The 121,896-nt window shown below is 43.0% G+C and overlaps 1 long non-coding RNA gene across 1 annotated transcript; it reads left to right on the top strand.

Annotated features, from left to right (window-relative positions):
- Nucleotides 1-17,447: 17,447 nt before the first annotated feature.
- LOC113255214 (uncharacterized) lies at nt 17,448-102,199 on the top strand. Its single transcript, XR_003316209.4, has 3 exons — nt 17,448-17,924; nt 53,186-53,294; nt 94,864-102,199. It is a non-coding gene; the product is annotated as an uncharacterized LOC113255214 (long non-coding RNA).
- The last annotated feature ends 19,697 nt before the right edge of the window (nt 102,200-121,896 follow it).

The following is a 121,896-nucleotide window of genomic DNA, read 5'->3' as shown; positions in this document are numbered from 1 at the left end:
ACAGTCTTTCCTTGGCATTTGAAAATTTCAAGCTAAGGATGTCTGTCCTTGCTCCTGTGACACACTCTTCAACTTGGGTAGTTCAGCAAAATCCAAAAGATAAGATTTGAACACGTCTATCTCTTCATGTCATCACACAGGGAAGCTAAATTGCTGGGCAATGATAGAAGGACAGCCCGTTTCTCACTAAACTGCAAATTGGTTTGGCAAATCTTTAGCTGGTAATCGCCGAGTCTCACTCCTTTAGAACACTACGTCTTGAAAACTGATTGCGTGTTTCTTCAATTTACAATGCAGATCTGTTTAAAAAAAATTCTAAGAGTTTCAAAGTACCAAGTCCCTTTTTAAACCTCTGCGTCTTTTGAGAAACTGACTCATAGTATAAATATGAATGTAAGACATTAACCTGGATCATTATAACCGAGGGCTACGGGTAAATTAGAAAATTGCTCATTAGGTAATAAACAGAGAGAAAGAGAGAGAAAGTCTGATAGTTTTTGTTTTAGTCATTCAAGTAAAGGGGGAAATTCTACTAAAAAAACCCGAGTAATTTTAGTTTTCTTTAAATTATCTTGAAATTTCAAGTGAAAGTTTATAAATAGAGGGAAAGCATTACTGGGCAGGTAATTTCAGTAGCTCTTTTTTTTTTTTTTAAGTTTTTATTTATTTATTTGAGAGACACAGAAAGAGTAGGAGGTGGGGGAGGGCCGGAGGGAGAGGGACAAGCAGACTCCCTACTGAGCAGGCGGCCCAACGCCTGGCTTGATCCCAGGACCCAGAGATCCGGACCCAAGCCAAAGTCAGATGCTTAACTGACTGACCCACCCAGGCGCCCTCAGTAACTACTTTTAAATAAAAGCAAAAAGCATAGCTAAATGTATTGCCTAAAAATTGGGCAGTAAGATATGTAAAGAACCTGTGTGGTTAAAGCCTTTTCTTAGGGAAATAAGTGGTTTAGGGTCCATGTGTTTCTCCAAGAGTTCAGTTTACTTCATCAAATCCCTTAAACTTTAGATAAGTTTTGTAGGTAAATACTTCCCACCTGAATACTTGGTCAAAAGGAGCATTTTATGGTATTTATGGATTGTCAACCTACTTAAAAATAATGTATGTTCCTAAAAATATTATACGAACAATATTAAAGAAAAATTTGAAAGGAGAGTTAACTCGGGAGTATCACTCTCCTAGCATATTTTTTCACTTTGTATTACCTTTCAATTGTTATCCACGTACATGCGTATCCTTACGTACCTAAAATCATTTTATGTATTGTTTTGTCGTCCACATTTTCATTTAGGATATCTGTAATGGCTGTTATCTTTATTATTTGAGAATATTCAGATAACACAAGGAAAACAAATGGGACGTTTGAGACTCACGATGTGCTAAGCATGCCTAACTACGTAAGGAGCAGATGGAGAGCTACAGACAAAACTCACTGGATGTATCGGGCATGCAGAGAATGAGGAAGCAAGCAGCTCTGTAGAAGTAGAATTCATAAGATATGTTAGATATAGGTAGAAAGTAAATCAGTAACCTGTAAGACATGTTGAAAATAGAACGGAATATATAATGGAACAAACGAGAGTTACTTTTAGACAAAGAAGGAATAGAAAGATCAAGTCCTGTTGTTTGATCGCTTCTGCGTTGACAGCTGTGTCGCCCCTAAATTGGCATCCGTTGGTGATATCCTTTATAGGCCCACTATGGACCCACCTCTGCTCAGCCCAAGAAAGGCAAATAAAACCCAAAGTAGTTCAGCAGCCTATTTGGCAAGTTTCAGCTATTGGCCAGCTGTACTTGCCCCTGAATCTCTGAGAGGGCAAGAGTACATCTCTGGCCTTACCTTAGTTTGGGTCCTTGTAACCACAGTAGTAGCTAAGGCAGCTCATACACGAGAGAGGGAAAGAGAGAGAAAGAGAGGACGTAAGATCAGTGTGTAACTAGGATTCAGGTAGTATGGTCCTCCCACCCTACTGATTTCTTATCCCAAGTGTGTTAACCCAACTCACGTTGTTGCCCTTAGTATCTTGCCATGTGTTGAAGTCAATTTAATATATTGGGCAATAGGAGCATGTTGATGTGGTTTGTGAGTCTTTCTGTTCCGTGACCCTGAGGGAGCCTGCTTGGTGGTATACTTAGAGTCTACCGTATAACAAGATCACTGAGATTTTAAAAGTACTTAGTCTCCAAAAGGAAAGGATTAGGACTCTGCTTTTCTCTCTGGCAAATGATGAACGGACTTGTGGACCGGAAGAAAAGCTGATTGTGCAGCAATAAGGGTCTTGAGCCAGCATGGTATCCATAGGTTTTAAAGTCAGTATCTGTTGAATGCATGAACGAATGTGTGCCAGGAGTTGGGGCTGGCACAGGAGCCAGGCAGCCTGAAGGCAGGGGAAACAGGAGGAGCCATTCGGGTTTGAAACTGTGTTTAAAGGGGGGGGAGTTCATTGAGTTACATGGGACTGTATCTGACACGTATTTGTACGCCATTTGTGCCAGACATCCCTGGCTCTATGAGCCAAAAGAGCCGACCAAATATTCTTCTGGTGAAGAGAATACGGAGACGAGAAAGTGGGAAGAGCTGTGCATGCCAGAAGCTGTATCTTCAAAAAACAAAATGCCTCCATTCAAGTTGTCATTTACTTTAAATACTTCAGGACAGACAGTGTGAACTGTGTGTGATTTGCTGATTTAAATGAGATCCTGGGGTAGATTGAACATCTGAAGTGTCTTCCAATCAGGGATTCATACTCCAGGGGTAGTAATTTAGCATTTGAAAGTCCTAATTGGAAATTCATATCCTGAGGCTGTTACTTCAAGCCCATTTCAACTAGATCAGCCATCGAGGGTTCATTAATTGTTATACAGAAATGTTAGAAATAATTTATTGGAGAGATAACGGTCATTTGATTTATGTGCACTGGGTAGAAATATATATATTTGCATGAATAGAATATAAGAAAATCTGGTAGGTCCAGAAGACTAATACCTCTTAGTGTGGCATTCTTGGTTTAGAGCTCCAATTTAGTCCTACGTCCTGTCATTTGATGTGGGATTCTGTCACGTAATCCAAACAGAGTATTAGCTGAATCGTGCCACTAGACTATCACCACATCTGCACCAGGTCAGCCGGGTAGTTTGTGTGCCTAAGGGATGGGAAGATGAGACCTCAGCTCATTAAAAGAACAGATTATGGGACTCTTTTGGACCTGCTTCCTGATAAATGTTTGCACGTGTACCATAATGTGGCCCGGTACTTGCTGTCATTATAACGTACTGTCCAGAACTGCAAAGGGCCTGAGACTTTACCCTAACTCACAAGCTACCCAGTTAACCTGCCTCAGTTTCATGGATGCTGGAAGAAGATGTGAGACTCTTACTTCGGAGATGAACAGTTTATCACTCACAGCATAAGCAGCAGCCAGAGTGTCAGCTTTTTTGAACTGGTTCCTGGAGCCCCAATCCTTACACGGTCATAAGAGGGCTAGCTGTTGGCTACACAGGGAGTCGTTGTGTTACAGTAAATGACACCTGAGTTTAGGGAAACTGAATCTTTTATAAAGGGAAGTAAGTTCTGGAGAGAGACGCTACCTCTTTTTCCCCAAACTATTCCCAGGTTCACAAGACTATTGTACAAACATGTCTGGAAATGTAGTCCAGGGCCAAGGGCAGTCAATGGCTTGCTCCTAAGACACGTAAAATGTGAGAAATCCATGACGAATTGGCGCCCGACGCATAAACCCTAGAGCCAAGGAGTGGAGGAGGAGTCCTTTTGTCTTCACCATCTCAAATTATTGGAGGCCTTCAATAATCAACAGAGAGGCCATGAAAACTATGAACAGCTAAAGGGTCCCAGGCCCTCAGTGGTCCCTGTGCAAAGCCAGCTGAAGTCTCCCATTTGAAGTGGTGGGAATACTTGGCTGGGGACTTTCTGTCTTGCCCCCCTGCCCACTTGCACACATCTCCTAACAGTGTAGCAGATACGGTTATGAGATTCAGAGTCCGTTTTCCTTTTTCGAAGAAAGCTGCAGGTCCAAGGGTAGGCTGTCCGTCAAGCTGCCCGTGTTCTAGGAGATCCATCAGTGAGTAAGAAGGCCAGCCCCTAAGGACTAGACTTCTACCCTGTGTGTACCAAATTTTCTGGATTCTGTTTGGTAAACACAGATAAAAACATCTGATTATGTCACTGGCATTAAAAAGTTGTTACTGAAGGGGATAAAAAGTATGAAAGGGGGCTTAGGAACTGTAGTGCACGGAGAGTGAACAGAAGAGTAAGAGCTGGGTGGGGTGGATGGGGAAAGGGTGTTGCAGAGGAACTAACAAGCAAAACAAAAGCCTTTCTTGTCGTCTTGTGAATCCTCATGCCCCGAAGCAGAGGTGCCTTTGAAGCTATGGGTGCTGTAAGAGACAGCAACCATACTGCAGGGGTGCTGTTGCATGGTCTCATTTTTTAAAGCTTACTTTAGAGATTCACCTCTCTAAGGACTGGATCCTTGGAAGCCACAAGCCAGGCATCCGGGGAAGCTATGGGTTTCTAGATACTCAGTACCTGGCCTTGTTAGAAGCCTGAGGGAGAGGAACATTCCACCAAAGCATGACTGAGATGAAGACTTTGAGACCCGATAGAGTAGCAGATCAGTGTTAACACACCCAGTCAAGAGGAAACAAATGGCTTCTCCACCTGCCCCATTAACCACAAGTCCCCAGGCCAACCCAGGGGTAAACGAGAAGAGAGAGAGGGGCTCCCTTGAACACTAGAAGCAGCTGCAAATTGAACCATTAATCTTTGTGCGAGTCGTAGAGGAAAACCAGGTCTCTGGCTGATGGGCTTCGCACTAGGAAAGTTGTTCTGGTTAGCAGGGTGGCTGTCTCCTGGGGGAGCTCTGGGGATGGGTTTGGGGCATGGCAAGTGCCCTGGCAGCGCCCAAGCATTTTATTAGACTCATAAAGGAGAGGGGAATGTGCCTTCTTCACCACACTTCCCCGGAATTTGCAAATAGTTTCAGCGTCAGTGATTTGATTGTTTTTCTCAGAGGCACCCTATGAGAAGGGACCTACTTCTGCCATGAGAACATTCTTCGTGTTGAACCCTAGGGAAGGGATTGGGAGTTCTGTCACAGAAAAGGTGACATGTCACACCGTCTGCGGGCTGCTGCTCCCGGACCATGGTCTGCCTGGGTTGGAAAGCACATTGCTTCCCCTCTCTCAGGGCTAAGGTCACAGCGCACACTGTATGAGCGGCTGCTGAATAGGGGGTCGTAGTTGGGGGCCTCAAGGCATCCCACAGATGGCTCTGCCTCTTTGGAGTTGAAAGAACTTTCTGGGGTCTGAGGTTTATCTCAGAAGGTACTTGGTACATAATAATCTCTAACAATTACCACCTGCTCTAGGTCACAGGTACTGTTCCACATGCTTTATCCGTATTCAATCACGTTAAGTCTTCAAAACCTCTCAGCTTGTTGTTGAACAGTGACTGAGGCAGATTGGAAGTTAGCTGCCCAAGGTCACTCAGCTAGTTAAGAGTAGAACTAGCCTTTGAACTGGGCAGTGAGCTCTTCATCTGCTGACATACTACTTCTCATGGTGCACACTCCGTTGATACACTGTATGTGACCCGGGCAGTCACAGAGCCCTGCTCTTGGGAAGGGCCCCATACTTGGTTTATGCTCTGCTGTGGTGGTCTTGAAATTCTTGATGTTTTTTGGAAGGGGGGCCTACATTTCATTTTGTGCTGAGCTCTGCAAATTACGTATGTAGTCTGGATGGCCAGACTTAACCCGATTCATCTGTCTGGCTAGGGAGTAGGCTCTCTCTTCCTCCCCTCCCTCACTATCCTTGTGTCACCTTGGTGCCCCTCCCTCTGTGGGTGTGGGAGTTTCATTTCTCGTGGCCTCTCTGGCTTACCATGGAGGGTTGGCTGACATGGAAAGAGCTGAGGGCTGTGACCGCACAATCCAGATCTGGCCAGGCAGCAGAATGTCCAGATACACACGGAACTTCTTGAGGAGACCTATGTGCCCTTTAGAGTGACTCAAAGTGACAGTGTTGCCACAGCCATGAGGATTTGTGTGGCCATTTAGGAAGGTGTCAGTACTGTTCTGGGGGTGGCTGGGTAGGGACATTATTTTGGAAATAAAGAGAGATATGAATGGATGTTGAGGTTTTGAGACCCCAAATCTGCAGGGAGTAAAGGTCCGTCTAACGAAGTGGCAGGTGCAGAAAGGGGACAGAAAAGGACAAAAATTTTCTCCTTATTTGTCCCTAGAGCCATACTCTTTATTTATTTAGTGAAGCTCTTTCTGGTCTTCTTGGATGTTGAAACATAAATTGCTCTATTTCTCAGGATGTAACTGTCTGGGGTGCCTTCTTTAGGCAGGATTTTTGAGTGAAATGTCGAGGCCGGTTTAGATTTCACAGTGCCCGATATCAAATTCCTGGTCAGTGTGTGAGGATCGTGGCCCCTTGGTGAGTCCCACAGCTCACACACAGGTGCGAGTGAGAGCAGAAGCGGAACTTGGTGGAACAGAAATCGGGAGCAGACAGGACTGAGTACACCCGCACAGCCTGGGGTGCTCGTCGGAGGGGTGAGGGGCTGGAATCTGGGGGGTGCTGTGTTTGCCCCAAGGTGTTGTCTTTTCCTAAATTCACAAAAAGGAAAGGAATGGGTTGTCTCAGTTGTGAGACCATCCTTCACCTTGGATTCTACCATAGGATTTCTTTAATTTAAAGAAATAGACGTCTATTTTTTTCTGATTTTAAAGGTAAAAGTCTGTGTAAAAACTTGGAAAGTATGAAAAAGAGTCAAGAAAAATTATTTATAATCCTATAACTTAGTGATGATCATGGTTTCTCTCTCTTTTTTAGGGATGGTTTCTTTGTAAAGGAGTCAAGTCTTCTGCGGCCCTTAAAGAATGACTCTATATGGATTTCGTGTGCTCACTAGTCCCCTGTGTGTGTGAACAGTCCTTAAAGGGTGGACGGCTTTGTGAGGGGCTCCCTGTAAAAACTATGTGTGTCTCTTCCAACTAGATTGTTACGGTTGCTTATGGAATATCTTTTCCTTCTCTTTATTGTGGTGGAAGAAGATGTTTATGCATTAAATTCCGTCTGATTGAAATTGAGAACTGACTTGGCTAAAAATCCACCTTTTAGGAGGGGACTTATATTATTAAAGTGCTCGGATGATTTAACTGCCTAAGCAGAACCTCTTGTGCCAGGAACCTTTCTGTGTTTGTCGAAGTTAAATTGGTGTGGATTGTTGAGAGTTTCCTGTGCTGTTCTTATGAAAGGGTCCTGTTTGGATAAAGATCTCACAGAACTATCTTGGAGTGGCCAGAGTGTCAGTGTTACTGGGAGAAGTAATTTTCATATGGCATGTTTTTTCTCTCTTTAGTTAAAAAAAATCATTAAAGCCCTTTGTGTTTGTAGGATTTGAAAGACTAGTGGACTCACAGTTAACTTGAGAGTTAAATTATAACTTAGTACTTTCTGTGTAAAGACTCAGTTTAGGGGCGCCTGGGTGGCTTAGTCAGTTAAGTGTCCAACTCTTGGTTTCAGCTCACATTATGATCTCAAGACCATGAAATCGAGCCCTGGTGTCAGGCTCCATGCTGGGTGTGGAGCCCACTTAAGATTCTCTCTTTCCTCCCTCTGCCCCTACCCCCACCTCTCCCTCTCCCTCCCTCCCTCTCTCAAAAAGATTTAGTTTCAAAAGAAAAAGAAAGGGAAAAGATCAATGTCCAAACTGGGTGGGGGAGATTCTTTCTCACACATCTACATCTGCTCTTCCTACTTTCGTCTAATATCCCTTTAAAGAGAATCATTTGTTGTGTGAACCTAAATGAAACGATTATTTGCTTTTCTGTTTAGAGTCTTAAAAGTTCCATTCGGGCGCCTGGGTGGCTCAGTCGTTAAGCGTCTGCCTTCGGCCTAGCGTCCTGGGATCAAGGCCCGCATCGGGCTCCCAGCTGAGGGGGAAGCCTGCTTCTCCCTCTCCCTTTCCCCTGCTTGTGTTCCCTCTCTCGCTGTGTCTCTGTCTGTCAAATAAATAAAATCTTAAAAAAAAAAAAAGTTCTGCCTAGTTCATCCAATTTAATTCAGCCAGCATTACAGGCACCTACCTGATGGGGCTGAGGAGAGGAAAATCAAAAGTGTGCCCTCCATCCCCCAGGAGTGTAACTCCTGGTACCTGGCTGGGCAAATGGAATCTTACTCCTACTCATAAATGATACGCTGATTGCTCTAATCACAAAACTGTTACATTTCCATGACAGGGACAATAATATTAAGGCGTCTGATTTCCCTCACACGATTCTGCAAGGGCTGGAGCCGCCCCGGACGCCCCGTTGTTCCTCACCGCGGGTGTATGGTTGCATCATCTCAGGATCACTGGGGAGGCACCTTGAGGTCTTCTTTGTTATTTGGGGTTTTTGGAAGTCATCCCAAGGGCCTTGATCAGGATGGGCCTCAGGAACGTCTAGGTCGGAGTCCTCCCTCGCTCTCACTTCCCCTGGAATTTCCCCAGAATCGTGAGAGGACTTGGAGGCCAGTGGTTGTTGATCACCCCTCTGGGATGATGCGTATCTGGGTCTGTCTGTGCAGACAGAGAGAGAGAGTGTGCAGCGGACTGCCTGGGGCCAAATCTCCTGCTGGGCCACTGGAGACTTCCACAAAGAGAAGGCCAGGTGGCCCTGGCTGTGGTTCTAGGTTTTGGGTGTTTTTTGACCCTTTCAGTTTCTCTGTCTGATGTTGGCCACTAAATTGTTACAGGACAGAAGCTAGACCTCTTTGGACGGGCTTCGTGTTGCTTACTATCCCTTTGTGTGAAAGCTGCTAATTCTAGGCAGAAAAGAAACACGAACCTGGTAACTTGCCCCCGTTTAGATAATGTGGAACGTTCACGTGGATTTGGTACCTAGGCCTTTCCAGTTGGAGACGTATGCCCTGGAGATTCTTCCAGTAGCTCTCATCACTCCTAGGTCTTCTGTAACATAATCAGTGTGTATCAGAAATGTTGCACAGGAGAACTTATTTTTGTCCGAAGCAATTTAATTTTTATAGGAAACAGAAATGTTGTTTCCTTTAAAAAAAAAAAAAAAGCTCAAGTCGCGCATTGTTTTCTGACAAAAGCCACGAGTCTCCATTTTACCTTCTAGATTAAATCTTTCAGAGAACTTCTGTATTCACTAAAAATTAGGTTAACAATTATCCATAAAAATGAAGCTGTATCTACTAATTATGTGTCTTTGTAAAACCAAACCCGAAGAGGTCTTTTAAATGCCACATTTGCATCTTGAAAAGAGGCTATTATTTATGTGCTTTTTTTTCCCTTTGGCCCTCTGCTCTTTGACAGACCATTTTGCTGTGATTGGTAGCATTTTCCTCTCAGGTTCATTTTCAAATGTTAATCATTAGTCATTCCTCATGACCTCTCCATGCAGCCTCCCAGAATATAGGGTTCTTAAGGGCTGCCTACTCCAACAATAGTGGGGAGGGGCTCTGAGGGTTACAAGTGACTTGGGGTCACGTCCTGAGTCCAAAAAAGTGGAAAGGTTAGTCTAGTGGTCACCGGCCCCAGGCCCTGGGAAAGGTAGGCCTCTCCAGGCCTTGGAAATTGAGAAGGAAGCATGTCCATGTGCAGCCCTGGCTGTGCTTAGTGAGACAGGCCTCGCAGGTTCCCAGAAACCCCTTTGATTTGCTGCCCATTCCACATGATGTTTAGTAATAAACAGAGTTCAATGACCAGTCTAGACAAACAAATCATGGCCCTGGCAAATCCTTGTGTTCTGATGACATGTTATGTCTCTGCGATGCAGAGAGGAAGCAGCCAGCTTTGAAACGAAGGCAGTGCCTTTGTGAGCTAACAGCAGAGAGAGAGAGAGGCTGAGAGGGATTCAGACAACAGACCGCGCTCTGGCCAAATTAGAAGGTATTCCCTGCTTTGTGGTTTGTGAGTTTTCTGCTCTGTCTTCCTCCAGGCATTAGGAAGCTGCCCTGAACTTGAGTGAAATGCGAGAGGTTTAAATATTAATATTTCTGGAGCCCTCAGGGTAGACTCAACCACCTGCTTCCCCCGTAGCAGCTGTCCTACACAGTTTTCATTGGAGAGACACCATCTTTCCCTTTAACAGAGTATTTCATCAAAGTTGGATTTTAATTGAGTCAGGAAGCCTTCCAAGACACTTCATTTTCATGTTCCCTGGCTAGCTTTATCCGTCATTTGGAGGTGAAGAGAAATCTCAGAACTTCCTCATTTAACGTGTTCTTTCTTCTTCCACCTTGTCAATGAAAGTATGGTACCAAACCTTGGCAAGTTCGTGCGTTATCAGCATATAGCAAACAGTGAAATCTCATTTCTGTTGGGACTAAGATAGGAAAGATGCTAGGAAAGGACTAAGCTCGCTGAATTCTCTGTAAAATAATCCTGGGTGAAAATAGCAGTTTTTTTTTTTTTTAAATTTGAACATGTGCTTCTCATAAATACAGTCCAGGATGATAAACTGTGTATATATACAACAAAGAATGCTTAGAAAATGCGGTTGGTAGTATTCTTCTATGAATGTATTTGGGCTGCTTTCATTTAGAAATAATTCATTTTCAGTATTTATCAGGGGAGGTTCTTTTACAATTATTTAAATACATTTTTCTTTGCCTGCATTGAATTGTTTACGCAGTGTTAATGGTTCTTCACAAATATTTACTAAATCACTCTGTAAACTGTTCTCTAGATTAGACCAGAAGGTTCAAGACTCTGCCTAACTCCCTTCTTTTAGTCTCCAGCCTTTTAAGGTAATCTCTCTGCTGGTATCTGTGCAATTAACTGAGAGCATTTTAATAACAGAGAATAATAATTGCTGTTTGCCTATCATTGAGAGGAATTTCCCCCCATACATTCATTTTTAGGGAGACTAGATCGTCATGTAGCACACAGCGATGCTGATAAACACTTTAATTACTTACTGCCTGAGAGATTTTGGTGGATGAGGAACAAGAATTTGCACTTTTGCTCATATTTTGTGGAGAATTAAGTAAGAGTCTTAAATCCCTACAATTGCTGAGAATGTGGGAATTTCTGGAGAGAAGGTGTTTTATAGATAGTCGTAAATCTATAAAAAATATTCACGTGTGCATCAAACTATGCTGAGATGAACAAATGATCAGGGAATAAAAACAAAAGCCGACCTTTTTGCTACTCTTTTCGGGGAAAGGGTTTTGTCGTGGACATAAATTCCTCTACAGAGCAATCTGGGAAAAAGAAAGTGTGTTCATTCCCACTACCTGAGTTTAGTAGAATGTTATTTCTATATGTGTTTTTTCTTACATGACCAGTTCTATAAATTTTAATTTTAATTGCAATATGAAAGAATTATACCTCAACGTACCCTAACATTTACCCTGGTCTAAATTCGAACTTACAAATTTTTAATAAAGTAATGCCTGTGTTAATTAGATTTCAGGATTCAAGAACTGTATTAAATAAACTCAATTAATATGTATGTATAAATGCACTTGGGATACTAGGTCTGCGATTCACAGAATGGAAACATATGAGCCATTTCTCAGTTACTGCCAAGATTCACCAGTTCAAACTATTTGAAATTCAAGGAGTTCTTTGCCATCCTTCATCTGGGAAAGTAAATGTGACTTAGGGTAGCTTAAGAATTCAGTGAGACAGAAATTCACCTGTCTCATCGCATTAGTTAATTCACTTTTGCACTCATTCACCAAATGAGGGCCTACTAGGTGCCACCCTTCCCTACTAGGTGTTAGGATTACAGGTTTTCCCTTGCCTCAGGAAAGTAGAGCGTTCCTATGGAACTTTTCATGAGCCAAGGGTGGTTTAAAGTAAGAAGCCATTATCATTAATTTATATGGGAAACTTTCTGAGTGTGACCCCCAAAAATAACCATGCTTAGGCTTTTCTGATACCTTAGGACCCATCTTGCTACCAGATGCACAAAATAAATTGGGATAAAGCACAGGTGTTGACAGACATAGCTCAAAGGTATGGCAGCTCGAGGCCCAGACACTCAGTGTGGTTCCCCAGCAAGGAGCACGGGGGCGCCACTCTTGCTTCTTGGGGCGCACGCTGCCTCTATGCAGACTCGCTGCATGACAAATGCTAAAATGCTATTTTCGATTTTCACCTTTTTTCATAAAAGCAAAAATCCTCCTCTGATTTCTTTCTTTCTTTTTTTTTTTTTTGTGAAAACATGTCCTCTTTCGTAAAAGCAAAGTGATGTAACATGAACTTCCGAAAGTGGAGATCCCTGTAGAGTGGCGAGCAAAGGCAGGCCAGCTCCTGCTCTCATGTGGTGGATGTTGGGGAGAATTGACGTGATCAGATAGGCATTTCGAAATGCTCAGCCTCATTTACTTTGAAATTTTAAAGATAATTATAATATTCAAGTAAACTACTGGAACAGAACCTTAGAATACCTGGAAAATTTAAAAGGTGACATGCATTCACTGATAGGACTATGGCTTAAATTGCCAAGAAGCTTTCTAATACTGTTATATTTATATTATTTTGTGCCAGAGAAGTTTGAAAAGAATACCACAGTGATTAGGTGGCAATATCTGTGCTCCCTGCCCTCTTCCCCCCTTTCTGGATTTATTTTGCTCTGCTGAAGGCTAAACTTTCTGCTGGCTTAATTTTTTAAATTTAAATTCAGTTAATTAACATAGAGTGTATTATTTGTTTTGGAGGTAGAGGTCAGTGATTCATCAGTCTTATATAACACCCAGGGCTCATTACATCACGTGCCCTCCTTCATGCCCATCACCCACTTACCCCATCCCCCGACCCCCTCGCCTCCAGCAACCCTCACTTTTTTTCCTATGATTAAGTCTCTTATGGTTTGTCTCCCTCTCTGACTTCATCTTGTTTTATTTTTTCCTCTCTTCCCCTATGATCCTGTGTTTTGTTTCTTAAATTCCACCATGAGTGAGATCATATAATTGTATTTTTCTGATTGACTTATGTCGCTTTTCTGCTGGCTTAATAGTTGGGTAATCGGTAAAAAATTCACCCCCAAAATGGGTAAAAATAATGGGTAAAAATTCACGGTCAAACTTAATCTCTATTGCTACATCCTATTCTCCTTGGGCCCTGAAAATCTAGTCTTGCCAACTCAAGGGAAATAGTCCAGTTAGCAATGGCCCAGTCATTTCCTGCCTAGATCCAGTCATGAGCAGACTTCTGCCCCCTCCCTGGTTCTGGGGTCTGCATCTAAGTTCAGGGGAGGTGCTGGTGGTGCTTGCAGAATGTGTTAGGGAAATCCTCTGGCTCTGGCTGGCACTCTATGAGATGTTCTTGGCCTTACGGGTTTTTTCTTTTGGTTGTTTTTTTTTTTTTTTTGGTGTGTATTTTTTTAAGATTTTATTTGTGTGTGTGAGAGAGAGCAAGCGAGCGAGTGCGAGCCGGGAGGGGCTGCCCTGAGCGCAGAGCCCCACCCACATGGGCTCAGTCCCACCACCGAGACATCATGACCTGAGCTGAAATGAAGAGTCAGACGCTTAACCCACTAAGCCACGTAGGCGCCCTGGCCCTATGGTCTTTAAGGTCTATTGGACTTCAATCCCTCCTAGATTCTGCAGTTATGTCCACAGGGCTTCTCCCTGCTAGCCCTCGACTCCTAACACCATTCCATACTCTGTATCCACCGTGCTCCAACCAGGAGATGCCTTCTGATGTGTTGGCCCTTCCTCTGCTTTGCCTTGCCTTGGCTTGGGGCTGGGACTCCTCACAGACACATCACTGGCTCTTTCAGCTTTACCCCCTGAGGCATTGATAGATGAGCTTCCTTTAGAGAAAACTTGCCCTACTGGGGTTTCAAGCACAGGCTCTCTACTCTGGAATACCCTGAAGGGTATTTAGGCACATGGGCAGGGCTTGGGACAGAGCTTGGAGCAGGTGTGAGGCAGGGCGTGTGGGTGGGGTGTGGGGGTGGGGCCTGGGGCAGGTGTGGGGCAGGGCACGTGGGCAGGGCATGTGGGCAGCGTGGGTGGAAGGGGCTTGGGACAGGTGTGGGGCAGGGCATGTGAGTGGTGCTTGGGGCAGGTATGGGGCAGGGTGTGGGGGCAGGGTGTGGGGGCAGGGCACGTGGGCAGAGGGTGGGGCAGGTGTGGGGTGGGGCAGAATAGACCAGCAGTGAACAGCACTCTACTCCCACCCAGAAAGATTTTTAATCTCCACCCTTTCCAGTGGAGAGAAAAATCCCCCCCAACTATAATTTATGGATAAGCTTTATATACAGGTTACTTAGGACTCTAGTACTTGATTTTTTAAAAAAGATTTTATTTATTTATTTAAAGATTTTATTTATTTATTTATTTATTTATTTATTTATTTATTTATTTATTTAGAGAGCAAGTACTGGGGAGGACAGGGAGAGAGAGAAGAGAATGTTAAGGAGACTGTGCTGAGTGCGGGGCTTGACCTCACCTACATAACTATATATATTAAAAAGAGAGACAGAGAGGGAGAGGCTGGAGGAAACGCAGAGGGAGAAGGGAGAGAACTGAGTCGGAGGCTTAACCAGCTGAGCCACCCAGATGCCCCTCTAGCACTTGATATTTAAAACCAAGTTTTTGAACCTCAGAAAATCTTTTATCTGTTCAAAAGCCTGGTTTCTGCAAGTCAGAAGGGTCTTTGTTTTCAAGACTAGTCTTTATTAGAAGTTTAAAAAATTGATACTAAAAAAAAATTAAATTTAGAAATGTGGTTGGTTCATTCTCACTGTATTTTGATCTGTCATGAGGTGGTAGATACCAGTCTCAAATTCAGTTTTTTTTTTTAAGTTTATTTATTTATTTATTTTAGTAATCTCTATACCCAGTGTGGGGCTTGAACTCATGACCTTGAGATCAAGAGTCACAGACTCGTCCAACTGAGCCAGCCAGGTACCCTTCAAATTTAGCTTTAATGGAGGAAAAATGGGGGAGGCAGGTGGGGAAGGTTGTAAGGGCAGGAAAATGAAAGGCGTATTGACTGGAAGAATTTACTGAGAACAAAATCCCTTCAGAAAGTGTTTCAAAAAATGTCATCTCTGTGTTAACTTAAGAATTGGAGCTACCTTGTGGAACGTCAGGTTTTCTTTACTCAGGGCAGAGCACACTCTTCAAAAACCTCAGTGGTGTGCCATTTTTCTTCTGCTTACAACTTCCTTAGCAAGGTCTTTATTAAGGCCAGTTCTGTATCTGCCCCAAATTTATGACCTAATTTGCGCTGAAAACTATTTTTGTTTCTGCTTTCTATGCCTCCATGGTAGTGTTTAAATTTGCTAAGTGTGAAATCTCACCCCAAAGCCTTTTCTTGAAAGTGATTCCAAACATCGAGGAGTGGATGATTTAAGCTGCTCTTCAAAAATCATTACGCAAAATGCAGTATGAAATGAGACGTGAACTGGCAGTCACAAAGGTGGGAGCATAATGCTGGGATGCGTTTGTAAAAATGTGATGGCTTATTCAAATGATACGACCATTACCAGATCACCACTGGGAGTCAAACAGAACAAGCTGTCTAGTAGCTTCATTGTAAGGAAAAGCTAGATAGTAATATAGGTCTGCAACATGCCCAGTACACAGAAGGTGTTCAAAAGTCTAGGTTGAAGGGCACCTGGGTGGCTCATTCGGTTCAGCATCTGCCTTCAGCTTGGGTCATGATCCCAGGATCCTGGGATGGAGCCCCACATTGGTCTCCCTGCTCCATGGGGAGTCTGCTTCTCCATCTTTCTCCCTCTGCCTTTCCCCCTGCTTGTGCTCACGTGCTCTCTCTCTGAAGTAAATACATAAAATCTTAAAAATAGAAAGTGTGGATTGACTGTCCAGCTTCTCAGAGGCCAATCAGCAAAGCCTACGAGATGAGCTGAGCTGCCAGACCACCCACCCACTTCATTTTCCTGGGAAGAAACTGGAGGCACGCTGACTCTTCAGCATAAGGAAGGAGATGGGGTGTTAATTCTTGTGCCGTGAGACTGGGTGTCAGTAGAGCTCTGGTGCCTAGAGAATTTGTTGTTGATTATTAGAAAGTCTTGCTCACCCCATCATGTGGGGCCAAGTTTTAATGAAATCTCAAAGGATCCTACCCTTTCCCACTTATATCAATCAGGGAGGGAGAATGACAAAGTACAAAATCAGGGAAGGTCTGGGCCCTCCACACTTGCTGCCTCTTTCAGTGAGAAACAATGTAGTAGAACAAACACTGGCCCTGAATTCAAATCCTACCTCTGTTGTGTCCTACCTGACCCTGAAGAAGTAACTTCACCTCCTTGAACTTTAGTAGACATATCTGATGAAAGGTAGGCTTGTGAAGATAAGAAGGATTAATATGTCAAGTACCCATGAATCAAAGTTATAGTTTGTGTTTTAAATGTTTTTAAAACATTTTTAAGATTTTATTTATTTGACAGAGCGCTCGAGGTCAGGCATGGGGGGCGGGGAGTGGGGGTGGCTGCAGGGGGAGGGGCAGAGGGAGAGGGAGAAGCAGGCTCCCCAGTGAGCGGGGAGTTTGATGTCTGTCTCGGGGCTTGACCCCAGGACCCTTGGATCATAACCTGAGCCGAAGGCAGATGTTTAACTGACTGAGCCACCCAGGCACCCCTAGTTTGTGTTTTAAATAGCATTTTTTTTTTACATTTTCCAAATATATATAATAATATAATCATATTGAATATGTTCTTTCAAACTATAAGCCCCCTCCCATATTTGTGAGTTGCTATCTTCCATTGATAGTCACTGAATTGGACTTTTTAAATTGACCCTTGTGCTCATCTGGAACATACACTGCAGAACATTATAACATAATCAATCTGAATGTCATTACCATTCATTATCCCTAAAAGCATTTATGAGACAGCTACGTGCTTGGGGCACTGTCTAGATGGATCAACAGCCCTTGATTTCTGGCACCTTGCAAGCCAAGACGGTTCTGCAATAATCAGGCTTGGAGGCTCGAAAATGGAAAGACTGGCAAGACTGGGTCACAATGATGGCATTTTCAAAGCACACAAGCAGAGGGAAGGACTACCTGGGGTCATATGGCCTGTAGTGAGTAACGCAGAGGAATCTGAATGGGGTGTAAAGACTGGAAGAGGTTAGTTAGTCTGGAAAAGCTCAAAAGTGGAGACTGGGTTTTGGGAGCTGCTTCAGAGAAGGAAAGGATGCAGAGGGGATTGGTCCAGCCAGTTAGGGATAAATCCAGATTGGGGTACAATGGCCAGATAAATCATGTGACTTCAAAGATTAGGGGAGCTCTGGGGTCTCCTGATCCTACCAATGAATGAAATACTCCGTACCCATTGTGTCCTGGCTTAGAGCTACAAGAGCAATTTCTGCTTTCCAGGAGCTACTCCTCTAGGATCTGGTGTTTCAGGGTAAATGCAGGACAGTGTGTTGCGAGTATTTGGGAGGAAGTGACTAGTTCAATGGGGGGAGGGGCACTTGCTTGGCGGAAGGGTTCACAGAGATCATGACATTCTACAGATGAGGAAATTGAGGGCCAGAGAGAAAAAAAACAAATTGTTCAAGAACACACAACAGAGAAGTAACAGAGTTGAGATGACAACCCAAGCCCTCTGCCCTGTGCTATGACTCATTCCTGGCCATTTTCCTAATAGCTGTTTCTCTGCCTGAGGAAAGTGAGGAATCACATGAGGCTGAAGGAGTCATGGAACAGAAAGGGAGATGGTCTTGCGTTTCCTGATAAAAAAACTTTGAGACTGGGGCTCAGTTTACCGTGCAAGAGACCTGTATGGGGGGGGGGGGATTCCTAAGAGGAAGCTAAGAATGAAGACCGCACAGTGGGGAGTTGAGATTTCAAATGCTAATGACATCATTTGACCTCTAAAGTTCTACCCATGGATTTTTGCTTCATCCAGTTTGAGTTATGAGGTGTGACCCAAGGATCTTCCCCGCTGCAGGTAAGCCAGTGCTCTGAGCGTGGCTCTTCCAGGTCTGTGTTGTGGGCTTACGGAAAGGACACTGTAGTACGTTAGCAGGACGCCCATGAAGACTGTAGGTGTAGAGGTGGGGAAGAATGCTTGGCAAGCTGCTGAGGAGTGTGAGAAGTGGGAGAATTTGATGGATAAGTGGGTGGATAGATGAAAGGATGACTCTCCTCTCACCGTAAGGCTCTCAGTCGTACAGTTGCTGCTGAAGTGCAGGGTGATGAGGGTGTCCGAGAGCCGGATTTTGGGGAGACTAGAGAAGCTCTCTAATGTCCTGTCTAATCTTTCTCTTCCCAAGTCATGTTTAACTTGAGTGGCTCTATCTGGACCCACTGAGTGATGAAAAACTTGGAAAGCTCTAAGCAGTGGGGACAAAAGCAGTCATTTGAATGTGGTTTTTGAGGACTTGCAGGCTACCAGGGGTAGCTTTAAAAACCTTTCCCTTTAGGAAAACTTGAAAAGACTATTTCACCAGAGCAGGAAAACACCCACCCTGTGGTTTTAGGGTTTGATGTTCAAATTGTATGGCAGCTAAAGATTCAGAGAGTGAATTAGCTGGAGTTAGGCTGCTCATAAATGCTAGTCAAGTCATTAGATGATGAGATGAAGATTCTAAAACCCTCCAACTCAATTTCCTTCATTTATGATATTCTCATTGAGTAAGTGTGACTCTAAGAAAGCAGCTTGAGACAATGTTGAAAACATGGGGGTGGGGGGAACAGAAGAAAGAAACAAGATCTGAGAGTGATTGTAGTTAACCTAATACATGTAATTTGGGATTCTAGTCAAAGAGATTCACAGCCCGTTGGGTCCCCTCATATTTCCCTGATACGCTAAAATAATCTGATTTCCTAGTTTCAGAATGGGAAATTGAGTGAAATATAAGAAACGCATATGGTTAGAGGAACAGGGATGTGGCTGAGTGTAAGCCGACTGCCCCGCTGACAGCTGGAAAGAGAAACCAAGTGACTCTTGAGGCACAGGTTGGGTATGAAATAGTTGGAAGAGCCAGACTGAAGAACATGGTTTTAGAAGGTGGCTTCATTAGACGTCACGGTAGGAAAAAATTTGCTCTGATTTTTTTCTGAAAGACACAAGATGCTTTATTTGTTTAGTATAACAGATGCTTTTAATTAATTTCAGTAGTTTTATTATCTCATTTCCTGGGTGACCTAGCAGCAGAGCGTGAGTAAGAGAACAGGATGGCATTTCTAAGAAAAGCATTATGCATGTCCTGGTGAGGTGAGCTCTAGGGAAAGGAATGCCTGGAACCACTTTCTTGAGACCATAACCATGATCAGTCGGAGAGAGAAGTCAACGAGTCTGTAAGTCAAGGGACCTCTCTTGTTTAGTCTAAGGGAAACTTAATTTCCAGTTTCGCCAGTGTGCTAATGACACGGGGAGGGAAGAGTCAGTAATTCCAGCACCAGTGAGCTGCTTCTTTGGACCTGAGTAGGAAATTCCATTATATTGACGAGCTTTGGAGCAAGCGACTCCTGAATAATTAACTTGGCATTCTCCTCCTTTTCTATTATTGTGAACTACGTGAAAGTGAAGATAGGAAAGGAAAAGCAAATGGTCAAAACTAAAAAGATAGCAACCTCAGGAATGACCACAGCAAGGCAAAATAAAACAGCAGTGAGGTACCATTCCACAGCCACCGGATGGGCAAACATCAAAAGGCCTGCTAAAACCATCTATGCTCGAGGATTTAAGAAAACAGAACTCATACTCATTGTTGGTGGAGGGCAGGTTTTGTGCTATTACTTTGTAGAAAGAATTGGTAATTCCCAGTACAGTTGGGAGATAACTCTCCTCTATGAATCAGTTATTTCACTTCTAAGTATTTACTCTAAGACTTTCTCATAAATGCTCAAGGAGCACTGTCTGTAATGGCAAAAACGTAGAAATGATCCAAACCTCTATTGATGAGAGTGGGGGTTTGACTGGTTGCAGCCTCCTGGGTTAAATCCAGCTACCTGTCTGTTTCTGCTTAGTTGGCAAATAGTTTTTACATTTTTAGAAGCTTAAAAATATCTGTGACACATAATGTTTTATATCATGTAAAAATTTTATGAAATGTGAATGTTAGTGCCCATAGTAAAGTTATACAGTAACACAGCCATGTTCATTCATGGAAGCATTATACTGTGGGGCCTCTACATGATTCCAACGTATGCTGAAGTTTGAGGATAACGGAATAGTGTACAGTAGTTAAGATCAGTGAATTAGAACTACATATTAACATGGCAAAAACTTAAAGGGAAAAAAACCCACAAAAGGATATGTATAGTATGATACTGCTTGGCACATTAAAATGTAGTAAATGTGGTTTATACATACATATATAAGTAGCAAAAGTTCTACAACATGCATAATTACGGAATGATGATTACCTCTAAAAAAGGGGGGAGAATGAAGGAGGGATTAGATTTTAGCTATATAATATTTTATTCCTTAAAAATAGAGAGACCTGAATTAAATATGGCAAATCTTAATTCCATTAAATACAAGCAGTGAGTATGCGATGTGATAGTTTTTATATGCTTGAAAATTTAAAGCCACACTTTCTCTTTAAAAAAATTAGGAATATAAAGAATAATATTGAATAACTAGATATTTAAAGTGATCACCCACCACCTGAAGATAATTAATTAATAACATTTTGGTATTTTTCTTTTTACTACTCTTTTTTGTCTACGCATGATAGAAAGACTTTTTGTTTTATGACAGTTACAGTTTTATATTCTTTTACTTCATATTTAATATTGGCTCTTAGGAATTTTCCATGTAGTTATTCTAATTTGTATAATAACCACATTTACTCCATATATGTGTAACACTTTTTCTGATTTAAAAACAAATATTTTATTTAGTTTAGAGAGAGAGAGAGCACAGCGTGAAGGGGGAGGGGCAGAAAGGGAAGTGGGGAGAGAGAGGGAATCTTTCAAGAAGACTCCATGCCCAGTGTGGAGCCCAATGTGGGGCTCAATCTCATGACCCTGAGATGATGACCTGAGCTGAAATCAAGAGCTGGACGCTTAACCAACTGAGCCACCCAGGTGCCCTAACACTTTTTCTGATTTTTAACATACATTTGCTATAAAAATTTGGAAAATTAAGTATAAAGAAAAGGAAATCTGTTATCACAGCATTTTGATGCAGTAATATTTTGTGTAATTTCTCCAGTCTTGATTGTTGTTTTGCAACTTTAATTTTTTACTTAACTGTGTACTGTGAGAATTTGGTGTGATATTAGTATTCTACAACGTGATTTTAAATGGCTCCATGTTATTCTATTACATATGGATTAAGGAATGCAAATGTTCATTTAACCTGTCTCCCTTTCTTACTCTCTGTCCACATTCGCTTGTATGAGATAGAAAACGGAATTATCTGTTGCTGATCTTTATGGGACCAGGGAGGGAGGAGCAGGTGCTGGGGAATGTTGAAGGAAAGTCTCCTGAGCTCGGAGGAGGGGGCAGGAAGAGCAGTTACTCTGGATTCTCACCTCAAATGGGCTCTACCTGAGTTGAAAGAGTCTGCTTATAATCTTTCACCTCTACCTCTGGATTGCTGGTGTGTGAGTGGCTGACTGGCAGAGCAAACTTTTTGGGGATAATGTACTATATGGTTCTCACCTTCTATATTAAGGAGATGAGTAATAACTGTTAGGCGCAAATAGAAAATAATCAAACCACAAAGCCTTATATTAAAAAAAAATGCTTTCAAGGGCATTTTTTTACTCTAACTTGTTTGTTTTATATAACTGAGCAGCCCAAGAGCATGTCTTACTTTTCTTCACCTTATGTGGCAAACTCTCTTTTAATGATTCTGAAATGTACGTTTGTTCATATTTTAACATCCCTGGAACTGGGATGGGTCACACAATTCCTGGTATCTTGATATCACTTTCAACTATGGTTCCCATTTTAACATCACGGAAATCAGGATGTGACTTACAATCTATGACTTCCTAGATTCAATAGGATATTATATTTTAAAGATGTGGTTTTCAATCTTGTCTACACATTAGAATCATCTGGAGCACTTTAAAACTATATAAAAGATGCCTGGTCCTCACCCCAGATGGTCTATGAAATTTGCTGGAGTGGGGGCCTACACATCTGTATTAAAAAAGCTCCCCAGAGTTGGAACCATTGTCATAGACTTTAATGGAGTTAAGAATAATATATCATCATCACAACTGAAGACCAAGTAAGGGTGATTCTTAATTAAATTTCTAGAAGAGTTGGTTTCCAACTTTTAGAGAAGTTCAGTTACATATTCAAGTGCTAGAAGAATTGGAAAGAAGAATTCAAAGAATTGGCTTGGAATCGAACGAGGGATCCTGGTTCTAGCATTCTTAGTTTTATGGCCTTGAGCAGACGAGTTAGCCTCTCCCACCCTTGGTTTCTTTGTAAAATAACAACATACCTACTTCACTGAGTGGTTGTGAGGATTATACAGTGTAATGTACTAAAATGCCTACCACATTGTAGGACTCATTGTAAGTACCTGTAAATGGAGGTTTTCTTGCAAATACTGTTAATTTAAATTGAAAGTAGATTTCTTAAGATTGGATGAATAAAGAAATGGAGCTTTGTGTGATTTATTTAAATCTTTTGAATGAATTCCTAAAGTTAGGGTCGCCAACTCATTTAACATAGTAAAAATAGAAAGCAACAAAAGTTTAAAAGTCAATGTCAGCTTACTTTCTCATTTTTTGTAAAACAATTAAAGGAATTGAGTTGAAAGAACTTATACCAACAAACAAATTTATATATCCAACACAATTCTAAAATCACCTAGCTACACTTGTAGAAAAGGGACCCCTTTTCAGGAGAGCCAATAATCACAAATGGTAATATGAAATGTGATAAATTCACTTGATAGTAGCAACATGGCCTTTCTTTCCTGTGTGGCGCTTGGTAAATCATGTGCTTTACCTTGCATTAAAGTCAATTTCTATATGTATCATAACAATTTCCTGTGTTTGTTGAAGAGATACATAACAGTGGAGGCTTTTTCCACTATGAGAAAAAATATTTTCCAGCTGCATTGCATTTCTGGAAATGGAATCAACCGTAACCACTGGCACCAAATATTTAGCAGTCTGGACGCTGGTGGAGAGAAGAAGGGAGGAGTTTGCACTGCTCTCAAATCACTTTTGCCACAGGGTGGATATTATAATGTGATATATCTGTGCTCTGAATAGTCGAGCTTGTGGGGAAGGCTAACATTGTCAGCGCTCAGTGTCAAACCACAGCCTGGAATTATCGTGCCCACCAGGGCCTTTATCTTGGATGCATGGGGGAAGCTCTTTTCCATGGATAGCCAACGCTTGATGATCTGCTTGTGTGGATAACCCACTTTATGGATTATTCACAGAAATTCTGAGGCCAAGCCTGGATCCTTTTCTCCGAACTGTCTTACGACCCACGAGGATTCTCCAAACCGCCTTCTCCATTCAGTTGGTGTGTGCTGAGGAAATCGGTTATAATGCCTCCATGCGAGCATTTATTGAATGCCTATCATGTGCCAAACTTTTCATTAGATCCAATCTTTACACAACTTTGTGACATAAGTGGTATCATCTTATTTTCCAGAGGAGGGAACAAAGATTTAGAGTTCAAGATACTTGTCTAAGGTGACATGCACATTTCAAAGCTGAGTATGAGTTCTAGGTTAACCACTGCCTTTGAAAACGTGAGCCATGGAAGATTCTCTGTGAGTGTGAGGAATCTGAAATGACTTCCACTAAGTTAGCCTGCCAAATTTACACCAATCCCCCCCCAATTTAAAAAAAAAATAAACTCTACCCCCAACATGGGGCTCAAACTCACAGTCCAGAGATCAAGAGTTGTATGCTCTTCTGACTGAACCAGCCAGGCACCCCTAAACCAATCTCCTTTTATTTATTTTTAATTTTTAAAAAAGATTTTATTTATTTATTTGAGAGAGAAAGAATGAGAGAGTGAGCATGAGAGGGGGGAGGGTCAGAGGGAGAAAGCAGACTCAGCAGGGAGCCCAATGCAGTTGGATCCTGGGACTCCAGGATCATGACCTGAGCCAAAGGCAGACGCTTAACCAACTGAGCCACCCAGGTGCCCCCAGGATCCTTTCATATATATATATATATATATATGTATAGATATAAAACCCTAAAGCTCTCAACACTTGGGAGGGCAAGAAAGTGAATAAAATTCAAGCTGTAACATAATATCATGTTATCCAGGTTTAAAAAATAAAATCAGTTGAGGGGCGCCTGGGTGGCACAGCGGTTAAGCGTCTGCCTTCGGCTCAGGGCGTGATCCCGGCGTTATGGGATCGAGCCCCACATCTGGCTCTTCCACTAGGAGCCTGCTTCTTCCTCTCCCACTCCCCCTGCTTGTGTTCTCTCTCTCGCTGACTGTCTCTATCTGTGTTAAATAAATAAATAAATAAAATCTTAAAAAAAATAAATAAAAAAAAATAAAATCAGTTGAACAAAGACGGTTAAAGTGCTTACTGCTAGATAATTATTCTTTTAGGGCAGATTATAAATGTAGGTATTTTTTTCAATATATTTTTTGCCTGATGGAGAGCAATTTCCACATTCTTTCCAGATGATTCCTTTGTTAATATTTCTGCTGAAAGCCTTGTTACCTTTGCTCTGTCCTACTGTACATCATCGTTTCCATAGCAACTAGATAGACTGAGGAGGGGGTAGCAACTGGCTCTTGAGAGAATGAAAATGTAATGGAAAGTTCCACCTGAAATAACAGCATGCAAATCACTTCAGCATATGATAAACAACAAAGAAAGTGATGCTTTTTTGGGGAGACAGCTTATTTGGTTTTTGGAATGTGCTCATTTTTCTGACAGCTTCTCTTTCTTGTGCTATCTTTCTTGCCTTATTTTTTCTGTTTTTGAGACCAAAATAAAATCATTAAAAAACAAAAATTCAACCTGACATTGCATGTGACTCAATGGCAGATGTAGCGATTTGTGTTCCAGAGAGAGTTCTGGAGCAGAACATTTATAAAGGCTTTTAATTCTGAAATGAATTTGATTCTTGATGAAGCTACCTTTAGTTGCCAGGATATAGCTGAAGTGTGAGATACTTCTTTGAAGTGAGATTTCCCCCAACCATTTTGCTACCAAGGACTTCTGCTATTATTTTTGCTTACATCTTTCGAGAAGATTTTTAACATACTCAAAAAATTGAAAATATTTGATTTTGAACTATATGTTCTTAGAGAGATAAAAGATTTCCTTTTTGGAATATTGAAAATAGTTTTCAAAATTGAGATCCCCTAAAACAAAATCATTGCTGAAATACTGTGTTGAGATGGCCAGAATAGAGTGGACAATACAGATATTTATTTTATATGCAGAAATTGTGGGGCTGTTTTAAGCATCCCTTCCTTGTACAACACGAAGCATACTATAAACACTTTTTATATTTGCAGGAGTAAATAAAAATACAGAAACGATGTTCTTATAAGATTGGGGGAGATGTCTGTATCATTTCACTTGGAGGCCAGATAAAGTCATTCTTCACAGCTGTCTCTTGCCATTATTAGTGGGTATTGCTTTTCGACATCTTTCCCTAGATTTTCAATCAATCAAGGACCATAGAGTACATTTTTAAAACCCTGGAGAGGTAGTGATTAAGCACTATAATGCCTCCTTTTATGCAGGTATGTAGTGTGCCTGTCCTATGTCAGCTGAATGAATTCTCTCAAGCTTCACCCTTCTCTTCGAGGATCTTCACACACACCTTCCCCTGGGATCACGCTTGCATGGGGAGCCCCATTCATAAAGCCCAGTGCCTTCATTTCAAAGTTGCTCATTTATATTTTGCTCTGTTTCATTAAATAATGAAATCAGTAGCTGGAAGATCCCCAGGTGAGGTCCTCTGGCCACCTGCTTCAGAATAACTTGTATCTGCTAAAAAAAAAAAAAAAAAAAAAAAAAGCAGCCCCAAATCCAGACCTACTGATCCATTTCAGGGGGTGAGATGTATAATCTGAATTTTGAATAGGCTCCCTGTTATTTGTTTATTTTTTTGACACTCAATAAAGCCCTCCACTGAGGAAGATTCAGGGTAGGGGACTGTCCCCTTAAAAAGCTATCAAGACCTCATAGGCAGGAGCAGCCCTAATACCTACTCTTCTCTTGGTCCCTGTACCAACCCCTCCCTAGCCCCTGAACATGACCCCATCATCTGCCTTCTCACCAGGCCCTAAACCCTTCAGTTTACTCCTTGTAATATTTTCCTTAATTCTTTTGCAAAATATAGATTAGGAATGATGTCATTTGCAAAATACGGATTAGGAATGTGTGGGTAAGTACAGCTGAAGTGAGGGAGCTGGAAAGTTGTGTATTTTTGTTCCAAGAGCTCTGCCCTCATAGGAGGACCTTGATTGCACTGGCTCTTCCCGGGGAGTGGGGGTGCAGGATGAAGGGGTTGGAGTACAGTAGCCACGGATATTCCGCACAGGGCCTTATCTGAAAACATCTGCATTTAGTGAGATGGATACTTATCTTGATATGATTTGGGGGCAGCATGGTTATCTAATAATTTGGTTTAAGACCAAATGAATCCTAGCTTGCACTTCCTGAGAGGAAAACAAATTGTGGCTGCAGGAAAGTGACCCAGAAACACTGATAGAAATGTGGAGAACTCTATTTGGGTTTTAAAAAGTATATATTCATTAATAATCCAGCAGTGGACGGTTTTGAGCTAGCTTAAGAGAGTCTTTGATTCCAATTTAACCAACTGACATATCTGAGGTAATATGAGAGGAGTAGAGGGAGTAACGTCCCATTTAGCCCTGGAATGAAGTTCTAAACTGAAGCCTGTGTCTTGGAATCACAGGTGAGCTGTATCATCTACAGAGTTCCTTATGGTCTGGGGATGTAGAAAAGTCACATGAGTTTGGGATACGGATGGACAGTAGCTATCTTTATTTCCTTCAGGCTGGCCCTGGATTTCCCGGGCTTGGTGCCCAGCAGAATACTGACCGAGGCACCATGCCCTCCTTTAGGTTTGAAAATTGGTAAAAGTTCTTTCTTCACCCCTCTGAGATCCTAATCATCTTGTGTCACTATTGAAATTGCTCTGGAAAATTCAGGGTCTCTAATAAGTGTTGGGTGGGGCAGCACTTTTCCCGCCTAAGCACAGGGAGTAGTAGGTTCTCTGCTAGACTATTTGGCATCTAGCTGAGATCAGACCTTGCGGGAAGGGGAAACAACAGGGAAATCGTTACTGGGATAGAGGGGTTGGTAAAGCCTGGGGATGTAGCCTGGTCTGGGGAGAAGCAGAGGTAATAGGAGGGCCGTAGGCTTCTGTAAATGGGGGAGGGCATGTGGAAAATTTAAGGAAAAATGAGGGCACAAAATGATAGCAGTCATCCTGTCATTTGCAAATAATTTATAGCTTTCATAGCCACGAGTTCTTTTGATCCTCCAAGAGCACTCAGGATTGAAGGGTGGTTGCTATCCGCATTTTACAGACAAAGGTAATGAACCACAGAAAAGTCGTGACGTGCTCAAGCCCATCTGGGCCTAGGACAGAGGTCTTTTGTCCCTTCTTCCACTCTTCTATTTCTTTCATTAGTCTATACCACTGACTAATAGACTAAGAGTCACCCCATCTAATTCTGCCTACGTCATGATTTTGTCTAGGGTCAGCCTGAGCAGGGAATAAGTGATCAATGATGGAGGCATGGCGAGGAGACTGGACTCTTCCCCGAGGTTGACTTGTACTAAATGGATGCCCGTGACCAATGGTGTTTCTTTAGGCTAAACTGCATAATGCGTCTCTAATGTGGTAAAAGAAGATCACCCAACTCACTTTTAACTGATGAAGCTGAAACCAGATCTCTAGAGGTGAAAGCCTGTGCATTAGCCCTGTGATAATAGATTTCCAGATGGCTGGAATTGGACCTCTGTCTCTGCCCTTGGCCGGCGATATTGACCAATAAACTGCTTTATGTCAATCGATCATGAGATACGGTACAAGTGAATGTTACATGCGGATAATAGCCTTTATCCCGGGTCTTTTATAAAACCATTTAATGTACAACCTTTGCTTAAGACTCTCAGAGGGGAAATGTTCTGAGAAACCTCTTTAGAATGAAAGTTATCACATGATACATTGTTATTGAAGGGTAACGTACACTAAAGTTAGGCAAGGTATACTCCTAAGAAGGAAAAAGCTGAAGGCACTTGTAAATGATTTGAACAGTGCTTGTAACAAATAGCATTGCCTTTCCAAGTGTCCTTTCCACAGATGTAATTTCAAAAGCAGTGTTGGGGCTGACACACAAAAAGGTAGAAGACAATCTTTTTTTCTCAAGGAAACACAATTATTTTCCACTCTACTCTATGTAAATGTAAATGCAAATGCGTGTCTCTGAGAAGGTTACTTTCTCCTGTGAATTAATGTGGTCCATCCGAAAAGGGGAGATGAGTGGGTTACATGTAAATTATGACTTCCCCGGATGTTTCTTTGACATTCAATTTACGGAGATTGATCTGGTTGAGGCTGGTAATTGTGCTTCCTTCCATGTGGGCTGTATGCATATTTGCATGGAAGGGAAATGAATGCAAAGGCCTATCTGAGAGTGCCCTCAGTCCTTGGGAACTTGCAGGTGACCTCTTTTAGTGATTGTTTTTTTAAAGAGTTGCTATGAGTGGTCTGGAGAGTAAATGATTTAAAAATCACTGGTGGAGATTAGACTCTGAATTTCATTTCTTACTCATGGTCAGAATACAGCATACTACTGTGAAAAATAAAAGCCCACAGAGAACAGGGTGGAGAGTGGAGGTGGTGCTCTTGAGGAAGAAGCCAGCGGGCTGAAGGGTGAGGCAATGGCCATGGAGGCCTGGGAATGCAGAGGGTGTCCCAGACCTTTGTGTGTCTGTCACCTGGGTGCTAGTGAGGCTGCAGAGATAGAAGGCACTCTGTCCTGGCCGGCTCCATCTGCAGCAAGAATCCGAATTAAGGGGAAATGTGAGAAATCAAACACAGGTCTTAGGTTTCTCAGAAAGATGTGGGAGGGAGGGGGACAAATCTGCCTGTCTCATCTCAGCATTTGCTCCCCTGCTCTGAAGAATTACATAATTGATCTAAAAATTAGGGCAAAATGAAAGGCTTCAGTATATGTGGTTCTTGACTTCATGTTTTTTCCTCTCACACAGTTTGCAGCCAGAACCACATGTGATAGAGTTTTCTGGTTATAAAAAGTGATGGTGCTAAAATATTACAGTAACTCTGCCTACTCTTTTTAATTGTGTTCTCAATATAAGTTAGACATAAGTTTATGCAGTAATGTTCTCTTAAGTTCTCCTGTTTTATATATCTATTTAGAAAGTGAACAAAAAACATGGTTCATTTCATGACCTCAACAAATAATTCATTGAATTGCTTCCTGTGAGCCATGCTCTTTTCTGAGTGCTTTACAAGGCTTATCTCCTTGAATCCTCACAAGCCTACGAGATTGTGCCTTAGGTCAATTCTCCAGGTATCAGACTTTGAGATGAAGGGGTATGTGCAGGAAGTTTATGGGGGAATGCCTTTGGGATCCACATCTGCGGGAAGTGAAGGCCATGGGACTAGGACGGAGGGAGGGGGAGGGGTTGCAAAGCCAGGTAGCTGCAGCAAAGGTCTCTATAGATTCCTGAGGGAGCTCTGGAGCTGGGAAGGCACTTCCCAGTTGTCCCCTCTGAGGCAACTGGACAAGGTTTTTACATCTCCTATGACCCTCAATGGTCAGTGGATGTCAGATGCCCCCAGGAGGAGGTGTGACTCTGGGCAAGGCCAGCTCTCAGCACCTGAAGAGACATCAGCTGTCAGTGTTCCTTAGAGCTGGGGACAGATGCAGAAAACAAACTCCAAGAGCTAAACAACTTGCCCAGGGTCACACAGGATAGACCCCATGCAGTCTGATCCACAGCCCACACTCTGAACCATCATTTTGCCTCCATCCTGCAAACCAGCTAAGTAAGCCATTAAATGAATAAGATAATTTTGAAAGGAAGTAAATGTTCTGAAGAAAATGAAAGGGGGGCATACTAATGTGAAGTTCATATACTGATGGCACTTCTGCTTTCTGGTGACATCAGGTATTACACTGTGTGTGTGGCGGAGACCACTAGCTATCCTGCTCTGCCTGAGCACACAGCCAGACGGCATTCTCCTGTTTCCCTTGGGGTGGCATGGGCTACGCCCCAGCCTGGCCAATAGAACCCTGATAGACCATGCTGCTGCTCCAGACCTGTGGGCCTCAGTGGCCACTCAAGAGTAGCCTTGAACCTGGTGCTTAAGACAACAGAGCTGCCATGGGACTGGTTTCTCAGTGACATCATTCTGCAGAAAGCAGCTGGCCTGGAGAGCCCTCATGCTGGGCTTTTTGTTACGAGAGAGCAATAGACTTCTTCTTCTAAGCCCTGGAATTTTAGGGGGTATATATTATGGGAGCTTAATCTCATCTCAGGAGTGCAGTGTAGAAATATATTTAAAATACTTTAGTATAGGAGAGCCTGGGTGGCTCAGTCGCTAAGTGTCTGACTCTTGATTTTGGCTCAAGTCATGATCTTGGAGTCTTGGAACTGAGCTCCAAATTGGGCTCTCCACGCTCAGCGGGGAGTTTGCTTGAGATTCTCTCTCTCTCCCTCTGCCCCTCCCCCCCTCGTGCATAATCTCTCTCTCTCAATAAATAAAATCTTTATAAAAAATACCATAGTATAAATAGTATAATGTATGGGTCGTTATTATCGGGGTGGTATGATGGTTAATTTTGTCAACTTGGCTGGGACACAGTGCCCAGGTATTTGGTCAAGCATTATTCTGGATGTTTCTGTGAAAGTATTTTTTGAATGAGATTATCATTTAAATAGGTGGAATTTGAGTAAAGCCGAATACCTTTCATGATGTGGGTGGGCCTTATCCAATTAGTTGAATGCCTTCATAGAACAGAGATCGACCTCTCTTAAGCAGTAAGGAGTTCTGCCTGCAGTCTGCCTTAACAGCTTCTAATTCAAAATCTGTTCTTCCTGGTTGCCCAGCAGACTGCCTTTGGACTCAAACTTGACTCTTTCCTGAGTCTTCCAGCCTGCCAGCCTCCCCCATCAGACCTTGGACTCCTCAAGCCTCCACAATCATTCCTTAGAATAAATCTCTATACAGACATATCCTGTTGGATCTGTTTGGACAAGCCTGACTGGTACGAGTAGTTATCAGCATTTGAAGCACCAAATGAGGAATCTCCACTTCAGAGATGGCACTGGCATTTTTACGTATCATTACAGAAATCTACTCTAGAAAGTTTATTAATTGAGAGGAAGAATGATAGAAATGTATATTTATATAATTGGTGGTGTGGATTTTATTCAAGATGTATGGCTGGCTAAAATGATTTTTCTGTCCCTATTACCCTTGCCAGAATGAGATGTAAGAATCTGTCAAGGCCCATAGCCCTAGGCCTAGAACACTACTGGGCCTGGTCATGTGTTCCACAGAGACCTCCACAGCCTGGTCCAACTAGGGATCTAGCTGAGTCTGCTGCTAGAGTCTCCTGTGTCTTCTCCCAAGTGAACCTCTCATGCGAAGTGTTTGCTCATTAGCTGATGAGCCCGAGAACAGAGAAAGGGATTCACCCAGCTTCCCGTGACAGGTTGTAAGACTGGTGTTTTTTTGTTTGTTTGGTCAATAATATACAGGTGGCACAATTGGATAGGTGACATCTCACCTTTAATCTCCAAAGGCTGTCACTGTTTACCAAAAGAGCTGACCCTTGTTGAGTGACCAGTTTGATTTAGATCAGTTCGCCAAGAGAGGAAAGAAGCAGTGGAGAGTAGTATGTGGGTGAATGTGGATGGTGTCTTCAGAGGGCCTGAAGAGAGGCAGAGAGAGCAAGCAAGGGAGTGGGGAGGGGTGGAGGGGCACAGAGAGAGAATCTTAAGCAGGCTCCATGCCCAGTGCAAAGCCTGACCCGGGGCTCGATCTCACGACCCTGAGATCATGACCTGAGCTGAAATCAAGGTCAGATACTGAACCGCCTGAGCCACCCAGGCATCGTGAAGACCTGGCTTTAAATTCCTTATCCACCACTTGCTAGTTGTGTGGCCTTGGTCAACACACTCCTCTTTTACAGTCTTTTATGAAGTATGTACCAGTCACTTGGGGCTGTTGGGAAGATCACATGACTAATGCCTGTGCCGTGCTTAGTTCAGTGCCTCAGTAAGTGTCCAGAATAAGTACTAACAAGTATCACCATCGATAAGGAGCAATGCTGTGTCATGGAATGTTGCAGACGGGTGAAGGTTAATCTTTTAGGCATTGCTGCAAATGCACCCAATTTTGACAGATACGGTTCTTACTTACCTTCCTAACAAAGATAATGAGCACTAAGAAAACAATAGAGGTATCCCCTGATTTGTGAAAGTTTGTGTTATGCCACTTTGCTTTTACAAAAGGCCTACGTGAGGACTTGCCCTGTTGTTGTTTGCAAAGAAATCCAAGGAGAATTTTCACTTTTATGAAAAAAGGTGAAAAGCTTGAGCATTTGCTTTGCAGGCAGCCATTACAGAGGCCGCGCGCACCGCCAGCAGCAAGAGTGGCGCCCCTGAGCGCCTTCCCGGGGAACTACACTCAGCACCTGAGCATTGGGCCACCACAGCTTTGAATGATGTCTGTGAGCACCTGTGCTTTAACTCGATTTATTTTGTGCATCATTAGCAAAATGTGGCCTAAGGTATTAGAAAAGCCTCAGAGATGTTATTTTTTGGGTCTGGGATGCTCAAAACATTTTCCTTGTAAATTAATGGTAACTGCTCCCTTGCTTTATGCCGTTTCTGCTTACCAAAGTTTTCAGAGGAACGCTGTACCTTTGGAGAGTCTGGGAATCCTGTACTATATCCTGTGCTGCCCAGCCGTGAAGGCTCAAGTGCTTCCTACCAAGGTGTGTGGAGATAGCCGTAATTTAATTCTTTGAGTTACACTGGACCATGTTTTCTGAACCATTTTGAGAGATGCTGCTATGAGCCCTGGGACTTGTGTGTCTGTGTTCAAGTAAGTGAGGGAAGTACTGGTGTGTTTGTCTGTTGGGGCTGCCTTACAGAACACCACAGGCAGGATGACTTCAACAATGAAACCCATTTCCTCACGGTTCTGGAAGCTGAAGATCTAAATGCCGGCAAGGTCGGTTTTGAGTGAGGCCTCTCTTCCTGGCTTGCAGATGGTTTCCCTCATGCTGTGTCCTCACCATGACCTTTCCTCTGGGTGTGGGCACTCCTGGTATCTCGTCCTCTTCTTACAGGGAGGCCAGTCCTCATGGATGAGGGCCTCACCCTCATAACCTCATTTAGCCTTCATTATCTCCTTAATTCCCTATCTCCAGACACCCCCAAGGTTTCATTGGAGGTTAGGGCTTTAACATAGGAATTTCGGGGGAACACAATTCAATCCACAACAAGGGAGTCTGAAATGTTAACTACGTTTCTTTGTTCTAGGACTTCATTATGCTCAGGAGACACTCCATAAGGACATATAATGACACAGTGTTTCCCCAACTGATTATTCCAGGAGATCCCATTTTGATGTTTAAGACATCACTTATTAAGGATTTGGGAACAACCATTCAGAATAAACTATGGTGCTAGGGGGCGCCTGGGTGGCGCAGTCGTTAAGCGTCTGCCTTCGGCTCAGGGTGTGATCCCAGTGTTCTGAGATCGAGTCCCACATCAGGCTCCTCCGCTAGGAGCCTGCTTCTTCCTCTCTCACTCCCCCTGCTTGTGTTCCCTCTCTCGCTGGCTGTCTCTCTCTGTCAAATAAATAAATAAAATCTTAAAAAAAAAAAAGAATAAACTATGGTGCTAATCTGTGTGTGCCTCGGTGTGGATTGAGGGAAAGCTGAGATGGGGGGGACTGTTGAATTTTATATCAAATATTCTAGTTTGTTCTCACATTTTGTTCATTGGTTTTGGTGCCGGTTTTCAGAACCATCCCAGCCAGGCCAGTGAGAGGGCTCCTTTCTCTGCAGCAGTGAGCTCATTGAGCCCAGCACACCTTCTGCCTTAGACTCTCTTATGTTGCTACTCATGCTCTTTCACAGTTTCCCTGGAAAGCGGAGGGTGTACGACATCTAAATATTAATAAGTGGGATGTCATTGTATTTAGAAAGCAGTTCCCTCTCTCCCGAAAAAAATGGAAATACTAAAATATTATGCTCTTGGATTGACATTGCTGCAATGCAATGTGCTCATTTGTATTCATGCAGAGCCTCAAAACAAGTATCCTCATCTGCAGATTTTTCTAATTAAATAGCTGGAAAAACCATCCACCATTATCTCATTTGAACTCTCTGTAATAGCTTATTTCCTCTTCTTCTTTTTAATGTATAAATAAAGCCTTCAGATTTTAATTTCCCTGAGACTTTCCTTTACTCATAAATACTCATAAATACTACCTTTCTGGACATTCTTTTCCATCAGTTTCTTTAACATAAAAATGTATTACCTTATCTTTCTGATGCAATCTTAAAAGGCACATTGCTTTAATTCCTCATTATTAAGGAATTATTGTTAATAAATATTGTGATTCATTGCTACAAAACATTAAAGCATATAATTTTCTTCTCTGTGTTAAGCCTCATTATTTAGCAAATGTGAAGCTTCATTATTCCTTGGTGATCGTGGTTAGGAACAACATTCTCTCAGAGGCAGGACAGTGTTGCAGGAAGGTGGCCTCCAGTGTCATAGAAGCCATTTATTAGCTGTCAGAGCCTGGGAAAGGGGTCGGGGTGGTCTCATTTTTAAAATTTGTAAAATGAGGCTATCTTTTTTTTTTTTTTTTTAATTTGTGTGATTGCAAGGATAATAAACCCATTCAAGGGAGCTAGAAAAAACAGGGAGTTTTCTCTTAAAGACATATTATCAATTGATCATTAATTGACTTACTGATTGATTAAAAAATCTTTAGCACCCAGTATAACCCACACAGGCAAGCATGCACTGACACATTTAAAGCTTACTGCTCTGAATTTTAGTTAACCATTCCTCTATTTTGGGTATTTAAATTGTTTTCAATTTTTACAATTACAAATAATGTTACAATGAACTTTTTTTTTGTACTTAAATTCTCCCGAGTCTGTGATTGTTTTGTTAGAGAAGATTCCTGGAAGTAAAATTAACTGGGTCAAAGTGTATATACTTAAAATGTTTATGCATATATTTTAAAATTGCGTTCCCGAAAAGTGACCCAATTTACATTCCTAACTAGGAGCTTATGAGACCAGCCACCTCTCTGCACTCCTACCAGTACTTAAAAGTAGTAGCTCCTTATCTTAATTTGCATACGTGTGGTTATTAATAATTCGTAATTAGTAAGACTAATCATTTTCTACTGTTTTCATTAACCAGTTCCATTTTCCTGAGAAATGTCTAATTGCACAAGCCTATCTTTATAGTAGACGTTACTGTTTTTCTTAAGAATTTATGACAATTCTTTACATATTAAAAATATCAAACCTTCATTATATTATTTGCAAATACGTTTTCCTACTTATCATTTGATATTAATTTTGTTTATGCCATTTTTGGGTGGACAGTTATTTAAATTGAAATTGTTTTATGTAGACAAATACAAAGATCTATTAAATATGGGTGGTGGAAATATGGGCACTTATATATTTTTTTCTAGTCGAAAATGATTCATAGATAAAACAAATATAAAGTCATACTTGCACATTAAAGATTTGTTCCATTTTATTTATACTGAGGAAGCTCTTCTATTTTTTCCTGGCATTATTTCCTAAAGAATTCAGTTCTTCCCCCTTAGTTTGCCTCATAGAGCGCTGTCATTAGTAACTTTCTATTTTCCTGCTTGACTGTGACCTAGAACCTTGTATTTCTGAGTCCACCCAGTCTGTTAGGAAAGAACAATGTCTGGGGGAGAAAGGACCACGAGAAGACCATGTGAGGTGTGGGAATAATAGGTCTTCAAAACAGAAAGCTCTCGGCAGACACAATTAAACATACTTTATGGGATAGACTCACTGAATCAATCAGAATATTTGAGACCCCGTTGTGAATACTCGCCAACCTCCTCCCCAGACAACATCCCTTCCCCAGGGTTTAAATAGCATTCGTGCCTTTGTCAAAGAATCTGCACAGGGATATGGCGCACTGGACACTCCTCCCGCCACCACACGCCCACAGCACTGAAGAGCAGGAGCTAGAATGTGTGATGAAACCACTACCTTGTATCAATGAAGGCTTGGTGGTTAGTCTTGACTTAAAAAGAAGGCAAACTTAAGTGACCTGGCTGTGTTCTTGCACCTTATTTCCTACAGTGCCTAGAAAATCGCTCAATGGGTAGCACATATTCAGGGAATACCCTAGCGATGATCATTTTCTTTTCTTTTGCAGATTGCTATTCTTAGCAATTTTGTATACAACAGGAGGATTTTTATTTATTTATTCATTTAGTCTTCTAGGATTTTTGTTTTCAACCAAATGCTTTTCTACATGTGGGCTGAGAATAAGTATTCTAAATACAATGTGAAATCTCATCTGAATACACAGGCTATTTTTCAAAGCCTGATTTTGGAATCTTGTTTCGGCTCATGATTACCTTGCTATTTTGTGTCATATTAAGATAGGAGTTGTCCAGAAGCTGCTTCTCTCATCTCAATGCAGCCCTGGCTCTCCCTTAAATCTGTAAAGGGACTTGCTGGAAAAGTAGGCATCTTGCTGTCTTTTTCTGCTCCGGACAGGAGGCAGAGAGTAGAGCATCTAGGACAGGCTAGAACAAACTAGGCAACACAGCATGAATAGAGCGATTTGGTGAAGAGTAGTAAAATCACAGGGAAGTTCCAGCGGCGGGGGGGGTTAGGGGGGGTTCTGCAGTGTGGAGGCATCAGCAGGAGGTCTGAGGAGCACAGGTCAGGTGTTGCGTGCAGCACAATGTAATTGTTTGCAAAGCAGCTTTGACTAGGAAGTCACCAACCCACTATGTTGGCTACGGACATGAAAAAAGGCAAAGTGGAAAGTCACATGCTAGAACATGAGGCCCCAGGGGTGCCTGGGTGGCTCAGTCCTCAAGTGTCTGCCTTCGGCTCAGGACGTGATCCCAGGGTCCTGGGATCAAGCCCCACATCGGGCTCCCTGCTCAGCGGGAAGCCTGCTTCTCCCTGTCCCACTCCCCGTGCTTGTGTTCCCTCTTTCGCTCTCTCTCTGCCAAATAAATAAATAAAATCTTTTTAAAAAGGAAAGAAAAAAAAGAACATGAGGCCCCAGAGGAGACCTCTGCATCATTACGACTTTCTCACATCCCGCGCAGCCATTTGCTTATTCTAACCACTGGTTTTGGCTTCTCTACTTTCGGCTTCAGGGATAACTTTTTAAGAATTTCCTGGAACTTTTTTTCCCCTAATTGCTAAAAATCGTGGTAAGATACACATCACATAAAATTTACTGTCTTGACCATTTGAGGGCGTACAATTTAGTGGTACAGACACACATTCATGGTTTTGCCCTATTTTTGACACCAAAGTGTTTCTCTTCTAGATTTCCTGCCTCAGGCCCATGAGGCAGCTGGAAGGCAAACAGATGGACACTCAGCATTGAATGAAAATAAAACCTGGCTTTGTTATCAAATAGGACATTAAAGGGAACTTCATTGGTGTGATAATTCAGATGGAGAAGTCTTTGGGACCTCAAGAATCAGTTATTTGTTGCCGCACACCAGAGCTGGTTTTCCAGACTGAGGTTCATTCTGGTGCTGGGTTCAAATGGCAGCTCTTCTGAAGTATCTCCTAAAAGCAGTGAGCGAAAGAAGACACATTGTTGCTGTATGCCCTCCACGGTGCCCCTGGAGACTGGCTGCGGAATTTTAGGAGAGTCCCCTTTCTGTTCTGTGCTGTGGTTCATCCTGCAGATAATGGCAGAATTTTGTACATTACCTAAGAGCTGAAAGGAGTAAGGAGATTTATAGGAGCAGTGTGATACAGTCACACCGTCTTCAGGGGCACTGTCACATGGGCTATCCCTGCTTTGTTCTTAAAAGCATCTTGTGTTGTCCATACTTTCTGGATGGTGCGTGTGCGTGCGTGTGTGTGTGTGGGGGGGAGGTCATTGTGAATGTATGCTGTTGCTTCCACTAGTTTTTCAGCTCCTAACTGAACAGAGGTAGTACAGCAAACGATGCTCACATTCTTCATTGTTCACTTGGCAGGAAGTCGGCTTCGCCCTGTGTGATTATTTGTTAACTGAGAAATAAAAAGAAGAGCCAGCTAAAGGCCTGGACGGAGTTGTATATTGTTTCAACAAAATATCTTGGGAGGTGTAGGTTTCTAGTTCCTTATTCCCATTCTTATTAATTTTCTTCTTCCTCTCTTCCTTCTTCCTTTCTTTCTCAGGCATAGAGTATACCACTTACTTATTCATTATTGTCTTTCTAGGTAAATATTCATCTGCTTTTTGATCACACCAGACATACATGGAACTTTTTCTTTGCAGGTGCGTTTATTGATAAGACCTGGAGAGGGCTACTGTACAGTTGTTCTGTTTATTGTATTTGGTGCGCTGTAGCTAGGAGATAGAATTCTGTTTTTCCCATCTTTTTTTAATATTGCAGTTTGTACTTCATAATATCCTGCACTTAAAGAACATGATTACTGCTAATTATCATTTAGAAAATTGTTTTTTGCTTGATTAGAGATTTTAGCTATGTGTACTCAAATCTAGTGGGTCTTCATTATGTGCATTACTTTCTATTCTATACTGGCTTAAATATTAATATATGGAAATTTAGCTTCATCTGCCATACCTTTTGATGTCAGAAGCATAATCAGTATAATTGGCTTAGATTGTTTTTTCTCCTGTTTGTATTTCATATTATCTAATGTCATTAGTGAGTTGACTGCTGAGTGGGTAATCTGCATTTCAGAACTACTTCTTGAGCACATTATTACCATTGATTTTGATTATTTTAATTTCCATTCACCCTAGGCAGGCCCTCAAGCTGTGTCGTATTATTCAAAGAACTGCTTTCTTCCATTTACTGAGCAAATCTTTCTGTTTCTGAAAACCCATCAGCATTTTGATAAATCCTGACGTTTTTACTTCATCGGGGGGCAACTTGATTTGGGTAGCATATGGGTGGGGGTAGGTAGCTCAAGACTTGTGTGTCCTCCTTCTGAATGGTGGTGAGCCTAGTAGCCTCTGGTGCCCAGAGGGCAGCCGGGTGCCCGGTCTGGTCTTTCAGAGACTCAGCTGGGTAATCGTCGGGCTTCTTGGAGCCTGGACCTGGGGCTCCCTATCTACAGGACTCGTGTACAGTTACTGCTGGAACACAGCAGCCATACCTCTCCTTGCTCTCCCTAAGGCTTGCAGGTTTATCTTTTGCCCTTGGAGAATGATTGCTGGCCTCGCTGAGGGATTGGAATCCAACTTCCTTTCGGTTTTTGAGTGTATTCCAAAACTAACTGTAAAAAGAACCCCACATTAAGGTCTAAGTTTGGCTACGGTCAGCCACAGATGCTGCTTAGCCCCTGGCTCGGATGCACGCGCTCTGTTCGGCTGCTGGTGGTTATTAAGTCATTTGTAGTTGCACGGAACCTTGCATGTTAAGGCTGCAAAAGAAATGACTGGTACCAGTATTCTGCTTCTGGCTTTTTATAGATGAGAAAGCAGAGGCCTGGAGAGGTAAATGACTGGCTGGAGGTCACACAGCTACTGAGCGTCTGAGTGGGAGAGTCCCCTTTTTATAGGCAGCGCGTGCTCTTCGCTTCTCAGCGGCACCTTGTTATTGGATGAGTGAGCGGGGCAGCATATTGTGCACACCTGCTGACCACAGGTAGGGCGGCTGATTGGCAGCTCTGTATGTGCATGTGTAGTTCAGTGTGGTTTTGGGGGGCAGAGGCTTTTATAAGGGAAATGGGAATACACAAGGAACGTGATTAGAAGCATGTGTGTAATGTGTCTACACACATGTACATGTTAGAGGTCTAGCAGGGTGATTCTGCCTGGATGTGACCTAAGTCAGCTTGGATTAAAGAGGCTCTCCCTCCTTTCTCCCATCTGGGCAGGCTCCTTGCTCCTGTAGCATGGGGGAAATAGAAGAGTGTGGGGCTAAAAGTTCTGTCCGCCTTGGAAGACACTGCCTGAGTGGGACTCCAACCCCCTTAGCGCTTTTCTTCGCTGCCTGGTTTGACCTGAGGAGGTAGAAGCAGAAGTAGCTTGGAGACTGGACGTGGGGGATGGGGTAGGACTTCTCTGTTTGAAATTCTACAATAATTAGTTTAGGATTTACCAAACTATAATCCTAAACACATTTAATTATTGTAAGAATTCGTAATTATTGAAAGGGTTTTTAAATGTTTTCACCAATAAGCCCCGAGGGTGAATATTTTAGAATATGTGACATTAGTGCCCATGACTGGCGGCTCTTATAACAGTTGGCTAACATTAATTTGGCCTCATCAAAGGAGGCCAATAAAATTGATCCAGGCAATATTTTACCGCACATGTCTAGAAATGAGAATCTTAATCCTAAATAATCATTGCCTGCTGTTTCCTCCTTGGGCCAGGCCTCTCCTTAATTTGTTGCTTTCTGATGTAGGGATGTCAGCTAATGTCCTCCCTTCTCAATCCTGTGTGAGAACCTGGTCTTCTGAGGTATCTAGAATGTGCCTGCATCAGGCCACCTTTCTTTTCCATTCATTTACAAACATTAGGCAAGTGGGCTACTTGGCTCTGAGGGAAGATTGCACTAGCCAGAACATTTGGAGACTGGCTGAATTTTTGTCTGAGTTGCCAGGGAACTTTCAAATTAAATGGACCTGGATACTTAGATGAATTTACTTAATGAAAGGGATAAACAGATGGACGAGGCTAGTGACTTCTAGACTCTTGGCTTTCACGGACCATTAAAATTTCTAAAATGATTTTATTATTATTATTTATTTGACAGAGAGACAGCCAGTGAGAAAGGGAACACAACCAGGGGAAGTGGGAGCGGAAGAAGCAGGCTTCCTGTGGAGGAGCCTGATGTGGGGCTCGATCCCAGAACACTGGGATCACGCCCTGAACCAAAGGCAGACGCTTAACCACTGAGCCACCCAGGCACCCCGTCTAAAATGATTTTAAAGACTAACATAGAATTATCATTTCTTTTTGCTACATAAGGCTATTAAAAAAGTATCAAGGTATTACCCACTATGACACTGTGTGTTGTGTGTGTGTGTGTGTGTGTGTGAGAGAGAGAGAGAGACAGAGAGACAGAAAGAGAGAGAGATTAACAGTGAAGGACAGTCCTTGCATTCTATTAAAAAAACTCTATGAAAAACTCAATGTGGTATTTATTTTTTTCTTTTTACCAACGACTTGTAAAAACTGGCATTTCACAGCTACTGAGCCAAGTAACCTTTTAGAGTCCCTTTCAGATATCACATTGACTTATACTTAACTTACACCACCATGACCCAAAGATCTTTTCATCCTTATTCATTTCTTCCCTTCTCAGTAACTCTTTCCTTGCTTGTGATTAGCTTTCTTCCCCCCTTCCCCGCTCACTCCCACTTGCTCCTCCTCCTCTCCCATTCTCCAATGTTTGCCAGGTGATCTCTCAAGGGCAGAAAGGCTCACTGTCACCACTCTGGGGTACCTCTTCCAAGGGGTGGGTTTCTTTTTTGAATGGAGTGGTGTTCTCAAACCTGAGGAGAGTGCCATCATACAAAACACTCATGCCATAGATTAAAATGTAAAACATCGTTGTTTGGCTGACATCCATCTATTCATAGCTACTTCATGGCCATAATAATCACCCAACTAGCTGTGTATCTACCAAGTAGTTTTGGGTTCGGAATATTTTTCTAGTTAGTTAGTCCCTGTGGTACAAGGCAAAATGAAAAAAAAAAAAAAGGACCTTTTGTAAATCAAGATATATTATGTTGTTTGCTTCTCTTCAATCTACTGGGCCTATTACTCTGTCATAGAAATAGATTAATGGGCTGAAAATTTCACCAGAGCTTGTTTTCTCATGAGTTTTGCTGATCTTACTGCTTTTGTTTGGGCCAGAATTTACAGTAACTGCAGGTCTGGTTGTTTTTCAATATTTGGATCTTAGTTTCAGTAAAATATTCCCCAAGTATGCAAGAGTGGAGGGCAATTAAAACTTTTTAATAAATTTTCCAAATAAGCCTGTTTTTGATACCCATAAAATCAGCTGGTTTGACTTTTTGATAATAACGAGGTTAGTGTTCCTCATTCAAAGGACTTCTGGGGAACTGTTTTATCAGTTCATTTGAGACAAAACACTTTAATGGATTATAATCTTGTATTCTAATTATCATGAAATAAAGTATAGCAGCTAGATAGTGGCATCTCAATTTATTGAGGGTTTGAATTCAAGGACTAGATATCTTTTGATTAATGAAAGACAATATTGCACACATTCCTTAAAACTTCAGAGAGTTATTTCTTTTGTTCTGTCTGTAAAAAATGCAATAAAGTCTCAGTTTTAATCAGGTACCATGATTCATTAAAGCATCGTGGTAGATTTTTTGTCAGAGATGGTTTTGCTGCCTACGGAGTATTTTGGATCTCCTATGGTGGAAAGTAGAGTTACAACATTCAGGAGCTTCTAAGTTCTTCACATAAAAACATTATGGTCCATATAGTCCAAGAGTTAAAATACCACCCAATTCCTGGTGATGCTGAGATGCTGGCTTAGCAGTGTAAAATCTGAGCGCAGAGTCCCCGGAGAGCATGGGGTCTTTTAAACTTATATAAGCTCTGTGTTTAAAGCATTGGATCTGCCTGAAGGTCACCTATCAGCTTTGGAGTCTTTGCATGGCTCCACCCTATCTTTGCACGGGTGGTATTGTGGACAGAGCACTGAATTTGGACAGAGAAACCCTGGACTTTGGTCCTGACAAGCCCCTTTCTAGCCTCTGGCCGAGTCACCGTCTTCTCATCTGAGAATGGCTATGCTTCACTCAGAGGGCTGTTGTGGAGATGACAAGACATCATGTGGAGAAAAGTATTTTATAAAGTGTAGAGCTCTTTCAAGTGTTTGCCATGGTGTTCACTCTACCAGAAGCCAGTGTGCTTAAGGACTGAGAGGGGTTGACCACAGACATTCCTATCCTCTCGCTTTCACCTGATGTCTACTCGGTATGTTGATTCGATAGCAGTCTTATCATGTAATTATATTCCGTCTCATAATGTCACCAAAGGGACTCCACAACAGTGTATGTACAAACCCAGAGTTCTAGAGGCTTGATGGTCATCATTTCAACCTCCAAGTGTGGGCTGATATACCCTTAAAGAACTAGAGGTAAGAAACCAAGTATTAAAAGTGAGACTTCTGCCTCAACATGTCATCTGGTTGGAGGTGGAGGGGAGAAAATTCTGCCCCGATGGCATCTGAGCCCTGACAGAATGGGAGGCATGTGGAGACCCATGCTTTGTTCTTGGCATAAAGAGCCAGCCTACAGGGCTCCTTGGCAGGAATGAACTGTAGCATCTGCTGGGAGTAGAGAGTATATTTAAATGGAGTTAGTTTCAATATTTCAGTTTCTTGTCACTAGGGATGAGCAAACCCAGCAGTGCTCTATGTTTTCAGAAAGTCTGACTTATTTTTCAAGCATTTTGGGTTTGGCTAAATTCTACATGTGTTTTGCCAGTTTTCCTTCTTTAATTATTAGTATTAAACCCATGTGTATGAATTTGAATGAGAATTTCATAGTCATTTTAATATTTATTTACACTTCAATTCATCCAGAAGCTGTGTTGAGTAAGAGCTGTTATATCTTGTAGAGTCTTTGAAGATAGTTTATAAACATTTCTCTTTGTAAGATGTAACACCGATTTCAATCTTCCATTTCTCACAAAGAAATTTGGACTTGGGGATGGTTAGGATGGGATCCCAATTCCAAATCTGTGATGCTTATGGCATGGTTTGAACAACACAAAGTAAGTTCTCACTGTCTTCCTTGCATTTGACTTGGAGGCAATCGTTTTGGTAAAAATCCCCAAAAGGATTTTCCAGAAAGCACATGTTTTTTTAGAAAACGTTATTCTCCATCCCTAAGTCTTGCATACAGTTGCCAGAGCCATGAAAAAACAACTTCCGTGGCCCATAATTTTTTTTTTCTTTTTGCCAAGTACGACACACAGATTGGTTCCAGGCAGTAGATGAGTACAAAGAGAAATGGTAATTTCCCAATACTTCTTACCTTCTCATTGCCTGGTAACCCATCTATGTCTGTCTCAGGCTGTGCACAGTCCCACCTGGGACTCCACACTTAGCAGAGTCTGCTTCTCTCCCTCCCCCTCTGCCCCTGCCCGTGCTCTCTCTCTCTCTGTCTCAAATAAATAAATAAATCTTTTTTTTAAAGGTACATTCCTTTTTTATTAGTAAGTAATATTCCATACTGTGGATACAACACAATTTGTATATCTGGGTGTCTAAATTTTGGTTTATCCTGGTATTTTCTGTTTCTTTAATGAGCCTTTCTCTTTTTTTGTTGAGAATTATTTTTCATTTGTTTCAAGCATGTTTGTAATTGTTTATTAAAGCATTTCATGATGGTTGATTTAAAATCTTTGTCAGTTCAAACATCTCTATCATCTCAGTGTTGGTATCTGTTGATGGTCTTTTTTTTTTTTTTTTTTAAGATTTTATTTTTTTCAGTAATCTCTACACCCAACATGGGGCTTGAACTCACCACCAGGAGATCAAGAGCTGCATGCTCTTCTGACTGAGCTGGCCAGGCGCCCCCTGTTGATGGTCTTTTTTCATTCAGTTTGAAACCTTCCTGATTCTTGGTATGATGAATGATTTTTGATTGAAACCTGGACATCTTGGATATTGTGTCATCAGATTCTGAATCTTATTTAAACCTTCTGTTTTAGTTGGTTTCCTCTGTCACCATTCCAGCAGGGGGAGAGGAGGAAGCAACTCATTATTAGCTCATAGAAGTCCTTGTTCTCCACTATGCCTCTTTTGACACTCCAGGGCTCTCCATATAACTACTGGTCAGGCACGGGAGCTCTGACATCCTGCCTTCATGGATAACCTCCCTGGCTGGTAAGGATAGTAGGGATGCCTTGTTACTGCTCCCCACATGGTCTCCACATGAGAAACAGCATGAGAGGAGAAATTGTCTTCTTACTGCTAATGACAGTGGTAATGATGAAATTCCTGGCTCTCAACTAGGTCCCCCTGCCACCACTCTAGCAGGGGAGGGAGGAATGCCTCATTACTGCTGGTTGGGGCTTTCGGAAGTTCAGGCTCTCCATGTGGTCTCTCTGGGAGTGAGGAGGGACTTGTTATCATTCAGCAGGGATGAAAGTCCTGGCTTCCTGCTTGGCACCTCATTACACCCTCCAGAAGGTGAAAGTCTAGGCTTGCTTCAGCCTTTGTTGGTGTGGGTAGGGGAGGGCCATAAATTTTTCTCTGGTGTTTGGCTGGATTACTGCCTCAAAGTTTTCTGTCTTCCTAGGCTACTCCTTTCCTGGTCCTTTGGCTAAAGAGAGCAGGCTTTGATGTTGTTGTTTTTGGCCTGCACTAGTTGGTGTTTCTAAGAGGCTAGCTTCTTTAGCTCCCAGGCTGAGATATAGAAGGCAAAAGACAACCCAGGAATCTTACTGCCATTTTGTTCCTTGGGTCTCCAGCTCCCTAATGGTTTTCCTTTCTCCTTACCTTTCAAAGTCTTACATGTTTATTTTATATACAATGTCTAGGCTTTTTTTTTTTTTTTCTTTCTTGTTAGAATTAATGGGAAGAATAGGGAAAAGTAAGTCTAGGCCACCTTCCCATGCTTTTGTTTTAAACAGAGGGGAAGAGATGAAATTGAGGTCAGAGAATAAAAGCTGTGGTTTTTTTTTTTTTTTTTTCAGGGTGTGTGTGTGTGTGTGGTTTTTTGTTTTGTGTGGTTTTTTTTTTTTTTTTTTACTGACTCCTGTTGATTGGGAAAAGCAACTTTTGTTTTGTTTTTAGCTGTCATGCTTACCTTGAGTCAAACATTTGGTATAGCTGTTATTGCTTTCCAAACCCCCTCCATAGCTACAAAGCTCATCATGTTTCCCTTTTCATTAAAGCCAGTCATTTGCAGCTTGGCACATTGCAGCCAGCCCTTCCAGGGGGAAATGCTGGGTGGTGAGGTCACTTTGGGAAGGGTCCTATGTTCTGACACTTTCAGTCTCTTCTGCTGTCCATGTCTTCACTCCTCATAGACATTGTGGTTAGTCAGCAGTTTTATTTTATCACTCAACTTAGGAAAGGCTTTTGTGTGGCAACACACTATTATGAATAACATTTTGGGCCCATTAAAAATGATTATTGTCACCAAAGCTCTATTTGAAAGAGCAGTTTTTTAACTCTGCTAAAAAACCAACCTAAAAATTGGCTGTTAGCATTCATATTTTATTGAACCAATAAATTATGAGTTTAGCATTTTAGTCAAATTGAATGCCAAGTGTTTCATTTCAGGCCCTAGTGTCCATATTGACAGGACTTTAAATCTACTACTTGTGCATCTGGAGCTTGTTAGATGTTTATAGTTTGAAGGGAGCCAAATGTCAATGGCACCTTTGGTCTCTGCAGAGATCAGCGGAGCAAGCAGTTACAGTGCCTCCGTGAAGCAGAAACAGGCACCCGAGGGCCAGGTCCCCACTGATCCGCATTGTGTACGAAAGGTCTGGGCCAGTGGGGAGATTGGTTGGGCTTATAGTTACAAGTTTTCTCATAATTCATCTCCCAGAAACAAGGACTATGTTCACAGAGACGTGCATAAGTGCTGTGATGGGAGGACCAGTACAGTCTCTCTGGAGTAACACTGTCCAGTGGAACTTTCTGCGATGATGGAATGCTTTGTATCTGTGCCATTGAATGTGTAGCAACTCATCACATGGGGCTACTGAGCGTTCCAAATGTGGCTGGTGCAATGGAGCAACTGAGTTTTTATTTGATTTAATATTAATTAAACATTTTTATTTTAATAGGTATTATAGCTAATGATCACTGTTTTGAACAGCCCAGCTCTAAAGCCAAGCCAGATGTGAAGAAATACTGGGAATTGGTTCCTTTTTTGCAGCCATGATTACCCGGTGATGGTTTTTTATTTCATCCATCTATCCGCTCCCCTACCCGCTGACCTCCAAAGTGTATGTTAAGCGTTTCTATGGCAAGGCACTGTGATTACTATGGAAGATGCATGGCACATGCTATTCCCAGCCCCTCTCTTGGTTCACGATGTCTGTTCAAATGCATTTCTCTACAGACCCAGCACAAAACAGCATGAGGAGATAGGGGCCGTGGATTCAAACAGACCTGGTCTCAGTTCCACCTCAACTCTTCCATCTCCTTAGGCATGTTACTTAATCCCTCTGAGCCTCGATTGCTTCATCTATAAACTAGGATTAAAATCTGCCTATGATGGTTAATTTTGTGTTCCACCTTGGCTGGACCATGAAACTCAGATATTTGGTCAAACACTATTCTGGTTGTTTCTGTGACAGTGTTTTTGGGTGAGATTCATATTTAAATTGGTAGACTTAGAGTAAAACAGATTTCTTTCCATAATGGGGGTGTACTCCATTCAACCAGTTGAAGGTCTAAACAGAGCAAAAGGCTGATCACCCCTGAGCAAGGGGAATTCTCCATCAGGCTGCCTTTGGATTTTATCTGTGACATGGGCTTTTCCTGGTTTTCTAGCCAACTGCCTGTGGACCGGAACTGCACCTTCTTCCTGAGTCTCCAGGCTGTGGGCCTCCTCCATCACCTTTTAGGCTCACTGAGCCTCCACAGTTGTGTGAGGCAAATCCTAAAATAAATCTCCTCATATCTATCTATCTATCTATCTATCTATCTATCTATCTATCTGTCATTTATCCACACACACACACACATACACATACTTATGGATAGAAAGCTTGTGTATCGGGGCGCCTGGGTGGCACAGCGGTTAAGCGTCTGCCTTTGGCTCAGGGCATGATCCCAGTGTTATGGGATCGAGCCCCACATCAGGCTCCTCTGCTGGGAGCCTGCTTCTTCCTCTCCCACTCCCCCTGCTTGTGTTCCCTCTCTTGCTGGCTGTCTCTCTCTCTGTCAAGTAAATAAAATCTTAAAAAAAAAAAAAAAAAGAAAGTTTGTGTATCCCCCAAATTCATATGTTGAAGCCCTAATCTCTTGTGGGGGTATTTGGAGATCAGGCCTTTGGAAGGTAATTAGGGTTAGATTAGGTAATGAGGGTAGGGCCTTCGTGGTGGGATTATTGACACTATTAAAAGAAGAAAAGATAGAGGGAGAAAGATGTTGACCTCCCTCCCTCCCTCTCTCTGCCATGTGAGGACAGTTAGGAGGCAGTCTAGGAAGAGACCTCTCACCAGAATTCAACCATGCTGGCACCCTAATTTCAGGCATTTAGTCTTCAGAATTGAGAGAAATAAACTTGTGTTGTTTGAGCCTCCTGGTCAACGGCATCTTGTTAGGTCAGCCTGAGCTGACTAACAAATGTCCTATTGGTTCTGTTCTTTGGAGAGCCCTGACCAACACACCACCTCACAAGGTCGTTGAGGAACTTGAATAAGGCAAAGTACCTGGCATGAAGTGAGTTCTTGCTGGCTATCAGTACCTTTGTCCTTCCCACAGCATAAACACTGCCCTCTGCTCCAGGCCCGACCCCTCCATGCTGTTTGATCTCCTTCAGTGACTTGCCCTCTCTTCCCCGCAATCCCAGTTCTAGCCATCCTTTCAAGCCAGCTTGCATCCTGCCTCCACAGAGCAGCTTTTTCAGAAGACCTCAATGGACAACGGGGCCTTTCTTTTCTAAACTCTAGCATACTTCAAAATCTAGGCCTTCGATATTTAATACTTTTGAATATGCTTCCTTGTTTTCAACTTTAAAACATAGCCACTTTTGAGTGATTACTTACTGACTACTTACTATGGACCAGGTACTGTAACAAGTGCTTGCCACATAGTATCTGGTTTAATTCTCAAAATAAGCTTATGTTGTAGGCATTAGCATAGTCAGTGTTCAGTTTACAGATGAAGGAATGAAAGTCTGGAGAGGTTAAATATATGTGTGATTATGTTCAAACAGAAAAGATATTTGGAATACTTCCTGATGCATTCCCCCCTCAGTATTCAGATATCCCCCCCCCCCCCGCCCCTGCAGCTCTTCGGTTATTAAAGCTGAGCAAAGAGTTTTGTTGGCCTCAGAAGGAGAGGGAAGGGACAGCCTGGAATACAAGGTGACAGTGTGTCTGTTCAGTTTCTCTCTGGCAGCCCCACTTTCCGTGACAATGGCGGATAATGCTGGGAACTCACTTTGTCTGCCTCCTTTGTTGCTAGTCATGGGCAGGCGAGTCAGTTCAGACCAAAGCAACTGAGGAAGCATTGCCACGAACTGCTGGGAAATAGTTTCTCTCTGATTAAAAGAGGGTCTCTCTGCTCATGAGAGCGGCAAGTCCTGTCTTCTTCCTATCCTTCTGTTGATGCCGACAAGCGAGGCCTTGCCACAGCAGCCATCTTACAATCAAAAGGGAGGATTGCCAGCCCTCTAGGAATGGCTGAATAGAAACATGGTTCTTGACACCATGCCACTGGATCCTTGATGCCATCGTTGAGCTACTGAGCCAACTCTCAAACTTACCTACGTTTTTAACTTCTCATTATGAGAGAGAATAAAAATTTTTAAGCCAGTTGCATATTCTGTTACTGAGAGATAAAAGTATTCTAACATATACAGGTGCATGATAAATCTCAAATTACACTTTTTAAAACTTTTGAGTCTCTATTGAGACAATAATAACTTTTGAAGTTAGAATTCTGTCATTTGAAGAGTCAGTCCACCCTGATGTGGAGAAGCAAGTGGAGGGAAGTTGTTTATATGGCCTGGGGGTCCCTATGAAAATGGGCCTCTCTCCTCTAGTAAGGGAAGGGAATACATCTCCACGAGTAGACCATGGAGATGTCATAGGCATGGAAATATGCAGAAACAAAAGAGCTGCAGAGGTCAAGATGGAGAAAACCAAGACGAGAGCCTTATACCAGCATATGTTTGGGTTGGACATAATGCTGGCATAGAACAGGAAGGCCATCGTCTCCTATCTCTGCCCAGGTACAGTCCTGCTGGGCTGTATGCAGTGGGGAGGAATTGGTCATAAGGAAACTGGGGTGCTGTTAGAAGGTGGAAATGGATTTGAAGAAGACCATCAACCAACGTCCTCCACACAAGTGCTACTCAAAGTGCAGTCTGCAGACTGAGATAGGTCTTCAAAGCTTTGTAGTCTGTGAGGAAGTAAGTTCAGAATTTGAGAATCAGTGTTTAGAAATGACACTGACAAAAGAAATTTTATGTTTGTTCACTTTAATAGTAAATAATTTGGACTTGTATTATGTAGGTCTTTTTTTAAATTGTTTTTCCTAGAAATTAATTTTTATTGTATTTTATAATACTATCAGTCTGTGAAGGATTCCCCCCCCCCCCATTTTAAGAATTTAAGTATAATCTACGTAGAGTAAGTCGCCTTTTTTAGTGTGTGTTTGGGCAAATATATACAGTGTAGCAGCCAACACCACAGTGAACTTACAGTAAGGTTCTCTCACCTACCAAACTCCCTCTTGTTCCTTTGTAGTCAACCCTTCCCAAAACTCTCAGCTCCTGGCAACCACTGGTCTGTTCTCTGTCCCTAGAGTTTGCCTTTGTAAAAATACCATCTAGGTGGCATCATCCATCATGCAGTCTTTTACAAAAATTGATTTTATTTTATTTAAAAATTTTATTTTTTGAATGGAGATATAGTGGACATGGAACATTATTTTCAGGTGTACAGTGTAGTGATAGGATACTTGCATACATTATGTGGTCTTTTGAGTCTGGCCTATCTTACTTGGCATAAACATGTGAGATTCATCCATGTTATTGTGCATATTATTCTTTGTTTGTTTGATTGCTGAGTAGTATTCCATGGATACCTGTAGTCTGTTTATCAATTCTCCAGTTGAGATTCAAGTTTTTTCTAGTTTTTGGCAATTTTGAATAAAGCTGCTATAAACATTTGTATGTGGTTCTTGGTGTAAACTTAAGTTTTTGTTTCATTGAGTAAATATGTAAGAGGGGATTGCTGGCTCTTATGGCAAGTCTGTGTTTAAATCTATAAGAAACTGCAAAACTATTTTTCAAGGCACCTGTGCCACCTCACCCTCCCATTAGCAATGTACCCGAGTTCCAGTCGCTCTATATCCTTACGAGCATGGAGTACTGTCAGTTTTTAAAATTTCAGCCTTTGTAATAGGATCTCATTATGGTTTTAATTTGTTTGACTAATGATGTTGAGCATCTTTTTATGTGATTTTGGCTATCTGTGTATCTCCTTTAGTGACGTGTCTGTTGAAATCTTTTGCCAATTTTAAAAAAGCCCCCCCCCCCCATTAATGAGTTGTGAGAGTTCTTTATATGTTCTGGGTACAAGTTCTTTATCACCTAAGTGCTTTGCAAGCATTTTCTCCTAGACCGTCTTGTCTTTTCATTCTCTTAACTGTGCCTTTTGAAGAGAAGTTCTTATTTGATGAATTCCAATTTACCTATTTTTCTCTTTATGCATCATGCTTTCAGTATCCTAGTCAATTTTCTGAAAGATTTTTAGTTTTAGATTTGAATTTAGATTGAGGATTCATTTTGAAATAATCTCTGTAAAGGGTGGGAAGTATGGTTTTTTTTTTTTTTTTTAAAGATTTTATTTATCTATGTGACAGAGAGACAGCCAGCGAGAGAGGGAACACAGCAGGGGAGAAGGAGAGGAAGAAGCAGGCTCCCAGCAGAGGAGCCTGATGTGGGACTCGATCCCAGAACGCCGGGATCACGCCCCGAGCCGAAGGCAGACGCCCAACGACTGCGCTACCCAGGCGCCCCTGGATTTTTTTTTTTTTGGCATATGTTTATCCAATTGAGCACTATTTGTTGAAAACATTCTGTGAAAAATTTTAAATTAGCAAACAGAGTTGTCCTTCAACAAGAATAGTTTGAGGAGCGCCGATTTTACTCAACAGTTTCATGTGCTGCTGCCCTGAGATCCACTCTCAGATTATTGTCAAGATGTCCAAATGTCCTTCGTGCGAGCCATAGCTACTCACCTTACATTACAATTATTCACAGGCTGGATTAGGAAGGAAGAATGAGCTCATACCTGATTAATCAAAGAATAGCTTTTTAGCTTTCTCTGTTTGGTAAATAAAAGGCATTCTCAGAAATTTAATACAAAGCGTTCTTTCTTCTTCTTTTTAATCTTTGAACAATTGAGCTTGCAATTTTTCTTCTCAATATGTTCCAAATCTCTCTGGCTGCTGGAGAAATTGGATAAAGATTCCCCTCTATCCTCATTTTATCACATATTGCTCTGTTCCAAATAGTTGGAAACAGCTGGATTTTTCATTAATCTGTGGGAAATTGGAAATTGCCAAAAGCTGGCAAAAAAACTCAAGTCTATGTGTGAAATCCTACATCGAATTCTGGAAGAGAAAGCAGGACGGCTCAGATGGCATTGGTTAGCAGTCTCCTGTGGAGGGATGTTTGGCAGTAAGAGGTATCTTGTTTATCAGGGTGGTCATGCCCTCACTTCTGGAAGAGAAACTGAGGACTGTGCTCTCACGTTGGCACTTGAATAATTAGGTCAACTTCCGTGTTGGCATGAGAATAAGTAAGCCATGCTGACATCGTAACCCAGTATTGGTGGGAAGGACTCAGTATTGCTGGAAAGTACATTTCATCACAGGGAAAATAATCAGATATTCTTGGCACTACGAAGTTAGTTCTGAAATGGAGGCTAACTCAAAAGGGAGATAAGCATATTTCTCCACCTCCTCCCTCATCTGCAGTGTTTTAGGCTCTATGAATTTATCAGTTCATGACATGGTGCAGTAACAGTTACTAGATATGTTGATTTGAGAGTCTATGTGACCCTGTTGAGTTGTCTGGATAATCAGGAATTCTGTTATCTAATCCAAGAATATTTCCTAAAATGACAAGATGCTACAAAATCTATTTTAAATGTCGGGGACCTTTTTCCAGATCTACAAAGAGAGGATAAAGTATAATGCTGAGAAGCCAGAAAAATCACTGATTAATGGAGCGTTCTCTGATCTTGCAAGCGCTGTTCAAAAAACTAAAACCACGTCCCAATACTTTCCTGTTCCTATCTTATGATTTTTTTTCTTTTTTCTTCTCTAGAACCAAACTTGCTCAACTCACCTAATCAAAGAAGGGAATTTGTCAGAAGGATACGGAGTGTGTCATGGAACCTGAGGGCAGGGATTTTAGCCAGACACCGGAGAGACTGGTACGGCTGGATGACTGCTCTGTCCTACTGAGGCCACATTTTTGCTCCTCTCTGCCTCTCTCTGCATGCTTGTTTCCTTTCTCCATCACCAGCATACTCCCCTTCATCTTCCTGTGAGCTAACACAGTTGCCCCAGCTTCACCTTCACATCACTTCTTAGTTCAAGCACCCAAGAGAGATGAACCAGAGCCGCAGGACCCATTGCATATTTCCAAGTCCTGTTTGCCGGCGTAGGCCTGCCTTGGCTTGGGTCCTACCTTCTGGGTCCAGAGTCTGGGGCCTGCTGTCCAACCACACAGGCAGAGGAATCACACTTTCTAAGAAGAGACATGACCAGTGGGCCACCTGCCTACACTTCTCTCTAAATGCCACCATTATGAATATAAAGTGGAGGAAGTGCTAAATGATACAAATATTGAACACTGTTCAGAAAGAAACATCCATTCCAGTATAGCTTTGCTTTCTACCCCTGGAGCCAAACAGGCAGAGGATCCAGAAGGATCTGCAGGACTGTATCAGGTGACCCTAGGAAGAATGGATCCCATAACTGTCTCCGTCCATGATGACACTGCAATGACTCACCAAGCTGAATTAATCAAATCTAAGCCACCATCTTCTGGAGATTAGGGCCCATACTGTTCAGGGAAAATTATTATCCAAGATCAGGTGACTAACTGGCAGCCACGGTGCTGCCTTCAACATAGTGCGGACCTTCTACAAACTGACCAGGAGAGGTTCCTTGTAGAGAAAGAGGACAGAGACAGACTGAGAAAGTCATTTTATAACTTAGAGTTTGTCCATGTAGATTTGCCTCTCTCAATAAATAAGAGTTGGAATAGTCTTAGCATACTTTCTCATTCCGTAACATGAGCCCCTCCATTTTTATCTTTTCTTGCCCATTTGTACCTTCTCCCTGTTTGGAAGCTTTATCATGCATCCGACACAGCAGGGGTCCTCTGCCTTTCCTTAACGGGTATCCTGTTTGTCTGATATCTGCTCCTGTAAGCAGATGTGCCGCTCGGATCTACATTTTAGTCTCCTACCTCTTCTTGGAGACTGAATGGGGTAAAGGCTCAGCCTGTCCCTAGAGGCTGGGTCTATCAAATGAGCCACAGACGTTTGCTGGTGGTAGGAAAGGATATTACAGGCAGGAGGAGAAGTCAAAATGCAGAGGTGGCAATATGTATGTAGGAAGCAGCAAGGGGTGGGTTTGGGGGAGAATAACCAGAAATGGGGAGTGGGTGTGACTCAGAGGAGATTGGGGAGGGACCAACTGGGCAGGACCCATGTTTGCTGATGATGGAAGGGGTAGCAGTGAGCTGGCATTTCTAGGAAATTGGACAGTCTGTGCATGGATCTCTCGACCCAGAATCCATCATTTTCTCCTAACTTGCTTTTCGCTTATGTGTTACTAGTTCATTAAGGAGGTGTTCCCAGAATAAATTGGCGTGGGAGTGGTAGAAGCGTGATAGGGGAGAAGAGTATATTTCCAGAATGTCCCTCAGATGGCACCTTTAGCCTGATCCCAAAGGGAACTACTATGCTGTCCTCAGAAGGTGTCTCAATTCCAGACAAAGAATTTGGGCTTTCACACTCCTAAGCCCCTCAAGTCATTGGCTAAGCGCTTCCCCCATAGGTTCCTAACTGCTTTTTAATTTAGTCCTCGGATCAGAGAGATCTTTCAGCCTGTCTATGAAAAGATCTCCTTGTACAAGTAAGCGCTTAGGTCTTAAAAAAATATTGACATACATTACATGGTTATTTCCTATGATAGATCAATTCATTCATTCACCAGACTTTTGTCAAATGCCTCCTATGCATGAGAATTGTGCCAGGCACTGGGAATGCAGAAACAACCCAACATAGTCCTGTTTGCCAAGGAGTTGAGGAAACAAAGAAGTCATCAATTCTTGTAATAATAGAGCTGTAAGAGGATGCTGCCCACCTACTGATGGAAGGTACAGCTTTGGGGCCCACAGATTAAATTTCCACATATCATCACTAGGGAGCTGAAAGGTCTCTTTCCTAGATTCTTTTCATGACCTGTTGTCACGTCTCCTTAGTTATTGCTGAATACACTAATATACTATTACACTAAATTTTTAAGAAGTCTTAAGTAATATTCTCTTTTGATTTTTAAGGCTGGCATCTTTCTGCTGGGTACTTCTTAATTGGTCTGGTGTCTCCCTGTAGCACTTGCTGTACGTCAGGTACTCTGTGGATATAGGGAATGTATCTCACCCTGCAGAATGCTGCACTAGAGAGTTCTCATTAAGATTAGATTTGGAAAATGTTTGTAAAAACTTCTCAGGCTGATTAAAAGAAATGAAGGGTGTGTGTGTGTGTGTGTGCGTGCGCGCATGTGCATGTGAAAAAACTATCAGTGAAACTGCTTCTGGGCAGTGCTTTGCCTGCAGAGGGCTGCTGGACAGCCAGAGAGCTGGGCCAGCAGGGGTCTGCGTCTGACCAGCACGGAGGCACAGGGAATACCAGCTTTCCTCCAGCAGGACTCCAATCTTCACTCAGCAGAGGGGACTCCGAGAATCCAACTAACTGATGAGGGCAGTCTACTCCTCCTTGCTTCTGGGCTCCAAAGCAACATTTGGGGTCACATTGGATGAAGCACTAGGGCGGTAAAGGGAGTGATTGGTGAAAATCCTGACAGCGTCATAAAAAACAGAGAAAGCAGAAACTCTGCTTTGGCTAAGAGACAGAAATTAGGTCACCAAAAGCTAATCTCCCTCCTGCCACTGTATTTTGGGGTGCAAGAGAGATTGTGAAAAACTGTTGCTAGTGATTTTAATTTTTATATGTGTAACCAGCCCTTCAATTTTTACAAAAAGTTTAATAGTCACAGCCATGCCAAGAACAGTCATGAAGAAAATGTTGACCAGCAGGCCCAGTGTCTTTAGTCCCTTTCAAACCAAGCTTGAGGGAACTGGATAGGGTTGAATGGCGGGGGTGGGGTGGGGGGCACCTGAAACTATTATCCTGGACTTGGTGCCCTCAGATCAAATAAAGATGAGTACAGCAAGGGAATAAACAATTAGATTAGTCATGCGGCCTAAATAAGGTCTTTGGCTCCGTCTATGAGACACGGGAACCTCCATGTATTGTGGATGAAATCAATCAGAGTCTGGTGGCATTGTCAGCTGGAGTCAGCTCTGTGTCCGAACTTAGACTGTATGTCTAGAATCTGTGTCTTAATGTAAATTGGCTTATGGCTATGTCTTCCCCGGGGCATAAGCTTCCACCGTCCAGATGGCAGAGGGACTCTGGTGGAAATAAACATATGGTAGGTTCTATCTGTTGTGCACAGACGAAGAATAGGCACACTAAGAGCCAGTGTGATCGATGCCACAAACGGTGGACATCTCAGACAACAGACTGCTGGGAAGATGCAACTTTTGGGTAAGAGCTGTTGAGAAATAAGGCAGAGGGACTATCCTCAGCATCCTGAACATTGGCAGAAGATGGAGAAAGGGGAGGTCGGGAAAAAATAAAGGCCTGGGTACATATTTTGCTTTGAAGTTCTTCCACAGGAGAGTTGACAACAACAGGGACAGCAGGACAGCTGTTTGTCCCGTGGCTTTTGGTCAACTTCCATATTCTTTAGAGAGTGATTGCTTTAGTTTGGATTTCCTCAGGAGAAGATGCTAAGGCGAGGATTAAAGTGCATGTGTTACCGTGGGCAACACCAGTAGGGGACTGGGGACGTGCGACAGGAACGTAAGAAGACAACCAGTTCAGGGTGTTTATCAAGACAGCCACCACTGTGGTTGACTGGAATTCAGTTCCTCTGGGGCAGCAAGTGTGGAAAAATACTCCCTTGAAGTCATTCTACCCAAGGGGCAAGGAAGCTGGGGGTTTTATGCACCAAAGTTTTCACTACTCCTGGGGACATTAGTTCTAGAATATTTTGCCTGTCTGCAGAGTAGCATAGCGGGTTCGGGCAATGTGAGAGGCCTCTTAGGCAAAGGAAGGCTAGGGCTGCAGTTGGAAGCTGGGCAGGTGTAGTGAGTGGTAAGGCTGAGGGGAGGCAGGACATGCACAGATAACACTGCAACTGTGATTCCACACCTGAAAGAAATTTACAGTGGAGATGGGATAGCAGAGGACACGTACGTACACACACACACGCACACACACAGATTTGCACTTACATAAATACATAAATGTAAATTTTTATTTGTTGAGGAAATAATGCCTATCGACGGTTGGAGATTGGCACAGAGTACAGGGAAAGATCACAGTTCTATTATAGAAAAGTAAATAGCACTTGAGATTAAATAAAAGCTTGCTTTTTTTCCTGTTATCTCTGGTGTTTTCACCCCTATGGAAATGGGGCATAACAAATGGGAGATCTCGTTCTTATGACTAAACATTATTTGAAGATAAAAATACTAAAAATGATGATATGGCAATGTGGAAGTTGCTCTAAACCTGCCTGAAACTCGTGATATGTTTTTGTGATAACACCGTAAGCTACAAAAAGAGTCAAATCATTCTCATGAAATCGAACTCACTTTGTTAATGCCTATTCTAGTTTTATTAGGGAACTTGCTGCTCCGAATTATAAAGAAAAGTATTTATTTGCTGGAGTTTTTGTGAGCCATTTGCTATAAAGGGGCATCTAGTAGAGAATGCACCTTGGTGTTGATAGAGCTCCTGTCCCTAGACAATAAATGAACATAAAACAACATGTTTTCACATTTCACAGGAGGGAGAAAGTGAGGCAGAGAGGACTCTTAAGGGGCAGAATATCTTCAGCTTTTTCCATAGGGGCTATAGAAATATCCATTCCATTAACAGACACATTTGATTCAATGCTTCATTGCCCTCCTGTGAGGGAGGGAAATAGGACAGTGAGGAATCATCATGTAGGGGCCTCGGTCAGTGGCTAATGGGGATTCCCCTGCCATATGGACGATCGGCTATACCATGATACATCCAGATAGATCTACTCCATGTTAAAATCCCCCCACACACATAGGAGAAAGGGAAATCCATAGCAGATAAAAACCTAACAAATTGGGGCCACATAAGCTGTGGTTAAGATAATTAAGAACCAAAGGTCTACTTGAGTGACCAAGATTTATGTGAAGGTCAAAGTTGGTAGACCAACACTGCCCACAAAGATGAATGCCCAGCTATGGAATGAGCTTCTCTTGGGTTCGTGCCATGCGTTAGGCAAGAAAGAACAGGACATAACTTTGTGAATCTACAATACACAAAAAACACAGTTGGATTGAGAACTGAGTATTTTGAATGGGACAGATCTTAAATTTTCTGCAGGTGGGATCTTGAAGAGGCATCATAGTAAAGTGGCTAAGAGCAGGAACTCTCGAGACTTACTGCTTGGGCTCAACTCTTAGTTGCACTACTCATTAGCTGTGTGACTTTGGGCAGGACACATAACCTCTCTGTCCTTCAGTTCCCTTCTCTGTAAAAGGGGATGTTCATGAGTATCTATCTCATAGAGCTCTTTGCAAAATATTTATAGTAATGTCTGGCACATAATAAGCCCTGTGTTTTTAAAATAAATACATAAACCTTATCGGAAGCACTTCCATTGTGTTCCTTCTGTATCTCAGAGAGTTTTCTGAACATTTTAGTTAAGAAAATATTTATTGAGCACTCACCGGACTGGGCATGTTCGGGTATGGGTAAAAATGAATTTCCAAAGTTTCTGCCCTTTCAGGTGCTCATGAGATAATGCCTTTTCTTTTTTTAAAAGAAAATTTTAAAAAATAATTTGAAACAATGATAGGCTTACAAAATAGTTGGAAATGTAATATAAATAATTTGTCCCCCGACCTATGTGGGAATAAGTTGTCATTTAATGCCCATCACCCCTGATACTTTAGGGTGTTTTTCCTATAAAAATAAAGACACTCTTCTCCATAAGCACAATCCAACCACCCAAATTAGGAAATAACAGTGACATATTGCTACCATCTGATCCTCAGACCCCATTCAAGTTCTGTCATTTGCTCTAGTAATGTTTTCCAGGTTGAATTTCCATGTTGAATTTGGTCACACCTTTTCTCCCCCCTCACCTTTCATGACCTTTCGAAGATGACTTTTGAAGGTTACTGGCCAGTTATTTTATAGAATGTCCTTCAATTTGGATTTGTCTGACAATCATTCATGATTAGATTTAGGCTGTGCCTTTTTGGAAACAACATGGAAAAGATTCTGTGTTCTTTTCATTGTGCCTTATCGAGTAGCACAAGATTTCAAGTTGTTCCATCCTATGATGTCCATGGTGATCTCTTGATTAAGACGGTGTCTGCCAGGCTTTCCCACTATAAGGTGATCCTTTGCTTCTCTGTAATTCATAAGTACTTTGAGGGGAGATACTTTGAAATGATATAAAAATTCTCTTCCTCATCAAGCTTTCAATTTGCTTATTTCAGAATGGACTCATTGTTTCCTGTTTCATTCAATGGATTATAATCTCTTGTCATTATAATCTTTCAGTGTTTAGTTGTCCCTGATTTGCCCAGCGGAAAACTGGCGTCTGTGTGCTCTTGACATCTTTACCCCACTCATTGAGCTCTGGTTTTCTGGCATGACAGGATAATTCCACTTATCTTGTATTTTCCCTGTTCTAGCTTTGGAATCAGGTGTTTCTCCAAGGAGCCCAGGTTTCTTTTTGTGGAGGATGGTAATTAGAGGTGAATATCTAGGCACACTAGGTGTGCTCATTGTCACTGTGGGGTCATTGTTCCCAGGCCCACCGAGTGGACAGAGCTATATTTATTTCTATATTTATGTGTATTGAAAACCATTTATCCATATCACTACATCCCATTCCAATCCACGAATACACAGGCCCATCCTAGTTTTCTCCCTTTCTGCTATCCTTCAAATGTTTACTTCTCTGGTCAGTCCCCCTATGTGTAACCAATCTCCCATTTCCACTGCTCTAGAGGCTCTCCCCTTAGATGCTCAGGCTCTGCCCCCCACTGCGCACTATGATTCCACCTGCTGGGGCTCCGACTCCCCAGGCCTGGCTCACCCTGCATGCCTCCATGTGGATATCCTCCTTCACAGGCCTGGGCCCCAGCACCCCACACCAGGCTGCCCCTCCTATGTAGAGGCCTTCCTCATCCTGCTCAGTCAGGCTTCCTGTCAGACATTTACAGTGAGACTTACAGCATATTTTTAAAGGCTCCTCTTGGGTATATTGAACTGAATTTAAAAAACCAAGCTCATAAAGACAAACAAAAACACCTCCTTGTAATCACATGTATTACATTTAAAAATATATAGCTAAGAGTACTAAGATGAAACTTGATTCTCCTCCTCGCCTCCATTTTTCTTTTTCTTTTTTTTTTTTTAAAGAGAAGGAGTGCGGGGTGGGGAAGGGGAGAAGGAGAGAGAGAATCTTAGGCAGGCTCCACATCCAGCTTAGAGCCAGATGTGGGGTTGGATCCCATGACCCTAAGATCATGACCTGAGTCGAAATCAAGAATCAGACGCTTAACTGACTGAGCCACGCAGGCGCCCCCTCTCTTCCATTTCTAAACTCTAAATTAAAATGACTGACAGGACTCAGCTGTGAGGCCTCAGTAGCTGACTGGTGGAGAAGGAAATGAAGGCCAGTCTAGCTAGGTTCACACCTGACTCAAGTGAATGCAAACCCAGGGGATGAGGTGGTGACCGGACCAGGATAAAAGGGGGCAGACTATTTTCTGCCTTTATTTTCTGAGTTTTGATCTTGACTCCAGAGCCAGATGTCCTGATTAGGGGATAAATGAAGATTGGGAAATAGCCAAGGGTTCAGAAAGGGGCAACTGACAGAAGAGGTTTCTGGTAGACCAGGAGACTTCAGGGGAAAAAAAAATTAATCCAATTTTATGTAAGTGAATTTCCTCTCAACCCAGAACAGCAGGAAATGTAATCTCCCAGGAAAGATGGTGTTGAAGATCTCATTTTCTAGTTATCACTTCTCCCATGCTAGAGAAACAGTTTTACTTCAAAGGCATAGACTAAGGGATGTTCCCTGTTTATGTGACTGGATTTGAACAACCGGCCGGTGTTCTGCTCCTTTCAGGTAGAACCCCCTTGGGGGGTAAGGGCAGCCCTTCTAGGGAGCAAAGCTTCCCTGCGCCCCTGCCTGCTGGGCTGAAAGGCCTTGTGATGGGGGAAGGGAGGGGCGTTCTCCACTATAGGAAGCAAATTGTTCTGGTTTTATCTTTCCCCTAAATGGATATATGCCTGGGCAGGAAGGCAAAGGAAGCAGACACTCCCTCATCCCTACCCCTCTCTTCCTCAATCTGAATCTCTGAGAGATTTCCAAGTCATGTCCTAGGTATTTGTTGGAATTCCAACTAAGGGAGAGTGATTCTCCATTTTACTCCAGCCCTCGTCAGTACAGCAAACCCTAACGTTCCAAAAGGAATCAGGGAAATGCTACTTTGAGGAGAAGTGCTAATTTTTATTGGGCATGACTTAACTCAAACTGCATCTCTGGTTTTTTTTTTTTTTTTCTTTTTAAGAAGAATCACTTCAAAATGATTAATGATGCCTGAAGCCACCAGTCTTGCTTCCTGCGGTGAAATGCAGAACTTTTGTGCATGTCTGGGTTTGTAGGAGGGTGTGCTCCAAGCTCCAGCAATAGATAGTTTCCCATACTGCACAGACAGTTGGGTCTTTGTTCAGAAAAGCTGACTCTCTGGAGGAAATGTGCTACAGAATGGGACCATATCCCCTGCAGGGAGGGAAGGCTTTGCTCCAGTTACGGAAGGGAAGTGAAATCCTTTACTTCTTAAGGTGCCAGAACAAGATTATTGCTGGGTTAGCTGGACCCTAATCCCCCCCCCCTTTTTTTTCTTTCTTTCTTTGGTGGGAGCGAAGAACAATGAGGAGGGTGTCTTTGAAAACAGGAGGGATTACTGAAGGATTACAATAGAGGAATAGGTAAAACCAAAAGTCACCACCCCGCTGGGATGCAGGACCTCTAGGCTGAGCTGGGGGGACGAATTCCCAGGGGAGCATCCTGTGTGTGCCTCCAGCCCATTTCCTTCTCTTCACTGAGGACCCAGAAGGGGAGAAACAGGGCAGGTGTGCAGCAGCCACATTCGACATTTTTGTGAATCCTGTCTGGAAAAGAGTATGGATGATCCTTGTTTCTGAAAACTAAAGTTAAGTAGAGAATACTGTTGAGAGGTTCTTTTCCAGAATTTTGGAAGTCTAATATTTTGTCACACAAATCCTCCCCACTCCTATGCTAGCCTTTATAGCACTGTTCTGGAAAATGCAATTTGGTGAAGTGAAAAAAAAAAAAAAAAACCCTTTCTGGAGCTCAGAGCAACCTCTACCATGGTCCCTTCCTTCAATAAAGTGATTTATAGAGGAGCTGAACTTTCCATTCAGAAGGGCAGCCTGTGTGGGCTGAAGGATGAGCTTAGGAGCTACGAGGTAAGAAGTGGGAAGGGATCCCAGTGGAGCTCTGCATGTGAAGGGAGGGGTCAGCGGGAGCGTGTGTGTGCACGTGTGAACGCGCACATGCATGTGCAAGCCTTCTCTCCTCTGAGCACACTAATGCCAGCAGGTCTGTTTCCTGGGGCCCCACAATATTTCCCCACGGACAGGGGGAATCGCAAGAACAACAGAGCAGGGAAATATGAAAGCAGGAAGTTCTTTCCTGTTAGAAAAGTCAGATGTAAGAAAACGCAACAAGGCCAAAAAACAAAACAAAACAAAAAAACCCACCTCCCCTAAACTAAAAGCTCATACTGGCTCCTCTAGAGCCGAGCTGTTCTTAGGTTACATTGTGTAAACCAGGCTCTCATTTTGCAGAACTATCTTAGCATCAGCTGTGTTAGAAATTGTAAGTAATTTTGGGCAGTGTGCCCGGAGGGTCGGAGCCAGGAAGACTGATCTTTATGTTAACAGGCAGAGCACCTGCTTAGGAAATCTGGGACCGCAGGTTTTCTTCCCACGACGCCTTCTCCATGTGAATTAATCTATTAGCTGGTACGTGTGTCGATTTATTTAGGAGCATGTGTGCTGACAATTGGCTTCTGACTGTAAAATATGGTCTTTGGGGAGAAAATGATTAATTGTCTGCTTTAACACGTGTGTGTGTGTGTGTGTGCATGCTTGATGACAATCACTATTAGTATGTGTGTCTACAAAACTAAAGGCAAACTAAAGGCAAATAATCCTTAGGAAACTAGAAGGTGTGAATAAATAAAAAGACTCATGGTGTCGTTTGGTCATTTGTGCCCTCTTGATGGACACAAGAGTCAAGGAAATCTCATTTCTTAATGCATTATTTCCAAATATACAACAGGGGGCAATTCACAGCGGAAAAAAAATTCCAACCTTTGAGTTTTCAATATTATAATGAAACATACCTTCTTGAAAAGAAACTGAGGGTTGTGGACCTCTCAAGTAGGTATTGACGCTAATAAACATCTTTATGTCTCTGCCTGTGTTTGTCTTTTAAAATGCTGTTAAGTGATCATAAACTCTCCAACATGGTAAGAATGCAGAGGCCACTTGTAGAAATCCAGAAAAACAGACTAGATCATCTAATTTCCAAAACAGAAAATTTAGGCCAATTACACTTTATGAACTCTTTATTTTCCCAAATAAGGGTAGTGAAATAAAGGAAAAGGACCACTGTTTCTTTGTAGAAAGGGCATTTTAAGATAGAAGGCAGGGTTGTAGGATTTCCTAAATTGAAGAAATGTAATGTGGTCGAAAGCTCCCTGCACTGCCTTCATCTTTCTCATTTTGCCTTGCTGGACATTTGGCAAACCTTTATTTTTTCTTAGGTTTTATTTTTACTTATTTTAAAAGCTTCTTTTTTTATAATGTGGGAGCAACACATTGGAGGCTTCTAACACTGCATTAGAAATATCACGGGAGGGGCGCCTGGGTGGCACAGCGGTTGAGCGTCTGCCTTCGGCTCAGGGCATGATCCCGGCGTTACGGGATCGAGCCCCACATCAGGCTCCTCCGCTGGGAGCCTGCTTCTTCCTCTCCCACTCCCCCTGCTTGTGTTCCCTCTCTCACTGGCTGTCTCTCTCTGTCAAATAAATAAATGAAATCTTAAAAAAAAAAAAAAAAAAAGAAAGAAATATCATGGGAGTCGTGCTGCTCAGAGGGAATGAAAGGGAAGAGGAGTGGGAGTGGGGTGGCCAGTTTGGAGGCCAGCTTGTCCAGGAAGGAGGAGGACAAGCTCACTGAGTATTTAAGGCCCTCTGCTAAGTGCATAGGCAATTACCTCCTGTAATTACTAGCTTCCAGAGGCTGGGGAGGAGGCCGCTTGTTTCAATTCACATATGTTCCCAGGCTGTCTACACCGGGGTTCCAGAGAGTGGCTGGGGCTGGAACCTTTATGAAGTTGGCAGTGGGAGACTTGCAGAGGAGAACGATGCTCAAAGAGGGTGTATGGGAAGCTGGAAAGACGGGGAGGAAACTGAAGACTTAAAAATAAACTTGGTGGAGGCTGGGGGGGGGGATGCGGTGGTGACACAAAAGGCAGGAAAGTAAAGGCATCAGCCCCCTGCCGAGGGGCGGGTAACCGGAATGTGGAGCAGCCCGTATTGACTGTGTGTATTGACTAGGTGATGGGGAACTCACCCAGCGTCAGTAAAACCATCAAGATGGCACCAGAAATCTGCTTGCAGAGGGGGAAGAGGGTGGAGACTGGGTGATGAGAGCTCTAGGGAGCAGGGAAGCCGAGATGCAGGGGGTAGATAGCAGTTCCAGAAGGTAGCAGAGGGATAGCTGTGCTCTCTTTTTTTAATGGAAAGACTTGAGCATTCTTTCAATTGCTCAACAAACATTTACTGGGTGTCTACCAAGTACCAAGGATTGTGGTAAGTGCTGAAGACTTAAGAGATAAAAGGAGCAGTCTCTGCTCTTAAAAAACTCTCAGTCTGGGAACTTTATGAGGGCGACAGAAAGGTAGACAGATAATGCTAATGTTGTGTGCTAAGAGCTCTGGGAGGGGAAAGGTCGAGGCCCTGGGCAAGGCACAGGGCAAGAAGTGTTCATCTTTACTGGAGAGGGGCAGTGGTTGGCAAGAGCGTCACAGGAGTTGAGGCTGAGCTGGGCTTTGAAGGATGATTAGGAGTTCTCTAGGCAAGGAATGGAGGAATGCGTTGCAGGCAGAGAAACAGCGGATGCAAAGGAACGGAGCGATCTTAGTGAGTTGTATGTCTGGGGTGGAGAGCACAAGGAGCGTAATGTTGAGGCAGGAGACACCTTATGAGTTTCCTACTACGCTGAAGACTTTGGATTTTAATGTGTCTGTAGATCAAGGGAAAACAGCCCATTGAAGAAAGATGGGGGGATGGTCACTGAGGGGGAAGGAGGAGAAGCTGAGTGAAGGTAAGAGTGATTTTGAAGTGGTGAGGTGGAATGTCAAGGTTGTGGGTGGGGGCTGGCCTTGATTTCCTCCACACAGTAGTTGCTTTGGCCATCTGGCTGAGGGGAAGACTGGGAGGGGGAGGGTCTGGCAGAGCTGCTCTGGGGAATTCTAGAGAGAAACAAAAGGATTGCCATATTGTCATTATTTGAGATTCACAAGACTTTCATCAGATATGTAACTGACTCTCACTGACACCATCGCCCCTACATCTGTTGTTCTGCTTTTAAATGAAGTGTGATCTTCCTTTCCAATATCCATTTTCTGCAAAGATATCAAGTGCCAGACGCATGGCCATTCTGAACAGGAGCCAAGGTATATTGATTACATATTCTCTGTCTTCTTGTTGAAACTTGTTTATATTTCACAGAGTCAAACGTCAACCAACAGGAAGGACTCTTTATGGAACAACAATTATTACTATTGGTGGGAAGTTTTCAAAGAAGAGGAAAATCGGGACAAGCATGTAAACTCACGGTCTATTTAAAAGTGAATTCCCACCAAATTTTTTATCTCAAAGGGGAAAAGGGCATAGAAAAGACAGTGAGGCTAGCACAAAGAGCGCTGCGTCTGGAGTCCAGACTGAGGTTTTTGTCCAGGTTATACCATTAATAACTGTGTGACTGTGGGCAAAGTTTATTCTTGGTTCCAGTTTGCATTATAGTTTTTCTCTTCCTACCCCTGCCAGCACAATTACAGAAATGTATTAATAAATTAGAAACTTAAGACTTCTAATTTATGATTTATAGATGTAAATCAACTGCAGGAAATCATTCTAAATTCTACTCTTGTTCCTAATTTAGAAAACAAAATTGATGAACGTGCGTTTTATCAGTTCATGAAAGTGAAGTCTGCTCCGGGGATTCACTAGTTTCTACCTTAAGGGAGAAGGCGAGAGGAGAGCTGAAAATGACAAAACCAGCATGTGGAGAATCAGAGTGACTCACTGTAGGAGCAGGTTGGAGAAACTTTATGTGGTAAAAGCAGCATAGGCTTTGCAGATGTCTGATGCTTGCTGATGTTATCCACAATGACTTTAGCACATCATTTACATAATTTGTGGCAAGTTTTCAAATAGAAGGAAATCTGTGAGTTCTTTTGCCGCATTAAAAAAAATGGTCAAGAAAAAAGGAGGATAGTCTTTTCACAAGGATAACGCTGATAGGACCTGCTCATGCAAAGGACTTTTTGTTTTTTAGGAATTAGCTTGATGGTAGGCAGAATAAGGTCCCCTGCCCTCCAAAAGAGATCAGGTCCTAATCCCTGGAACCTGTGAATGTGTGGGCCAAGGGACTTTCGCAGAGGTGATTGAGTTAAGGATCTGAGATTAGAGATTCTCCTGGATTGCCCAGGTGTGCTCAGTGTCATCACAGTTCCCTAGCAGAGAAAGGTGGGAGCGTCAGAGTCAGAGAGGAGAAGATGTGCGGACAGAAGCGCAGGGCAGAGTGATGCCATTGTTGGAAGCAGGCCCGAACCGCTGAGCCAGAGAAGCAGATGGCCTCCAGACTGAGAAAGGCAAGGAATGGATTCTCTGCTAGAGCCTCCAGAAAGATGAAAGCCCTGCCAACACCTGGATTTTAGCCCTTCAGGGCCCTTTTTGGACTTTTGATCTTTGGTGTGCTAAGACAATAAAGTTGCGTTGTTTTAAGCTGCTAAGTTTGTGGTAACTTGTTACAGCAGCGATAGGAAACGAATACGAAGCTGGCAAGTGGTCCTGGTCCTTTGGGCTCTATCCTCCTGGGTTATAAACTCCTTCTGCATGCCCTTTATTCACCCTGAATTCTTTTTCCTCATAGCCCTGGTCACTCTCTTGTAATTGCCCTTTTAATTTTTTGTCTCCTCATTAGAGGTGAGATTTCTGAGGGCAGGGAATGTCTTACTCCCTTGTGTCTCAGCTCTTGGGTACAGTGCCTACCGTGGAGTAAGAACATAGCCACTAGTTGAGTGAACTGGCACAATCAGTGTCAGGTAGGGAATTTTCAAATGGATCCAAAGGGTGGGATGGATCAAAGGAAGTAGATCTGCCATTTCTGGCTTGGTAAGATCTGGGTGTCAGATCTTATCACCTTTGGTGATACCAACTGAAGGTGAGAATGTTGTGAGGGAATGTGAGGAAGTGTCTTTTTATCCCCAGACTCCTTGGTTCTGGCCATTTTCTTGCCTCACACTGTGGTCTACTCAAGTCTGGCATGAACAGTTGACTTGTGTGGGTGACTGAACCTGAGTGGGCTGTGAGCCCTTCTGAGGTGACCCATCCAAGAAAGATCTTTGTCAGGTCTTAACTCACATGGCCCTATGTGTATGTGTTCCTCTTTGATGCTCTGTGCTGAGTTTCTTGGAGTTAGACCTTCTGAAGACTGCCCTTAACTTCTGCCCTTTGGCCTGGGCCTTAGCACAGCCTTCGGACCTTCTTTGACCTCTAGAGCAAGGACAGTCTTTTCTGTTTGGACCCCAGTTGCACCTTCTTTGAGCTTTTGGCTGAGCTCTTGTGAGAGTTGTCTTCTGCATTGCTGGGGTCTCACTGGGGATTTTGCTTCCTATCTTCTTCCTCTGCACTGGACAACACTTGAAAGGCTGCATGTGAATGCCATACTTTTGGTGATTCTAAGTCTGCCATTCTTGGATTCCTGCCCTATAGATGCTGCAGAGGGCCTGTTCCTCATTCCTGCCCTAATCCTGTTTCTCTTCCATTTGGGAGCCACCGGCTTTGCTGCCCTCTTTTTGCCTTCTCTTTCCTGGATGACTTTATCAAAGAAACTACATTCAGCTTTTTCTAGCATTTTCCCTTTCAGCACCAACCACCCAGGTGGCCCACCTAAGACCTATTGGTCTACCCAGCCTGTCTTCCTTTCTCCTGCTACCATGTGACTGTTTGGGAGGACACACCACACACTTTCACAATGAAGCTTCAATCTTCCCCAAAGAAGTCCCTAGGGGGTTAAAAATTCGTCACATTTACAAGTACTAAAGAAAGAACATGGGGGTCTTTTGGCTGCAACTCCTGTCACTGTGCTGATTGCCAGGGTAGAGTTAGCTAATGGTGAGGAGGGGCTGCCCACCTCCTCTCTCACCAGGCTAATGGCAGCTCTTTCAAAGACACATGCTAGATTGAAAGAATGGCCTTCTCTGATAGAGGAAGACATTTTTGGTAAATATAATTAAAATCAAATGGAGGCCAGGTAACCCTAAGAATGGAAAATAAGGACTTGAACAGATATTTGTACACCCATGTTCACAGCAATATTCTTCACAACTGCCAAACGTGAAAACAACCAAAATCTCTATCAATGGATGAACAGATAAACACATGGGGTATATATACACAATGTGATATTCTTCTTCTTTAAAAAATGAATTCTGATACATACTATAATGTGCTTCATCCTTGGAGACATGATGCTAAGTGAAATAAGCCAGACACCAGAGGATAATTATTGTTGGATTCCATTTCTATGAGATACCTAGAAGAGTCAAGTTCATGGAAAGTAGAATGGTGGTTACCAGGGGTTTGGGGGTGGTGAGGGGAATGAGGAGCTGTCGTTTCAAGGGTACAGAGTTTGTTTGGCAAGATGACAGAGACAGAAGGTGATGATGATTGCACAACAATATGGATGTACTTCATGCCACTCAACTATACATGTAAAAATGGTTAAAATGGTAAAATTAAGGTATATTTGACTACAATGAAAAATATCTTAAAAATAATATGGAAATCATGGTTTGGTGGTTTTTCCACAATTCACATTCAGTTTTTTGGTTAAGGGTACACATAAAAATGTCAGTGCACCGAAATTGTTGAAAGAGATCACCTATCCATGTGGTTCCCATTCTGTGTACTTTCCTCCCCCCAAGTACTGGTGAGAAAAGCTTCCTTAACCAGTACTCAAGTATGCCCTCCTACTAAGTAATTTTTTCCTGTGACTTTAGCACACTAATCTAGGAAAGAAAACATGTTGAATGAGTCGAATGTGTATTTGCAAAAGTTACCAAATAAATTTGGTGACCGTGGCAACTCCTTGGAGCTGTGCTGGGTAACCCAGATTTTGCAATTCATGCACTCGCATTATAGAACACTTCTGTCCTGGGCTCCCTTACCTCACATTGGAAGTACGTGACCTCCAGGTAGCCGGTGCTCTGAAAGACAGCTTTGACTGAAACAAAGCAAGCAGTCTGATTCTTCTTGGCTTAGGTAATTTTGTGGCCGATTGTTATGTGGAACTTTTGAAAGAGAAATACCATTTGCTTACCCCAGGAGTGGGAGCTTGTTGTTTGGGGGGCATAAACACAGATTTGATGGCCAGATGCCGTGAGGACCCTGTGGGTTTGTTGGGTGATGCCAGCAAGTCTGTGCCAGCATGGGGCGGTTGCGATGTGCAGGGGTTGCCATCATAGCTGCCCAGCCTTCCCGGGGCAACCCGGCTTGTATTCCTTTTCATAATTTGGGTACAGGCATGGTGAGAATGGAAGCACCTCTTAAATGCAATTTAAAATAAAAATACCATAAAATTGATTTCAAGAACCCCCCAAAATTCTGCATTTTGCCCTAGTGATTAATTCAGAACTATTTTGAAATATCCAGTAGTAACTCTTTCATACTATTCTTCCTTCCTTTCTCCCTCCTTCGTTGCCTCCCTCCTCCTTCCACCCTTCTTCCCTTCCTTTTTTCCTCCTTTCTTTACTCTTTGCTTTGTTTTGTAATGCATGCACCCAGAGTACTGTTTTGTCTGCCTTTCGTGTCATCCAACGCTGCCAAAATACAACTATCTGTCCTACTTTGTTGTCGTGTCTTTAGGTGAGAATTAGAGGTGGCTACAATAATATGGAATGGAAGATGTAGAGGGTGCTGGAAGAAGTTGGCCTAATGGTTGGTAAGACCTATTTGAAAATAGAGCAGATGGGGGGGGGGGGTGGGTGGAGGCATCCTCCCTGACCAGTGTTTTCTTTCCTGTCAATGCTTTTCCTCAACTCCTGCACACCAAAGCCTTTCCTAGCAGGAAATGAATGGGACAAAAGGAGAATGGGCAGTAATGTAGTGCTTTCTCTTTCTCCTTGAAATGGCTGGGTGGCCTAGGTGGGGACAGGGCATCGTGCTTCTACCTGGTGGATACCTTGCCTATGAAGAGCCAGTGGATCCAATGAGACCAGAAGGTTAGGATAAAGGGAGCTCCCTCTCCAGGACTTTTGTTACCACTTCCAGGAGAGACAGGAAGAGGGCTGTCTGGTTTCTTTCTAGGTTGTCCATATGACTTAGACTGGCAGAACAGTAAAAGGGGTAGACATGCCATCCCTCAGTGAAGATGACGTATTTGACTGGCTCTTTCTTAATGACCCAAGTGGAGGTTTTGGTTTGGGTGATGAAAAACTCTTCTAGCAGTGTTTGAAATGTTGCTTAATATCAGTAGGAGTAATCATCCTTACAGCTAATAGGCCAGCTAAGTGCTCTTTCTGCATCATCTCATTTCAGCTGTAGGACGCATTCCTGTTGTCTTTTCAAACATGTAAGATAGGTACTATCATTATCCAAATTATACACGGTATCTCCATTTTACATATTGAAACTAAAATAAGTTATTTGCCTAAGGACAGGGTGACTAAGAGGCAGACTTTTCATTATAAGTCTATTTATTGCCTCCTCCTTTTACTTAACACTGTTGATTCTTATATTTTGCTAAGAAATAACGAGATCCACCACGTACATCAAGAAACAAAGTGAAGTCTTGGTTGAAAGCTACCTCTGGGAATTTGCTGCAGGTGGGTGAGGAGAGCTAGCTTGTCTGAGTCAAACTTATTGCCAGTTAAAGCAGGAAGTACTTCCCATAATCTGGCATAAAACAGATTTGATTTAATTTTATTGGGATGTGGGGTGACCGTGAAAAAGAAACAATTTAAGATGTGGTTTTCTGGAGGTGGTAAGGAGATCATAAAGTTTCTTTCTGAATGATGTTTTAGCTTGGGCAATAACAGAAGTTGTACAGTTTTGAATTCTGAATAAAAGGAAAAGCCAATATTACAGTGTTAACTAAGGACACAGACCTACCAGTGAGGCAGACAATGGCAGATGGTAGCCATCAGCTGGAGAGCAACCAGCTTAGAGCCCCAGGGGGAAGTGAACCCCACTGTAAGCACTCTCTGGCTGTGCTGGTGATCCTCTGCTGCCTTCCCTCATTTTCTGCTCTGTGCCCTGGGAACCTGGTCTTGAAGACCAACCCTTCTGGGCTCTCTTGCACTCTGTCTTCCACTTGGGTTTGGTCAAGAGCAGGAGAGGCTGGGGTATTTCTTCTTTGCTCTCTCCCTGCTTTGGTGAGGTCTCCAGAAGTTATTACTTTCTCTTGGAAGTCAACTCCACCAGGCAGCTTCTCCTCAATGGTTCTAGCCCAAAATGTGCCCAGGTATCACGACTTTGTCTTCATGTTCCCTCAGCCACTGGGGTTGTAATAGTAACAGCTGTTGCTGGTCCAAAGATTCCTCTTCATCCCTGCGAGTTCTCTGTGTGGCCACACCTACCTAGGAGGCCGCTTCATCGCACCTCTCCTTTTGCTCCACCCATGGTGGTTGATGTCTATTTATCACGAATGATAGTGCTTCTAAAATGGAATGTTCGTATGTGTCACCTGGGATCTGGTTCAGATGATTCTGACTCAGTAGATCTGGGGTGGGGCCCAAGAGGTGGCATATCTAACAAGTTCCCAGATGATGCTGAAGCTGCTGGTCTGGCGAGCGTGTTTTCAGAAGGAGGAAACAATAGCACTTCCCTCATTAACCCTACTGTCGTAGCTGTTGGCAAGCATGGCCCAAGAGAGGAAAATACTGACTCTCACTACAAAACCCAGTAAACAAAAATGTAGGCTTCCACTTATCCTGAGAGTCAGGCATGGGTTGATGTAAAAGCGAAACAAAAGACATTTTGCTCTTTAGGTTTGGCTCCCCACCACCCTCCTCCACGCGTGTGTGTGTGTGTGTGTGAGAGAGAGAGAGAGAGAGAGAGAGAGAGAGATAGGCAATTGAAGGATTTCTAGAGTCCCCTGATTAATGAATATTTGTGGGTCATTCTATAAAATCTGAGTTTAGATGCTGGGACAGGGAGGGTGGCATGGAGATACAGAATAACAGCTTGTTTTCTCAGACCTCAGATTGGCAAACTATGGCCCAAACGCCAAATCTAGCACACCACCGAGATTTGTAGATGAAGCTTTATTGTAACACAGCCACATTCATTAGCTTCTGTATTGGCTGTGGCTGCTTTTACCCAACAATGGCACTGTTGAGTTGTTACTACAGAGACCCTATGGCCGCATAGCCGAAAATGTTGACTGGCTGTTCACAGAAAAATGTGCTGATTCCTGCTTTAGACAATCATGCAGAGTTTCTCAAGAATTTAGTTCCCTGAACAAAATGAATCTTAAAAATCATCTTGTCTCATTTTACAGATGGGGAAATGAATACCCACATTCTTATCCATATTCTAAATGGATACCCAGTTAGCTTAAATCTGTGGTTTTAAAAAGACACATGGGAAAAACTGGAAGGAATTTGGAGAAGAAAAAACTATTAGATGTCCTTGAGGAAAGCTGAACTCTAATGTTAGAAGTTGAAATTTAAAAGGTATGACAATTATCTCTAGGTTACCAGAAAGTAAGCTGAATGGTTACTCTCTATTTCCACATAGGAAAGGCCTTCCCACCTGTAAACGGGGCAGAGGTTGGAATTACATTTCCAAGGCAGGTCGGGGAGGTTGGGATAGCTGCTTCAAATGATGAAGGCTGAGATTGATGAGCTTTCTGAGGCAACGCCTGAACTTGTCATTCATTTATTCACTACCAAAGAGAAGGAAGGCAGGGACCCAAGGCAGGGGTACGGCAATTTGGTAGCCTTTCACGCACCCACACATGTGCGCACACCATATTCTGTTCTATCTCTGGCCATGCTGAAACTCATCTTGAGGCTAGTCACCTGCCAAACATTGCTATAAGCCTTTGTCATCTGTGTTGAAGGATCCCTTCGGGCTTACAGACTCTGAGAGCGGAGCAATGGAGCTATCATCTTAGTGCCTTTAAAAATGTCTTCAGTGATAACTTGGAGGGCTTATAGATTACAATAGCACTCACATCCTTTTCATTTGAGAACAGAAACAAAATGTGCAAAATTTGGATTTGTCACAGTACATGACATGGCCTAATGTAGTCATTGCTAATGGGAAAGTCCGCTACAAAATTATTGGGTAGTTTTTTTTTTTGTGGAGGATCTTTCTTGGGGATGCTCTAAGCGCCTGGCAGACTCACCTCTCTCTAGGCTACATAGAGAATGCACAGGTCTCCTATTGTAAGTCTGAGCTCTGAATGGGGAAGAGGTAAGAGCTATGTATTATTTCATTTCTATATTTCCAGTGCCTCAGGCAGTCTTGCACATTATAGGTGCAGGATAAATGTTTACTTCTTGCTGGGGGTGGGGAGAGTAGCAGGTATGCATTAAATTGTAGCATTCAACCTTTGTGGCGAGCCGCCCAGTATGGACAATTAAGCGGTATGATAACAAGGACTGGCTCTGAGATAATGTGCTTCCCAGTCGAGGCACTCCTGCCCTTCCCTTTGCATAGCAAGGTCATCGTTGTTTAGATCTGCTGACAGGTGGGAATTGCATAAGCAGCACATACTGTCCGTTCACACTGATGTCTTGACAATAAGGCTGGAATTTATATCAAGCCTTTCATCTTTGAAGTCCAATGTTCTAACTCTAATCTTTATAACTTCCTTGTGCAGTTGGAGAGTTTGTTTTAATTTCATTTTTTCTGGTAGTGGGGGAATGTGACCGAGACATAGGTTGAAGGACCTGCTCAGGAACTCTGAATAGGTCAAGGCCAAGGTGGGAATGGAGCTGGATTTTTTTTTTTTTTTTTTTAAGATTTTATTTATCTACTTGTCAGAGAGAGAGCACAAGCAGGGGGAGCAGCAGGCAGAAGGAGAAGCAAGCTCCCCGCTGAGCAAGGAACCCAATGCCGAACTTGATCCCAGGACTCTGGAATCGTGACCTGAGCCTGAAAGCAGATGCTTATCTGACTGAGCCACCCAGGCGTTCTGGAGCTGGACATTCTGTAGCTCATTTTGTAGCGGGACATTTTGTAGTCTTTATTTGCTTTTTCCCAGTGAAAAATTGGGTAAATGCAGCATGCCTTTTTAAAAAATTATAATTTTTTAGTTTTAATTCCAGTATACTTAACATAATGTTGTATTAGGACAGACAGGCTTGCGATGCTTTTTTTCTCCTGTGTTCCAAATATGTTTAGAGTCACAGAGACGGAAATCAAAGAAATTGCAAAGTCTATATTTTTAAAAGTCTCTTCTAAAATGCTTGTAAGGTCTTTGGTCCAACGGCTGGATTTAATTTGGAGCTTAGAGTATAGTCCTCATCCTTACTTTCCCTTCAGCCTGGCTTTTCTTCCCAGCTTCCCATCTGATCTTCCTTTCTTAAAGTAACTATTAAAATGTCTCTGTTACAACTCATAGGCTTATGATGCCTTGGTGATTACTAGCCAAACTCAAGGCATTAGGCAGATTACCGTCTCTCTGATCATAACACAGACCCTGAGGTTTGACTCAGCAGCTACTGTTGAAAACTCAAGACTTTATAATTAAAACATGATGATTATTTGGAGGACATTATAGAATTGCAATACAATTTAAAAATCAGTCTCTGTAAATAATGAAACCTAAGGTGGTCTTGTTACAGAGCAGATATAATAATACATGTAAGGCGAACAGAGACTACCAGCTTCTCAAAACAACTCGACACTCAATCCGCAGAACATCTTTTGCAGATAAGGGAATATTTGGACTTTGCAGAAGGGACACCCAGGAAGCTACAGGACTTGACCGGAAGCCATGGTTGAACTGGACATTCCGTGAAAGGCTGTTCTTCAGACACATAAGCCTCATTGCATGGTTGCTCAAACTTTGCCCTCTTTCACAGTTACAAAATCAAACATAAGCAAGAAGAAAACTGATTTTAACTTTAACAAGTTTATATCTGATGCAAAATAAAAATGCAGTTAATTTACATCAGAGTGAATCCTTGCCTTTTGCCAGCCTTTTTTTGTGATGACAGGGCAGAATGCTGCACACATTGGGTGATGCCCGAGGCATAGCAGCTTCTCTGAAGCTCCTGCCCCTCACGGTCCTTACCATTCCTCTAACAGTTCAAGGCAGTGGTTTGAGGTAAGACTTTGCTACCAAAATGCATCTTGTTAAATTGCCTAGAGTAACAATATGACCTGAAAATGTAGGACATGACTCATCAAAGCCAGACAATCTTGTCTAACAGACATGATTTCCTTCTCTTGTGGCCTCTGTGCTATGTTGTAGCTGTGAAATGTAAGCATTTTAAGATGAAGTCAATTGTTTTCACCCTTTGCTAACTCATTAAATGGCATTCCTTCCCTTCAAAAAACTTCCCATTCAACAGCCTTTAAATTAGTAGAGAGAAAGATTGAAACAGATTCTGTAGAAACTAAGGCACATATTGAATCAAGATATACTAAGTATGGGGCGCCTGGCTGACTCAGTCGGTTAAGCATCTGACTCTTGGTTTCGGCTCAGGCCATGATCTCAGGGTGGTGGGATCGAGCCCCAGGCTCCATGCTTGAGGGGGAGTCTGCTTAAGATTCTCTCTCTCTTCCTCTGTCCCTCCCCCTGCTCACTCACGCACACTCTCTAAAAATCAATAGATAAGTGAAAGCTTTAAAAAATATATATAAGTATACTGAAGTTTTAGATTCATAAGAATAGGTGATTATTGCCTATATTGGAAAAAAGACGAAAATTTGAGACTTTATCTACATGTATTTTCACCTGAAGATTCTGTAAAATACAATACTTTTTAAAAAATGTGACTAAGGGGCGCCTGAGTGGCGCAGTTGTTAAGCGTCTGCCTTCGGCTCAGGGCGTGATCCTGGCATTCTGGGATCGAGCCCCACATCAGGCTCCTCCGCTAGGAGCCTGCTTCTTCCTCTCCCACTCCCCCTGCTGTGTTCCCTCTCTCGCTGGCTGTCTCTGTCAAATAAATAAATAAAATCTTTAAAAAAAATTAAAAAAAAAATAAATAATGTGACTAAGACAGTCTTACATGACATAAAATGATCACGAAGACAGAATTCTGTAAAAAGATGCTGACCTTAAGAAACAAGAGGTTTCTTAAAATTATTCTTTATTTTATGCTGAGCCAGTTGCTTTAAATTTTCATTTCTTTAATATCAAGGAAAATCTGTTCACATTAATAATTTCTGACCATACCATGAAAGTAATAACACCAGCTAATCTCCAAAGTGTTAGGCATTGATCGAAAAACTTTCCATTTACGATAACCCAATGGAGAAGGTAGAGCTGCCATCCTAATTTTGCAGATAAGGCAACTGAGGCTCAGACTAAAAAACATTGGTAAGTTCATTAACTAGTATGTGGGGACATCAGGATTAGAAGCTGGACACCCCAGCTCCAGAGTGTTAGTGGACATTCATAGCGATCACCTCAGCAAACCCCAGGGAGGTGCCCTTTGGTCCAGGGGTGAGGTGGGGAGTGTTGAAGATGGGTTACCCAGTAACTGGACAATGTAAGGAAGAAGTCCTCAGTGAGGAAAATGAAATCAAACGGACTTTGAGGGTAAAGTATTTACGATAAGAATAATGACTTACAGTCAGAGATAATGTTTTGACTTAAGTTTATGATGAGCTATCCATGACTGGTTTTAGATTCTGCCATGAAACCTGGGTTTGACAAGGGGAGAGGGAAGAAGGAAGAAGAGTGGGCGCTGGGAGAATGATGAAGGCAGCACCGTCATGGTTTCCCATCACTTAAAGATCTGTTCTAGACCCGGGCCTGAGGCTCTGTTTTACACCCCTAAGGTGCATCAAAGGACGTGTTTCTACCTTTACCATAATGTGCACTAGATACGTACATGTGCACTATAGGTGTTGAAGAGGATTTCAAATTCTCACATACTGTACATCTCTAATGGAATGATTATAGCATCTGAGGTGACTTGTAATCATTTATTAAGAGCTTATTTTAATCATCCCTTTTAAAAATGCACAGAAAGATTTTTTCAAAGGGAGAAACTACCCTGGAGTAGAAGCTGGGTAGAATTTGAAACTGAGCCCAGTTGACTTCTCGCTGCTTAGGTCTTATCTCTCAGAGCCAGGGATGAAAGGCAGAAAGACCAGTCTCCTCCCTATTTGTTTATTTCTTGGCCTTCTTGTCCTGTCTGATGCTTTGCCCCCAGAGCTCAGCAACTGTATTTATTTCCCATCTGCTTCCTGCTCTCTAGACAGTCCGAGACAGGCTGCTCACCAGCCAGCAGTCACAGACAGAGAGAAATAAATATTGTAGTGTGCATAAAACCCATGGTAGCAGGCAAGGACCACCAGCAGAAATAAAGAGCCTGGCCTCAGAGACAGATTCAGTTTGGGAGGGGATTAAGAAACAATGTTCTTTGCCGTTAGGCAAGGCTGGCTTGTTGGGAGGCGTTTGTTAGAATCAGGTCTATTGTTCTGTTCCTTCGTCAGACTCGTTAGCATCTTTGGCAGTAGACGATAGCATCAGAGCCATTGCTTCAGGTTTTTTTCCTTTTTTTGGTCATTTCGACCAGTACTTCCAGATTTCAGGCCATCACAGTCTTGTGAAGAAGAAAGTAAAAGTAAGTGGGGTGTGTGTGTGTGTGTGTGTGTGTGTGTGTGTGTGCCCGCGCGCAGAAAGGAAGGGGGCGGAGCTCTTTAGGATTGCTAGTTCTTGTTTCACCAAGGATGGTCGTTGAAAATCTCATCATTGTTTCATATGTGAAAGGGCAATGTAATCCCGAAGAGCAGGGAGCAGGCCCATCCTTCCTGAGAGACGCAGTCAACAGCTCTAAACTCATACATGTGTTTTGAAACATGGACTTAAAATTTTGGAATGTAAAATGACGAAGGAACATTTTACTCATGTAACTTTTCAGATCCCTGTTTACTTGTTACAAGTTTGTCTACTTGAAGATTTGTGTTCCACAATATGAAATGGAACCCCAATATCCAGTTTCTAGGAGCTACATTTAAAAACCATATTCAGTGCCAAAATCCAGTTTCTCAAAACGACGTCCGTGCAAATGGAAACCTTGTTCCTGGTGTTATTTCACTGAACTTGGAATATCCTGGGCAAGGTGGTACTTGTGGGTGCCTGAGGCCATGAAGTAATTTGGAACCACCTTCCCCCTGTAAGATTTACACTCACCCTTTTTTAAGGTGGGGGGCGGGACAGGGGTGGTCATTGAGTTAAAGAAGGATGGAGAAGAAAGATTTGTGGTGGAACTTAGTCTTGCTTTGATTGATTTGAGCAATTAAATGCTGCCTACTCCACAAAATCCTATTCCACAAAACCAAATCCTTAGGTAGCAGGATCGGTTACTCTCCTATGAAGACAATCAGGGAGACATCTCCTGTGATTTGAACATGCTCGCAGAGGGTTGCACCAGCCTGTTCCTTCTGGTAAATACAATTTTCTTTGTATTGTTTCATCTTAAGTGATTTTGAGTGGCACAAGAGGTTGTCACTTGGGAAGGACATTATGCTGGCCCACTTCTTCACAGGGTCCAAATCCTGTGTAGGCCCCAAAAAATCAAGAAGCAAGAGCCACCTGGGGTGCCTGGGTGGCTCAGTCGTTAAGCGTCTGCCTTTGGCTCGCGTCATGATCCCAGGGTCCTGGGATCGAGCCCCGCATCGGGCTCCCTGCTCGGCAGGAAGCCTGCTTCTCCCTCTCCCACTCCCCCTGCTTGTGTTCCCTCTCTTGCTCTGTCTCTCTCTGTCAAATAAATAAAATCTTAAAAAAAAAAAAAAAAAAAAGCAAGAGCTACCTGACCAGTTGCTTCTTCTGCCTTCTCTCTGGGCTGGGGGAGAACAGGAAGTTGCAGACCAAGTGCCTGGCCAGTGCAAAGTATGTGCAGGGATAGAGGGAGGCAGGGACCTCTCTGCAAGAGGCACGGTGACATAGTGAAGCCTAGAACACAGCAGACAAGACTATCTGGGAGAAATTTATCTGACACGGAGCTTGCATTTTTCATCTCTCTCAGTCCTGGACCAGAATTAGGGAATCACTGATTTAGAGGTTGTTATGGGTTGAATTGTCCTACCCCTACCCCAATTTCATGTGCTGATATCTTCACCCCCACTAGGTAGCTCAGAATGTGACTTTGTTTAGAAATAGTCATTGCAGATTTATTTTGTTAAGATGAGGTCATGTCCTTGACTTGGTTTCTGGGCAATCCATGGCCACGCTTTTCATTCTCCATTACCTCTAGGTGCTCTGCTGCCATGGCTATAAAATGCCTTTAGACCAGAGATACTTGGGGAATTGGCATGAGAGATGACCACATCTCCTTGTACTTTCCATTAGAATTCCCCTAACCCCCACAGCTGTGCCAAAAGGCACTTTGATTGGACGAAGGCTGACCCAGGCCAAATGTAGAATGCTGGAAATGGGCTTTGAGGTCTCTTGGTAGTAGATCCTGGGAGAATATTCCAAGCATGCAGGATTAATTGGAGTCAAGTTCTCACGAGTCTAATAGCAGAGATTTGAATGAATGGGAAGAAAAAAGCATGCCCAGAGTTGTACCTTTCTCCAAGAAAAGGGTTTCCTATGGATGCCTTAATTGGACTTAACCCAGATGTGGAGCTTATAAACATCAAAGAGTGGGGCAAACATTTGTTGACTTCCTGAACATGCCTGGGAGAGGTATCCCTGTTACCCTTATTCTTCAGAAGGGCACCTTGGGCAGAGAGGTGGAGGTTTTAAAACTGCAGCATGGGATGCTGCCAGAGTCAAGTTTCCTAAGCTTTCATCCTTCCATGCTTTAGGCTTTTGGCTGTTTTTCTCAGTGCCTCCTGTGGAAGATACAGCAAGTACAGAGATGGGAACAGTGAAGGGAAGAGGGGTTAAGATAGTACATTGTCAGACTGGGATGCAGGCTTCTGAAATGTCCAGGGGGTTACTGACGACGTCCCTCTGTCTCTCTCTGAGGCTAGCATCTTCAGTTATTAGGATAGATGCTTCATCAACATTTGGGCTCTTTGGAGACAACCAGCAATTACTGCAAATTCTGTTCCCACTGCCCCCCCCTCCCCAACTTCAAAGGAAACTCATTACCAGTCTCCGAATTCTTGAAATTACTTTCCCATCATCTCAAATGATGTATGTAAATAGTTCATAATAAGGGTCTAACCTCACCCTTTAGATTACTCAAGAAGCTCACAAAGATGGACTGTGATAAAATTATTCCAAGGCAAGGTGATTATCTCTGGATTATTCTTCCCAAGAAGATTTTATTGCTGGTTTGCTAAAATTTTAGAAGGTATTTTACGTACATGCCTTTACAGAAATTATTTATACAAACTTTTTCCTGACCTTTATTTGCAAATTAACACCCAAATGAGACCTCTTCTCATAACAAACTGTTTTGGGTCTTGCAGATGAGTAATTAAGAAACACATATTAACCCGGAATGAATTTGATGAGCATGTCTCTGAGGTTGCCAGTGAAATCTAGTTGCCTTTGTTTTCTAGAAGATTGTATTTTATAGGAAAGAGATCAGGATGTGCCTGAGACTGCAAGACTGTATGAAAGGGAGGCAGACAGCCTAGTTCATTAACTTGAGCAGGTTCCTGTTTAGATTCACCCTCGACATCAACAAAAGAAGAAAAAGAAGTAAACAGAGAAGAGGCATGTAGAAACAGGTGCCAAACTGTCAGGTATTGAAAATGAGATGGTTAAAGTTGATGGTAAGATTTTTCTGGAGATCATCTTCATATTGAAGAAAACACAAGCGCATCAGATTGTCCCTGCCCTCCTGAGGACCTTACTCTTCTCCATCTCTTGGGTCACTTCCTCACATTTGCCTGTGTTCTCTGACAGCCTCTCCCATCACAGTGGGGGATCCGTGGGCAGTACTCATTGTGTCCTTTGAGGTTACAAGGGTAGGGGAAGAGGCTGGAGTTCAGGGGTGTGGGAGAGAGAGCGAAAGTCTGCCTTTGAGAATTTTAAGCTCTATAGGGACAGTGGCTCCTAAGCAACCAGTACAATGCAGATGGACAGGGAGCACTAGAAGCCGCAGAGGCTGCAGTTGCAGCAGGGAGAAGAGTCTGACCCAACTGCAGAGGGCCAAGAAAATTCAACTGTGTCCATCCAATAGGCAAATGGCAGGAACTCTGTTCTATGTGCAACAGAAATAGAGAGGTGGGTAAATGGGCAGAGAGATAGAATAGTGGAGAGATGGAATCTGTAGCTCGGCTTTTGTAGACCCCATCCTCAGGGGATTCTTGGATCTTGACCAGATTCCTTTTTGCTCATAGTGAAGTGCTCATGTTCTAGTTCTTGCTCAAATTCTCTATTAAAGTTGCAAAGTCATCAGGGGAAAGAGAACTGAAGAGAGATTATATTTCACACAACTGCAGAAGAACTGGGATTATTAAAAAAGTTTAAAAAGTTGCAAGAGTACCTATAATAGCTTTGTGCATTTCTGAATAGATTTTGTGGCCTGTCAAGGAACAGGCAACATAATCAACATGGAAATGTTGCCACATGAGCACATTAATTTTTAACCTCCGACTCACAGTGCTAAAGGCTAACTCACTGGATACAGATAAGGCAGGTGGAAGTGCTTTGAAAACATAAAACACTCTTCCCTGGGAGGAAGTCAAGAGACATAAAAAAGGGAGGGAGAGAGGTCAGGCAAAGGAGTCAAAAGGCAGGTGGAAAGTTCTCATCGTTTCTTCCTTTCCTCTGCCTGTTAGCGTGCAGGCAACTTACAGTGGGTTCTGGGCAGCCCAACGAAAAGGACGACTATCATAAACAGAGAAGTTAGGCCCAAACAGATGGAAGTGAACTAGGAAGTGGAAGGAAGCAGAATGGAAAGAAAAATCTTATTTGGCACATAAAACATCTGTAAAATAGTTGATTCGTTTCTCAACATTTGAAGTTAACACATTTGAGGTAATCCTACTGTGGTTCCTGCCATGTAGGGTCCCCATTCTCCAACAGCGGCCATCACAGACCACTGCATAGACCCTGCAAAGAACTCAACCAGAAGGTCCCAAGTTATAAAGATGTAGGCAAGAAGAATAAGGTGCATTTGCATTGAGTGTAAAGTGTATCTTCATCAAGAATATTACTGTTCTTGGAAAACCAAACTGGGCAAGAGGAGGCTATCTATTTTCTGAGTGCTCTGCTCTGTACACACACACACACACACACACACACACACGCACACACACACGTACAGCCCCTTTAACTCTTAGGAAACTCTGTTTTGTTTGGACCCTATGGCTTTCCTGACCTGTTACAGAAACCTCTTGCAGTCTGTATTCAGACAGAGTAACACCTCCCTAATTGGTCCTGACGGTTGGAAGGAGCTGTTTGGATTCCCACAAGGGTCTAAATAGAAGAAAGAAGATTCTAGTCCATTAAAGCCTACATAGTACCTCAACTCAACTAATGGTTCTAAAGTATCGTCAGTAGAGGGCCTATAGTGCCTTGGAATTATCGTTTTGTCAAAAAGCATTAGTAGCTGTTTATATGTAGGAGATTAAAAGAAAAAATCTAGTACCTGGTCAAATTCTATATATACAAGAATTATTTATTTGTAAATAAGCACGTTAGTTGAATGGGAGAATAAATTAGGCAAATGGTTATATACCATCTGTTTCTATATGAAATTTAAAAATCCCTCTCCCACCTGGACCTTTAAAACATTTCTGTTATTTTTCTTAGCAAGCCCTGTGAGGGATCTTCAGGGTCTGCAAACTCTGCTCTTTTCCTTAGTGCAGAATTTAAAATCTTAGCCTGTTACCCCCTTTTCCACCAACAATTCACTGCATTCCTTTGTTCTGCTCTTCACAATAGGGTTTGTGAAGTGAGTCTTGGTTTTATCAGTTCCTCATATTCTCCCAAGACAAATATGCAATCCCTTGTCATTTATTGGTTGTAAAACAGATGATAGTGAAAATGGCAAATGTGGAGAAGTTATAAATGTTCAGAAATACAGTTATTTGAATCTGAACCCCAAATACTTTATTTTCTCAAACAGCTCTCATGAGCATTCTAACAGTGTTCCATTTTCTCCCTCAAGTCATTCTGGGGGTCCCCAGAGAGTCGTTAACTCCCAGGGCTGCATCTCTCATGCCCTGTTCTCCCAGGCCCTGGAGTCTCTCATGCTGACCCTGGAAGGCATAGCCATGCTCGAAGAGTGCAATGATCTATGGTAGAATGGGAGAGAAGGCTCCCCTCCTTGGGTTGCACTGTGGTGAATGTGAGGCCTGACCTCCGCTGAGCGAAAGCATTTATTGAAACAGCTGTTTTACAGTTTGGTCATATCATTCTTTTTCCCTAGGAGCTATCTAAACACGTGGCTCGTAGGGTTGGGCCAGGCGTGGATAATGGCTGCGCTGCCAGAAAGTGGACACCTCCCACAGCCCCTTTGAATCCTAAGACTGTTACTTTCTTGGGCCCTATTCCTGGCTCCTTCCTTGCAGAATGAGCTGCTTCCCAGAGCTCCTTGGTCTTCCTCTGGAGCCTCTAGAGTGGAATTTTGCCTGATAGTCCACCAGATTGCAGTGTGCCCAGACTCTCTCCCCTCCAGCACTGTTCCCAGGAAGCTGCTCAGCCCTCAGGCAATAGATTTTCACTGGGCAACAGCCACCAGCCCAGATCCAGAGAGCTCTGAACCCCGGCAGTGGATGGCAGTGGATCTCAGGCTAACACTCAGATCCTTCTGTACGGCCATGGTCTCTGGTTCCTCGTTCTGAAATAGTCACTGGAAGACTTGTCTGTGGGCTTTCTGTCCTCCATCTCATTTCTGAGTACTGGGCTCACCACACTCTCCCCAAAAGAAATCAGGTAGGAGTACTCTCTCCATGAAGGTCTATGGAGGCAACAGTGAGGCTCTGAAGCCTGGGACCCCCTAGATGGCTGCTGCCCATCGCCTTTAGTCTCTGCCCCATCACAGGCATGGCCCTCTTTGAGCATTATCTGACAAACCTCACAAGCATCATCTTCCACCGATTTCTGCTTATCTCCCCACAAATTCAGAATTTAGGGAGATCAGAGTTGATGAGGTTTTAGTGATTTCCATTTTCACACAAAGAGGTTGTGTAGCAAATTATATGTAATTATTATTTAGGATGGAGCAGATTTCAACTTCGTGAATATAAAAATACAATCTAGGCTATAAATATCTAAAAGAAATTTAGAAGAATTTTCTCCTATGCAGAAAAAAGCTGCTTCAGATGTCATGAATGTGTTAGACACAGATAAGAGCCAAGTTTAAGATAAGTAAAACATTTACACTGACAGCCCTTAAGTATGCATTTGATTTAGAATCCTGAGTTATCTGTCAGTTGTCTATGAAATTCATCGTTTTAGCTTTCAGTTTCCCCATTTCTTTTCTGTTACCTTTTTTCCCCGTTTTTCTTCAAAACACTCTTAGTATCTTTCTTAAGCCCACCCCCACCTCAGTTTCACCTCTCCTCAGAGACCCAGTGAGATGATCTATACAGTGCATGGCAGCATGGAGGTTCCATATAGTTGACTATAAATTTAAAGCAACATTTGCATAGTACCTGAAGTAAGTTGCCTTATGAGTCAGTGTTTGGTAAATACTCTGAGATCTTCACATTAGACGCAAGATCCAAGTGCACTGTATTATTTCTTCACTTTATTTGTCTTTTGTAAAGCACCTGGTACCATGACAATATTCACTAGTTAAATAACATGTGAAATGAAATACACTTCCTTCTCTATTTTAATAATGTACTATTCATGCATTTTCCCCCCCTGGAACAAAGAATCATTGTGGTAGTTTGCTCTGCCAATATTAGGCTGATATCTTATTGCAAGCGAATAAAGAGATAAAATGGCATGCCACAGGAAAAGAGTTTCTTTTCAAAATAAAGGAGAACAAGGCAATAACACAAAATATGAAAAGCCAGGAAATGGTTCAATGGAATTATTACAAATATGAACACAGGTCCCTTGATTTTCTATTACTATCCCTGTTATAAAGGAATACCTACATGTCCAGAGCAAAGTGCAAATTAGAGTTTCTTGATCAATTCTATTTTTTAAGGAAAATCCATTGTTCTTCTCTGAATGATTGTCCTTAAGAGAGCTGACAGAGGTGTTGAACAGAGCAGAACCATTGCCAGCCATTTCTAGTGGACATTGAGCTACCAAATATTTTCCTCAAATTATAGAGAATTGCCATTTGTGGAGTCTACATTATATTTAGCTTAATTTTGGATTAAACATCTGTAACTTATTGTTAGGACATCTGGAGAGTGTGCAAAACTCTATACTATAAATATTGTCTCTCTCTATAGTCCCCATGGTATCTCTGAAGAAAGTTGTTCAGGTCCCATTTGTAAAGATTTGCTGATGGCCAAAGAACCAGTGTATAATTCTAGAGTGAAAAAACTGAGGTCTTCTGTCATGCAATGTTGACATGTTTTCACCTAAATTTGTTTCAGTTGACCAAGGATCCAGATGGTGGTTACCCTTCTGACTGCTTCACATACCCCAAGTGGGATCCAATGGAACAGAGAGAAAGGGCAATTTCATCTCTTACTCCTCTGGCTTTGGCTAAAGATCAAGAGGCCGTAATAACACAAGCCTTGGAAGAAGTCTGAAATGGCCATAATTCTCCCCACTAGGCTTCCCCAGTAACACTCAAGTAGCATACAGTGTCTTATGTTTAAAAGAATAAAGAATGGACATAGCGGACATTGCGATCTTTTAATGACTAAATATAGCGGAGGAGCCTAGGGTTTCTGAAGGATCAAGGGAAATGTAATAGAACTTGAATCTTGTGTTTAGAATCTTTTTAAGTTAGATCTTATTTTGAGAAACAGAAATGAAACTAAGAAGGCTTCCTAGGAAAGGCAAGAGTTGAGCCTTGAAGGATGAGAAAGAAGACATTGGAAACGAATTCATGAGAATGCATTTCGCCTAAGGGAATTGTGTGGGTCAAACAGAGAAGTGAGAAAGGACATGGTGTGCTTAAATGTTGGTCAGTGTTCTCCAGGGGTCCTAGAGTTACACACAAAGCTAGAAAAGTTCCCCCAAATCCTACTCTCCCAAATCCTTGGCTTTGACATTCTTCCTCCTGGAAATCTTTCTCTCACTACCAGTACTGAACCGAATGCCCTTTATTCTGTGCTTTCAGAATCCTCTGCCCTTGTCCCGATGTAGTTCTTTGTGCAAAATATGCATTTACCTGTTCTTATTTGACTTCCTCTCTGTTTTAATCTCCTGGTAGAAGGGACCTTGTCTTGACCACTTAGGTCTCTTCTTAATGCCCTGGGCAGTGCTTGATAGGCACTTAATAGTTATGTTTAGAATGCATGAATAATGCAAGATTTCATTAAATAAGGACTTCTGAATGTTTTAAATTTTTTCAAATGCCTTCGACGGGACTTGCTATTGTTCTAAAGGCTGAAGTAACAAATTAATAATAAATGTGGCTAGCTATATTTTATAACTAAACCACTAAAAATAAAGCTTACTCTAGACCATTTTAGAGAGAACAGAGTACCATACCAAATGAGTACCTTTTAGATCCACCCAAAGGATTTATCTAACATATTGCTAAAAGGTCCTCTTTGTAAAGGAGTTTCATGTGTAAGGTGACTCACCGGTGTAAGGGACCATTTGCGCAGCAGTAGTCTGCTAGGGAAAGACTATGTTGGAATGAATCCTGGTCTTGAAGTTGGAAAACTTAGGACCCAGCTCTAGAAATTGCTATGTGAACCTAGGCAAGCTACTCAAAGTCTGATCTTCAATTTCGTATCTGTACACTCAGAACCATAACACTAGTTCTGTTTACCTCACAGAGTTTGGAAGATAAGATAATGTAGAAATGAGATGATAAACTACAAAGAATTATCCTCCTTCTTATCATAATGGTGTAAGAAAGAAGTTAAACTGACCTCCTGAATGCTAGGATGTCTTTTGTCCACCGGTTAAATAGATACTCAACCTTAGGACTTTTGATGTGACATTCAATCCGCTGATTGTACTCCACCGCCTCTTTCTAATCTAACAAGGAAAAGAATACAAATCACTCGGAGGGGAATGCAGGGTTGTAAAAGTTTGTCCTTCGCAGGTACTTTATACCCTCTGGCATTTAACACGAAATCCCAGAGTCACGGTCAGCCTCCAGGTAGTTCTCACATATAGTTTATTGATAGCTGCGCGAACATCTCCAACGACAGACTGCGGCCACAGTGACACTGAGCGCTGGCAGGACAGAGCAGCACTGTTCTCCAGCACATTTCCCCAATTCTCTGCTTGTTTTCAAGCTGTCAGGGGCTGGCTCTGGCCAACATGTTGAAAGGCCTGGCCAGTTTTCCTTCAAGGCTGTTCAGTCTAGGTTAGAGGAAGGATTGGCGTGTTTACCAGTCTTGTATCTACACTGACTGTTCTGACAACATTTAAACCTGAGAGGCGTTTGTCACTCCCTGGTGGCCCTTTGTCTTGACATATGACAGATTTGTGATCTTTGACCTATGAAACCCAGAGAGTAAAGGATGGGTGTTCGATTTCACGTGCCAGGTACTATTGACTTTAATTATCTTCTTGAAATCAGTCCAGCACGCAGGGATGAGGGACTGAAGTCTCAAATCACCCCAGAGTTTGGACACTCTCTAAAACCACAGTGTGTACATATTACTTATTCAGTATTTGTCAAGAAAAAGACACATTTTGCTGAACTGCGCTTTTCTGATAGGCTTCATTTAAGATTTTTTTTGGTAGGTTTATAATTCTGACAGGGAAATAGCTATAAAATGTAAAACGTATAACCAGTCAGGGCTGGGACACATGCCATCTAATTTCGTTGTGCACTCTACTGAGCTTGGTGATGTGTGAAACCTCCTCTTTGCTTGTTGATAGGGGGTGGGGAGACTGAAAGAACAATGGAGGGTGTGAGTCAGTCTTAGTGCAGATAATAGCATTGAGAGTCAAACTTTTTTTTCTTTTCAGTTTCAAATCTTTCTCCCTAAAATTCTGTCCCATTGATTGGGTCCTGTCTAGTGTCATTTAGTTTGCGCAATAGTTCAGTCAGTTGTGGAACAAGAGCTTTACAAAAAGCTTAGAGCCCTGCATGCAAGCATCCATCCAGGTATAGGAACAGGAAAGGTCCTGCGGTAAGAGTGGACACACCACGCTTGATGAGCTTATAGAGCAGAGTAGGGATCTTTTTTTTTTTTTTAATTTTATTTATTTGACAGAGAGAGACACAGCGAGAGAGGGAACACAAGCAGGGGGAGTGGGAGAGGGAGAAGCAGGCTTCCCGCTGAGCAGGGAGCCCGGTGCAGGTCTCAATCCCAGGACCCTGGGATCATGACCTGAGCCAAAGGCAGATGCCTAACGACTGAGCCACCCAGGCGCCCCCAGAGTAGGGATTTTTAACCACTCTCATACTCCTTTCAGAGTAGGAGTTAAATCTGATAAAAACTGTGGCCCTCCTGTCTGAAGAAAAAAACGTTCAATTGCAGGGGATTCATAGAGTATCAATGGACAGGTTTAACGACTTCTATTCCCTTGAGAGGCACAGATAAGTAAATGTAAATCACCATGGAGTAGTAGGTTCTAGCTCTGAGATGTGTCCAGGTGCTATGGGATCCCAGAAGAGGAAGTGCCCCACTTTTCATCCAGAAGGAGGACCCTAATGCTTTACCAATAGTCCGGCATGCGCCCGGAGTTGTGTTTGTCAATGGTGATGGATTTTCTTTGGCTTATCAGAGTTTTCATGGTGAGCATGGGAGAGGGCAACAAAATCAACAGGCAGACTGACAAGAGTTTGGGATTTGGGATCAGAAGCTTAGGATTTAGTGGTTCCTGGTTCACCACTTTCTAGTTGTATTAAATGGACACATTAGTCTCTCCACATTCCAGGTCTCAATCTGTAAAATTAAAATAGTGACACATGCTCTGTCAACCTCATGGCCAGGGAGGGGACCTTGTGGGGAGAGGGAGCAGGGGGTAGGACATGTGCAACAGTAAAGCTCTTCATCAACTGTAATGTCCTATAAACATAATGTATTGTCATCATTGTGCCCACAAACACAGATCTTGGAGAAACAGATAAAACTCAGTTAAAAAGGAGACAACCAGTTGCATCCAGGGACTTCCTATGGCTCATGGGGACAGAAGGGCAATTATGGGCCACCACACAGAACTAAACTTACAGGCCCCCCAGGGGACAGAAACCATGATTTCAAGATTGAGCCACTGAAGGAACCACGTTCAAAAGTCCTGAATGTATTGGCAAGAAAGCCAAATTTATAAATTCAGAGAAAATGATGAGTAAAAGATTATAAGCCAGTGGTTTGATTAGAAGACATCCATTTATTTACTTTCCTCTAATGTGGGGTTTTAAAAAACCAGGAGACTATAAAAACTTTGTCAGCATGCCCACCCTCCTCAAACCATCCATTCTCTCTTTCTCGATCTCTTGAGCTCTGCTTGAGAAGCAGCCTGTGGCTTAGCTGGCAGCCAGGCATGGCATGAGGTAGAGGATGTGGGGATCCCGGTCTTGGAAACTCAAGTCCTGGGTGTGAGTCTTGGCTCTACTGCCACTTAGTAGCTCTGGGACAACGAACTATCTAATCAATGCCTCAGATTCTTTGTCAGGAAACAAGATAATATCCAGTTTGCCTGGCTCACTGGGTTGTTGAAAGCTCTAAGCAAAATTTTTTTTTTTTATAAACTATGAAGATTTTATAAAGTACTATTATTGTGTGCATAGTTGTACAGGGCTATCAATGAAATGACCAAAAGGGAAGATACCACATTACATGTTTACAGATTGGCTGCCTAATTTCCCTTAATTAAGCATTTCTCAGAATGTATGTCTGCCTAATTATGTTTCTGGAGAATGTGTCTAGAAGTTTCTGATCAACATATATCCAGGACCTCTGCACTGGCTGCAGAAAGAAAGAAATCTTCCATTGGTGATTTTCACATTTAGTAAGAGGGACTGAAGTTTGATTTTCAAGAAGCTATCAAATACATTTTATCTTCTGTAGGAACAAACACCAAACCCGCCTTCCTCCACACTTTCGCCCATATGCTCCCTCTCAATTCTTCCTGCCCTCCCCCTACTTGCCCTTTCTACTCCCCCCACACACCCGCCTGTTCGCTGTGTATGCACAGCCCAGCAGTGGCAGCTACCCACGCAGATGAATCCTAGTGGATCCTCGTGGCACTGTATCCATAGGAACCTGCAGAGAACCAGGCAGCCTCTGCTTTCTAACCCATGTGTTTGTGGTGTGGCCACAAACTATGTAAAACTATGCCCAGCAGGGGCCATTATGGGCAGTTATAGCTCTCTTCCTATTCACCCACTCCTGGGATCCTGCCTCTTCCTCCCAGCTTCACACCCCCAGCTCCTAGCCACACAGAGTATGTTTGGTTAACTAGAAAGAGAATCTTTGCACTGGGAGCTGCTGCTTTCATTCAACGCATATCAAACATGTACTATAGACTAGATACTGCACTAAGGATGAGAAGAAAACCCAAATAAATGAGATAGGGTTCCTATTTTTAAGAAGTTGACCGTCCAGTGAGAGAGACAACAATGCATAGAAATAACTGTGTGACAAGTGCTATTTCACGACCAAGCACTATGGGGCCCATAGGAGGAAGTAATGAATTCTGCTTAGGTTTGGCAAGGCCTCAGAGAGGAGGTGAGGTTGACTTGCATCGTGAGAGAGGACTCCTATCCCACCACATGGAAGAGACAAGAATGGCACTGCAGGTGTGGGAACTGGCAAGAAGGCAGGCCCAGGACAGCAGAAGGGTGTTCCGGGAGTGGTGAGGCTCTCATATAGCTAGAGGATTCGGGGCGGGGGGGGGGCAAGTAGGGGCAAATGAGGGGACAGGTGGGCATGGGCCAGGTTGTAAAGGGCCTTGAGAACACTGTTAAGGAGACTGGATGCAAAAAGGAGCCAAGGAAGATGTTTTAAAAATACTATCTATTTTGAAAAACTCTAAGCCTGTACAAAGTCCACTGTAGGTGTTTATGCTGGTGAGTGACACCATTAAAATATGTCTTTTGGAGCAGGAAGGCGGGTTCAACAGCTGTTGCAAAGCTACAGGCAGGAAGTGAAGAGGATTCCAGAGGGCTGGGCAGGACGACAGGAGAGCAGGTCATTTGGACATTAGATTTCGTAGGGCCCCCAGGAGTAGTTAGGTAGAATGGTTTGGCTAGGCAGGGATGACGCTCACTCAGTGCACTGGATGGGGAGACAGTGATGTAGACAGCGAATATGGGGACTTCAGGGGGGAATCTCCCACCGCATGGGAGAGCATAGGATTCCCCTTTCCACTTAAGACAGCAGTTCTCAGCCAGAAGTTGAGTTCAAGCACTCGGAGGTGGGAAGGGCCAGGACCAGAGTCAGCGGGCCTGTGTCCTGGGACCAAACTTTAAGAATTTTGAAAGCAGCTATGTAGCCCTCCTTCAGTTTTCTCATCACCAGAATAAACCATCTCCACTCCTTTAATCTTCCCTCAAGGGTCTGACATAGCTTGGGTTACTTACTCTGCACTCTCTGCTGTTTTCCCACATCCCACTTAGAATGCAAAGCCCCAGGCTATAGACAACACATGACTCTTTCTCAAGTTATACATATAATTATATATTTATGTGTGCGGCACACACTTTATTAAAGATTACTGTAATTCCCACATTTAACACTTTATAGTCATTAAATGCCTACTTTTCCTGAAAAAACCTTGATTTTTTGCTTCATTATTTTTCACCTCCCCACTATGTATATACTTCTGACGATCTATTTGCCAGCCAGGTCCACAGTTACCAGGGCCTCTCTCAGGAGTTTCAATAGCAAGACTCCTCTTCTCATGACCCATAGTGCAGAATTGCTGTTTGGATAAAGTTCCAGAATGTGATTACATTAAGGGAAGAGAATCCTTTGGCAAAACATCAAACGAAGGAACAACCACATCCTGTCAGGAGGACGCTGGTGGTCTAGCAAGGTCTTCTAGAAGGTCCAAGGACTCATTTTGTACTTGAAGAAAGATTATGCTGGTATCTTGGAGAGGTTCTCGGTCAATACAGAATATGGCCTGGGGAAGAGGCTGTTTCCTCGCAAGATTTTGCCATTAGGAAGCACTGACTGAACAAGTACCTCACTTAACCATTTGAGGCCTTTGGGAGATCTTGTATGACAGGCAAATGGAAAAGACATGTGAATTTTAGGAAGTGCTTGAAAGTTGTATTCAAAGGTATCCACAGAGATGTTCATTGTTCCAGAGAATCCTTATACGGTCCTGCAGGTTACTGCTTGGGAGACCCTCTTTCTGCAAGCCTCACTCCTTCAAGAAAGGCTCTCTCAATGCCTCAGAGCCCCTGAGGGCCAGGGTCTGGGAAGGTGCCTGTGACTTGTCATGCTGCTACTCCTTTCCTGCATCCTGCCACCTCCCTGGGCTCTCCCTGCTCAAGCAAGGCCAGGTTCCCTTGAGGCATCCACCTGGCATTCTGCTGCCTCCCCAGAGACTTTCTCTGCTTGCTAGGACCCTTCAGTGCCTCTACTTGCCTATCCTTCCCTCTAGCCAACCTTTCTTAGGTGGCGTTCCTCATCTAAACCACAGTACTCAGGGGCAATTTCTAAAATTCTCCCAACGGCAATAAATAACTAGTATTATTCTAGATGCACAGGAGAGAAGTTAATGCATTAGATACAGTGGATCTCTTAGGGCACTAAGGCTTAATTCTGCTGTGGAACTCTAGTTGACAGAGACTTTGGGGCTTGTGGAATATTATTCCAGTTGGGGGTTGGGGTGGAGAAGTTCCACTTCTTTCAATCACCACTCCCCCATCACCAGTGACATTGCTCCCAACATTGCTGATTGCAATCAATATTGCTGATTATGTTGAGAATCTTCTCTGATGTACCAAGAGCTTAGATTTTTAGAAAATTTAGCCAGAAAAAGATTCTCTGTGAGTTCTTCCATGCAAAACCCAGCACTGGCACAATGTGTTCAGGACAGCATATTAAAGAATTGCTCAAACCAGGGAAATTCAAGAGGAGGAAAATACTAAAGGAGAAGACAGAATGGTCATTCTGTGACCTCTTGATGAGAGCTATCCTCACATATTTCAGGGTCTCACAAGTAGGCAAGGAGGTTTGTCATGTACTTAAAAGGATGCATATATTAAAGAAAGTAATGCTAGTTGATGATGCAGATAAGGCCCAAACCCCAGTGATGAAATAGAATACAGATTTACTTCTTTCCCATATCACAAGCCAGTGAGGATACGGGTAGGGGTATGTCTCTGTCACATGCACTGAAGTCAGGGACCTAGGCTCCCTCATCACAGGCCCAGCCCACCACTCTGGCTCTAGAGTCCTTTCTGTTCTTTTTTTTTTTTTTTTAAAGTTTTTATTTATTTATTTGACAGAGAGAGACAGCCAGCGAGAGAGGGAACACAAGCAGGGGGAGTGGGAGAGGAAGAAGCAGGCTCATAGCAGAAGAGCCTGATGTGGGGCTCGATCCCAGAACGCTGGGATCACGCCCTGAGCCGAAGGCAGATGCTTAACGACTGAGCCACCCAGGCGCCCCCAGAGTCCTTTCTGTTCTGCTGGAATATGAGGAAGGAAGAAGGATTACACATGGGAGGTTTTCATGTACCAGGCCTGGAAAAGACACAAAACACCTGGCTCACATTCTATTGGCCAGAACTCCATTCTCTGGCTGCAGCTAACTGCAGGGAGGCTGGAAAATGTCGTCTCACTGTACGTCCAGGAAAAGGAAGAGAACATGGGTGTCAGTGGTAAGCCAAGTTTGGATGTTTGGGGCCTTAGGTTGTGGCTCACAATGATACGAATTACTTGTGTGAATTAGCATGGCTCATGATGGGCAAACTGATGAAGTACTAAGTTCATTGTCACTGGAATGTTGGTTGGAGAACAAATTCTTGCCATTTCTACTCCGGAGCTCTATAATTACAGTTTCTGAACAGCATAGCAATTCCTCCCACACTCCTGCTCCTACTTTCCCTGTGGTTCCTATTACTGAGAAAAGAGTGGGTCACATGGTGCTACTTCTTCTACAGAACGTCTTCTGTCACTTTTGTTTTTTTCTTTTCTAGGATAGCAAGATGGATGTCAAGGTGACCTTGATGGTCAGCAAACAGGATCTGAGCACCTCTCTTCAGGGAACTCTGTGCATGGGGAAGGCAAGACTGCCCATTGCTGGAAATATGCATCTGGGGCAAGACTTATCACAGAGTTCTTTTGCACAAATGGAGTAATTCTGCTCATCTTTACTTTTCCTTTAAGTGTAACATTCTGGGATCCTAGGATTTTGGCATTGGAAAAGACATTAAAGCCTACGCGTCTGATCCTGTTGTGTTGTACGTGAAGAGGAACAGAGGGTCAAGCCCTTTGTCCGTAGGGTTGCACAGCCAGTACTGGCAAAGCACAGTTAGAACCTGGGCCTCCTGAATCCTACACCTGGGCTCCAGGCTGCTCCTCCCATTGATAAAATATCAGGGTTTCCATGTCCTAATGATATTATTCAAACAGTCTTGGCCAATTCCACTGATGTTCTGACCCAATAGAACCATGCAACTGTGGGAGGCAGGAGACACGGGATCTGGTCCTGCTCTGCTCTCAGCTCCATGTGGCCTTGGACATGTGGGTGGGCCTTAGGTTTCTCATATATACACTGAGAATTTGAATCAGATCATTATCTTCAAATCCTATTTCACATAGGAAGGCCCGGTATCCTAACTTTTGTTAGAAGTTTCTATGGCTTAAAATGGTTTGAAAACCATTTTTTCCACTGGATGAAATAGTCGCTGAAGTTCTTTCTGTCTTTAAAATATTTTAGCTCTTTGAAATGTACTTTATGAATTTCATTTTTAAGTCACTTTCTCTATGGGCTAACTGATGAAATAAGACACAAAGCTATGACAAGTTAGATAACAAACCGAAGTTTGCCACTGCTTCTCACAGTTGCAGATTCAAATGCCTTGGGGATCAAGTAGGTAATATAAAAAGAGGCAGGAGTAAGTTATGGGTTGTGTCTCCCTGCCCCCCACTGCGCCAAATTCCTATGTTGAAGTACTAATCCCCAGTATCTCAGAATGTGACTATATTTAGAATAGGGTCTTTAAAGAGGAAATGGAGTTAATAAGAGGTCATCAGGGTGGGAACTAATCCAATCAGACTGGTGTCCTTGTAAGAAGCGGGAATTCACAAATTTGCATGCAGACACATCTAGATGAGAGATCCTGTGAAGACAAAGGGAGAAGGTAGCCAACCCTAAGCCTAAGAGAGAGGCCTCCCTGGAAGAAACCAACCCTGCTGACACCTTGATTTTGGACTCCTAGCCTTTGGAACTGTGAGAAAACAAATTTGTGTTGTTGAAGCCACCCAGCCTATGGTACTTGGTTATGGCAGCCCTAGAAGACTACTATAGAATGTGTGTGCTTCTGTGTGGGCAGGTGTGTGTGTGTCGGGGTGTGTGTGTGTGTATGTGTGTAAAACAGGAGGGAGTGGTAGAGACTGTGGCAGTTTTAAGTGAGTTTGTCCTGGCTGAAAGGAAAAGGCGCTCTTCAGCTCCTGCTGATTGTTTCTGGATCCATGTGGGGATATTAGCTCTGTGTTGCCAGATGTTCTAAATTTTTAAGAGAAGCTGGACTTTTTAAATGTGAAATCTCCCAGTTTTTAAGACACTACATGGGCAAACAAAACATGTCTGTGGGCTGAATTTGACCTACAGACCACCAGTTTTGACCAGTGACCCCATGTCTGAGGAAACGATTTAGAACTGACCTCATAAGGCAGGGTGTGACTACAGAGCACACATGAAGAGACAGAGTCCTGATAAGATGCCAGGACACCTGGCGGGCTTTCATGGCTAGACTATCTTGCTGTTAGACCTGGAGCCAGATCTCAGTTCCCCTTCTTGTCAGATGAGGAGACTGAACTGTCTCTGCCAGCAAAGGTGATTGGAAATTTCAAGTCTGAGTGCCATACTTTATAAACATCAGAGAATTATGGCCAAGATAATTACTTTCTGCCTGGCTATTTCCAAAAGTAAGTGCCTGATCTTCTAAAGTCACAAAGAAAGAGACTGAATGTAATTAAGGATTTAAGTGCACAGAAGTAGATAAAATAGCCTCATTTCTTAGACAAAGCTGCTCAAACTGGAAGAAGAAAAAAGAAGAAGTAGAGGAGTAGCTCCAAATGAATGTCCTTAAAAATACTGGCCAAGGAGGGTAAGAACTGCACCATTTCATCATCAAAATTATCATGGTGCTCTTTTGCTTTGCATTGGAATGGTCACTGCAAGGTTTTCTCAGCTCCTTTTTGGTCAGCATTTCAAGGACAAGGTATGGCAGACATGGACTAATCAAAGCGTTATTGAACCCTTACCATGTGCCAGGGACTTTACATATACAGGCATTTCTGCCGTAACACACAGTAACACTTCCCAGGAAAGTTTGTCATCTGCAAAACTCAGTATAAAAACAGGATTTACAGGGAAAATAGAACCAAAGCAGACCTTTCAAATCTCATGCAACTCTGAGGAACCAAAACGATCGCTGCTCCCTGAGGTCACCTGAACCACCTTGGCAGCAGGTGAGTGCTAAAAGCTGCCACAGGAATATTAGAATGCACAAAAGCAATTGAAATGAAAACTGGTAAGCCTTGAATCGGACCAGTGCTGGCGTGGGTGGAGATCGGGGAAATGGAAATGACCTCAGAGTCAGTGGGGCTGTTTATTGTCAAGGTGGGCACAGGAGGGAGGACAACCTCACACAAGCAAGAGCCCCTGAGGCTAGGGTGTGCCTACCGGAGAAGGGAGAGCCCTGGATGCTCATTTTAAAAATCCCCGGGACACAGCAAAATAGTTGCTGCTAATGAGGCAGCAGCGGGGCCTTAGTCCTTTTCTGTTCCCACTGAAGGTTATGGCTCTGCTCCGGCTACTCCAGCTCCTCTTGTTTAGGAAAGTCCCCCAGAGATATGGTGAAAACCCATGTGCAATTTTCACATTGCAATGTGAGATTTTAATGTGCAATTATGTGCAGTATAACGTGCAGTTTTCACATTAGAGTGACACCAATCCTCAATAGCCACCACTGAGGGGGAGAGTCATGCGAACACGTGGTGGAGGAACAGGACAGATCACCTCAGTTAATTCTCACAACTCTAGGAGGTTCTGGAGGAGGGGTTCTCACATCAGAACTACCTGGAAGGCTTGTTAAAACAGACTGCTGGGTTTCATCCCCAGAGTTTTTCGGATTCAGTAAGTCTGGGGTAGAACACGAGAATTTGTCTTTCTAAGATCCCAGATGACATGGACGTTGCTGGCCTGGGAACCACATCTGAGGTCCACTAAACTAAAGGAAATGGATAATGGGCAAGATTTTGTGATTTACCCAAGATTTCTCAAGAATGGACTTAAGTGGGGGGGAGGGCACTAAATCTTGGGCCTTGCGAGACTAGTATGCCCGAGAAACTGACCTTCAATGCTCTATAAACACTTAAGAAGGTGCTGGGGTTGGTTTTTGTACTTAGTCAGCAGGCAGTCAGAGAGCTCAGGCAGTCAGTGGGGAGGGGTTTGTGGATGGTAGCTTCTGTACGTTGTTGTGGGGACCCAAGGAGTCTACCTCCACCTGAGGGCATGCTGTGTGGTCTCCTGTTTTGTAAGACATCACCCCAAGTTTTGCTATCATTTGAAATTTCAGAACTTACACCTACTGTGTGTTTGTTACAGCCCTACCACCCCATATACAACCTTCCTGCTAAGGCTGCCGGACAGGCAAGAGCCTAGGATTCGAACCCAGGTGCTCTCATGCCAGCATCCATGTCCACCTTCATCCGGCTGCACTGCTCCCTAAAGAGTTTCCTGATGGGAGCCAAGGGGGTGGGGCCTACCTGCGACTTGCTTATGTTCCTATTTGCTGTGGCTTGTCAGATGAGGTCTTAAAGTTGTGGCTGAATAGAAAGCACAAGTGTGAGAACCACTCTGAATGACTACTCAATCCCTTAATAATGGACTTTACTTGCTTTGTTTTTGAGGCTTTACAGTTTGCAGGGCAAAGGTGCTGTGGTATAGTCATAGAAATGGGAACTTTGTCCATTTTCATTATGAAAAACTCCCAACTGCAGAAAGTTATAGTTGGTTACTACATTAGGGTTGTGAGGTTATCCTGAATTAAGAATGGGAAAAGTATGTTGACTATTATTAAATGCCTCTAAATATTTCAGCAGATGTTCCCCCATCCAGAGAGCATGACAGGACAGAAGGAGCTTTGGCGTCAGGCAGAGTGGAATTCGAATCCACGCTCTATTATTAATGATTGTGTGACATTGGGGGAAGTTATTAGTCTAGTCAAAGCCTCTGTTCCCTCTTCCATTAAACCTTCAGTAGGTTATCGTGAAGACAAAATGGCCATGAATAATCCAGATATACTTCTGATATCCACAGCGTCCGGAGGCATAGACTAGCTCCCTCTTTGGTTTCCCTGTGGTGTCACAGTGGATCCAAGAAGCTTCCTTTCAAATGTGTTGCATTCAACCTTGCACCTGCTCTGTAAGGGCCAGAAACCAGGCAGTGAGGCCCTCTCAAGAAGACAGAAGTGGATTCTTGCTGGAAATTGGCTTGGCTGAGAGGTCTGGTTCAAAGCAGCATGAAGCCAGCACTTTTCCCTAACTTTGTACTAACATATATACAAAGACATGAAAAAAAAAAGACAAGAAAACACTGAAAAGATAACATTGGAACCACCAAATTCCAGAATTTTGAAGGAACTGAAGATAATTACAAGGCAGATGGAGACAGCCAAGAATAACCAGTATCACTTTCAGCTTATGTCATAGGTCTACTTTGCCTCCAAGATGTGGAGCCGCAGTGCCTATATCAAATAGAAAACTTTCTAGTGCCATGAGGGAAGCAGAGTGCCTCTTTCTGTTTCTCCCTCTTCTTCTCCCACTACCACCTGTCCCTCTGCCTCTTGTCCCCATTCAGGTTTGCACCTTTTTATAATTTAGGCCAATACCCCACATTTCAGAAATGAGGTGTCCAGGAAATAATGGCATTTTGGCAATGGTCCAAGACCTGTGGAAGACATACTCTAAGGTGACCCCCAAAGAGTCACACTCTTTTTTTTTTTTTTTTTAAGATTTTATTTATTTATTCGACAGAGATAGAGACAGCCAGAGAGAGAGGGAACACAAGCAGGGGGAGTGGGAGAGGAAGAAGCAGGCTCATAGCGGAGGAGCCTGATGTGGGGCTCGATCCCATAACGCCGGGATCACGCCCTGAGCCGAAGGCAGACACTTAACCACTATGCCACCCAGGCGCCCCCCAAAGAGTCACACTCTTGAACAATCCTGTCCCTCTGAGTGCAGGCAGTACCACTGACTGACCTCTAGCCAACAGAGTACGGTGAAGGTGATGAATGTCACCCACGTGACGATATTACAGAGGGAGGGGCTCCTGCTGGCCTTGAAAAGGAAGTCACCATGTTGTGGGAAAGCCTGAGAAGGGCCACCTGCAAGGACCTGTGGAGCAGCCCCCAGCGGACAGCTAGCCAGAAAACCGGGCCTCCGTCCCACAGCTACTCAGAGCCGAATGTAGCCCACAACCCTGTCAGCTTTGAAGAGGGCCCTGAGATCCAGAAAGAAATGCAGCCCACTGACACCCTGATCCCATCCTTGTGAGACCCAGAGCACAGGACACAGGGAAGCCAGGCCCAGACTCCCGACCCAAGGAAATTGTGAATAAATGTAGTTTGTTTTAAGTTGCTAAGTTTGTGATTGTTGTGTAGTGAAAGAGGAATAATAGAGGGAGTTACAGTGTATGAAGAAGGCATTGTGTGGGGAATAAAGAAGAAACCTGGGAGCAGAGCATGCTGGGAATTAGAGTGACTAATTGGGTCATCAGAAACCAGGAGCCAGATAGTGGAGGTCAGAGGAAGGTGCCACCTCAAGAAGACCGAGGTAAAGTCCGTGGGAAGTGGAACTTTGCCTGGGAGCTGTAAATATGAAAACCTGTCTTACAACTGTCAATCTGATAAGGAGATTCCATTACTGTGCCTGTGACCTGATGTGGGGGGAGGGAAAGAAAATCAACTCTTCAAAAACCTACCAGGAAATATCCAGGAACAATATGAAGAAATTTATAAAATCTTAATGGGAGACTAAAAAGAAGGCTTCCCACTGAAAACATTAAACTCTTCTATAAATTGATCTGTAAATTTTATGTAATTTCAATAAAAATCTTAATGGAAACATTCAGATTTTGACAAAATAATCCTAAATTTTTCAGAATAGCCATCAGTTCAGAATAGTTAATATACTTTTGAAAATGGGAGTCTTTGTCTTATTAGAAAATAAAACATCTTAAAACTGTAATAATTGTAATTATATAGCATTAATTTACAAATAGGCAGGTAGAGGATGGAACAGAAGAGAAGACCAGAACAGACCCAAGGATAAGTATGTATAGGACCTTGTGCATTTGTTTTGTTTTGGTATAGGAGAAACATTTTATTTCTAATCACTGGGGAAAGGCTGAATAGTTTATAAAGGCTATTGGGGAAAATGACCAACCATTGGGTCAAACTATATCACCACCTCATACATGTCTCACACAAAAATAAATTCTGATGAACTCATGTTTAATTGTAAAAGATGAAAATTTAGGGAGTGCCTGGGTGGCTCAGTCAGTTGAGCGCCTGACTCGTGATTTTGGCTCAGGTCATGGTCTTGAGGTTATGAGATTGAGCCCTGCATCGGGCTCCATGCTGAGTGTGGAGCCTGGTTGGGATTCTCTCTCTCCTTCTCCCTCTACTCCTCCCCTCCTCTTAGCAAAGAAAGAATTTATAGGTTAAATAAAATATGAGTGAATATTTTGGGTGTCTTTGGGGGTAGAAAAGGCATTTCCAAGTGTGATATCAAAGCCAAGAATCATAAAAGAAAGGATTGTTCCAGTTGATCACACAAACAATGAGAAATTCTGTATGGTATAAGTTTACACATGAAAAACTTGAAAGGCAAACAAATGGAGAAAAAATATGTAACATAAATGCCAGGTGTTTAACTTTCAGCTTTTATAGATCAATTAGAAAAAGATAAAAAGCCAATTGAAAAAGTGGGGTAAGGCTATAAAGAGGCAACCACAAAACACACCAGCCTTGTTTGCTTTGCCCCATGTGCCTTTTTTATCTTTCAGAAATCTCAATTTCTAAGGCTTCCAGGAGCAGCAATGTTGGGGGTACCACAGTGCTGGCTAGTGTGACATATTCTGGGGGAAATGTACAGTACTAATCCCCTGTCAAGGTTCTTTTTCTTCCACAGTACCCAGCAGTTTCCAGTAAGTGATCAGACCTTCCTTTTCTTCAGTAATATCACTAAGTGGAGATTTTATAACCATCCACAATTTCACTCTAAAGAATGCATCCATTACTAAAGCCTGTTTTATTAAAAAACTATTTTTCAAAATGAGTATGGCTTTATTTTTTTATGATTGTGAAAGCAATTCATGCTTCTTGTGAAAACATTCATGCTGTTCAGAAAGATGTAAAGACAGTAAAAATACCTTATCTTGCCATCCAAAGATAACTTGTATTTTCTCCATGTGAGTGTGTGCACGCATGAATGCACATACATTCACACGAGCCCGTGTTGATTTATATTTTTACAAAAATGAGATCATACTTTTTCCCAGTTCAACAATATATCACGGACATCTTCCCATGTTAATAAATGTAGATCTACCTCATCATTTTAAATGGATACATATTATTCTTCAAAATGAATGCACTATAATTAATTTAACCAGTCTCCTACTGATAAATTTTAAGATTTTTTTCCTTTACCGTTATAAGGAACTCTGTAATTGATTCCTTACGCATACAGTTGGCCGTGGGTCTGGTTATTTCCTAAGAATGAATTCCTAGAACAGAGATAATTAGTCAGCTGTCCTAAGGGAAGAAAGAGCCAGACAAGATGATCTGATGCAATAACAAGCTATAATATTTGGGGAAGAGAAAAGATTGTGAGTTTATCACAGTCACTATCACTTGAGTCTGTGCCCAGCCCAGCCCTATGGATATATGTTTGGGTTCCAGGAGAGAGAAGCTTCAAGCAGTACTTTTTCTAAACCCTTCCAACAGTGGGGTCAAGGAAGGAGGAGAAGAGAGCGAGCTGCTTCCCCCTGCTCAGCTTCGGGCTGACATGTAGCACTGTGGAGGTCCCAGGGTTGGCGATCTGAGCAGGGGCACCCCCAAAGGAATTGAGCCTGTCTGTAGGCACGCGTGAGAGCCCCACTGGCACCACCACAAACACAGAAGAGGGGCATTTTTGGGGGCTGGTATGGGCAGGGGCCAGGGAGGTGTGAGTCATTAGTATTGCCTAATCCTATCTATACCCAGTGGCAGGAAAGATAAGGAGAAACATGTGGGTGTGAACCAACTCTGTGTGCCGAATATCTCAAAAATACTGAATACGTACTCTGTTTTTAAGCACATACACAGGCCTTGCCCTGTCTGTAGTTTTATAGTCTATGAATGGTATCTGGGGGCCTGTTCTTTCCTACCTGCTGTGTACTCACAGCGAGGTTAAGGCCTCTCAGATTCTATTGGCAGCCATTTGCCAACTCAGCCATGCAGGATTTAAATTTTTTCACTTCTTTATTTGAAATCCAAGGAGATTGGTTCTCCCAAGTGAAGCCTTTAAGTAACTGATAATTATACAGATATGTCTTTTATCTGTACCCCCATTTCTTAGAAGAGTGCCTTCCCACGGGTCAAATAAGTTTTAAACAATGAGGAGCAACAAAACTCCAAAGTAGGAGAGTATGGCCAGCAGTGTTTGTTGTCAGGCAACACTCATCCCCCTTCCGGACCACTCCTGATGCACTGAAAGAAGTCCAGTTTATATATCTAAAGACCCAAAGGTTCAGCCCCTTTCCCAGCCCCAAAAGATAAATCATGATTAGTAAAACCAGTCACAATAATCTCATTTTGCTTGGCCTTTGGTTGGTTGAAGGATGGCATGCGATCCTGTCTTGACTAGTGAGGTATAAGGGGAAGTCTGCTGAAGGAAGCTTGGTTTTCCAAACGAAAAGACAAAGTCTCCTAAGAAGATGTTTTTCTCCTACCCCTGCTACATCCCCATGAGGGGGAGGTGATGCCTTGAAGAGCAGAGACCTTGAAATGGTAAGTATGAGGATGCTAAGATGATGGATCAGCAAAACGGAGGGTGCCTGGGTCCCTGAGGGCAGTGGGAGCAAATGAAACCCTCTCACAATTGCATATCTCCGTACTTGCTGTTAAGTACGAAAAATGAATTCCTATGTTTTAAGGCTATGCTAAGTTTGGTTTTTGGTTACACCACCAGAAGCATTCTTAAGTGGTACATGGAATAAATAAAACAAGAGTGACTTGAGGATCCAGGAGCATGAAACTCTGGAGCCAGATTGCCTGGATTCAAGCTCTTTGTGCTAGGTTTGAAACTTTGGCTGGGTGAAACCTTCTATACCTCAGTTTCTCTATTTGTAAGATGGAGATAATAAGAGTGCCTACTTCACAGATTGTGCCTTGTAGTCCAGAAGAAATAACAAAATATCAGCTTGACTTTTTTATGGGATCAATACATAGGTGTCCAGAGTCAGAAAATTGTGCCTGGATTATTTTTAATCAAAGGCGGCAAAATCTCTGGTAACACATCATTTTAAGTAAACTTGTTTTGAGAAATGGTTTGTAAATTGTTTTCAACTCTTCTCATTTTTTATTATTATGGCCAAATGTAAAATCGTTAGTCTCTGGGATGGTCTAGAATGAATGTTGGGGATTTTCCACTCTCATAAAATAAAAAAGCAGAGCTATTCCACATGTAAGTCTTAGCCTTAATCTGTTCTAAAGAGTCGAGCCTGTTTTATAGCTATAGTTCTGAACAAGTTCATATTTTTGTGGCCACCTTTTTTCTCAATATGGTATTTCTTCCTAAGTTTCTTTTTTTTCTAGAAGTTTCTTTAATTCTGAAAGAGTTTGCATTCCTGTCCCTTTGTTTCTTCTGGTTAGAACTTTTGAAAGATTCATCAACAAACAACTTATGTTAATGAGGTGTCATGAGAATTGCAAAGGAAGCAGGGAGACAGTCTTTGCTCTCCTGCTGTTTTTAGTCTTGTACACCAGGACATGAAGTCATCTGATGTTCTGCTTTTACAGGTGCGTTTATTAAGCATGAGGCATTAGACAATCATATCTTGGTTGACCAAAACTCAGAGGTCTTCCCATGCTGTTTCTCATGAACAGGTGGGTACTTGAAAAGAAAAGGCAAAGACCCATTTGAATTTGGTGCTCATAATTGTTTCTTATGGGGGTCCAGGCTTCTGACTCCTAGTGAGTGGTGCTTATCTGCCAAGTCATCCTATGGCAAAAGAGTAGTAAGAGGTAAATCCAACATTTTCTCTGGGATTGCCTCCTTTCCAACTCAAAGGAGAAAGGTAGTTCTGGGTTTTGGCACAGTTGGTAATATGGGAGCAACCATAGGCCAACTCCTCCAGCTGCTAATCACAGCTTGGATGTTATTTGCTTCAGGCAGCAACAAGGGTTCGTGAAGCCCCCATGTGGTGCTTGCCTTTGGATTCAAACTCTGATTATGCTGAGGCGCTGAGTGTGGACTTCAATCTTATACCTTTGCTTGAGATAACAAAACATTCACAATAACATTCCATTTAGATTCAGGACTCCTTTCTGCTGTTTAATTTCATAATGCTCTCATGATGACTCAGGAAACAATCCTTCCAGTGAGCCAACATTAGATACCCCATCCCCTGGCAACAGAGGCCCAAGTGTCTGATGAATCAGGGAAGAAGAATTTAAATACAATAAAACCACCGCCATTTTAAATCCAACAACCCGAAATCAGACATTCATAAATAGAATCATAGCATGTCAGAATGAGAAGGTAGTTTAGTGATCCCTTTGGCCAATTGTTCTCAAACTTCAGTGGCCACTGGGATCACTTGGAAGGCATGTCAAAACGCAGGTGAACGAATGCTCAGTACATCTGGGGTGGGGCCCAATAATTTGCATTGCTAACAAGTTCCCAGGTGAGGTTGATACTACTGGTCCCCTGTACCACGCCTTGAACCACTGATTTAGACAACTCCTGCCCTTTACAATGAAGGAGGCTGGAATGGTAGAGTGTCCCAAGTAAAATTTGGCTAATCCTAAAGTTGGTGACTTAAAAGAATTAGATTTTAGGTTTTAGGTCTTCTAGAGCATCTACCCTATCCCTCTCTGCCTATGTAGGTAACAGAAGTTAGAGAAAAATGCAGTGACTTATATAAGCTTTTAGACCTAATTACCAACACTGCCGTTCTAGAGCTCAGTTTAACTCATTACTTTCTTGATCTATGCAGTAGTTTTGAATGTAGCATTATAGTGTCCACTTATAGATTCATTTCTATTTCCTATTGCCAGGAATGCAGCTGAATCATGGAGTTGACAATGGACCACCATTTCAATCTCATTTTTTCTTTGCTCTGAATGCCTTTTTCCTGAACCCCTTTTGTGACTGTGCCTGCATGCAGTAAAATGGGAAGACTTTGTTTCCATTAAGTTCTAAAAATACATAGAAGAGTATTTGAACCTACCCCAGTTATTCTACACTTTCTCCCCCGTCTTCCTTGTGTTAAGATGAGTCAGAGCCATGGAAATCAAGTATTACTCAGCTTAAAAAGAGAGACTCACTTCAGTATCTAAATTGCAATTTGGACAGCAAAAGGTTAATAGTGCATAGAAAAAAATTCCAGCAGTCCACAAATCTAAGCATAATTATGTATGAACATGAGGCTTTTATTGCTGTCAAAATTAATCACTTTTCAACTTCCAGCTGTTAAAACCCTTCTGGCAGCTCTCCAAGCAATTCCCCTACAGTTACTTTTCCTTCAATTAAATTCTGGTACAGTTCACAGGCTCCTGTTACATAAGCAGCAATTTAAAAATGGACTTCTTGGGGTTTTCTTTTTTTCTTTCTTTCTCTCTCTCTCTCTCTCTCTTTTTTGTCTTTGCTTGAAACTAGAAAATGACAGAAAGTGAGGTTTGCCTCTCTCACTCTTTCAGTTCAACTTGCACTTAAGCTTCAAGCCTACCAAACAAGCAATATGGGATTAAAGTATCAGTGTTTATTATAAAGCACTTTATGTGTGTGTAGTGATTTGTAATAATTTTTATTAGCCATTTCTCTCAACTGTCCTCTGAGCTAAGTGAACGCTGTTGTGTTGGCTCTCTGCAATCCCACCCACTTTTCTTTCCCCACCTCAGAAACTTTGTAGGAAATGTGGTTTACAAATCTTCAGTGGTAGGTTTAGTCCCTATGTTAGGCTACTGCTGATTTCTAGGGTAGTGCTTACACTTGCCCCGCCTTGAAGTGTATGGGTTGGTTGTGGTGAGAATAATCCTGGAAAGAGAAGCCATTTGAAGTGTCTGAAGCTGCCTGGCTTTCTGGAAGCTTCTGTGGTGGACTGTACCCCCTGATTCCAGAAACAGCTGCATAGGAGCTGGTGGAGCATAGATGGGCAGAGATACATGGCCAACTCTGGCCACTGTGCTAATTAGGAATCCTCAGTGACATTCAGAAATGGTCCCAGGACACTAGACTTTGGTTCATGAATGGAAAGGAACACATATCTTTGCATTCGCAGGGCACAGAACTGAGGGTTTGCACACATGGATATTATATTGGAATTGCTGTCTTTCCACTTTTCCTTCTTGGGATTCCCAAAGAATGGCCCTTTTATCCTTTTTCACATCTGTCCAGGGATGAATGAGGACTGAAACTGTGCTCTGCAGGGGTTGGAGATTCTGCTCGCTCCCACCTTCCCTGTGATATCAAGGCATGTGCCCTTCAACATTTGAGTTCATTTAATATCATTTTCCTGGCTTGTCTCTCCTAATTCCCGCCAATGGCGCCTGCCGTCTTTGAGTTTGGGGTGGAGAGCACCTTCCCTGGTCACTCCGGTGGATCTTCATGCCTGTTTCCTCATTCATGCTGTATCATAATGTTGTTATGTGTTAAATGCTGTAATGAGCAGGTATCTCTAGTTTGCAGCCTCCGATTTCTGCTCTCATCCCCTACTTTCATGCAAAATTAACATATTTCCAGATGCTGATTGCTTCCTGAGCTTTTCTACCTGATAGTAGCAGCTGACAGGAGATCAGAGACTGGGCAGGGGGTATGGAGAGGCCTTTGTGGCAGAGATAAGAGTATGGAGGTCTCGGATGTCAAAGAAAAATAAGAACTCAGCAAACACCTTGTAGTGCTTGTCCATTTTATCATGAATATACAGTTCTAGGCTATTCTGTATAATATGGTTGGGAAGAAAGACTGCATGTGCAGGGGAAATCTTCATTCCATTCTCATCATACATACTCTCAAGTGGCTTGTCATTAAAAACTTGGGTTTTGACAACCTGAGCCAGTCATGGCTTATAGGACGTTGAGCAAGATTCCTTGTCCAAATAGAAGCCTTGCTGGTTGGTGGCCTGGGGAGTCATCTGTGCAACTTTACTATAGCACCATTCCCCTGCTTGATGATAGCTGCTGGTCAAATGCTATTCATGCTCAAGGAAATGGCTCCGGGCCTGGGCACCTTGGCAGAAATTTGGAGAAGGGACATATTCATTGAGAAGTAATCAGATTACCTGCACTGCAGTGAAAAATCTGTGTCAATCCCTCCCTCATTCCTTCATAAATTAGTTACCTGGTTAGTTTGCTCTACTATAACTGAGTTGATATACTCCAGTCAGGGTAATTTTGACAAATCTTCCTGAGCCTGGCTTGATGGCCAGTGCGGACTAAATCAGGATTAAGACCAGCTCTGACTTGACACCCAGAGGCTAAGATTCTTCCATTGGAAAGCTGCCAAAATGTCCAAGAGATAAGACGGAAGTCACATTGAGAGGACCAAGGCCAGGAAGCACTGCTCATGAAGGTTTGCCCTTCTCTCTAGTATTAATATACCTGCTCTTTGCAGGGCATTTCCTAAAAACTGCCACATGCATAGTTTTTGTTAATTGACCTATAGAACATATGCACGTGTATTATTTCCAATGTAAATACTTTGTATTTTATTTGTTTTCTTAGTTTGATATTCCATGGGTGGTTTGGCCAGATTTGGTGTCCCCGAGACCTTTAGATTCCATGACTCTAACTCCAAACATCTCACCAAATTCTACCCAGTGGTAATTAAAAACAAATACATATGCAATCAACAAGTTGGGGAGAAAAAGTTCTGTTTGGAGTTAGAGTCATTTTGCATTTGGCAAAATACAGTTACACTAATTTATATTGCTCTTATTCCATCTGCTTTCTGGTTTAAAATGTCCTGGATTGCTTCAGACTCTGTGTATGCAATATTTTCCATTTACAAAATTTTCCTGCCTAACCCATTTTATTTTCCTGAGAGCTTTTAAAAAACGATATTGGTTAGTTTCAAATTTGCAGAGTTCAGTTTTATGTGATTGGATTCCTGATCTTTTAAATGGGTGATAAAGCCTAAAGATATAACCACAGGAAAATTTAGAGCTAAAATGTTTGTGCCAGGGACTCGGTGCAAGTTATGCCAATCAATGGATGGCTTGGAGCAGCTGGTCTTTGTAAAGGCGGAACTCATACATTCAGGTTCTTCTAATGCCTACAACCTTGTATCCCCACTTGTATCCCCAGATCCATTGAGGCATGAATGTTTATAAATTTTTTCTTTATTACTCAGTTATGGAAGAGGACAAGAAAGGAGTAAAAATGTTGAAGATTACAGGAAGACTACTGCATTAAAAAAATTGTGTTTGATGTCTTGATACTGCTTCATAATGCGAGTTACAGAAATGTTGGATTCTGGGCTTGGGGGGGGGGTATGGTACTGAGAGCGTAGCTGCCTACCAGAATCTGGCACTTCTCCTTCTGTTCATTGGCCAACACTTAAGCTTACCCACTTCTGTTTGCAGCACTGGGGAGGGAAGGTAGGGATGGAAATCCCAGAGATTCATCAGTTCCAGCCTTACTGCCTGAGTTTCAGGTAATAAGGTAAAAATAGGGTTGTTTTGAAGACAAATTGGCAATCTCTTTTCATAGCAGTAGGCATTGTTTAAAAAAACAATTTGAAGTTCTTTTGTCTTAAAACATTAGAAAGGATTTTGTTTTGCCTCTTGAGCATATGACATCATTATTTAGTTTAGTTTTTATCCTACAAAACTGCTTTTAGAGAAATCGTAGCAATACCTTCCATTTGAATTCTACTTTCTTTAGCCACATAATTTTCACAGGTGTTATCTCAATCAATACTTGACTACTCCTCTATGCCAGACTTAATTGGAACTGGAAAGGAAGGTGTGATTATTTTATTGATGTGGGCATGTAAATTAAGAGAAAAGTAACCAGAGTCATAAGGCAAGTTGGTGGCAAAGTGGGTACTAGAGCCAAAACCTCCCGACTCCCACTACAGTGCTCTTCCTACCAGAGAAGGCAGTATTAAATGATGCTCATTACTCGTTGGTGTTGTTCATAAAGACGGTTCCATCTGTGGTCAATGTAGGTGGTACACAGAGCTTTTCCTAAGTAGACACTCATGTGTAGCTTGTTCCTCAGTTTGTCTGAACAGCATCTGTTTGCAACAGCAGGTTATGACAGGTTATTCCTACCTTGTCTTTTTGGGGTTTCTGGATCATCTACAGCCTTTGTTCAAAACGAGCCTATCCATGACCTATTTCTGGAGATTTGTACAAGTCTGCCAGTGGCACTCAGGTTCCAGAGGCATCTAGCTACTTTGAGTTGCATGAAGCGGTACTTCCAGGAACCTGGGAAGGGCACCTTTGGCTTTGCCACATGCACCTGCCCTATGCTCCGCTCTGGAGGCTGCTGCTTCTCAGCTCAGCTCTTGCAGGGGAGTTCAGGGATGGACATTGCTCCTCCACTGATCCTTTGGCTCCATTCAGGAACTTTTGGTGTTGCTTTCCTACTTGCTGACATTTTGAAAGCTTCAGAGAGGAGGCAGGTTTAACTGGTCAAGGGTGACTGTGGGACAGCTCAGTTTTGCTCATGTGTAAAAACAGTGATTTCTCTGCTTTTGACTGGTATGGAGCTTGAGGCTGGATTGACACTACAACCACCCAGAGGATGTGCTGGTTTTCTTAAAGGTGCAAAGATAGAAGATACCATTATTCGTTTTTAGACAGCTTGTACATTTTATTCTTCCTGCTTCCCATTTGCCAGAGCTTAATAAGAATGTCCAAGGACATAGACTCTTTCCTTGCAATTAAAGCTGGTTAATTGACATATACAAAAGAGCTCATCTTCTTGGTTTTTAGAAATGTGACCTGGTTCTCGGCTCAGGCAGAGGATCACCTTTGTTCCCTCTGTGTATTTCCCAAGCTTCAGGCAAAATTTGTGAACAAGTATGACTTGTCTTCAGCTCTGTTCAATCTCCACTTCAGAGCCGCCTTCTCCACTCCCTAGACTCTCCCTCTCCCCACCATGGGCACAGGACTTCCCACCTGCTCACTAGAATTGCTGGGCAGCCCCAGCTTGGTCTGCCTTTGATAGCATCTCTGGGCTATTACTGGACTTACTCCCCCTCAAAGGTCACCTGACTCCTTCTCTTGGAAGTCCTTCCTTTTCTGTTAATGACAAACAATAACCTCCCTTAAAAAAATAGCCATTATAATTATTACTACTATCACTACTACATCACCATTTCCCCTTAACATGTATCGAGCACTTATTCTTTGCCAAGCACTGAGGACACACAAAAAGATAACAAGAATTTCTGCCCTGGGAGAATTTATAGTCTGATGGTAGATATGTAAACATTGATAACTCAGATTCCTGTCTTCCTTCGAGAATATAACACTTCTGCATTTCCATGGGGGAAATCAGAAATATGATGACTTAGCCTAATGGTACTTTTTGGTAGGCCAACAGGGATATTCAGAAGAGGCAAGAACCCTTAAAATCACATGACATCAGTGGGGGTCTACAAAAGCCAACCTTGTGCCTCTTCTCTCTCACACCTTTCCAGCTGAAGACCTGTAGTCATGATAGACAATAAACCGCATGGAATCAGCTTGTGAATGGGCTTGTCTGTTGATGGGGAGATTCTATGGGTGCTGCTGGGGCTCATTCTAAATTACCTTTGTTGAGCCCAGAGCACAGCGGAAGTGATGTACAGGACTGTCAGACCAGAACTCCTGCCGAACAGAGGCAGGATACAACAAGACACACCAAAGCAGAAGTTTTCCTGTTTCTGTAACATTTCCAGCTGGAAAACAAATCAGAGCCACACATTCCAGCTCTGCTTAGGAAACACTGAAATATCCAAGTAGTAATCATCTAGGTATGCTAACTGCAGCTCAAAATAATTCTGGGGTTGCCAGTGCCATGTGCCTTGTAGGCTTCCAATTAACTCTGCTTACTTCTTTCTTTTCTCCAAGGGCCAATTATTGGGGGAAATTTAGCCTTTCTACCTCTCATCCCCACCCCCAGCCCTTCAGAGAAACATTGTTACACACCAGAATGTCTGACCATTGCATTAAGCCATTAAAATGTAGACACTGGAAGAGTTTAGCCCTTGAAACATGGATTACAGACTTAAAGCATGAATGTAAAATTTCAGTTAGTGCTTAAGAGTTAGAAGAAACACAAGAGCAGGATGACCTTACATTTAACTCGGATGCCCATTGTCTAAGAGCAATTATTAGGATTGCCTCTTTTCTCTCAAATGTGCTCAGTTTGGACCGTAAGTTAGGTGGTTATTTTGCCTGAAATGTTATCGAGTCCAGCTTTCAGTTTGGTACAAATTTAACGTAGAAATTACTTTTCTGCTGTTTCCTTTTTCTAGACAAGTGGTCTTCCGTTTGCTGTTCCCATTGCTATTGATGGAGACTCACTACTTTGCATAGGACCTCTAATATTTAAGGAATTCTTGGTTCTACTTGAAAATCTTCCTTCTCCTAGCCTGCACCGTTTGACTGTCATTCAACAATAACAGCAAGTTTCTTCTTTCTTCCACAAAATATTTTTCATGTTGGGTGTATTTGTTTAAAAAAACAAACATGTTTACTTTATTCAACATTTGAAATTCCAAGGAGCCTGGTGCGATTTTGCATTGATGCATCTTAAAGCCAAAAGCAAGAATTTTGTTAGGTTCTATCACAGAACCCCTGGATGGAAACCACACATATTTGTTTGGCGACAGTGGGTGAAAGAAAACTCAGGAGTTACTAACAAAGTAACAATGCCAGCATCCTGTAGTGATAATTTCTTTATAATTTTTATTATTTTATGAATGCAGGTGAATGGCTGATTATATTTCCAGGAAACAAGCACAAGAAGAAGAAACAAGACTTTCTTTAAAGGCTATCGTAAGCTAGTATCAGAAGTGGGATTCATATACTTTGTTTTTTTAAATAATTAATTTATGATTACAAAAATAATATGGGATGATTGTTGGAAATTTAGAAAACTCAAAAAATAAATACCTACTTGTAATCCCACCTTCAAAAAGAATATTACTGTTAATGTGTATATTCTCTCACTGGTTTCTCTGTGAGTATATACTTGAAAAATACATAATTTGACAAAAGGAGGATCAGACAGATATTGTTTTCTCTACTGCTTTTGTATGTGTATGAGAATCATTTTCCTACATCATTACATAGGCTTAAAATCCCGGACTTAACGGTTGCAAAATATGCACTTTGCATTTTTCTAAAAAGATTCTTCTATTGTTAGGTTGTTTGTAACTATTCCAGTAATGCTGTAGGACGCATCCACAAATTCTTGTCAACCTCACTGATTTCCTTATGACAGACTCCTATAAATGGAAATTCTGTTTGAAGGATTTTAGGAGTCTGCTAGGGCTGCCATGATAAGATACCTTGGACTGGGGGACTTCAACAACAGAAACTTATTTTCTCACACTTCTGGAAGCGGGAAATCCCAGATCAAAGTGCGGATTGAATCAGTTTCTAGTGAGCACTCTTTTTGGCTTGTAGATGGTGGGGTATTCGATGTGTCCTTATAGGACATATCTCTTCCTCTTCTTATAAGGTTGCCATCCTATTGGATTAGGGCCCCACCCTTATACCCTCATTAAACCTTTGTCACCTCCTCACAAGCCCGGTCTCCAAAACAGCCACACGGTGGGGTGGGGGAGGAGGGTTAGGGCTTCAACATGTGAACTTTGGTGGTAGACACACAATTCAGTCCATACCCGTAATATAAATCCTTTTCATCTTTTTGATCTGTAAATACCCACTGTAAGGTTGAACCAATTTTGAGTGCCGCCAGCAAGGTGGGGCGAGCTTTCAGCACATCTTTATCAACGCAGAGCAGAGCAGGATCGTTAAAGAAAGAACAGCAGCTAATGGGTGATTAGAGAAGATTTTGCTTTAATTTGGGTTTGATTCCTAATAAGGTGGAGGTTTTTTGCATGCTGATATGCTATTTGTAGTTCTTCTTTCATGGATTCCCTCTTCAGGCCTTCAGTCATTTATTTACTTAACTTTGCTTATCAATTTGTTGGAGCGATTTGTAGCGAGTAAGTGACAACTGATGGTACTAAGCATTTACTGGGTACCAGTACTGAAGCCAGGCGCAGGACAGGCCAAATCTCCTTTGGGACTCCCCAGAACTCTGTGTTATGGTTTTCAAACCCCACTGTAGAGACAACAACCCCGAGACACGGAGAAATGGAGCAGATAGCTTATAGCAGAGGTTTACTTACACACCCTCCAAGTTACACCTGCACTCCCGGCTTCCGTGCTGCGCGGCTGGCCTCTTATTTGTGGATCAAATTTCTTTTCTTCATCCTCTGCACGTCCCATTTTTTTGTCTTAACATACACCTTTTTTGGCCTCAAAATATGAACACATTTTTTTTTGCCTCCCTCTTCTACTCCTCCCTTCTCCTCCTGTTTTCTGGGAGAGCTTTCCAAGTTCATCTGACACATTACTGATTCGATTTCCCAGCGTCTAGTTCACCATCTTGGGTGATGACTTTGGGTATCCCATTTTAATCGCAGCCTCCAGCTCTCCTGGCTCCCTGCCTCTGGGTCCGTGGTCTCTCTATGCCCCTTCCAGTTGCCTTTTCATCCCCTCATGCTCTTGCAGTTGAACTGTTGAGCTTTGGGCTCCTGTTTGTAGGAGGCCAGGCATTCTCAGATCCTATTGGAGATACAAAGCACTTCATAATCTTTTCTTTTTTTTTGTTAGTAGTGAATCCTTTTCAAAGGCATGTTCATCTTCTGGAACTATAGGGTACGGTGCTCTTTCTCTTGAGCTTTGGCCCTTTCTTCCTAGGCCTCCTGTTGAGATTATTGTTTACTAATCCTTACATTAGACAAGTTCCCTCCGGATTTGGGGTTTGCCAACAGATTTTGTGGCTCTGCTGTACAAAAATGGGATCGTCTCACGGCACTGCTTGGTTTCTCCGATACCCTGAAACCAAGGGGCTTTGTGAAATGTATGACTTCAGCCTGCAGTGCCGCTCGGTTAGCAACAGAGAGGACCGGCAAAATCTAACTTCCTTGTCAGAGCTCCACCCTCTAGGATACAAGGCAGCAGGACAGACCCTGTCAACTCCCTGCTTATTGTTTTCAGTCCACAAATGGGATCGAAATTTGGGCGGGATGGAATTAGGGAAAGAGGACGAGATGGGGGAAGAGATGATTGGTGTTTCACTTGGGCACCTTAGAAAGAGCCACCTGCACAGTAGGGGGACAGTCACCCAGTTGTCCTTTTGGCATGGACCTGGGCCTGTGAGAAAGGGCAGACAGGGGGAAAGGACCAGGGCCCACCTCACTTTCTTGGCCATGTGCGAGCTTCTCCACTTGAGGGGAGCAACCACAGCCTGGCCACTCCTCGTTTCTCCTCATCTACCCTCAGCCACACAGGAGTCCGTGGAGATTCTTTCCATATTTTGGCAATTCATTTTTCATTTGGGGGCTCTTTTTGAGTTCCATTCTTCAACAAGTGCAATCCTAGGTCTATTTAGTGGGAAGTTGGGAGAGGTTGAGGCAGGGACTGCTAGCAATTCTTCACATTGCATTTTCCGCTCAACATTGCCTCCTGGACACTGCAGCTGCCTGAAGGTGTTTTGGCAGCACCACCATTCCAGACACCTCATTCCCCCATGTAGCACTTGCCACGTCTTTTTGGCCATTTTTCTTGCCTGCATGGTCGTCATTCCATGCCCACCATTTCCACCACGGGTGGTTTGGATCCTCACTATTTGCCAGAGTGTTTGGTGGCTGCTGGGCTACCAGCCACCAGTCTCTCCCCCTTCAGCCTTCAAATTACTGTGAAGTACACTTTACTGGAGGTCAGACTGAGAGTTTCTTGGCTTCCCAAAGTGGCAAAGTGGCTCCTCTTTAGGATAGTCATAAATTCCAGATGTAGCTTGACATTCTAGGTCCTCCATGACCTGTGCCCAATCTATCTGACCAACCCCAACACCTTCACTGCTGTGCCTTTTGCTCTTATTAAACTGGATGGCTCACCATTTCCAAATGTGTTCTATATTTTTCTGCTTTGACTTCCTATATCACTGATTCTTGGATTTCCAGTTTGTTTTTTTTTTTTTTTTTTTTTTAGCTGCAATTTTATCCATCTTCTAGACCCTCATTAAAAAGGAATCTTTTCTCTATCTGAGCCCGGACATCTGGATCATCAAATTAATACAATCCTGCGTTGTGTTGGAGTTTATATGTGCATATGAGTGTGTGTACTATCTGCTCATTTTTAGATTATAGGTTACTCTATCTAGCTAAGCCTTAGTTTCCTGATCAATAAAATGAGTAGATTAGTGCTTAACTCATACATTTGAGGCACTGTGAAATGGGATCACACGTCAGTGTTTTAAGCACAGAGCCCAACACACAGTGAGTGCTCACTGAATACTGGAATAAATGACCATACGGTTCTTCAGATTTCCTACCTCTCCATATTATTTCCAACATACGACATTTTCTTATCCTAACATTGCTATGTTTGCTAGGCTCTCAGTACCAGTTGCATTTTACATTTTTCTTGAGCACTGCCAGAAAGTTTAGGGGCAAGGAGGGAATGATCAAATGTAACGACCATTAGTGAAAACCACAGGCACCGAACAGCTGGATAATGTGAACAGACAAGTTCAGCCGAATCTCCAGAAACACATCCATCACAGGATGATGGCAGGTTTTTGGGAGAGTTAAGAGATGTTTGGAAAAGAAGCCAGAGTGCCGAATAAAAGGATTCTTAGAGTTGGTTTTCAAAACCCCAGTCTCCATCATGCCCAACACCCTTTGGAAAGATGGCAAGTTTATGTGTAAACAGAACTTTCGTTTTCTTGAGATCCTGAGGAAATTGGAGAGTTTTTTTTTTTTTTTTTTTTTTTTTTTAAGCAGCTTAATAGAAACTGCCTCAGGAAGGGGGTCTGTCATTGCTTTTCCAGGCAATACTGTTCTCCCTAAGGGACTGTGCCACAAGCTTCCAGAGTGAATACTGCAAAAGCTACTAATAATGGTCCTTCTCAGGTAACATTTTCTGCTATAAAATAGCTTGGATTAATATAGTCTAAATACACTGAAGTGTAATGTGGTCATCATGATAGTGTTCTGACATACAATGCTATCCCCTTCACTGCTGTCCTGGTTTTTGTAGTGTCAAAGGTCCACAACGAGTCAAGATGATAAATCCTTAGCTAAGGCAACATAAAAGCCACCATGGTTCCATACAGGATGTGTAGTCTATTGTTTTTCTCAGGAGAGAAAGCGCAGGGCGCTGCAAAGCCTAAGTTAAGGTCAAGAACCCTGTATGGGGATTCAGTCCTCATACTGAAGTGTGGGGGAGGGGGGAAGCCAACAGAACCTGGGCCCAGCATTTAACCAATGTGGGCTTTTATCAATTAAAAGGGGGGCTCCTGGGTGGTACAGTTAAGCATGGGACTCTTGGTTTTGCTCAGGTCATGATCTCAGGGTCATGAGATGGAGCCCCGTGTCAGGCTCCATGCTCAGCGGAGGCTGCTTAAGATTTTCTCTCCCTCTGCCCTCCCCTTGCTCAAGTAAATAAATCTTTAAAAAAATATTAAAAGGAATTGAACAATAGAGTCCTTAAGGGTACTTCCAAATACAGTGTTTTCAATTTTAAGATTCCTTCTGGCTGGAGAGTCCTGTGTCATGATGACTAGGAATCCGGAATCAGCAGGCTTGGTTTGGAATCCTGACTAAGCCCTTTGCAGCTAAGATCTTAGACTGTTACTCTGTGCCTCAGTTTCCTTCTCTGCATGATGGGAATAGTAATAACCTCCTGTATCGGTTTGGATATGCAGCTGGTATTGATTCAGGGGCTCAAACTTCTTAGGGACCCTGACTTTTTCTGACAACTTCACCATTCTTAATTTTCCCTTCATATTTATTGCCTCTGCAAGACAGCAGAGGTCTCTCCAGATAGCGTTTTCATTCATAATAGACAGCAGGGGTGGGGGGCTGGGGGTGGTGGCAGGATTTAGGGGGAAAAGTGGTATTCATAGTGGAAAGGTCCATGTTTCAGGACTGCTTCCTCCTTTTCTCCAAAAAGAAAAAAACTTTCCCAAAAGCTCCCAAATGATTTCTCCTTGAATTTCATTGGCCAGAACAGGGCCACAAAGCCCCTCATCTGTGAGGGAAGTTGGCAAAGTCTTTTTCAGCTTCTGTGGTAGTAGTTAAAGGAGAAGGGGGTGGGGGGTGCTATGGGGTCTGCCCGCAAACAGGTGTGACACTGCCCCACAGCGATGGCAGGAGGTCACGAGGGAATCGTAGTGCATTCTAGCTGAGCCCTTAGCACAGACCCGGACCCAGAGCCAGCATGGTAACTGTTAGCTAGGACTCTCTAAGAACCTATTTTTCTTTCCTTTGCACCTGATTCAGCCTCACTACAGTGATTTTCAACCATATATATAGTAGGTGAATCCAGAATCATTGGTATTTGGTCCTAGGAAGTTATTGGACTCCGTTCCCTTGCAGTTATGCGTTACTTCCGGCGTGTGCTTTGCTCGCGCTAGCTTTAGTGTGTCGTGCAGGAGCATGCACAGCATACTTTGATGAGAAAAATGTTGAGTAGCAGAGTAGGCAGAGATTATCCTGGACTGTGCTTTTGCCTACCCAGAGCCCCCTTCTGACAAAGCTACAGGGAACTCCTCACGCGTGGGTGGGTTGCTAGGCTTTGCACAATGCGCCCTTCTACCCTGGCCTCAGGAGTAGGGACCAGAGAATGGTGCCTGACCCAAAGGCAGCTAGCAAGAGGCCGCAGTGAGATTTCTGCTGAGTACAAAACCTCCACACAGGGTAGTCATTAACCGACATAATCCTCCCAGCCCCCCCCCCCCCCGCCATCTTAGAGTAACTCCTTAAATGCAAGATTCTAGAGTTGTGCAGAAACCAAGGGGCACAGAGAAGGGACAAGTAAGCAGATGCCGCAAGGAGCAGAAGCCATGAGGAGGTGCAGGGCATAGGAGGTCAATGGCTGAGGTCACTGCAGAAGCTGTGAAAGCAGAACAGGGCGTGGCGGGGCAACCGTGATGGCAACAGCAGCCCGCACAGTGAGGGACAAGACAACCAGATCCCTGGAGCTACCCTATGTCATGAGCCGTGTCCCAATTGTACCCTGGCTTGGTACCACCTTCCTCGCTTCCCCATGTCCCTCTAATTAACCCCCCATTCTGGGGTACCTTACGAAAGTCTCCAATCCTGGTAACTGCAGAGCCTGGCTCACAAAGGAATTCATATAATTTAGGCATCAAAGTTCTATTTTGTTCCTAATGGAGTAAGAGGGAGGGAGACCCTCGAGCAGCCCTCCACATTATCTCCCACACCAGTTACCTGTTACGGACCAGCCACTCTCAGTGGGAGAAACCTCTCTGACGACGCCAGAGATTCTGTTTTGTACAGTCACAGTGGCTCATCAGCCCGGCCACCGGGACCCTAGGGCCCCCCGTTTACGAACTGGGAGTGTCGTTGGAAGGGAATTCAAGAGACCCACTTCCCACCCCCCAACACTGGCTCCATGTACCGTCCTCCCTCAACTGTTGCTTGGGTAATTCGATTACTTGATTGACTTGATATTGTGTGATGCTGGAAGAGGTGAAGAAACAACAGGTTTTTGGCTGTACCCTCTGGCCTGTTCTGTTCTGTCTTGTTGGCTTTAAGCATTTCACGAAGCTTTGTGTTGCTGCCAACTGTCTCCCTGGGTGTTTTTCACAAGCGTCATCCTGTTTCCCAGGCGCCTATCTCCGAGGGATCCATAGGAAGTAGGTTGGGGGGGACCTACCCCTGCAGTAGCGGGCCCTCGGGTGGGGAGCGCGAGCCACAGAAGGTTCCTGAGAAACCCCTTCAGGGGCCCCCCAGGCTGCAGAACTTCGCATGCACACCCGGACCCCTTCCTGTTTCCCCAGGAGAAATGGCGGGGCTTGTTGGATTGGGATGATCTCGTCCTGTCTAGCGGCTCTGACACAACGTTAATGCAGCTTTAAGAACGAGCCTCCCTGACACTTTGGCTCAGCAGATTTCTGACTATGGAATTGTTAAGCCACATTTCAACTTTGTTTCCAGGCATATGTCTTCTTTATTTATTAACTTGAAGGCTCTGCCATTTCTTATAGAGCTCCTTCCCTCTGTTATTGTTGACACGTTTTCTTCCCCCTTTCTACTCAGCTTGAACCCGACTTGCATAAAACCTCCTAACTTGTAAACAAGTTATGAAATGTTTCCCCGCGGGACTGAATGGCCCGCTAGTGGGTCCCAGACGGGGTGTGGGGGACGTTCTTTGTCCCCCACCCTCCCTGGCTGAGTAAACTTTGTAGTGTGTGGGTGGGTGCAACACCCTGGGGGGGCTGGTGTGTGCCTGACATCCGGAGTTAAGATCTCGGTGCATTTTCCCTTACAACAAGATTATCTGTGAAGGCCAGAAAGCCCACTTTACCTTCCTAGAGCTAAACGTTACAAGTTCTATTCCTGGTTTTAGACTCTGACTCCACATTAGAATCACCTAAGTGGGGGTGCTTTTAAACCCTGCCTGGGGCCCTTCCCCAGAGTTGGATTAAACTGCTCCAAGCAGAAGCCCAGGCATGGGTGCTTTTAATAAGTTTCCCTGGAAATTCTAAAGCAGACAGGGTGGAGGGCCCTGGGGTTTTGGGGCAGGGCCAGGACTGGAGGGAGACACAGGGGGCCTCTAGGGACGCAACTGAAGGTGGTGCTTGCTTTCGTGGTGCATATCGGCCCTGGTTTGGGGGTCGTATTAGGAACTTAGTCAACGTGTGATTCCACGTTTTAGACAGACAGGGGTTTTTAGTCTTGCACAAAAAAGCCTTTCACAGGGCTCAGCTGTTTATCATTTGGGGATTTCTCCCTTCCTCACCGGTTTCTCTTAATGTCACACTTCTTTCTAATTCCTCTCCTCCCAAGCCTCTTGTTTTTTCTCTTCCTTGTTTCTAACATTTTCTTCTCCTGTTACCTGCTCTTCCACTCTTCCTCCTTCCCCCCCCCCCCCTACTCTCTCTTTCCTCTGAGGGCAGGCTCTTCACTTTCTCTCTGCTTGTGTGCTTTGGCCCTTTCCTTCACCACTCTCCCAGGCCTAACTCGCTTGTTTTGGATCTCTGGCTGCTTTCGTTCCCCGAGCTCCTGCTGCTCCTTCCGTGCCCAGCCCACCACTGGCCCAGGAGTCAGCCAACTGGCTCCCATTTATATACCTCCCAAGGTTCTTTACATTAAGCAGCATCAGCTGGGGCCAGTGCTCCAGCTGCTTCTCATGAACCACCGCCTGGCCCCCATCGACACTAGGCAGCTCTTCTAGGCACGGTGGGCAGCAGTGGGGGTGGTTTTCGAGGAGGAAATAAAGATTGGCAAGGATAGAAATATTAAGCACTCACTCTTCCTCTCCCCACAGCTACTTTAAGGAGTAAAGACAAATGTCTGTAAAAGTCTTAAAACCCTGGATCATGGTGACCTGCAAGGCAGGTCCCCCTCCTACCCTCCCATCTCCTGCAGCACAGCTGCCTGGTCTAATCTTGATTGTTGCTGCCCTCTGGGTTTTCTTGAACGATAAACAGTTCCATCCTCTTTTTCCTCAGCCCCTCCAGCCCCATTGG

The sequence above is a fragment of the Ursus arctos genome, unplaced genomic scaffold (genome assembly GCF_023065955.2).
Source record: "Ursus arctos isolate Adak ecotype North America unplaced genomic scaffold, UrsArc2.0 scaffold_5, whole genome shotgun sequence".
In the NCBI taxonomy this organism is placed as follows: domain Eukaryota; kingdom Metazoa; phylum Chordata; class Mammalia; order Carnivora; family Ursidae; genus Ursus; species Ursus arctos.
The sequence above is the reverse complement of the archived record's forward strand: the minus strand, read 5'-3'. Positions and strand labels throughout refer to the sequence as shown.